This window comes from Oppia nitens, unplaced genomic scaffold (genome assembly GCF_028296485.1).
Source record: "Oppia nitens isolate AA-2021 unplaced genomic scaffold, nextdenovo-longstitch-racon4-pilon3 scaffold14_pilon_pilon_pilon, whole genome shotgun sequence".
Taxonomy (NCBI): domain Eukaryota; kingdom Metazoa; phylum Arthropoda; class Arachnida; order Sarcoptiformes; family Oppiidae; genus Oppia; species Oppia nitens.
Window position 1 is genome coordinate 946,087 of NW_026533193.1, and position 136,414 is coordinate 1,082,500.

The 136,414-nt window shown below is 26.0% G+C and overlaps 16 protein-coding genes across 23 annotated transcripts in view; 9 read left to right on the top strand and 7 right to left on the bottom strand.

Moving 5' to 3' along the window:
- Positions 1-1,419, bottom strand: part of LOC128961175 (uncharacterized) — a 1,714-nt gene extending 295 nt beyond the window's left edge. Inside the window, exon 1 of the mRNA XM_054307384.1 lies at positions 1-1,419. This exon is cut by the window's left edge and continues 295 nt beyond it. Within this exon, the coding sequence (XP_054163359.1) occupies positions 1-1,394 (1,394 nt within the window). The 5' untranslated portion in view covers positions 1,395-1,419.
- Positions 1,420-2,048: 629 nt separating this feature from the next.
- LOC128962232 (uncharacterized protein DDB_G0292642-like) lies at positions 2,049-5,271 on the bottom strand. Its single transcript, XM_054308596.1, has 2 exons — positions 4,146-5,271; positions 2,049-2,053 (listed from the first exon to the last, which is right to left on the bottom strand). Exons 1-2 carry the CDS (start codon positions 5,143-5,145, stop codon positions 2,049-2,051), a joined length of 1,005 nt encoding a protein of 334 aa, XP_054164571.1. The 5' UTR covers positions 5,146-5,271.
- A 3,618-nt stretch (positions 5,272-8,889) lies between these two features.
- On the bottom strand, positions 8,890-12,177 carry LOC128962242 (stromal interaction molecule homolog). The gene is made up of 6 exons (XM_054308608.1): positions 12,146-12,177; positions 11,905-12,068; positions 11,587-11,813; positions 10,717-11,353; positions 9,550-10,076; positions 8,890-9,484 (listed from the first exon to the last, which is right to left on the bottom strand). Exons 1-6 carry the CDS (start codon positions 12,153-12,155, stop codon positions 8,890-8,892), a joined length of 2,160 nt encoding a protein of 719 aa, XP_054164583.1. The 5' UTR covers positions 12,156-12,177.
- A 4,085-nt stretch (positions 12,178-16,262) lies between these two features.
- LOC128962968 (E3 ubiquitin-protein ligase ubr3-like) lies at positions 16,263-25,389 on the top strand. Of its 2 annotated transcripts, XM_054309428.1 has the most exons (18): positions 16,263-16,848; positions 16,938-17,288; positions 17,360-17,533; positions 17,631-17,777; positions 17,935-18,068; positions 18,153-18,821; positions 18,901-19,331; positions 19,815-20,152; positions 20,228-20,348; positions 20,502-20,655; positions 20,727-23,124; positions 23,225-23,431; positions 23,522-23,826; positions 23,900-24,134; positions 24,222-24,322; positions 24,417-24,632; positions 24,747-24,886; positions 24,981-25,389. In XM_054309428.1, exons 1-18 carry the CDS (start codon positions 16,461-16,463, stop codon positions 25,096-25,098), a joined length of 6,627 nt encoding a protein of 2,208 aa, XP_054165403.1. In that variant the 5' UTR covers positions 16,263-16,460; the 3' UTR covers positions 25,099-25,389. The 2 variants fall into 2 exon arrangements, with proteins under 2 accessions (XP_054165403.1, XP_054165394.1); XM_054309419.1 differs by having other exon boundaries at positions 23,900-24,322.
- A 7,563-nt stretch (positions 25,390-32,952) lies between these two features.
- On the bottom strand, positions 32,953-34,503 carry LOC128962253 (probable serine/threonine-protein kinase DDB_G0282963). Its single transcript, XM_054308620.1, has one exon. The coding sequence runs from the start codon at positions 34,501-34,503 to the stop codon at positions 32,953-32,955; it is 1,551 nt and encodes a 516-aa protein (XP_054164595.1).
- Positions 34,504-35,099: 596 nt separating this feature from the next.
- LOC128962262 (corticotropin-releasing factor receptor 1-like) lies at positions 35,100-43,634 on the top strand. Its single transcript, XM_054308631.1, has 11 exons — positions 35,100-35,113; positions 36,581-36,591; positions 37,203-37,294; positions 37,828-37,934; positions 39,542-39,665; positions 39,757-39,913; positions 40,702-40,832; positions 41,692-41,777; positions 42,156-42,196; positions 42,344-42,438; positions 43,479-43,634. The coding sequence occupies exons 1-11, from the start codon at positions 35,100-35,102 to the stop codon at positions 43,632-43,634; spliced, it is 1,014 nt and encodes a 337-aa protein (XP_054164606.1).
- Positions 43,635-47,766: 4,132 nt separating this feature from the next.
- On the top strand, positions 47,767-53,291 carry LOC128961688 (probable phosphorylase b kinase regulatory subunit alpha). Of its 2 annotated transcripts, none has more exons than XM_054307958.1 (13): positions 47,767-48,073; positions 48,190-48,760; positions 49,201-49,634; positions 49,716-49,998; positions 50,103-50,347; positions 50,437-50,584; positions 50,665-51,003; positions 51,252-51,627; positions 51,702-52,246; positions 52,303-52,535; positions 52,608-52,865; positions 52,947-53,036; positions 53,158-53,291. In XM_054307958.1, exons 1-13 carry the CDS (start codon positions 47,996-47,998, stop codon positions 53,266-53,268), a joined length of 3,711 nt encoding a protein of 1,236 aa, XP_054163933.1. In that variant the 5' UTR covers positions 47,767-47,995; the 3' UTR covers positions 53,269-53,291. The 2 variants fall into 2 exon arrangements, with proteins under 2 accessions (XP_054163933.1, XP_054163926.1); XM_054307951.1 differs by having other exon boundaries at positions 47,768-48,073; positions 51,222-51,627.
- A 3,666-nt stretch (positions 53,292-56,957) lies between these two features.
- Positions 56,958-66,923, top strand: LOC128962274 (uncharacterized). The gene is made up of 22 exons (XM_054308642.1): positions 56,958-58,547; positions 59,295-59,393; positions 59,649-59,765; positions 60,478-60,681; positions 60,739-60,942; positions 61,035-61,133; positions 61,217-61,315; positions 61,431-61,634; positions 61,699-61,926; positions 62,239-62,367; positions 62,474-62,590; positions 62,795-62,893; positions 62,985-63,185; positions 63,275-63,373; positions 63,456-63,662; positions 63,757-63,883; positions 64,016-64,095; positions 64,198-64,320; positions 64,422-64,529; positions 64,623-64,820; positions 64,880-65,086; positions 65,232-66,923. Exons 1-22 carry the CDS (start codon positions 56,958-56,960, stop codon positions 66,921-66,923), a joined length of 6,231 nt encoding a protein of 2,076 aa, XP_054164617.1.
- Positions 66,924-71,164: 4,241 nt separating this feature from the next.
- On the top strand, positions 71,165-74,173 carry LOC128961879 (high mobility group protein DSP1-like). The gene is made up of 3 exons (XM_054308190.1): positions 71,165-71,413; positions 72,728-73,229; positions 73,576-74,173. The coding sequence occupies exons 2-3, from the start codon at positions 72,753-72,755 to the stop codon at positions 73,705-73,707; spliced, it is 609 nt and encodes a 202-aa protein (XP_054164165.1). The 5' UTR covers positions 71,165-71,413; positions 72,728-72,752; the 3' UTR covers positions 73,708-74,173.
- A 1,224-nt stretch (positions 74,174-75,397) lies between these two features.
- Positions 75,398-76,312, top strand: LOC128961372 (uncharacterized). Its single transcript, XM_054307607.1, has 2 exons — positions 75,398-76,026; positions 76,124-76,312. The coding sequence occupies exons 1-2, from the start codon at positions 75,540-75,542 to the stop codon at positions 76,213-76,215; spliced, it is 579 nt and encodes a 192-aa protein (XP_054163582.1). The 5' UTR covers positions 75,398-75,539; the 3' UTR covers positions 76,216-76,312.
- Positions 76,313-79,201: 2,889 nt separating this feature from the next.
- Positions 79,202-83,409, top strand: LOC128961717 (serine/threonine-protein kinase OSR1-like). 2 transcript variants are annotated; one of them, XM_054307980.1, is made up of 8 exons: positions 79,202-79,306; positions 80,290-80,906; positions 81,074-81,295; positions 81,409-81,606; positions 81,670-82,064; positions 82,148-82,883; positions 82,973-83,106; positions 83,284-83,409. In XM_054307980.1, the coding sequence occupies exons 1-8, from the start codon at positions 79,278-79,280 to the stop codon at positions 83,359-83,361; spliced, it is 2,409 nt and encodes an 802-aa protein (XP_054163955.1). In that variant the 5' UTR covers positions 79,202-79,277; the 3' UTR covers positions 83,362-83,409. The 2 variants fall into 2 exon arrangements, with proteins under 2 accessions (XP_054163955.1, XP_054163962.1); XM_054307987.1 differs by having other exon boundaries at positions 80,311-80,906.
- A 1,701-nt stretch (positions 83,410-85,110) lies between these two features.
- Positions 85,111-99,560, top strand: LOC128962283 (growth/differentiation factor 8-like). Its single transcript, XM_054308652.1, has 5 exons — positions 85,111-85,133; positions 92,806-93,869; positions 98,275-98,495; positions 98,576-98,761; positions 99,177-99,560. The coding sequence occupies exons 1-5, from the start codon at positions 85,111-85,113 to the stop codon at positions 99,558-99,560; spliced, it is 1,878 nt and encodes a 625-aa protein (XP_054164627.1).
- Positions 99,561-101,375: 1,815 nt separating this feature from the next.
- On the bottom strand, positions 101,376-105,949 carry LOC128962292 (tryptophan 5-hydroxylase 1-like; the record flags this gene model as incomplete). Its single annotated transcript, XM_054308664.1, has 12 exons — positions 105,845-105,949; positions 105,080-105,322; positions 104,877-105,004; positions 104,485-104,600; positions 103,935-104,044; positions 103,670-103,737; positions 103,471-103,510; positions 103,078-103,234; positions 102,813-102,944; positions 102,523-102,749; positions 101,862-101,995; positions 101,376-101,532 (listed from the first exon to the last, which is right to left on the bottom strand). Coding segments are annotated over exons 1-12 (1,617 nt in total), but the record flags the coding sequence as incomplete, so codon positions are not given.
- Positions 105,950-108,511: 2,562 nt separating this feature from the next.
- Positions 108,512-110,033, bottom strand: LOC128961109 (D-3-phosphoglycerate dehydrogenase-like). The gene is made up of 5 exons (XM_054307318.1): positions 109,945-110,033; positions 109,636-109,845; positions 109,392-109,543; positions 108,941-109,293; positions 108,512-108,856 (listed from the first exon to the last, which is right to left on the bottom strand). Exons 2-5 carry the CDS (start codon positions 109,771-109,773, stop codon positions 108,546-108,548), a joined length of 954 nt encoding a protein of 317 aa, XP_054163293.1. The 5' UTR covers positions 109,774-109,845; positions 109,945-110,033; the 3' UTR covers positions 108,512-108,545.
- A 1,585-nt stretch (positions 110,034-111,618) lies between these two features.
- On the bottom strand, positions 111,619-113,309 carry LOC128961186 (probable phosphatase phospho2). 5 transcript variants are annotated; one of them, XM_054307426.1, is made up of 5 exons: positions 113,115-113,309; positions 112,974-113,021; positions 112,831-112,902; positions 112,180-112,765; positions 111,619-112,081 (listed from the first exon to the last, which is right to left on the bottom strand). In XM_054307426.1, exons 4-5 carry the CDS (start codon positions 112,677-112,679, stop codon positions 111,733-111,735), a joined length of 849 nt encoding a protein of 282 aa, XP_054163401.1. In that variant the 5' UTR covers positions 112,680-112,765; positions 112,831-112,902; positions 112,974-113,021; positions 113,115-113,309; the 3' UTR covers positions 111,619-111,732. The 5 variants fall into 5 exon arrangements, with proteins under 5 accessions (XP_054163401.1, XP_054163378.1, XP_054163386.1 ...); XM_054307403.1 differs by having other exon boundaries at positions 112,831-112,874; positions 112,974-113,049; XM_054307411.1 differs by having other exon boundaries at positions 112,180-112,733; positions 112,974-113,049.
- A 2,385-nt stretch (positions 113,310-115,694) lies between these two features.
- LOC128962301 (juvenile hormone acid O-methyltransferase-like) lies at positions 115,695-118,527 on the top strand. The gene is made up of 5 exons (XM_054308677.1): positions 115,695-115,792; positions 116,226-116,536; positions 117,365-117,475; positions 117,597-117,797; positions 118,325-118,527. Exons 1-5 carry the CDS (start codon positions 115,695-115,697, stop codon positions 118,525-118,527), a joined length of 924 nt encoding a protein of 307 aa, XP_054164652.1.
- Positions 118,528-136,414: the final 17,887 nt, after the last annotated feature.

The window sequence follows — 136,414 nt, forward strand, 5'->3', positions numbered from 1 at the left end:
TATTTGGTGGTCGGAGGTGCGTATGTGACAGTCGGAGGCGTGTATTTGGTGGTCGGAGGTGCGTATGTGACAGTCGGAGGCGTGTATTTGGTGGTCGGAGGTGCATATGTGACAGTCGGAGGCGTGTATTTGGTGGTCGGAGCCGCGTATGTGACAGCTGGAGGTGCATAGGTTACGGTCGGAGGCGTGTATTTGGTTGTCGGAGCCGCGTATGTGACAGCTGGAGGTGCATAGGTTACGGTCGGAGGCGTGTATTTGGTTGTCGGAGCCGCGTATGTGACAGCTGGAGGTGCATAGGTTACGGCCGGAGGCGTGTATTTGGTGGTCGGAGCCGCGTATGTGACAGCTGGTGGTGCATAGGTTACAGTCGGAGGCGTGTATTTGGTGGTCGGAGCCGCGTATGTGACAGCTGGTGGTGCATAGGTTACAGTCGGAGGCGTGTATTTGGTAGTCGGAGCCGCGTATGTGACGGCTGGTGGTGTGTATTTGGTGGTCGGAGGCGCATATGTGGTAACCGGAGGCGTATATTTCACGACTGGCGGTGTATATTTGGTGGTCGGCGGCGCGTATGTGACGGCTGGAGGTGAGTATGTGACAGTAGGAGCGGTGTATTTGGTGGCCACGGGTGCGTATTTAGAGACGGGAGTTGCGTAATCGGTGACAGGAGGTACGTATTTAGAGGCCACGGGTGCGTATTTGGTGGCAGGAGCGGCGTAATCGGTGACCGGGGCTACGATTTTGGAAGCCGGAAGTGCGTAATCAGTGGCCACGGGTGCGTATTTGGTGGCAGGAGCTGCGTAATCGGTGACCGGAGCTACGTATTTGGAAGCCGGAGGTGTGTATTTTGAGGCCACGGGTGCATATTTGGTGGCCGGAGCGGCATAATCGCTGACCGGCGGTACGTATTTAGAGACCGGAGATGCATAATCGGTGACAGGTGGTGTGTATTTTGAGGAGACGGGTGCGTATTTGGAGCCAGTAGCTGCGTAATCGCTGACCGGAGGTACGTATTTGGAGGCCGGAGCTGCGTAATCGGTGGCCACGGGTGCGTATTTGGTGCCGGGAGTTGCGTAATCGCTGACCGGTGGTACGTATTTGGAGACGACGGGTGCGTTGTAAGTGTTAGTAGACGGAGGTGCGTAATAATCGGTGGTCACGGGCGGCGGCGCGTATGTTGTTGTTGTGGTCGGCGGCGGATGTATTGGCGGGTGCGGTAACGGTAACGGCTTACGGATGCGATGTACTAAAACATGACGGTGTGTGGGCACAAATCGGACAATTTTCGTACGAAAAGCTATATGAGCCGAAGCTAACGGTGCTACTGTTAGCCATAGCGACACTACCATCAGCACCACTACCATCGATGACAATGATATTGTTGTTGTCGATGTCATTGTCGATACAAAATAATAATTAAAAAACTATTTTTAAATATCAATTATATATATATATATATTGTATGTATATATATATGTGGTATATATATATATATATATATATGGATCAAATCAATGGTCAACAAAAAAACTTATATATATAGAGATAGATTGAGAACTTGTATATAAAAGTTTTCATTTATATACCCATCAAAAATAATAATAATAATTAACTACCTGTCCAATGTCCAGTAGACTACCAGTGCTTTTTGATAGGAATTTTTGAGGAGGGGATTAACAGCAAAATTAAATTTTAAAAAAAGAGATTAAACTAATCATTTAATTATAATAAAAACAAGTCATTAAACTTTCTCTATCTATATATTATTATTATTATTATTAATTGCACTAATAAGCACTGGTAGGTAATAATAATAACAACAATCAGGTGCTGGTTAGAGGTTTAAGGTATTATTATTATTAAAATATTTGAATTTTATTTGCAGGGGTAGGGGATGGATATCATCATATGATATGAGATATATATATATATATTGATAAACCTATTGATCTAATCTCTTAATAATAATTTTTTTTTGTGAATATTTTATTTATAAAAATAATTTTTGTAGATAAAAGTTCAATGTTTTTCATTATTATTATATACTGTTTTTAATCTGTTTTTAATCCATCAAATATAAAACTAAACAAAAAAATGTTAGCACTGGTAGCTTTTCAATAACTGGCCTTCAAATAATCACATACCAGTGACAAACATACTGTACCTAAATAGCCAGTTATTTATTTTTATTAAAAACAAAAAAATTATTAATAATAATAATTATATTTACTGTATTTAAAATTATATTTTTAAAATTTAAATATATATATATATAATAATAATTGTATATATTTTATTCATACAATTATATTAATTAATAATATACAACAATAATTTTTAAAAAATTATATAATATTATATTTATAAAAAATAATTATCTATATTTTTTATTGTATTAATATTTATTTTTTATTGATTTATAATGATAGAAATAATTAATATTTTTTATAATAAAGCTAACATAATATAACAAATTAATATAATAAATATAAACATTTTAAATATCTAACAAAATATGCTAGTTTAAAATAATAATTTAATTATTTTTTAATAAAATTAAACTATTGTTGTCTTATTTTTTTTATTTCTCTATTTGTTTAACAATATATTAGAAGTTTTATATCAGAAATTAATTTTTAATTTATTAATATTATTATTATTTTTGAATTTTTTTATTATACTAAAAAAATATGTTAATATTGTATTACAATATTATTAATATTTTTTTGTTGGTTATATTAATAGCATTTTTTTTGTTTAATAGATATAATTTACAACAACAACAATTAATTAAACAAAAATTAAAACAACTAAAAATTTTATGCTAAACTAAAACTAATATATATTTTTAAATAATAGTAATAATGTTTAAATTATTAATTGATAAAAAAATTGTTAATAATATAAAAAAAAATTATTTTAACATTTTTCTAATTGTTAAAAAACTACTAGTTATTTAATATAAATACATTTTTTTAATTTAAAAGATATATAAATTTTATATAAAACATAAATTAATGTAATTTTAAATAATATTTATTGTTTATATATAGAGTATATTGTCTATAGATATATATTATCTTAATATTTTTATTTATTTATTTATTTTAAATATTAGATAAACAAAAAAAAAAATAGATTTTTAAAATAATTTTTACAAAAAATCTAATATTACAATTTATAAGCAATTATAATGTAAATAATATAATTTTTAAAATTATTAATTTTATGCATATATACTGTATATACAATATATTATAATTTAATAACATATAATAACAAATTGAATTGTAGTTTATTTGATTTAAAAAAAACATGTAAATTATAAAACATTATTATTAATAATAAATTATAATACATATTATGTACAGTATATATATATATATATAATTAGACACATTAGAAAATAAATAAAAAATAAAAGTAGTATTTAATTAATATATATATATATTTACATAATATACAACTTTATTATATAAAAATCATATTAGTTTATATATCTATATATATTTGTTATTTTTTTTGTTAAGATTAGTAGCAATCAAAAAATTATTTAAATAGTAATTTATATTAATATAAAAAATAGTGTATATATATAAACTAAATAATAATAATAATATACATTACAAACAAACAAACACATAGATTGATAATAATAATTATCAAATAAATAGTAGTTAAATATCTAACATTAAAAATGTATAATAATATACCTATAGTTATTATAATATATTTATAAATATAATGATTTAAGTTAATGTAACATATTATTAACACATTAGTATTATTATATCAATAATTTTTTTTAGTATTTAATTGATTAATTTAAAATAATTAATAAGAAACAAAAAAAAAACTTGTATTAAACATCATATATTGTTTATTTTATTTTATAAATACAATATTTTTATATACAGGTAAATAATTTTAATTTTATTATATATGTTATTCAATCTAATTAAATAATTTTTTTGTTATTATATTTTAATTATTGCATTTAAATTTATAAATATATATATACAGTATATAAATATATGATAATTTAATTAATTAATTAATAATAAATGAATTTAAAAAAATATTTACAACATATCTTTTTTTAAATATGAAAAATATCTATAAATATGAAAAATAAATGAAATAAAAGCCTAATTTCAGCCATCGATAGACCAGCTCAGGTATCCTAAGTGTAAACAATGTTAGGCCATCATTGGCATCGGTATCGGCGTCACCACTGATCCAACCAACATCATCACTGGCTGCTGATGGATGTATAGTCGACTTATAGCGATGACCACTGTTGACGACATCGATGACAGTAGTAGTAGTAGTGGTGGGGACCGGAACTCGTCGGCTATGGTGTGCCCTATCAATTGGTGGCCACTTTTTAGCCAAATCCGAACCGCCGTCCTCCTTATTAGTCTTATGTAGTCTCCTATTAGTTTGATGGTCGTCCACCACAACAACAACCGGCGGCAGTTCATTGTCGACTACCGGTTCGACAACCATACCTTCATCTTCATCATCGTTGTCCTCCTTCCTGTTGTCCACATAATCGTCGTCGTCGTCATCCACATCGACCACCTCTTCAGATATAATGGTAGGCTTTCTTTTTTTCAATGGACGATACTTATGACGGCGCCTATAGTTATTATTATTATTGTTATTGGCAGCCAACTCATTGGTAGGTCCTATGGTTGTTGTTGCTGCTGTAGGAGTAGTTGTAGTAGTGGGGGTAGTCATTGTTGGAACGGTAGTTGTGATGGTGGCTGTAGCGGTGGTGGTAGACTTGACCAACATCGGGTTAATCTTGTCCTTGTACATGGCCAGACATTCGGGTACGTTGTGTATGTCGTCGCACAGTTTGCTATCGTGATTCCAGACGGTCAGTCCCGGACAAAAGTTTCGCCTCCAGAACCCCCGATGGCAGTCGATGTAGAATTTGCAGTCGCGTTTGATGTACTGACCCGATCGGCAATGGATCAACAATGGCATCGGTGTTGTTGTAGTTGTCTTATTGGCCATCAATGATGATGATGATGTCGTACTGTTGTTTGACCATTGGATGACTGGTTTGCCGGACACCGACATTGCCGTCACTGCCAATATGAGGACAGTTGTCGTCATCGTCATTATCATTGATAACATGATTTCTCTGTTAATCTATCTGTTTGTTTGTTTTGTTAAAACTTTAAAAGTTATCAACGGGTAAGCACTGGTATGTCAACCTATATTAACAGTAGTAGTAGTGGTAGTAGTGGTAGTAGTAGTGGTCACTAATTTAATATCCAAACATTTTTTTTGTTGGGTAAACACCAATAATACAAAACAATATAGTTTTTCAATAAAGTTATCAATCAATTGGTTAGGTCTGGATAGATATACAGTACTGAACTGATGATCAGGTATGTCAAAGCAAATGATAGGTAAAACCAATAATAATAATAATAATAATAATAATTCATTGATGACTGTCTGTCTGTCTATGTGTATGAATGAGAGAGAGAGAGAGAGACGGTATGTATAAATTGTTTGGTAAATATAATATAATAATAAATATATATAGATATATATTTAAGCCATTCATGCAATTTATAATAACTTTTAAATATTTATACAAATATTAAAATACTGTATATATCTATATATATGTATATTTGAAAAAGTGGTGCCAAACTTGTGATAGAGAGAGAGAGAGAGAGAGAGAGAGAGAGAGAGAGAGACTAATAAGGATTTAGGATGGGATGGGATAGACAACAAATCCCTGTTGACCTTATGTATGATATATGTGCGCCAATAGTATATCATACACACACACGTACGGGTACTACATATATACCTGTCCGGACATGGACAGGTAGACATACACAGGTAGTAGTAGTAGTAGTAGACATACATTGTACACACTGTACTATAAAGTGTTACTATTGGGGTTTTTAAGGCTATTAATATAGGGATTAATATATTTATAAGATTTCTATACCCATTAGACTGGTATTGTAAGTAAAGTATGATTTTAAGGTATAATAGTTTTTAAAATAAAATATTTTTTTTGTTAAAAAAAAGTCATTTAACACACACACACACATACACACACACACACACACACACACACACATACATACATACATACATACATACATACATACATACATACATTGTTTATATAGCTAATTGACATACAATAGTATTGCCTATATTGGTAAGCAATGCATACCAAAAATATTTTCTCCTAATATATATATATATATATAGATGAAAATCCTATCAAAAATATGCTTATATATATATATACTATAGTTTAACCCCCCCCCCTGTATACCAGTCAATAGTTAAATGCCTATTATCATCATTGATTTGCCCCCATTTTTTGAAAATTAATTGTCAAAACTCTCTCTCTCTCTCTCTCTCTCTCTCTCTCTCTCTCTCTCTCTCTCTCTCTCTCTCTCTCTCTCTCTCTCTGTTTCCTTATATATTAATTGATCCGCTTTTGATAAGTAGGCGCCAGCTTTGGTGGGCATTATTTTTTCAAAAAGGCATTCAACAACAATAATAATAATAATAAAAGGGTTGACCGGTTTGGTTATATACAGAAGATGCCGGTGCTCTGTATTATTAAGATAGATAGATAGACATACCAATAGTAATACAAAAAAAAAATTCCTACCATTCCGTTTTAAAACTATGTGTACCCCTCCCCCTCCCAACCACTTACGCCTAATTAATTTGTTGTTATTGTTTTTGATGATATAAATCATCAAAATTTTCTGAAAAACAACTATTGACTGTTAAATACACTAATAATAATAATAATAATAATAATACAATTTTCAACTAAACATACAAAAAAATTTCAAATTTTTCTATCATATTATTGCACATCAATTCCCAACAATTTCAATAATATCAATAATATTAAAAGTATCTGTATATTGATATATATATATATAGTCTATAACTATATATAAATAAATAGATATCAATTATTTTCTGGTAAATCTATGATAATAAATAATTAGCATCCAGGTGCAAATTATTTTTAAATAAATACAATAAAATTTAATTTGAAAATTGCTAATAATTTATATACAGTTTATATATATATTAACAATTAGTTAGTTCAATGGCCCGAAAAACTTGTAAAAATTAAATATTCAATAATAGTAATTATTGGTATGTTAATTAATTAATTAATATTAACTATGTAGATGTTTTTATTTGTTTTTGAAAAGTAAGCTATATAAATTATATTGAAATATTATTTTTAAATTGGTAAATAGTTGGCAAACTATTTATTACCTAGTTGCTAAGATAAAATTTTTTTAATAGTTAATTAATAATTACCATTTTATTTATTATAGTCAAAAAAAATAATTTATCACAAATTATCAGCATTTTGTATGATATTATTAAATATTACTGTATTAGGAAATTATTATTATTATTATTATTATTATTTGTATAATTGATTTTCACAATTAAAAAATTATATTAATAATATGATATATATAACAAATATTTTATGTATTTATCAAATTTTAGTTGTAATAAATTTTGAAATACTTTATGGAAAATTATAAAATATTTACTAATAATAATAATAATAATTTATAGTATATTATAAATTAATAATTTATTATTATTATTATTGAATATTATAAATATAATTATTAATTAATTCTAACAGATGTTATAGTCAATGTTGTTATTTAATTTATTCAAATATATGTCAAATATATATATATATATATATTGTATTTATAAGTATAAAGGTTTCAATAGCTGTAATATTGATTATACTGTAAACTAATTTTGTAATTATAAAATTTTTATAATTAATAATAAATAATAATTTTAATTTAATTTTTTTTCAAACTAATAATTTACTGTTAAAATATGGATACATATATTATTATAAACACTGTATATTATACAGTATATATATACTTATACATTGCAAATGTGGTTAAATATATTTTTTTGATTAACTAATTGCAAAATATTATTGTTTGAAACTAATTATAATAATAATAATTATTATTATTTTAAATAGACCTAAAAATGTTATTTAATTTTTTTTTAAATTATAAAGTAACTAACACTTACCTGGCTAATCAAATAGGTTTAAAACAAATTTGTTTCATAATATATTTTTTTTATAAATGATAAATAACTTAAATTTAAATATTAAAAAATATATATATAGATAAAACAAAATAATTGATAATTTTATTTTGTTATTATATTTTATTTGTTTGCTAATAATTATTGCTATTTGAAAATCACATTATCAAATAAATTTATATTATAATTTAAATATATAAGTTTAATTAAATTTTTAACAATAAATTACAATATATTATTAGTACTGTATTAATGTGAAAAAAAAATAATTAAAACAAATTTATTTAATTATTTATTTTTATTGAAAATAAATAATAATAATAATAATAATAAGAATCAGGATAAATTATAACCATAATTATAAATGTATTTCTAACTATAGAAAAAAACATTTTTTTTTGTTTATAATATACATAATATTTAATATATTAATATTATTTTCAATGGAAAAAAATTTCAAAATTAAATAAAATTAAATCTATTATTTAATTTGATTATTACAATATATAATGAGAGAGAGAGAGAGAGAGAGAGGCACTTATTTATATAATTACGGTAAATATTAATATATATATATATACCGTATATACTGTATATATTTGAATATATTTACCGGTAAATAATGTAATAATTTTTATTACCATTAATTATATACTACTGTCTACTACTGTATATAAATTTATTGTAAAAAATAAATTTATATTTTTTTAATTAATCAATCAATTAAATCAATTAATTATTTGAATTTATATATAAATATATAGAAATTCATGAATGTTTTGTCGATTTTCGTTTGCGAAGACCAAAGAAGTGGTGTCTCTTTTTATGATCAGACGATGTCATCGTCGACGACGACAACGACGACGACATATTGACGACACCTTTAGCTAACAAATCGCTTACAGAACTGGAATCAGTTGTAGAAATGGTATCCAATTCTTCATCGTAACTGATATTATTATGTTTTGTTTTGCCATTAATTTTATTAATATAACTATTATTCGGATTATTGTCCACTTCTTCTCCATCTTCTTCCTCCTCCTCCTCGGGATTTATTGTCGACGATGTTATCGTCCTTCTCCTAGTTATCACTTCTTTGATATCAAAGTCGTCGTCATCTTCTTGTTGTTCATCGACGAGTTGTTTCAATTGATTACAAGACTCTGAGTGACAGATTGTCGGACGACTACTACTACTACTACCACTACTAGTGCTACTATTACTCGTCGTCGGTGTCTTCATTGACAACCCATTATTATTAGTATTATTATTATTATGAAAACAATTGGTATTATTTTCATATAATGTCGACGACAACGACGACGCGTCTTCACTATAGCTCTTAACCATTAGTCTCATAGATCTTATTGAACGAAAAAAATAAAATATAATAATAACCGATAATTAAGACAATATTGATGTCCAAACCTTTTATTATCACTGATTTTTAATGACTGGATCACGTCATCTGAATCATCTCCGCCTCTTCCGCTAATATCATCTGTTGTTGGCGTCGTCTTTGATCTCATCGATGTCGACACCGACCGGGAAATGGCATAACTGGTATCGGCGGCGGCTGCGGAGGCGGTGGCCGCTGGAATAGACAGCAACGAATCGGTATCGACAATAGTTGTCTCACTGGATGTCCGTCCCAACGGTGTCGTTGCTGTTGTTGTCGACGACGACAGTGTGGCCACCGATCCGGTCGGACTGCTAACCGGCGATCCGTACAGTGTATGCTCGAGAAATGCTTGGCCGGCGTTGTTGACAATGGAAAAGCCGCACAACCTTTCAATCTGATGCCATCGTTTCAGCCGTTCCTTCAGCTCTTTGGTTACCTCCTTGAGCGCAGTCTTGGCCTCCAGTATCCGATTGTCGATTTCATCGATAGAGTTACCATGGGCTACACGAAACGCACCCAACAGGGTTGACCGTTTTTTGCGCAATTTTTCGCACTAGAAATATAAACAAATATATCAATATATTATCAAAAAATTAAATATACCGGTAAATCTATAATAAAAATGATATTAATTTGGAGCTAATCTCTAGAGAGAGAGAGAGAGAGAGAGAGAGAGAGAGAGAGAGAGAGAGAGAGAGAGAGAGAGAGAGAGAGAGAGAAAGAGAGAGACTACAGTATAATATGATAATAAAATAAGATTTTTATTAGTGATATCAATAAAGAGTGAGAGAGAGAGAGAGAGAGAGAGAGAGAGAGAGAGAGAGACTAAATATAATATACCGGTAATAATAATAATAAAAAAATAAATATATAAAATTTATTATTAAGTTATTATTAATATATATTAATAATAAAATAATTGTATATAATATATATACCGGTAAATAGGTATATAAATTATATTTTATATCTATTCAAAAATAAATATAATAAATAAAAAAAATCTAATCAAATAAGTCATATATATGTTATATTATCACACAATTGAATAATAATAATAATAATAGGATTACCGGTAATCAACTAACTAACTATATTTGGATGACAACTACCGGTAACTAAACGTTTTAGCCTACTATACAGCCTGTCTGTATGTACTGTATATACCGGTACCGGTATGTATGATGACTTACCCCTTCTTTGGCGGCAAACAATTGCAATTCAGCGGACAATCGTTTGCTATTAAACGATCGGATCTCTAGTTCGTGTGTCAACTGTAGCCATAGCTGTAGGCCAGCCGGCGGTCCCGTCGATGATGAGGATGATGTCCACTTGCCGGCCGCCGACGATGACGACATACTAAGCAAACGGCGAAGTTCTTCGCGACATCGGCTAAGTTCGTCCTCCAGTTCGGCAATACGACAAACGTCGGACAGTTGGTTATACGATGCCGACCTTTCCATTTGGGATTCATTCTCCCGGAGCCGCTTTTCCAGACTAATCTTCTCATTGAATACCAGCTGCTGTTCCTGGCGGGTCCGGTCCAACTCTTTTTGCATACCCGACAACTGTTCTTCGGCTCGCTGAAGGGAATCCATGTCGGCCATCATTTTCTTCAGATTTTGCTGCGACCACTTATACTGGGCTAAGGCCATCCAGACACCGCCGACGGCTATCATCAACGACAGTACAACCAGTATGTCTTTGACTAGCGAATGATGTCTGGGTGAACCAAACAGTACGACATCCATGGCCTTGAGGGCCAACTTTTGCTTATGTATGGGATTAGTTATGCCCAATATGGTTATGTACTGTGTGTTGGCCGCTAGTCTAGTAGATATCGGTTAAATAAATTCAGTTAATTTGATTGATTTGATTGATCCCTATCCCCTACTACTACTACTACCACTACTACTACTACCACTACTACTACTACCACTACTACTATTACCACTACCACTACTATTACCACTACCACTACTACCACCACCACTACTACTACCACTACTACTACTACTACCACTACTACTACTACTACCACTACCACTACTACCACTACTAACCTGGGAAGTGCTAGTCCATCGACAGCGCTACTATAAAACTGTGTGGCATACTGGGGCAGTTCGACCACATCGCACAACCAGTCGACTGTCTGATCCACTGTCCAGTTCCTAACATCCGACAGTCGCCACGCTTTCCACAGTTCATCGACGGTAATATGTTTATCGTTGCCGTGAAATGCTTTTTGCCGTTCGTTAACATCCTGATAGTTGAGCTCATCTCTCAGAAACTATATGATCATATCGATGGTAAATGATATAAAAGACACAATTAATTTAATCGGTAATAAACAGGAGGTCAACCCCATCATCATAACCTACATCATCGCTTTCGGTAATATCTACATAACCGCTATGATCGTCATCTAGTTTATGATGAAGCCATTGGATGGCATCAAATCCTAGACGATCGGCACAATAGTCCAGATCATCGCAGTTCCACTGTCGAGGATCATCGGCTCCAGCGGTGGTTGCGGTGGTCATCACTGGAGGATATATATTACTGTATTATTATTATATTTATAACTAAAATATTTTTATTTATTTATTTTTTTTTAAATACCTGATGACATATCACCACCACTACTGGTGGTTGTGGTGGTGGTGGCTATGACTCTGGTAGTAGTAGTAGTAGTAGTCATTATCATTGATATTGTCATCAATATTGTTACCATAGATGATGATGTAGATGTGGTCATCATTATTATTAATGTATTAATTTTCATTATAATAATTTATTTTTATTTTTTTTTTAATTTTTGATAACATGTGAACACACATATAAACCAATAGTTTTTTTTCAAAAAACAAAAATTGATATTTAATTTTTTGAAATTTTTTTTTCGATAATAAACAAAAATTTATCTTGCTAAATAAATAATTTTTTATTAGAAAAAAATTATATATATTGTGATATATCAATGATATATTTAAATAAGCAAATTGGTAACAACACTAGTAACAACTAAAATTAGTTAATTTAAAAAAAATTGTTTTTTTTTAAAATAATTACCATGATAATTAATGTATTTTTAAATTTTAGTTTATCATATTTTTTTTAAAATAATTTTTTTTGGTCACAAACACACACACAGACAATAAAAATTATATTTTGACGTAAAATTGACGTAAAATTAATTTATTAATTATTATTTTATTTTTTTTCTGTCAATTCATATTTGTTTTTTAAAAAATTTACAAAAAATATTAATATAATTATGGTGTGAATTGATGTGAATTTAATTATTATTAATTATTATTATTATTATTTGTTTTAAATTTAAACTCACTAATAGATATCATATATATATATATATATTAGATAATTATAATTTTATTATTATTAATAATAATTAGTTTATTATCATATATTATTTGATACACAAAAAAAATTATAATTAGTAAATAAAATACTGTATATACATGTATATAAATTTAATAAAAATAATAATAATAATAATAATAATAATTAATTTAACAAACAAACAAACAAAAAATCACAATTATTATTTTTTATTAGTAAATTGTTGCTAGATGTAATTAATTAATTAATTAATTAATGATGATAATTTAATAATTGTTTAATATTATATATATATATATATATATATATATGTTTAAAAATGTGTGCATTTGATGGCCAACACATACACACATATATATAATTAAAAAAAAAATTTTGAAAAAAAATTATTATTAATAATAATTAATTGACAATTGTCATAATAATTATATACTGATATTATATTGTTAACACTATATATATATATATTTACATGTATATATATATATATAAATTATTTAAATTAGCACAACCATCATTATAATAATTATTAGTAAATTTTACCTTGTTTATTACAATTATATATACTATATATTAACAACAACAAATAATAAATAAATAACTATACAGTGTATAAATTGTTTAATGTATGCTATTGTGTATATATACACTATATTATGTGTATAAGCATCCTAAACAACACAATAACAACATTACGTAACTATACATTATGTATAATAATTTTATATACATGTATAGGTGTACATTGTGTGTGTATAATAAAATAGTTTAGTTGTCATACACTGTGTATATGTTTTTTTTATATTTTAGTTTTTTAATTTATAAAAAACATGTTTGGCGGTGTCCAATCATAATGTATGTGTGTGTGTATATATATGTGTGTGTGTGTGTATGTGTGTGTATGTGTGTGTGTGTATGTGTGTGTGTGTGTGTGTGTGTGTGTGTGTGTGTATATATATATATATATGTGTGTGTGTGTGTGTATGTGTATGTGTATGTGTATGTGTATGTGTATGTGTATGTGTATGTGTATGTGTATGTGTATGTGTATGTGTATGTGTATGTGTATGTGTGTATGTGTATGTGTGTATGTGTATGTGTGTGTGTGTGTGTGTGTGTGTGTGTGTTTTTACTACATTAAAATTTTTAACATTTTTAAAAAACAAAAAATCATCTAGATTATTTTTTATTATAAGCTTGTAAGATTTTTTTTCTGTTTTTTAACATTTTTTAAATTATCAATTATTTTATGTGTTTACTTTATGATTGATAAGTAGTGTATAAATATTTATTTATTTAATTTAATTTTTTTTTGATAATAAAAATTGATTATTAGTGTTGTAGACATTGGACGTACTTTATGTTTGTTATTATTATTTTTTGTACAAGTGTATAAAATTTATTGTATAATAATTTTAAGCGTACATATGCACATATTATTAATATTTATTATTTTAATTTTTTTAAAAATAAATAAATAAATTGCTATACATTAATTAAAATGCGCTAAAAAATTTAATTTTTAATAATTAAATTAAATTATTAGAATTTTGTAAACTTTTTTTTTATTGTCATCATTAATGCTATGTATTATTATAATTATAGTTTTTATAATATATTTTCCACAATAAAATATTTTTATTAATTTGTATTATTATTTTTTAAAAAACAGTAATATTTACTAATAAGTTATAATATTATTAAAAATTTTATTAAAATTATCTGAATATGTGTATAAATAATAATATAATATATTTTACAATAGTAAAATTAAAAACTACTTATATATAATAATATTCAAAATATAATTTTTTTTTTTAAAAAACCTTGGCTGTTTTAATTTATTTAAATTAATTATTAATTAAGTATGTTTAAATTAATGTTAAAATCATAAACATATTATTTATAATAGTTTAAAAAATACAATCTTATTTTTTTTTATTTATTTTAAAAAACCAAAATAATGCACATGTACGATATATAAACTATATATATATATATATATATATATATATATATATATATACAATATTGACAACTCTATGTTTTGTCATATTATTAAAGATAAAAATTTTAGTTTCAGTAACAAAAAACAATGATAAATATTATTGTAATTTTTTTATATTTTAAAAAATATCGATTAAATAAAATAATTTAAAAATAAGTATGAATTAATCAATTTGCAATCAATTAATTAAAATTTAAATACTGTGTGTGTATAAAAAAATAAATAATTAAATCTTTAAAAATATAAATAATAATGTTTATTATTAATTAATAAAAAAAAATTAATAATAAATTTAATAAATATATTGTTATAAATTATACTTTAAATTATCATATATTTAAATAAATAATACATCATAAAAATTTTATTTCAAATTGAATATTGAACATATTAGAGTGATTTTTATAAATTTATTTAGTTAGTTATTTCATCTATAATTTAAATGTCTAGTTATAATAATAATAATAGTAACCTAACCTATAATATAATAGCTATTATTAAAGCCCTAATTGATAGAACGATTATATACTGTATATACAGTACACATACAGTACATATTAGAGAGCGAAAAGTTTCGGACCCGTACCTGACCCGTACCTGATCTGATACCTAAAATCTCGGACTCGGACCTGACATAACATAGGGTACAAATTTACCTGACCTGACCTGACCTGACTATGTCTGTCCGAAAATAATTTTATCAAAAAACAATTTTATTTATTCTATACCCGCAACAAATTTGTCTAAATTAACTTTAATTACTCGGTATTAACGATAACTGATAGTAGATCTAACTTAGATTCTAATAAAGTTAATATGTTATTATTTATTAGATCAAAACCATCATCTTTTGTAATATTTTATGTTTAATTTATACAAATATTTTATAAATAATAATTTAATAAATTTTGTGTTTGATTGTCATATTTTGTAATAATTGTCGTTTAAATAATGAATAAAAAATTTTCGGACCTGACCTGACCTGACCAAAAAATTTTGGTGTTCGGACCCGTACCTGACCTGACCTGAGCCCTAACTTTTACCTGACCTGACCTGACCTGAAAAATCAGGTCAGTTTTCAGTCTCTAGTACATATACATTATATTTATGTAATACTCTCTATATATTTCTAATACATATATATATCTATTGCGAGTGAAAGTCATATATATATATATACTGTGTGTATATAACAACACAACACAACAGTGTTTTTATTTATCATACATTCAGTTAATAATCAAACAAACAAAACCAAACAATTAGTATATCATTTAATTAATTAATTAGTAATAATAATAATAATAATTAGTTTTATTTATTTATTTTTTAATAATAATTATTATTTAATTATAATTTTTTTTATAATAACATATTTGTACGACACATGTGCTCATAGTATGATTGACTCGTCATTATTATTATTATTGTTGTTATCGTTGTTATTGTCCTCTAATGAGTGACCAGTTTTTATTACCGACGATAACGTTGACGACGAAGAAGAAGAAAAAGGTGGACAACAAGTGGTGGACGTCGACGACGACCTGACCGTCAAGTGGTGGTGATATGAGCAACAGTGGCCGCACTACCGCCGGCAGCGGCGGCGGTAGTAATACTGATACCATCGATCACAAGATGATGACCACCGATGTTAATGCCGACGGCGACGGCAGCGGCAATGATATCGAGTATATGCTTAGAAAAGGCAAACGATCGACTGTCGAGGCCATCAAACGGGAGATAATGATGGCCAACAACAATGCTGGTAGCGGTGGCGGCGGTGGTGGCCATCAATCGATGATGGATTCATCGGCTACGGCGGCGGCAAAACTATTGCCACAATTGTGTCGTGTAGTGTTTGACGTACGTAAATCGGTAGCCGATTGGGACACTATCGACTGGATCCAGTGGATAGTGGCCGGCGGACTAACCCCTCACGAGTTTGCCGCAGAAGGTATCGTATGATTTGATTACCGATTTTTTGGATTAACTGAAACTAACTGTTTGTTTGTTTGTTTGTTTTTTTCGGCTAAAAAATTTTAGTGAAAAAGTACGACAACGCCACCAAATGCGGACTGGTTTGGACGGCCAACTTTGTCGCCTACCGGTGCCGTACGTGCGGTATATCGCCGTGTATGTCCCTATGCGCCGATTGTTTCAAAAAAGGCAATCACGACGGCCACGATTTCAATATGTTTCGGTCGCAAGCGGGCGGCGCATGCGATTGCGGTGACGACTCGGTTATGAAAGAACAAGGTTTCTGTCAGAGTCACGGCTCCAAAGATAACTATACGATACCCGAAGCGCCCGGCGATCTGCTATGTGTGGCCAAAGCTGTTATGCCGCAAGTGATCTATCGACTGATTTTACATTTAAGACGAAACGATATCAAAGGTAAACTCCTGGTTGTTGTCGACATTTATTAAATCCATTAATAATTAACTAATTGTATGCAAAAAATAAAGCTATGGAAGAATCGGATGTCTATATCAAAGAGCTATTGTTAAAGTTAACCGAAATGGGAGCCGCCATGCGATACGTATTGAGCGATGCCCTAACCGATGCCAACTATTATTCTAGTCTATCCTCTTCCGCCTCCTCCTCCTCCTCCACCATCAATACTACCACTACTGGCACCGGTATGTCTCTCAACAAAAAAATAATTAATTAATTATAATAAATACCCATTTATTTCCCCCCCCCCACCCGTAATATCTATACACTCTACCCCGATAGGTTTGTTACGGTTGTCATCATCATGTAATACGGATACCGAAACTGATGATCTAATGGCCCAATTGTTGAACAATTATCGTTCAGCTAAGAGATCGATGCCACACTTTCGTATACCAATTGACTCCGATGAATATAAAATTGTGTCCGGTAATAATTTTATAATAATTAAAAAAAAATATCAATAATTTTTTTATTTATTGATATTTTTTTTAAAAAAATAACTGATTTTTATTATCGGTATTATATATATACAAACTGATTGATGATAAATATCTGATTATTATTATTATTATTATTTGTATAGATATTGCGGCATTTGATTGCGATTTAGTTCATAAAACATTTTTAGAGGAACTCCTATTCTGGACGATTGTCTACGAATTTCCCCAAAAGTTGGTCTGTTTTTTGTTAAATATGTTGCCAAATGAAACTTATAAGGTTTGTTAACCTATAAAATAAAAAATAAAACAAAGATAAAATTTATTAAATAATTATTTAATACCCGATAATAATAACAATTAGGAAGCGTTTGCCCAGACATTTGTCAGCCACTATAGCCGCGTAAGTCTAATGCTGTGTCAGTCGCGTCTGGCCAACGATCGGACAGGAAATCAGCGAACAAAAGACAACATTCACGACATACTATCCAATTGTGTTGTTCACGTCAGCGTCCAGTTGTTCAGCAATGAAGAATTGGCTACAAAATTGTGCCAAAAGTCTCAACTATTGTACGTAATTGTTATTAGTTTGAAATATCCCATCGAAGGCTGCGGTAGCGGTGGTGGTGGTGGTGGTGGCGATGATGGTAGTGGTAGTGCCAATGATGGCAGTGGCGCCAGTGATATGGCCGGCATATTGATGTCGTCGCCGATGCACGATCCGAAACGCAATGCACACAACGTTGTCCGCTGCGATCATCAGATACTCAAAGAGCACTGGTATTGGCCAATAGTTAGCGATCTGAACAATCTGCTAACCCATAGGCCAGTTGCCCAGTTGTTTATGAACGACTGTGCACTGTTTGATCTGTGGTTGGAACTGATTATGGCCTTCCAGGGTATGAATCTGAATCAGCGTGAACTCAACGAACACGTCGAGTATGAAAACAATGCCTACTATTCGGCATTCAGTGCCGAACTTGAAATATGTTCGACACCGATGTGGACATTGATTTGTCATCTGAAAGATTCGGTTTGTTTTTCGGGTAGTTTTGTTTCGGTATAAACTAATTTGTGGTCTAATCTTTTTTATTTACCGATAAATTTTCTAGGAATCAGCCGACCAGTCCATACAGATAATCAAACATGTCCTGCATTGGTTGGAAACGTGGTTCGAGTTGATTGCCTTCGACAAAGACGACATTCCCAATCCGATGCAATCGACATTTCATTTGCCATTGCACCGGTATTTTTCGGTATTCACCCAACACGCTGTTACCTATCAGAATTGTTCGTTAGTGGATATACTACCCGATGAACAACAGCTGAAACAATTGCTGGCCCATCCGTTACAGACGTTTGTATCGTTTTATGAGATATTGTGCGGCCTATGGGTACGCAATGGACTACAGATCAAGGGCCAGGCTATGACATATATTCAGTGCCATTTCTGTAATTCGATGGTCGATTCGGATCTATTTCTTATACAACAAGTGGCCACTCATGTCGATAGCGATTGGTTTGTTCAGACATTGTTCGAGAGGTTAGTTACTCTCTCTCTGGAATGACAGGGAATCAATATCGGGTGCTAAATATACGACTGTCCATACATATACATATATACACACACACACATTAATAGTCAGTCAATAGGTCCTTAACAATGGCAAACAACTTCGCAGACTATTTATCACTTACTCTCTCTCTCTCTTTCCCCCTCTCTCTTTCCCCCTCTCTCTTTCCCCCTCTCTCTTTCCCCCTCTCTCTTTCCCCCTCTCTTTCCCCCTCTCTTTCCCCCTCTCTCTTTCCCCCTCTCTCTTTCCCCCTCTCTTTCCCCCCTCTCTTTCCCCCTCTCTCTTTCCCCCTCTCTCTTTCCCCTCTCTCTTTTCCCCTCTCTCTTTCCCCCTCTCTCTTTCCCCCTCTATATCTCTCTCTCTTTTCCCCCCTCTATCTCTCTCTCTCTCTCTCTTTCATCTATTGATTTATATTATTGAATAAACTTATCAATTATTATTATTATTATCAGATTCTACGTATGGGACAGCCTATCGTTGGCCATTACCGACACTGGCCATCATAAAGGTTTTCTGGATTCCGAGTATGAACTGCCTATGCTCGAATCGGCCCTAACCCATTTGGCTACACTGTTGTCCGTACATAACAATCTGGGTATGACCGAGGAACAGGTTACCCGCAAAGAAATGGTAGCCCTGTTGGCCATGGCCGACAAAACACATTCGCAACTGTTGGAACTGTTACCCGAAAAATGTGGCAATCAATCGACACAGAATTCATATTTTGAACCGATTTTGTCGAAAATTGCCGAATTTAAGTCACCGAATGTCGAAATGGGCGGCAGTCTCGGTCAGTAATGATTGAATAGTTTAATTAAATTGATTGATTTTTTTTAATTTAATTTTTTTTGTTGGTTAACCCCAGTTCAGGGACAGTTCTATCCGAAAGCCGATATCTGGCTCAATGAGTACGACCCGATTCATGTACTGTTGCGTGCCGTCCATAGACGAGACTATCAGTCATCGATGGACAGATTTGCACAATTGTATGTATAATATGTGTCTGTGTATGTGTGGGGGGTGTTGTGGGAGTGGGAGTGGGGGTCTAGTATTAGCTAAAAATATATATAAAATAGATATCTTTAGTTATTTACCGATTAATTGTATTTATTTGAATCCACAATATATACTCTATATAGCGCTCGCCAATCGGGTCGACTGAAAGCATCATCTCATCAGCCGTGGCCACCGTTTCGTATACCGCCGCCAGTCAACAACAATAAGTTTGTCGATCCCCGTAAACTATTGCACAGTAAAATATTACACGGAGTTATATTTTCAATACTATATAAGGTATATATATATATATATAAATATGAAATTTGTATTTTTTTTTAAAAATTATTTTTTTGTTTGTTTTGTAGGCAGTATTTTATCACGAAATGCCCGACCAAATACTGGCCCTAACTATCTATCTGTTAGATATGGCCATCAGATATCCATCGCCAGTATCTACGAGCAGCAGCAGCACCGGTAGCTGTGGCGGCAACAGCACTAGTAGTAGTAGTAATAGTAGTGATTCACATAACAATACCACCAGCAGCAGCAGTGGTAATTCGCCAAAAGAGGTAAACGATCTACAGTTTGGCCAATGGTTTCCGTCGTCGGGCATAATGACCAGTTTGACTACGCCAGTCAATTGTGTAAAACTACCGGAACGGCGGCCGTCGTTTGACGGCGCTGTCGAAGAGATGGACATCGACGGCGATTCCAGTGACAGTCAAGACGATGACGAAGATGAATATATGAGCGACGAAGATGAACAGCCGTACGAAGTTCATAGTCCGGCCACCAGCGAAACAGGCGAACCACGTAGTATAGAGTCGTCTATACAGAGACCACAGTTGCCTACCATTACGGTGCCTTTGGCTTTGCTGCCGGCGCCAAATCCGACCCAACAGGCACTGGTACCGGTGAATCCTGATGCCCGACAAGTGACGGCAGCTGTCAATCATCACAGTCATCATCATCATCACCACCACAGCCTGTTTGGCTATCATAGTGCCGCCAGACCACCACCACCACTGCCACCGGCACTAAGCAGTAGCCATCACTCGGCTGATAATACCGTTGCTGTGACGACGACGGCCGCCGATGACCTATCGATTGTTTCGTCATCTGGCGGTCCCGCGAGACTTCGTTCGCGTTCGCATCGATTACGACCAGTTCGGTCGCTCGATCAGCGAATTGTTCTAATGAATCGTCGCCGACAACGGCTATATGAGTCGGCGGTCGCTCCAAGCAAACAGTTTGAGTTGACAAACACAGGTAGTACTGCCGGCAGTAGTAGCGGTAGCAGTAGTTGTAGTGCCAATAATAGTCAACAGGACAACAATAATCCGAATCTAGTGGTCACCGAACTAATCAAAGCGCTTCCGTCGTCGTCTACCGGAAATCTATTGACAATTAACGAAACAATTGTATCGCTATTAGTTAGACTTCACTCGAAACTAAGCGGACGACCCGATTCCTATAAACCCAGTTCCAAAACCAATGAACAACACCAACGAGGAGGAGGAGTACTAGTGGACAGTTGTATCGGCGACGGTCCCTATTTTATCGAACGATTTCTCAACCATTTTATCCAATTGAATGTCAACGGCGACGATATTATCAATGAAATTCGCCAACGAATTTGGTCTAAAGATGGTGCCGCCGGTGGTGGTGGCCGTGGCGGCGGCGGTATTGATGACCGATTCGCTGATGGCCAGGGAAACACTGGCAGCGGCGGCGGCGAAGAAAACGATCGCGAAGAACGGCGACGTAAAGCCCGAGAGCGACAACAGAAATTGATGGCCGAATTTGCATCGAAACAGAAGGCATTCATGAAGAATATCGAAAAAGAGAATATCAACTGTGATATCGGCGGCGACAACAACAACAACAGTGACAACAAAGGTGTTCCGTCGGGTTCATCGTCGACGTCGTCGGCCACCAGTAGTTCATTGTTGCAGTCAAAAGAATACGAGTGTGTAATATGCGGCCAAAGCGGTGCCACAACCAATAGTAAACTGTTCGGACAGGTAGTCCTATTGCAGTCGACCAGTGTTTTGGGACACTCGACCACAACCATCGGCAGCGGCGATGTATGCTCAGCCAGTGGCGGTAACAGTTTTGCCGCCGCAGTCGCCGCCACCCGTTTGCCCAACACTGACGACGAAGTTGTGGCCCTACAGAATCGGCAAACATTGGCCAAATTTATGGAAAAACGTATCGACGAAATGGACCGGTTGTTCGATAAGAATTCGTGGCTAAATTCGTTCAATATTGGCTGGGAAGGCGGTGTTCACGTACAGTCGTGCGGCCATTATTTGCACATTGATTGCCACAAATCGTATATGCAATCACTACGCGGTCTCCAACAGTCGGTACACAATCGCTATGGTATCGAACAGGGCGAATATGCCTGTCCATTGTGTCGGCAACAGGCCAACAGTGTACTACCGATTAATCCGGCAATGGGCGAAATCGGTGCCGTTGTCAAATGTCGACCCAATGATCTCGGTGCCGTTGCCCAGGAAATCTGGTCGCTATTGGCCAACGGTTGTTCGCATCCCGAATCCGAGTTTCTCAAATTGCTCGGTTCGGCCGTCGAAGATCTGACCAAAGCTACCGGTCCCCAGTATCGTAACATTCGGGTATCGCCCAGCCATCAGAGTTTGTTTTTGTTTCTCTGTTCGATTAGCCGGACAAACCTCGAGTCCGATATACTGACCAAACAAAGCCATAGTATTGCCTGTGGCGCCAAAAAGTCGTGTTTCGGTAAATATATTGTTTTGAAAACAATTTCCAGTTTTTCTAATCCAATTGTTTTTGTTTTGTTTGTTTAAACCATACATCACAACGACATCGACATCGATAGTGCCATTGTTTCATGTGTTAGCTTTGAATGCCAAAGTAGTGATCACTACACCGTACGATAGTCTATGGTGTCAACTGACCGGACTGACCATCGATGACAATCAACTGAGTGTTACGACCATTGAAAAAGAGGTTCCGCTACTCGTACGCGATGTCTCTGCACTGTTGATCCAATTGTTCTATGCGTTGCCACTTAATGTCGACAAAGGTTTGTTTGTCTACCAGTCCTCTCAGTCATATTAATTGTTAACTAATTTGATCTCTTAAACAATCACAACAACAACAACAACAACAATAGCTTACTTTACAACTGTTGTCCAATCGTTGATGAATTTGCGTCTAATCCAAGCCGTTGCCCAGTTATCAACACTGATGAGCGATTGTCAACGGATCCAACTAAGCGACTATTTTGTTGCCAACAATACCAGTCAACAGACGACGACTAGTATGGATGAGTTCAGTACCGGTGGAACAGGAGAAGGATTGGCCAATCTATTGGGTTTTGTCATCCATATGCTCGACACTAACGGCTTTTATGCCAATCTTGTTGTCGGTAGTGGTGGCGGTGGTAGTGGTGTTGACCAACAAATGTCTACTAATTTTGTAAATTTTTTATTTTAATTATTTGATTAGTTATTGTATGTAATGTATGTTTTTATTATTATTATTATTTAAGACAAACAAAATATTATCCGAACAAGAGATCGAAGATAACCTGATTTGTCTGTGTCTGCCATTCTTGCGGTTGGCATCAATGCTGTCACACCATCTCTATTCGGAACCGTATCCCAAACCGTTGACAACGACGACAACGACAACAACAACTGATAACATTGCCGAAGAGTTCCAATTGTTGTCTCAATTCTTGCAATTGGCCGCCACATCGTCGACATCGTCGTCGTCATCATCAGGTATTTTCATCGACGAAGAGTCGACTACTACTACTTCTACTACTACTACAACAACAACAACTACAACTAGCATAACAACAACAATAGGCCAAACCATGCGTTGGGCGACATCACAGCCCAGACAATTGGTCCATACTTGGTGTCAACAGTTTACAACGTTTGCACAGCAATCGCTTATTGGAGCACAGGTAGGTGTCTAATGTTTGGGTGATTTTTTGATTGAATTGATTGAATGATTTAACTAATAAAATAAAACATTATTATTATTGTTAACCCCAATAGAAACTACTAAGAGATCCGCCAGTCCAATGGCGACGACCAGCCCTACTGAGACTACCGGCCCTTTACGACCAGTTGTTTATGTTCTATCATCAGCGCCAGTGTCGGGTCTGCAACAAAGTACCGAAAGATCCATCAATTTGTCTGATTTGCGGTACACTAATCTGTATGCACGAAGCCTGTTGTCGGCCATCCGAGTCGTGTCTGGAAGCAGTGTTTGTAAGTATTTTTTTTTTTTTTTGGGAACCACTTGGTGGACACCACCGCCATAATCGGCCAATTGTTTTGTAAAAAAATAAATATTTAATACCCGTTTTGTTTGTTTTTAAATAGCACTCGAATGTTTGCGGCGCCGGAACTGCCATTTATTTGGCCTGCAATTCGTCGACAATTATCGTCATCCGTGGCAAAAGAGCCTGTGTCTGGGGTTCAGTATATTTGGATCAGTTTGGCGAAGAAGATAAAGATCTCAAGTAAACCCATAATAATAATAATATATTAATTATTATTAATATCTTAATTATCGCTAATTATCTGTTTTTTTTGTTGGTTTTGGTTTATATACAGACGCGGAAAACCACTCTATTTAAGTGAACAAAGATATTGGATTCTTGAGCAACAATGGCTAACCCATAGCTTTGATCACACAAACAAACGATGGGTTTTCCATAAAGACATGCTTTGATTGATCTATTGATTGATTACCAGAAAAACCTAAACAAAAAATAAGACAAACGTATGGATGGATAGGACTTAACAAAACAACAACAAAAAACAAAAAAATATTTAAATACTATTTAAGTATTACCTAATAATAATCGTATTGAACGACACAACACACACACACACACACACAACCCAATAGCACATCCATCGACTACTACTACAACTACTACTACTTGTTGTTGTTTTGACACAAAAAAACACAATAAAAGAGATATTCAATATAAATATATTGATATAATAAGTTTATATAGATATATATATATATATATAAATTATTTAATTAATTATTAATTATAATTATTACTATTGACTTAAACTTGCGAATAGTTTTTTTATTAAAAAAAATAAGTTTTATCGATAATTATGAAATTTTTTTATTATTATTTAAAAAAAATAAATTTAATGAAATAATAAATAATGTGATATACTATACTATACTCTGTGTATATTGTATAATGTAATTAGGCATTTAAACAAGGTTATTTTTTAATAATTTTAATAATCAATAACAAACACAACAACAATAATAATAATAATAATAACAAAACAACAAGATCATTTTTTAATTATAGTATATATATATGATTAATTTATAATAAATTATTTAATAATAATAATAATAAAATTAGTTAATTAACACAAAATTTTAATTGATTTTTTTGATTGTTTCAATTTTAATATATATATATGTATTAACTGTTTGTTTGACACGTTTGACATTTATTATCTATGAATTTTTCTATGAATTTAATTTATATATATTTATTCATATATATTAAATATACTGTATATTTGAAAGTTAATTGAAGGTATTATTATTGTACTGTATATATACTACTGTGTACTGTGACTACAGAGTGTTTATCAAAAAAAAAAATAAAAAAATTAATTAAAAAAAATTACTAACAAATGTTTTAATTGCACACTATTTTTACGTCAATATAACAAATCAAATACAATATATATATATATATATATATAGCAAACTTATTTTTGTGTGTCTATGTATATTGACATTTAATTTGAATGTTTTATTTTATTTTTTTTTATTTATCAATAACACACATACACACTCACTCATACACATACACACTCATACTACACACACACTCATACATGCACACACTCATACATGCACACACTCATACATGCACACATACACATACACTCATACTACACACACACTCATATATGCACACATACACATACACATACACATACACATACACATACACATACACATACACATACACATACACATACACATACACATACACATACACATACACATACACATACACATACACATACACATACACATACACATACACATACACATACACATACACATACACATACACATACACATACACACAATGTTTTATAGATATATTCAAAAATAATTTAAGTGAATATACATATATATCCACCTAAAAAAATAAATAAATAATAATTCAATATATATTTTTAAAATCTTTTAGTAAACCATTGAAAACACTTTTTTTTAAATATAATATATATATATATATATATATATTTAGAAATCTATTAGAGTATATGTATATAATATTTATATAATATAGTTTATATAATATAATGATTATTATAAATATAATATAGGATTACATTTTTTTGTTGTTGTTGTTGTTGTTGAAGAAAAACTTTAAATAATAATAAACTTGAAATATTTTTTAAGTAAAATTCTTTGGATTTGTTTGGGTTATATATTCAATAATATATCTATTGAAACAAAACAAAAGTTATAATGCATTTACAAATATATATATATATATATGTTTTTTGTTATTTGGGATTTTTGTCACAAAAAAAAATTAAATACAACACAAAATGTTTATCAAAAAAAATGTTTTTTTTTCAGAGCTGTTAATCCAATTAAATCTACTGTACAGTAGTATAAACACCAAATAGTAGTGTTTAATTTACAGTATACTGTATATACTGTATATATATATATTTATTTATTGTATATATATATATATATATATATATATATATATCGGTAATACTTGTATAAGCATTTAATATAATAGTTGTATACCTTTTAAATATCAATAGATATATATATAAACTTTATTGTATTATCAATATATATATATATCGGTAATACACATATATAAGCATTTACTAGTTGTATACTTTTTAAATATCAATATATATATAATTTATTGTATATACAGTATATATCGGTAATACATATATATAAGTATTTACTAGTTGTATACCTTTTAAATATCAATATATATATATATATATATATATATATATACACTTGAGCTCATAGTAATACAAGTGCTAACACACACACACACACACCACAAGTGTGCAGTAGATATTACATAATATACTGATGCTATGCCTAACTGTGCAATTCCTATGCTCTAACTGCTAGTGTTATGTACTGTATGTATATATGTGTGTTGTTTTCATACAATTTTTCGCATCTCTCTCTCTCTCTCTCTCTCTCTCTCTCTCTCTATTGCTTAGTCGCACTTTTCCCAACACACACACACACACACATCCCTGTGCCAGAGTGTGGGCACAACACATACACATACAGACACAAACAGGATCTCTATTTTTGCAAATCACTTGTCTATTACTACTATATACAGTATATTATCTCTATATTGCACTCCATGTGTTCAACACTTCAATTATTGTATTATACATTTGGTTTTCAGCCGATGATTGCAAATAAAAATAGTTCACAAAACAACAAAAAGTTTTCATTACTCTATGTGTTGTTTGTGTGCCTAAACTACTGTATATACAGTATATTTGACTCAAAATTAATTTTTTTTAATTTTTTGTTTGGTGTTTGTTTGCTAGTTGTTGTTAACTATCAAACAGTTTTCAAATCAAATAGTAGTTTAATTTAGTGTATTATTATTATAAGTTATAATTTACTTTCTATATACAGTGTATATACAGTATATCTATATATATATATATATATATATATATAGATAGTAATAAACAGTTGTTTCATTGCATCAAAATTAGTTTTTTTGTATTATTATTATTATTTAATATAATAATAACAACAACTAAAAAAAAATAAACTAACTGTTGATTAACAATTTGTTTGGAAAAAAAACTATTTAATTTTTTTTGTGTGTTATATTTTTTGGTTAAAACTTTAATAATTAACTCATTTTAGTTGCCATCATATGTTTGATTCATTAAAATTATATACATATACAGTATATATATATGTATACTAATTATATATTTTATTTAAACATTTTCAGCAAATTTTATGCTAGTTTTTATGTTATTATTTGAAACAATGAATTTTCAAATTCAATAATAATAATAATATTATATTATTATATACTTATATATTGTATAAACTATTTTTCATATGTAATGTAATTTTTTTTTAAAAATTTTTTCTCCAACAAAAAAAATAAATTATATCCGTCTAAATAAATCAGCAAAAATAATTTATTTTATAGTTATTATTATTATTGTTATTATTAATCATAATAATAATGTTAAATAATAATGATAATTTTTTATATTGATAATGACATTTAATTTTTAATAAAATATTGATAATTAAAATAATTGTTTTTTTTAAAAATAAGTGATATTTTTGAAAATTATTTAAAAACATATATTAATATATTGTGACAATTAATTTCTATGGCAAACAGTGATCAATGTATTCATATGTATAACAATATTATTGGCCATGAATTTAATGGTAAGTAATGGTATATAATTAGTCCTCAAATATATACACTATATATATATATATATATATATAATATTTTAGGCTATAATTTATTTTTATCAACTAATAAGTTAATGATCTTAATATATATATATATATTATTTAGACATTTATTTATTTAATTTTTAATAATAATTTAATTTTGACAAATTAGTTAATAAATAATAATTAGTAATATTATTATTAGTAATGTACAAATATATAATTAATCATTAATATAAAAAAAATTATTATAATATTAATAAAAAAAAATGGTATAATTTATCTATTTTTAAATTGCTAGTATATTAATGCTAAAAATATTTTTTTTTTAAATTAAAGTTTATTATATATTTCAATATATTCATAAATTTAATATTTTTAAAAAATATTGTATCAAAGTTTTTATCATTTTTATTATTAAAACTATAATCCAAAAATATATAAAATAGTTTTCATTATTATTATTATTTTACAGTATAATAAATATTTATTATCTTTATAAAAAAAATATTATTAATATTGTAATGTTGTTAAAAATATTAAACAAATTTTTTTTATCATCACTTACCTGTTATCAGTTAAATATTTTTTTATATATATAATAATAATAATAATAATAGCAAACATAGTTTAAACAAATTTAATTTTAATAATATTATAGAAAATAAAAACTAAATGTCAATTTACCCATTTAATATAGATTGACAAACAGTTACATGTAATTTTAATTATGCTAATGTACATTATTATTATTGAATATTTTTATTATAAAGACAATGTATTTGGATATATATATATATATAAAGTACAGTATATACATGTATATAACATAGAATATATATATATATATATACATATATATAGTAAATAGATCTATGTATACATAATAGATATAAACAAATTGTATAAATATAATGTATATAAGCTGTATGTTCAATATAATTATCTGATTATATATATATATATATATAATTATTTTTATATATAAGTTTTGATTAATTGACATTATAGTAAATGATAAAAAACTATTACAGTATATACAATATATATATTATTTAAAATGATTTATCTACGATATATATATTATATAAATAGTAAACTATATTATAGTTTAGGTATCTATTTATTTATTTATGTTTAAAAATAATTTTAATATTGAAAATATAATAATTTATTTATTTAATGTTTACCAAATCTCTTATATAAATTGATAAATATTTTTTTTTGAATAATAACAATAGACTATAATATTTTGCTATCAAAATGCAAATATAAATATATATATATATAATTGATTTTATTTTCATAGTATATTTTTGTAAGGCTATAAAAATACAATAAACAAAATATAGATATTCAGTGTTTTATTATTATTATTATTACAAAAAAATATAGTTTAATTAAACATAGAAATTATGAAAATTAATTAATTAATTAATTAAAATAATAATACTATAATTATTCACAAATATAAACACAGAATATTTTACAATTAATTTCAGTAATAATAATAATAATAATGAATTCAAACTAAATTGTTTGAAACAATTGAATATTCTTGAGATTTTGAGTTGTTTTCATTAGCATTACAAAGTCAATTGAAAAGTTAAATATAATATATATATATATATATAAACCTATTATCATATACTAAATATATTTAACAGTATATAACATATATTATATACAGTATATTTACTATATATAATATATGTTATATACTATATATATATAGTATATGATAATAGGTTTTTATATTAAAATTTAAAGGTAAAACTTTTATTATTTATTTTGTTTTGTTTGATGTGTCGGTTTGCTTAACTATTTTTTTTTTGTTAAAGATTTCTAATATATATTATTAGGTTTGCAAAAATAAAACTAAATGTACAATTTATATATAAAAAATATATATAAAATAAATATTTTGCATCTATAGTAATAGACTGTATTTTTTTTGATGTTGTATTTTATTAGTTTGATATAAAATTTGATTATATCAATTTTGACAATATATATATATATTACAATACTATAGATAAAAAAATCTATTTTCATAAGTGTCAATAACATAAAAAAAATTTTTTTTAATAATATTATAACAATAACAAAATTAATATCAACAAAATATGGATGAGTTATAAGTTATATATATATTATATATATTTATATTTTTTAAAAAAAATTTATATCTGATTGACATTAATGGACAATAATTTTTTTTTTAAATTAATTATTAATTATCTAAAATAATGTCTTAAAAAAATCAATTATCAGTATAGCTGTTGTTAGTTATGAAATTAAATTATTTTATTTTCTAATTATTTAAAATTATTGCTAATTATATATACGGCCATTAATTATTATATTATTAATTATTAATTATATATTGAATAATTTATTTAATTTATTTTTATATTGTTATAGATAAATGGTGTCCCAATGTTTGGGATGATCTATACTGTTGGCCACCGACTCCTAACAATACAATCATTAAGAGGACGTGTTTACAGATATTTTCATCGCTAAATATAACGGCATTTAATGAAATCGATTCATCAAAACGTTAGTATAGTAAACAAAAAAAACAAAATTTTTATTTTTTTTTTATAAAAAATACTAGTATTTTCTAGTTATTTAGTTTTTAATAATAATAATAATATTTTTATAATTAAATAATAAAAAAAACATTTAGTTTAAGATTAAGTTGGTTATTAGTTTATAAAAAAATTTATAAATTTTATTTTTTGTTGTTTTTTCATAGTATTAATATTTAGTATTATTATTATTATTTTGTTGAATATTATTTCTATCGAAAACAATTATAATTTTATTATTTGTTTTATTTTTTTTTAAATAAATCTATTGCTACTTAAAAATATTGAACCCAATTATTTTATTACACTAATTAATACTACAATATCTATTATTATTATTATTGAAATTTTTATAAACATATAAATAATATTAATATATAAAATATAATTATCAATTAAAAAAAAAATTTTTCCATTTAATTATATTTTATAAGTAATTAAACCATATTTAATAATAATAATAATTTCATAGAATTTTTATATAAATTAATTAATTTTTATTACATAAATTTTATTTTTATTTTTCATCATCATCATCATTAAAAAAATATACTACAAATCTATAAAATTTAATTGATTTTTAACATTTATTTATTACATATTATTACTGTTTATACAGTACAGTATTTATACAGTACAGTATATATACAGTACAGTATATATATAATACAGTATATATATAATACAGTATATATATATATATATATATATACTACTACAGTATATATAGTATACATTTATATCACTTTATACTGTATATGATAAGTATTGTACTTATTTTGGTTTTACTTCAATAGACTATATATATATATAAAGTTATATATATATAAACTAAATATTATAATAAATGTTAATATAATTTAACAAAACAATGTTTGAATCTATTTGACATTATATATATATAGTATATATACATATATATAATTCATTCATGCAATCAATTTGCATAATTGAAAACACGTTTTTAGTCAGAAAATTAATTTTGACTTAAAAATTTTTATTTTATTTTATACTACAACTAAAACTACTACTACTGCTACTACTAATACTAAGCACTACTAGAAAAATAAATAAATTATACATCAATTTTATAAAAATTTATATATTTAATTTTATTTGAAGTTTTTTCGAAAAATAATTTTAGTTGAAGGACTAAAATTTTTAATTTTTACAACAAATACAATATACATATATAGACGGTATATATATATATATTTAATTAATTTAATTAAACAAAATTAATAGATTTTGATGTCATTCACAAACAAACAAACAAAAATTATTTTCCTAAATGACAATTATTTAATTATTTTTATATTACTATATTATTATTATTTAATATATACTATATTAGAAGCAAAAATACGGTATATTTATATATCTATATATTTATATTTATATATATATATATACTTTATATAAAAGCAAACAAACAAACAAACGGAAAAAAATATATTTAAGTAGTCTTTAAATAAAATCAATATTCAATTTGGTTTGAATTGATGTCACGATTATTATTGTCGATATTATTATTATTATTATTATCATTACTACTACTGTTTGATGGCATCATCGCCTGAAACCATAACCTATTCACCAATAATGATGTATCGGTTGTTAGTTTTCCTCCTATTGTTGTCGCTGTCGATGACGACGACTGATCCACAATATTGGCAATAGTTATACCATTCGGCTGATGGCTGGGCAGCTGTCGGCTATACTCTGACTGATCGGTCGGTAACATTGGCCAACTACGTGGTTTACCGTAGCGTTTGATAAACATGGATGTAGTGCTGATGTTGTTTCTGGGTTGACGACGACCCGTACCACCCGTACCATCAGTTTTAATCACTAATAGCTGTCTATTATTATTAGTATTATTAGTATTAAAAGTTGAAGTCTTTTTGAAAACTCTGACATTTTTCGTAAAGACCCGCAACTTATGGTTGTTGTCGGTGTTGTCATCGCCGTCGGGACTGTCGTTGTCGTTGTTGTTGCTGTCGATTACTTCAATGACCGGATTATAGACAACCCGATTGCCTGTACTATTGTTTTGTAGTTTTTTCGCTGGTTTGATGACACCATCGACACCACCGCCATCGCTGGTCATCGTTAGTTCACTTGAATCGCTTGTATTACCCGAATTATTGGCCGACGATGTCATACATGTACAGCACATGGGCTCATACTTGACTATCTGTCTGTTTCGGTGGTCATCGTTGTCACCATCGGTTACTTTGTGTCTATTTTTCTTGGATGTACGACAACAACAACAAAACACTACGACTATCATAAAAGTGGTCGACGCTGTCGATATGGCCGACGCAACGGTTATATCGGCCAATCGTTGATTGCTATTATCCTGGACAGCATCGACGGCGGCCGCGACGGTAACAAACTCTTTGCACAGACCGCCGCCACGACTGTACGAGTTGACCATCGATGAGATTTCATCAATCATATGATGGCTGGACTGTAGACACAGTTCGTAGGCAGTCTGGGGCTGTAATCCCCGTATAGTATAGCTATAGGTTTGGTTGTGTACGGCTAGCGAATCCATTGAATTGGCGTCATCTTTGATCGTATAGATATTGACATTGAATGTTGCAAACTGCCTGAGTTTAACCACCCATTCCAGGGGCCGGTGCTCTCGTTCAACATAGGCTGCCGATGCTGATGATGATGAGGACGAGGACAGTAGTTGTCTTTTCCATCTATGGGATTGTTTTGTATGGACAACAAAACGCCACTTGATTTTGATGGCTGTCGACGACTCCTGAAACGTTATGTTCAACAATACTGTCTCAACGGTATCGATATGTCTGGGTTTGGCTGAATTGATTTTAATGGATATACCGGCTGTCAGTGCCGGTACTCTATCTACTCGGGCGACCAACACTGGTGCCGATGATGAGGATCCCATACCTCCTATGGGTGATAGTGGTGGTGGTGGTGGTGTTGGTGGTGTACCCCCACTATCACTGATACTACTATTAATGTTATGTTCAGTAGCTGTTGTATAACTCATTGTTTGAATACATGATTTGCTTAATAATAATAATTGAATTACTATTATAATTAGTGATAATTTTTTCATTATTAATAATAATAATAAATTATTATAATTATTATTATCCATATGTAGTGATAACACTTTTGATGAACAAATCATTTTTAAAATTTATTTATTTTTTTTTGTTATTTTTAACAATAAGTTAATTAGATTTTTCATACAATTTTTTTTCGTTACAAAGTTTTTTTTTTGATATTATTATTATTATTATTAGTTTTATTATCAAAACATTTTATTACAATATCATTACTTTTAGGAAATTATATATAAATTTTATATAATATTATATTATTTTCATATTTATTTTGTTTGCATGTGTCTAATGCAATAATTTCTTGGTATATATTATTATATACAGTATATATATGATTCTAACAAATATCATAAATGACAAAAAAAATAATAAAAATAAAATAAAATAATAAAAAAAATAATTTACAAATAAATGCAAATATTTACTGTATTTATAATTCCCCCAAAGCGTAAAGAAAATATATTAGTATTATTATTAAATTATATTTTATTATATTATTATTAATAATAAATTATATATGAATCTTAGGCGGTATTTATTTGACATTAAATTTTTTTTTCAGCACATATTATATAATAAAATATTTAAAATAAACTTTTTTTTTATATATATATATACCGTATATACTAGTAATATATTTATCTTACATTTAGTATATATATATATATTACAGGTATAAGTTTAATATGATTTTTTTTGTGTAATGCCTACACAATAATTTACTTTTATATTATTATTATTATATTATTATTATATTTGTTTATATATATTATATATTTTTTGAAAAAAAAATTATTATATAGTATATCCGTTTTATATTAATTATTAACAATTATATCAATATTTGAATAATATAAGACACAAATATTATATATATATTATATATATATATATATATATATGTAAATATTTACTGAAAATTATTACATATTATTTACTAATGTTATTATTATTATTACTATTACTATGGTATTACTATTATTGTATTATTAGTAAAATAATACTGTATATCAAAATATTTATTTAACAGTTAGCATTTATTTTATTTATTTAATATATATATATATTGTTAAATATTTAATTTACATTTCATTATAACTACAAAAAAATAATAATTTTTGTTAATACAGTACATACACATAATATTGTTGTTTATTATATAAATATCATGATTATTATTATTATTATTATTATGACACTTATAACATAATCACTACTATCTATCTAAAAATTTTTATTAGACTTTTAATTAAACTAATTTAAAACTAATTATATTAATAGATAGTTTAAACCAAACAAAATAATAAACAAAAAACAATTTAGTAATTTTTAATATAATAGTTAATTATTTAATAATTTAATAATTTAATAATTTAATAATATTAATACTACTACTACTAGGAGTAGTCTCCATTAAAAATTAATTTTTATAAATAAAAAATAATAATAACAAGAAAAAGTATTGTTTAAAAATATTTTCAATAATAATAATAATAATTCAAGGCTACAACAATAAAGCAATGTTTAATAAAATGCATAGCTTATTAAAATTATAATTTTATTATTTTTAAATAATAATATATTATATATTATAAATATATATATATATATATACACCATATATATATATATGTGTATAAACAGGTTTATTATACTTTATTTAAGTATTTTATATTATAATTATTAGAAGGACATGAATTTTTCTTATAATAATAATAATAATAATAATAAAAATTATATACAAAACACGTATTTCTATATATATATATATTAAAAACAAATAGTTATATAAACAGCAAGGTTTTACTTATAATCACTAATTATCATATAATAATAAAAATAATAATTTTTTAATTAAAATTTTTGTACAATTTTTTTGTATTACAAAAAACAGATAAATTAATTAAATAACTATTAAATAGTTATCTTATAAAAATTAATTATTTAGTAGACTATAGTGTATCTACAAATAAAAAATAATCTAGTACATTTTTTTAGTTTATTGATAAGTTAGAGGTATTAATGTTATATTATTTGAAAAATAAAAATTATTACTACTTTAAATATTTTTATCTATAAAAATTTATGTTCAAAAAAAATATTTTATATATATATTTATATTTTTATTTAAATAAAATGTCTTAAAAAACCCAAGTTTTTTAAATTAATAAAAAGTTAAATTAAGTTTAATAATAAAAAAAATAAAAATTAAATTATAAATCATTAAATTAACTATTTAACAAAACAATAAAAACATAATTAAATAAAACAAAATTTTAGTTTTAAAAACTTTTTTTTTTAATTTTTTTTCTATTTCTCTTTAATTGATTGATAATTGAATTTATTTTATTTTCGTTAACTATTATTATCAGTATTATTATTATTGTTACAAAAATAAATGTATAATAAAATTTTATTTCAATAAAATTTACATTTAAATTAAATTATTACAATTTTTTTTTTAAAAAAATCTCTTAATAAATAGATAACAATAGTAATATAGACACTAAAATCTAATTTGTATTTTAAAAGTTTAAATTGATTATATATAATTTTGACAAATTTTCAAACTAAACACTCAATTAATAAAATTGACATTTTTTTTGTTGTTATAATACAGAACCGTATGCTTATAGAAAATGTGGAAACGATGGCCAATGGCTTTGGGATAATTGGACCAATTATACGGAATGCATACAATATTTAGCACCTGTATGTGTTTGTATGTACTGTGTGTGTGTATGTGTGTGTGTGTGTTTATATATGTGTGTCTATGTCCATGCTTATGTGTTTGTATATGTGTAGTATGTGTGATATTGTGTATGTGTATTATTTTTATGTGTATGTATATACATACAGTATTTATGTGTTTGTATGTGTATATATATATATGTGTATGTATTTTTGTGTGTGTGTGTATTTGTGTGTGTATATATGTGTGTATATCTGTGTATGCATGTGTATGTATTTGCGTGTATATGTGTGTATGTATGTGTGTGTGTTTGTATGTGAAAGTTACTATTAATATAAATATATATGTATATATATTTGCAATTTATATTTTATTTTTTATTATTAAAAAAAACTATAGTTATTGAATTTAATTTTGCTATCATTATTATTATTGTTAATTGTATTGTCGTTGTTATTATATGTATTATATATATTTTAATATTATTATTAATAATAATACTTGAAAATATATAATATATATATAAATAATTATATTTAATTTAAATCAATAGGTTGTAGTGCCAACTGTTCATCTATTAGTATGCTATATATTATTTATATTTTCAATAATATCATTGGCATTACTATTGGCAACATTATTTATATATCTCTATTTTACGTAAGTTTACCATGATACTTTATATATAATTATTTAAATAATATATAATATATTTATATATATTTTTAAAAAAATATATGATTAAACTATAATCTATGTAAAACATTGTCTAAAATAAATTATTATAATTAATTAAAATTGTTTTGCAATTTTTTAAATTAATAACTTTCTATTAAACAAAAATATTTTTTAAAAACAAATTGTTATTGAATTTTCTTTTTTTTTTAAATAATTATTTAAATTTACACACAATTATGCTGTATATATATATTTATTATATGTTAATAATTATAAATTATTTTACCTATATATTTTGTTTATAGTATATAATCTAATATTTTTTTTTAAAAATTTAAATAGAAAATAATAATAATAATAATTTTAATAGAAATCTAAATTGTATATATTATTAGTATTATGCAAATTTATTGGTTTAAAAGTTTAATCAAAAAAAAATAAATATAATAAAAAATAAAATTATAATAATAATAATATTGTACAAAATTTATTTAGTAAATTTTTGTACAAATATTTTTTAAGTTGCCATGTACATATTATACTGTATAAATTTTATACATAAAATAATAATAATAATAATAGTATTGAAAATATTTATATTAAATTTTTATGTTTTACACAAATCTTTTATAATATTATTGTTGAAAAATATTTCAAAAATTATTTCTAAATTTTTTCTAAACTACTGTATTATTATTATTGAAAAATATTTTTGTGAATTTGATACATTAATCTTTTAATATACATGTATATTACATATTATAAAAATATATATACTGTATATATTAATATAATATTTATATTATAGTAGATTTTTTGACAAATAAACACAAAATACTAACCCAATTATTTTTTTTTAGAAAATAAAAATTTTCATTAAACTAAATAAAAATTTCTGTTTTAAAGTAAATAAACAGTTTTTTTTACTTGAATTTTTCAAATTATTGCATAAAATATTTAGTAAAAGTATATATATATATATATATATATATATAATGTTAATAAAAGTTTATACATTTTTTTAGACATTTAATTTATCAAAATATTTGTTTATTTATTTATATTTTGAGCACACAAAACATTCAACATATATATATATATATACCAAAAATAAAACTACTTATAATTTTAAAAAATAGTTATTTAATATTGAAAATTATTTTATCATATATAAATTTCTATATATATACACTAAGTATGCATATAAATATTTTACTTTTAATATATACAATTATTTAGTATATGTAATTAAATATATATATATATATATATATATATATTATAACAATAATAATAATAATTATTATTATTATATAATTATTATGTTTAGAAATTGTATGTAATATATATATATATATATATATTACATACAAATATCTAAATATAATAATTAAAAATTTTCAATCAATTATCTATAGTCTATAGTCTAATATTTTATGTCAATATATATATATACTAATTATGATAATAATTAATCTTTTTTAAAAAAATTATATTGTTATTAATTTCTATAATTAAAATAAAAATATTATTTTATTTTAATTATTATTATTATTATTATTATTATTATTATTTATTTATTTTTAAAGATCATTGATGTGTTCAAGATTGCGAGTTCACCGTAATTTAGTGGTCGCACTGATAATGCATTCAATATTAATGATTGTCATCAGCTATCCATCAATATTCAGTATAAACTCCTATAGAGATATTGTATGAATTTTTTATGAAAAACAAAATTATTTTTTTGTTGTTGCTATTGTTGGAAATGAAAAATTTATTTTCTCTCTTTTTTAAATTATAGGAAACCTTATGTAAAATAGTTATATCATTGAAACTGTTTGCCGCACTTTCATCAATCAATTGGATGTTTATTGAAGGCCTACTACTTCATAGCCGTATAACTACATCCATATTCCGAAAGGACGCCCCCTTTAAGCTATACTATTGTATTGGTTGGGGTCAGTCAGTCAATCATTTTGTTAAAAAAAACTATACTTATAATAATAATAATAATTTTTTTTTTATAATTTTATATATGCTTTCACACACACAAAAAATCTGTCAAAAAATATTATATAATATATTATATTAAACACATTATATACATAATAATGTTTTCTATAATATAATAAAATTATATTTCACCCTTAATTTAATAGCGTATATCTACTGTAAAATATATCTATTAAATTGTTATTATTTATATTTAAGTTTTTTTTTAGTTTTTTTCAGTCAGGATATATAGAAAAATAAAATAACTAAATATTAATTTAATTTTTTTATATTAAAAATATGATGAAAAAAAATCTTTTTTTTTTATTTGATTTATTTATTATATGTTATTATTATAACAAAAAATTTTCACTTAATTTAATAGCATGTGTAAAAGTTATATATATATATATATATGATATATATCATCTACAGTTAATATATTTATTAATTTATTTTATTTTTTTTTCAGTCATTATAGATAAATAAATAGTAATATTTATTTTTTTATATAAAAAACTTTCTATAGAAAAATAAATCAAAAATCATTTATTTTTTATATACAATGATATTACAAAACACATATAATATAAAATATAAAATCATATAATAATAATAATAACAAGAGTCTGCTATTGAATTGATTGATAATTATTAAATATATTGTCATTTAATTTAATAATATTATATATATATATATTTATGATACATAAAATATATTTATTAAATAATTATATATCTTTTATATTATAAGGACTGCCATTATTGACGACAATAATTTGGTGCATAACTATGTCCTACTGTTGGACCAGTTATTGTTGGACAGGTTATGGCGATTCAATATATGTCTGGATTATTACTGGACCAATGATTGCAGCTATCGGTGTAAGTGTATGGATAATATACTGTATATATATATATATAGTATATATTTAGTGTAATGTTTTATTATACAGTAATAGTTAGACATCAAACTAATAATACTATATATATATATATATATATATATATATACAGTATATATATAACTATTAATTTTAGTTTCATTATCATTAGCCTTATATTTGATTTTTAGTTATATATATATATTTTTTAAAACAAAAATAATAATAATAATACTTAATGCTCTCTAAATAAATAATAGTAATGAATGTATAGCAAGTTTTTATTTTATTTATTAGTTTTTTAGTTATTTTTTTGTTAAGTTTTTTTAAAACAAAATAAATAAAAAATTATACTTTTACTAAAACTATGCTTTTATCTAAATTGTAAAAATTATTTTATTTTTTAAAATAACATTTAACTAAATAAATAGAAATTATATTTAGTATATAAATATTGTCAATTAAATTATTTATTTTTAATATTAAAGATTTTAATAGTCTATTTATTTTATAATAATAATAATAATAATAATATTTATTTGTATACAAGTGCTAGTATAATAAAATTCAAATATTTTTACAATACATAAACATTGGTTTTTAGTTTGAAAATAATTGATTTTATTTATAAAAAAAAACAAAAATTATTAAATTAAGTTAACAATATAAAAAAATAACAATAAATTACATTTTTTTCTATTGTAATTATTATTATTTATTTATTTTTTTCGGAACAATTAATCATTTAATTTTTTTTATTCAATACAATAATAAAATATCAATTTTTCTGTATATAATTTATGTATAAAAATATTTATTATTGTTTTTTTTCTTTATAAAAAATTATTATTTAATTTCAGATAAATTGTATATTTCTTATTAATATTATACGTATACTCGTAACCAAATTGAGACTCACTGTTAATGTCGAAACCACACAAATCAGGTATAAAAACAATTTAAATATAAATATATATATATATATATAAATATATAATTATTTAATTTATAAATTAAAAATATTTATGTAATATTATATTTTTTATAAATTTAAAATGTGATTTTTTCAATTCAAAATTACATTATATTATATAAAAGAGTAGATAAACAAATAAATATATAGAAACATTATATGTAAGTTATGTTTATTTAATCATTTCTATATATAATTATTTGTTATCAATTTTATTATTATATTTAATTTTATTTATTTAATATATATATACTGTATATTTACAGTATAGTTAAATAAATATTTTTTACGTTTTTATAAATATATATTAAATATATAATTATTATTATTGAATATATATCCCTATTCAAGGAAAGCCATAAAAGCAACTGCACTACTGTTTCCATTATTGGGTAATTATTTTTTATTAAATGTTGATATTATACATTGTATTTAAGATATATATATATATAATATACAAATATTTTCATACAATAACTGTTATCTAATAATTATTACAATTACTATTTATTTTTTTTTGTTTAATCTAAAATATATAGGAATATCGCATCTATTGTTTTGTTTTAATCCAGGTGATAATGGTAATCTAGAAAATGCTTATATGATTACTAATGCATTTCTACAATCATCACAGGTATAAAAATAATCAGATTATTAATAGTCTAATACACACACATATACACACACATATACACACACATATATACACACATACACACATACATACACACATACACACACACACACATACATATATACATACATACACACATACATACACACATACATACACACATACATACACACACATACATATATACATACATACATATATACAGTATATACAGTAAACTATTTGGGGATCATTTATTATTAAACTGTTGATGGTCAATTATAAAAATAGTGTACAAATAAATTGTATAATATATATATATATATATATTTCATTTTAAATGTTAATATTTATTTTGTGTCCACAAAATAAATAATAATAATAATAATAATAATAGATTATCTAAATATTTGTTTGTTGTAGCCAATACGGTCATATATACATTTATATATATTATATATATAGTATATACACACACATACATACAAGTATTGATATAAATTTAGTAAATATTTGTATCAATATAATTATTTTCAGGTTTTACATCAGCAATAATAATAATAATCAAAATCAGATATAATAATTATATTATTGATATATTAGGTATACTGTATTATACACCTACATAGATAAACAGACACCCACCCACATACATACATACTGTACATACACATACATACACATCAATATAATCTAATAGATATCTAATATAAATTAATGTTTAACACCCCTTAAATAAACAATTTACTATCTATTATATAATCTTATACTATAATATTTATATATATATACTATATATACTGTACAATTATATATATATATATTACTAAAATATTTAGTACAGTATATACTATATTAGTTATATAATATATCATACAATTAGATTTGAATTATTTTATATTATTTATAAATGTAAAATAATATTATAATTATTCATAAATATAAATAATTAAAAAAAAACACAGAATATTCTACAATAAAATTTCGATAAATTTTTATTTCTAATGTAATATATTTGAATAATAATAATTAATAATAAAATAATATTTTTTTAATTGTAGGGTATGTTTGTGTCGATACTCTACTGTTTTCTTAATACCGAAGTTCAGACAACATTACGAAACGTTTACTTAAGAGCATCGATCAGACGGAGCGCTAATCCCAACCTCAGGTTCAGTCTAATCGGTCGACACTCAAGTAATTCAAGTATTCATTGAATTTTATTGAATTTATTTATTTAATTATTTTTTTAATAATAAAAAAAATTATTATTTAATATCTCATTAGAGATATATTATTATTATTATTATAAGTAATATTCATACAAACAAACAATTGATTTATATATATATATATCTATTTTTTTTGTAACTTTTGCTACCAATAGGTATTCATCGCAATAATCATAATAGACTTTATAGATGTAATAATAATAATAATAATAATAATAATATTACTAATATTACTAATAATAACTTAAGCGATCGATATATAGATCAACAACTTTGATAATATTAATATAATAATAATAATAATAATAAAATTATAAAATAATATTATTAATAATTGTAATTTTAAAAAACAAAATTTTTCATTATTTATTACTGTATTATTATTATTATTAAATGTCACTTTTTATTTAAAAATTGTATATTATGTTATTTTATAATATAAAATTATTTATTATATACTGTATAAATTTTAATAAAATTATTAAAAAAAATTAGTATTATGCTAATTTTATTTTTCAAACAAATTGCTTATTATTTCTATTTGATAATAAACTATTTAACTTATCTATATACAGTATAATTAATATAATATAATTGTAACTAAATAATATTTTATGATTGCTTTTATTTAATATTAATAATAATAGATTTACTATTGAATTATTAATTTAAATACATAATTAATTTTATGACTTTATAATGAGTAATATTAAATCTTTAAAATTAAATTTATAGTATATATATATATCTGTATTTATGTGTGTGTGTTTATAATACAAAAAAATATATTGTATAAAATATTTACAAATAGTTAAATATTAATACAATATATCTTAATAATGTATATTGAATTTATATAAAATATTTTAATAAAAGCAGAAAAAATTGTATTATAATTTTATAATATGAAAATATTTAATAATTTAATATACAGGTACCATACAATTATATATGATATTAACTATATATATATAAGTTTATATATATACAGTAAAGTACTTCATATGAAAACTAAATTAAAAATTGTAAATATAAATATATTATTGAATTCAATTGATTATAAATTTTAATCTAATTAATTTTGTTTACTAATAATATTTTTTTACTAGAAATTCAAATTAGCAAAAACAAACAAACAATTAATTTAATAATTAATTAATATTTTTTAGCAATTTACAATTATTTATTTATTTAAAATATCATAAATCTTATTTTTAATCCGATTATATATTGAATTTATTATAGTAGTTATGTTTATTATTATTAAAAAAACAAACAAAAATTATTGATATATTGTAAAATAGATTATATTATTAATGTATTTGATTTTATATAAAATTAAAAACTAAAACATACAATACTTTATAATAATATATACTTATATTATATAATCATATAAGTATATCATATATTAAATACATAAAAATAATAACTAAATACATATATAATATAATATATAATAAAATAAAAATCAATCATCAGTGAAATAATATTATTAGTAATAAAATAAACAAAATCTTATATTATTATCATTAAAATATAACAAGAAAAAAATATATATATATATATATATATATATATATATATATATATATACAGTCTATATACACAGTATATATATATATAAGTATATAAAGTTATATACAATATATATATATTGAATAAATGTATTGCAATTATTTTATTTTCTCGTTGTTATTGATAATGTAGTTAATACAGTATATATATATCGTATATACAATATATAGTATAGTTAATGGTTAGCATAAAAACAAAAATATCAAATATACATAAGCATTAGTAATACATATATTTTTAAGTCATACTAACAATGGGAATCAACTACGATATTGTTATTGAGTATAGATAATACATATATATATATATATATATATATATATATCATATAAACATATCTAATTACATAACATACAGTATTGTTACTAATTTTTTTCATATGTATTAATAGCTAAAAAAATATCAATAGGATAGCTAACCTTTATACCCATTATTATTAATAATATATAATTATAATTAAATTTGTTTTCTAATGTCACGATTATATATATATATTTATAATATAATGATTTATTGATGATTTTAATTTTTTTCAAACTTTTCAAACAAATAATTTATAGAAAACAATTTTTATTAAAATTATTTTATTTATTTTTTTGATAAGTTTTGATTGGAAAAAATCGAGAAAAAAACACTTTAGTAATATTGAAATTCATATATAATATTAATAATATTAATAATTATTTTTTATTTTAATTAAATACCATAAAATCATTGAAAGCTGAAAAACATATTAATATTCAACTTAACACACATACACATACACATACACATACACATACACATACACATACACATACACATACACATACACATACACATACACATACACATACACATACACATACACATACACATACACATACACATACACATACACATACACATACACATACACATACACATACACATACACATACACATACACATACACATACACATACACATACACATACACATACACATACACATACACATACACATACACATACACATACACATACACATACACATACACATACACATACACATACACATACACATACACATACACATACACATACACATACACATACACATACACATACACATACACATACACATACACATACACATACACATACACATACACATACACATACACATACACATACACATACACATACACATACACATACACATACACATACACATACACATACACATACACATACACATACAATAGGTATCATTAATACTATAATATTGAATGAATCAATTGATATAAGTGGTCACAACTAAAACCCCGGTAATTAACTTATATATTAAACGAACCGAACCGTAATTATCTCAAATCAAACATTTATTTTTATTTTTTTTATTTTTTTATGTGTCACTATTGATGGTGTGATTCTTATATTCACTGAAATCTAATTAAAATCATTAATTGATAAATTAATTAATGGATTAATTAATATTTATATAAAAATAAAGTTTTAACCACCAATTGATAAACTATAGAAAGTAAAGTACATTTCTCTCTCTCTCTCTCTCTCTCTCTCTTTATATATATATATATCTTTCTCTCTTTATTTCTCTCTCTCTTTATTTCTTTCTCTCTATCTCTCTCTCTCTCTCTCTCTCTCTCTCTCTCTCTCTCTCTCTCTCTCTCTCTCTTAAAAAATTTTCGTATATTATTAGTAATAATTAGTGTCTTGATTTTCAACTAAAAAAAATTATTTTGTCGGTTTAACGCTTATAACTGGGACTTAGTATGTCCACCGAAGTTGACCAGTGGACGCTATTTCCGAAATTTTATTATAACTATAAATAACTATTTGTTAGGTTAGCAACTATAAAAACTTATAAATAATTATTTCAGTTATTTTGAAAAATATAAGCATTAGATTGTAAAATATTGCTCAAATATATGTAAAAACAAAAAGTAATAGTTATATAAATTATATATAATGTGTAAACTGTTATCAACTCATATTACTTTTTTAACAATAGAAATATTTAGTTTATTTATATAAATCATTTTTGTAAATATGCTGAAAACAAGTAAATTATATATCAGTTGAAATATTTATAAGAAAATAAATAACTATTTCAATAACTATTTGGCTTTTTTGGCAATTATATACAACTATTTAATACAGTTTAAATAACTATTTTAACATCTATTTGACGTTTTTTGGCAACTATTATAACAACTATTTAATAGAGTATAAAAAATTATTAATCAATACACTAGTAATAATTTATTACTAGTGTATTTAACTACTACTACTACAACTGTTAACCCACTCTATTGCACAAAATTAACAATTACTACAACAATACTAATAATAAAAATAATATAAATATATAATACAAATACATTAAACAACATTATTAATGGACAATATATATACTGTATGTGTATATAAAAAGTAATATTAAATTTAATACTATTTAATATATAACAGTATTTACTGTACTATTATTATTGACTGATCAGCTGATTATAGCACTACTGCAGTGTCAATGTCAACGAAATTATTATTAAAAATAATAAAATAAAATAAATAATAATTTTGTTTTAAAATACAAAACAAACAAAAAATCATTCAATCATTCAATACATTTACAAATATAAAGACATGTCGTCTGTATATCGTTTGACGTCAAACAACAACTGTTGGCCATTAGTATCGTCGGTCGCGTAGTAGTAGTGGACAGACATCTAACAACACACAATACCGTGCGGTAACCATCATCGGCTGCGGCGGACAACAACAACAACAATGAGAAGCCGAAGCAATTCGGGTGTCCGACTAGACTATTACCAACGTATTGTCTATCGGACAATACTTGACCATCAGGTAAGACCAACCAACCAATCAACTAAACCACACGGATTGACCAACAAAGTGGTCACCCGATTAATTAGCGGTACCTAATTGTCCGTTTTTTTTTGTTTGTTTGTTTGGTTGGTCAGAATCCTGTAACAGGTCTATTGCCGACCAATCACTATCATCATCAATCGGATGACCGGACGGCCAGTGGCCAGCATACTGATGATCATGCCTGGGTCCGAGATAATGTCTATTCAATACTATCGGTTTGGTCGCTATCGATGGCCTACAAGAAAAATACGGATCTGGACGAAGACAGGGCCAAGACCTACGAACTGGAACAGTCGTGTGTGAAACTGATGCGCGGTCTGCTGATGGCAATGATACGCCAGAAGGATAAACTGGAAGCGTTTAAAGAGTCCCAATCGGTTGGGGATTCATTGCACGCCAAATACTCGTCGGACACTATGTTGACCGTTGTCGGCGATCACGAATGGGGTCATTTGCAATTGGACGCCACCTCACTGTTCCTATTGATATTGGCCCAAATGACAGCGTCGGGTCTGCAGATTATCTTCAATCTCGATGAAGTAGCTTTCGTACAGAATCTGGTTTTCTATATAGAGTCGGCTTATTGTATACCCGATTACGGTATTTGGGAACGGGGCGATAAAACCAATCACGGTCTACCCGAGCTGAATGCCAGCTCTATTGGTCAGTTGATTTTTTTTAATGTGTATGTGTATGTGTATGTGTATGTGTATGTGTATGTGTATGTGTATGTGTATGTGTATGTGTATGTATGTGTATGTATGTGTATGTATGTGTATGTATGTATGTATATGTATGTATGTGGGAATATGTATATGTGTGTATGTGTATGTGTATGTGTATGTGTATGTGTATGTATGTATATGTATGTATGTGGGAATATGTATGTATGTGGGAATATGTATGTGTGTATGTATATGTATGTATGTGGGAATATGTATCTGTGTTTATGTATGTATCTGTGTGTGTGTGTGTGTGTGTGTGTGTGTGTGTGTGTGTTTGAAACACTTAGAATATAGCGCCGGACAACAATAACCAAAATCGGCATTTACCGCTTAGTAAATTAATTTTATTTTTACCCGCCCGCCCTCCTTAACAAAAAGGTATGGCCAAAGCAGCACTGGAAGCAATGAACGAATTGGATCTGTTTGGCGGCCGCGGCGGTCCATCATCAGTGATACACGTACTGGCCGACGAAGCCCAAAAATGTCACGCAGTCTTGCAGTCGATGCTACCGCGCGAATCCAACTCGAAGGAAGTGGACGGCGCCCTGTTGTCGGTAATCGGTTTCCCAGCATTTGCTTTGGAGGACAAGGAACTGATCAAAATGACCCGCAACAACATTGTCCAGAAATTGCAAGGACGATACGGTTGTCGACGATTTTTGAGGGACGGTTTTCGTACGGCCAAAGAGGATCCGACTCGGCTGTACTACGAGCCGTCCGAACTGAAAGTTTTCGAGAATATCGAGTGCGAGTGGCCGTTGTTTTTCTGCTATCTAATACTCGACGGTCTATTCAATGGCGACCGCGAAATGGTTGGTTGTTTTTTTTTAAAACATACCGTTTTTTTCAGTACATCCCTAACCAGGTGTCTGTCCCCCCCTCCTAATAAACAGGTCGACGAATATTCCGAAGCACTCGAACAACTGCTGGTCAAGACAGAGGACGGCCTCAAATTGGTACCCGAAATGTATGCCGTACCCGGCCATCTGGTTGAACAAGAGTATCAGCAGCCGCACAGTCAGGAACGTTACGCTATCGGTTCGTGTCCGTTCATGTGGGCCCAGTCGCTCTACATTGTCGGCCGACTATTGCAGGAAGGTTTTATAGCACCCGGCGAATTGGATCCACTGAATAGGCGATTGGGAGCCGAAAAAAAACCCGATGTTGTTGTCCAGGGTATGTATATATATATATATATAAATATATTTACCGACAAATTTACCGATAATTAAACTGTAAATATAATACTTATCCATCCATTGCCCCCATTCCATCATCAGTTGTTATATTAGCCGAAGATACCAAAGTACAGGAAAAACTGGTCCAACACGACATCCATATTAAGACCGTCGACGAAGTGGCACCAATTGAAGTACAAGCGGCCCGATTGCTTAGCCATCTGTACGCCTATTTAGGTTACAATCGGAAAATGAATCTATCGGGTCGTCAATCCCGGGAAGTCGGTCTATTGAGTACTAGTAAATTGTATTCATTGCAGGACAAAATATTTGCATTTACACCCCAGGTATGCTCACACACACACACACATACCTACCTGTGCTTAACTTACTGGTGTCTTTTATTTTGGATTTTACATTACTACCCGATCGTTAGTTTGTCGATGAGCACCGTTACTATATAGCATCGGATACAAACCTAATGCTGGATACATTCAAATCGGAGATTGCCTTTTTGAAGGTTAACTGGCGTATGTTAGGCCGTCCTACTGTTGTCATACCATTGTCATCACGTATTTTAGGAGGTGGTGTTTTAATTAAGGAGCAATACAAACAAAACAAACAAATAATTATTATTTATTTTTTTCAAAAAAAAAACTTAAAGAAAACGATAGAATACCCGTATCGATGATATCGACAATCAAAAAGTTGAAAAGCGGTTATCTGAACGGCACTCGGGTAGTGTTGGGCAGTTTGGACGACTTTTTGAGTACATCGTGTATAACTAGTCTGAGTTTTCTGTCGAATACGGAAGAAGGAGATCCCGAAGGACTGAACGATACGGTCAAAGAATTTCTGGAACGTGAACTGAAAAAACCGTTTGTCCGGAAAATTTCCCGTCAAATATCGGCCAAACGCAAGATCAGTATCCGATCGCGTAAATCGGGTGTATCCGGAATTATTAAGCGAACCCGATCTATACAAGTGGATCAATACGATCCGGGTATGTGTGTGCCTAACAATATATATATAATTATTTCAAACAATTTATTGATGATTATTGATATTTCGATACATTATTCTAATTGTTTTTTTTATTTCATTTATTTGTGGTTTGGTTTGGTTTTTGTGTTGTTGTTGTTTAAAACTTATTGTTTACTAACTATTGTTTTCAAACCCCACCCGCACCGACCCGTCCCGTTCCGACACCGGGGTTTACAGAATTAATTCAATTGAGATCTACTTTCTTAGACAGTAAAGCCAGTCAACAACAACAGCAACAACAACAACAAACAGGAGGTGTCATACAATCGGGTGCACAATCATCAAGTAGTACTTCGCCGTCGTCGCCACGCCATATGTCGGTTGCCGGGTCGGGCTTTGGATCGATATCCGAGACCAACAACAATAACAACAACACCGATGACGACATGTTTGACGCTCAACAAAATATAATGATGTCGTCGTCCATATCGATACCAATACGTCCGGCGGAAAAACGTTTGCGAGGAATGTCTGAACTGCATATTAACGAAGATATCAAAGACGACGAACTGTTGACAATGTATAGAGAATCGGAACAACTGGAAGAACAGGCAGATATCATACACTATCTGTTCTATAATAAGTAAACCTTTTTTTTTTTTTTTTTGTTAAACCTAACTGACCACTCATTTATATACTCACTTACCGTATATATAGGGGACTGGGCTGGGAGACTGGTTTAGGCGGCAGCGATAAACCGGCCAAAGTTCGCGACCTATTGAAAGAACTGTACGAGAAGGCCTGCAGCGAACGAAAGTGGGCACTGGTCAGGCATTCGGCCGGTATGCTTGGCAAACAAGTGGAAGATCTGGCCAAATCGGTAGCCGATTTACTAGTACGACAAAAACAGATTACCGTCGGCCAGCCGCCGCACTACGAACAGGCAATCATACGGCCGCTGCCGGCCAAAGAGTTGCGTCAGATTATCGATCAGACACACGGCGGCGACCAGAGTACGGCAATGTTGACCCAGGAGTTGCTCATTTATTTGGCAATGTTTATCCGTACCGAACCGCAACTGTTTCACGAAATGTTACGCCTGAGAGTTGGCCTAATTATTCAAGTAATGGCCTCCGAGTTGGCCCGTGCGCTGAAATGTGACGGCGAAGAAGCATCGGAACATCTGCTAAATCTGAGTCCCTATGAAATGAAAACACTGTTACATCATATACTCAGCGGCAAAGAGTTTACCATTAAAAGCGGTAATTATTGTTATCATTATTATACCAATCAATAATAACCAATTACCCGTAATTAGCCCGAAGTGGCCGCATATCGATAATGAATGACCGTATGCTTAGCCGAAAAAGTTTTGTCGACAGTATACAGCCGACCGGCGCCGGCGAAAACAGCTGTTCCAGTGTGACTGCCGACGAGTACGGCTTCGAAGGCGACCGACAGGGACAGTGGCTTCGACGGCGGCGATTGGACGGTTCGCTCAATAGGGTTCCCATTGGATTCTATACGAGAGTTTGGTCATTGCTTGAAAAGGTCAGTTGGATCAGTGGTGTTGAAGATCCGTTTGAATTGATTTTCAATTTGTTTTTTTTTTGTTGCATTTAGTGTCACGGGATTGCCATCGAAGGACGCATTTTGATGCAACAGTTGACACGTGAGATGACATCCGAAGAACTGAAATTTGCACTACAAGTGGAATCGGTATTGAATTGTGTGCCACAACCCGAATACCGGCAACTGATGGTCGAAGCCCTGATGGTATTGACACTACTGGTTGAACATCATTGTCTGAAATCGTTGACCGGTATTATCAATATCGAACAACTGGTCCACAGAGCCAATCAAGTGTTTCTCGAAGATCAGGTATCACCCCCTAAACTGATCCATTATTTTTGAATGTGTATTGTATTTATCATATAATTACCCCGTTATGTATATATATAGAGAGCAGTCAATGGTGACGCCACACTGTGCTGTGCCTGTAATGCCAATCAACGTATAGCCCATTGTTGCGGTGCCGCCAATATTTGTCAGGTTAGTTGACTGATTGGTTGTTTGGTTGTTAAAAATTACCCCGATGATCTTATTTAACTAAATTACCGTAATTACCGGTAATTAATTAATACAATTTTTTATTATGCTATCATCAATACAGCATTTTTACGACAGCGCACCGTCGGGTAATTACGGAACAATGACTTATCTGATACGTGCCGTTACCGCCACATTGGACTCGGAAACTGTTGAATCAATTAATTTTAGTTAATAATAATAACTAAATATTATTATTGATTATTTTTTTTAAAACATGTTATATATATGGAATATACATATACTGTATATTATTAAGTAGTTTAGTCATTGAATTAATACACATAAAAATTATATATATATTTATATATATTATGTGTGTGTTATTAGTTGATTGGTTTGATTAGTAGTAGTAATACTATTATTAAAAATGATTTTAGATTATAATTATTTACTTAATATTAAATAATTTTTTTTATTAATTTAGCAAATTATATTATATATTGAAAAATATATATTTATATAAATACTCAATTTATTTGTTGTTGTTATTGTTGTTTTTTTATTATAAAAAAACCAATATAATTATTAGCATAATAATGTACCAATCTCAATTATTAAATTTAAAAACGTAGACTTAATTTTTATTTTATAACTATAAACACAAAAAAACAAAATAATCAGTTATTTGTTTTTTTTAAATTTTGTTGTTTATGATTTGTTTTAATTTTTATATATATATATATATTATGTTTTTATTTACATGAAAAAAATATTATTATTAATAATAATTTGCAATTTTTTAACAAAAAAATATTCAAAAATAATATGGGATTTATTATTATTATTAATATATATATATATATATATTATTTTATGATTAAATAATAAAATATAATGTTTGTTTGTTTTTATTAAATAAATAACTAAAAAAAAGTGTTTAAATTTTTCTAAAAATAAATTTTCAATGTATATATATTATATTTTTATTGCTTACCAATAATAATAATAATAATAAATGGTTTAAATAAAAATTTTAACTTATAAAAAATGTATATATTTTTTTAAAAATTTTAATTTTATTTATTATTTTTTACTATTATATTATAAAAAATATTTATTTATTTTAATTAGTATAGAATATTTGATAATCATGTTAATAATAATAATAAACTAAAATTTATCGTATATTTTACTACAAACACACCTATATATACACATATTGAATATATATATATATATATATATATATTGGTATATACTTTAATTATCATACCAGTAAATACAAAAATGATAACAAATAGATAATAGATTGATATACAGTTTACGTATATACTGTATATATATTATACAATTTATTTAGTGTGTTATTAATACAGTATTATTTTATATTATATACAAATAATATACTGTATCTGTATATATATATATGAGATCATATGATTCATTTGAAACGCTATACGATTATGTGTTTTGCATAATAATAAGTGCTAACCATATGAATAATATATATATAAATATACTTACAGAATATTCTGTAATATATATATACTGTATATATCTATAGAATATATATTACAGAATATTCTGTAAGTTATTTTTTTAATTTCTCATTTAATGGTCACTGCTTTTAGTTAGTATTATTATTATTATTATTATACATAAAAATTGTTAGTTAATTGCATAGTTTTGCAATTATAATGTGTGACCTGGATTAATAAACATTGCTTATTAATACACACATATCAACATTATTATTTTTATTTTTTTTAATTATAACAAATTTAACGTACAATATTGTATTATATCATATTTATTAATAATTGTTAGTTTATATAATGTTTATTCAATAGTTGTTTTTTTGTTTGTTATTTACTAATAATAAATATTAAGTATTTGTTTTATTTTTATTTTTTTTAAACCAGAGAAAAGTGGTTTTATTTTTTTGATTAAATTTTTATGTTTGACATTGAATTCATGTGAAATCTTTATATATATATATATATACTATAAATTCAAAATCAATATATAATTTCTATGTATAAAAACAATTTTATTTTTAATGATAACCTAATTATTAAAAATTATTTTTTTGATTACATACACATTGTGGAAATTATTGTTAAAAAACAAATAAATTAATTTTTAATTTTGTTGATATCAATACTTTTATTTTATTTCACAGTATATATATATATATAACACATTGTCATCAAAATGTTAATAATAATAATAATAATTAATAGATAACTATATTGATCTGTACTGTAGTAATGAAAAAATAAAAAAATAATTTTCAACTTTGTTGTCGCGGATTCACATTAAAACCCATTTAGTTCAAGGCTTACCAACAAATTTTTATATACAGTATATATATATTTGTAAAACAATTTTTTGATGTCTATTATATGATAATATTGTTTATATATATATGGTTGACCTATAATGGGTTGCTTTATTTAGGGCCCCTATACATTGATACATAAAAATATAAATGTATTTCAATTTAATTTAATTTTTCAAAAAAAAACAAAATAAATAAACTTATAATTTTTGTTTATTTTTTTTTTTGATTAACAAATTTGTTATTGTTTTTATTTATTTTTTTTTTAAAAATTAGCAAAGTTAAAAAGTTATCAAATAAAATTAACACACACAAAAATTATAGATTAAATAAATATATATTAAGATAAATAAATAAAATTATACAACCAAATTAAATTATTATTATTATTATTATTAATATGAAATATTTGAAAATACATTTTTTTGTACAAATTTGTGTTTTATCGGTGACATAGATATCAATATTTAGTATACAATATACAGTAGTATAATATATGATATTTATTGATAATAATTATTATTATTACAATAATCATAGGCAACCCTCTCTCTATATATATATATATATATACCTCTCTCTCTCTCTCTCTCTCTCTCTCTCTCTCTCTCTCTCTCTCTCTCTCTCTCTWTCTCTCTCTCTCTCTCTCTCTCTTGAGGATTGCATTTATAATCTAGTCTTTTAAATATCATATATATAATATGTCGCACTTTTTTTATACTATAGCCAAGTAATAGATGGACAGGTAGATAGGTTTGGTTAGCTTTTTTGTTGAATAGGATATATCATATATATATATATATATATATATGGATAGGATATGTGTGGTCACGTAGTAATAAAATAAAGCCGAAAAAAGCACTTAACAAGTTTCCATAACAACATTTAGGTATCGGCTATTTTACTCTCTCTCTCTCTCTCTCTCTCTCTCTCTCTCTCTCTCTCTCTCTCTCTCTCTCTCTCTCTCTCTCTCTCTCTCTCTCTAACTGCTCCACCTTTAGCTACCTGTCCACTCAGTTACAGAATATTTCTAATTATTCATAGAGAAAGCTAATGAAAAACTACTCATAAATATAAAAACTTTTTTTTTGTTATTTTGTTGATAATCATTAAGTATACAAAAAAATGTCATCATTTTTAGTTCAAATTTATAGTATTAATAAATGTATAAATGTTAGTATATATACTAATTTGTTGTATATTATTGTTAAAAAAAGATATTTATACTTTTCGTAATAAAAAAAATAATTAAAATACATATATATATTAAAAAAATTAATTAAATTTTGATTATATATAAAAAATAACTGAAATTATATATATTTTTCTAATAATAATAATAATAATAATAAATTTAATTATTATTTTTTAATAAAAATATGTGTATAAAACAATTGTTTTAGTAAAGTGTACAAGATACAAATGTAACCAAAAAAATATAATTTTAATATTATTATTATATAATAATTATTATTATCATTTTAAGTGTATATATAAATAAATTAATATATAATTAATATATAAATAAATTGTGTTTTATTTTAAAATAATAATTTTATTGCAAACAAACCTATAAAAAAATGCCTGAAATTGACCAAAAAAGTGATAACAATGTGACCATCAATGGTAGTGATAGTAATGGATCCGAAAAAACTTCTTCAACTTCAACATCAGTGTTGTTATCATCGAAAAAGGATAAGACAGACGACGACACCAAACGTATTGTCGATGAAGGCTTTGTCAGTGACGGTAGCGAAAAACGGAAAGTTGTGGTGCCGTCGAAAAAACCGTCGGTCGCCGGACAGCATATCTACGATAATATCGGTAATACTGTTGCAAAAAAGCTAACACAACCACCGGGTGGTAGTGACACACCTATCCAAGTGCTACAACAGGTCGACCTTAAAGATATTACCAACAATAACAACCATACTGTCAATGGTGTTGTTAGTGGTGGTAATGGTAACGGTAACAATGGTGATAAGCGACTGGCACCGGTACCCAAAGAAATTTACGGTGATTTTCCAGTATCGCCCGTCCGGTTTACTGGTCCGGTAACGCCTGTACAGCGGCTGCAGACAGTGCCTCTGGAGGAGACACAACAGGAGATACTGAACCATCACCAGCAGCAGCACCACAATCATCAGCGATCATCGAAACAGGAAGTACTGGCCCGACATCCGCTGCCAAAGGATGCCAACAACAACAACAAACTACTGGAACAGATACACGTCTCGATACCGGTTCAACAGTTAGACATTATGGCACCGGTACCTGTATCGCCGGCATTGCCGGCACCGTTAAAACCGTTGCCACCGATTGTAGCCACACATCCGTCAGCTTCATCGTTAGCGACCAAACCGGTCGGTCTGAATAACCGAATATCGCCGTCACGTTTGCCAAAAGACTCGGTAGCTAATGGTGGCGGCGGTGGCGGCGGCGGTGCTGCTCATACACCAAAAACAACAACAAAACCAACTCCTAGTCCCGGCCGGACTACTACTACTACTACTAACGGTATCGCCAGCCGATCGGACAGAGTTCCAGTGCCGGCACAAAAACTTGAACCCATGGGGCCGTCGCCCAGACAATCGCGTAAGGATATGCCGACCAGAAAAGAGTCGAAAAAGTCGACCACAACAACACCAACCGCCGGCGGCGGCGGCGCTTCAAACGATTCATCAATAATGAAAAGTACGTCCAGAGGTAGCAAAGACAACAAGACTACACCATCGACAACAACGACGACTCGTAGGTCGACATCAAAAGATAGAAGTCTATCGAAAGACCGATCGCCCGGCGGCGGTGGTGGTGGTGGTGGTGGACAACGAGCCGGTGCCGGTAGACAACGAAAACAGTCATCGGCGGCATTGCTTGACTTTGCCTATATGGACGAACCGATTGCCACGCATCGGTCATCCGTCGGTGAACCACGTAATAAGGCACCGGCCGATTTCAATCATAAACTGATGGCCCTGTGCCGCAAAGGTGATTGGGTCGGTGTCGATACTGTCCTGAAGTATGCCGTCAAACATAACATCGAAGCCGATGTCCTGTGTGTGTCGGAAAACTCCGGTTGGTCGCCGATGATGTTTGCCGTCAAAGACAATCGCATACAGATTGTCGACCAACTAATCGAGTTGGGCTATCCGGTCAATGTTAAAGCAAAGGTGAGAGCATCGGGAGGGGTGGGATGGGGAGGAGGACGGGTGGGTGGGTGTGTGTCCGGTAGTGTTGTTTTATTTAAATATAAATTATTATATATTTTATTAGTTATTATATTTTTATTATTAGTTATTAGAAATTATTTTTTGTTTTTGGAAATTTTTTATTAAACTATTTATTTATTAATATTTTATTTAATTATTTTTTTAAAAAAAAATTCCATAAAATATTCAATAGTTTATAATACATATCATAGACATAGCTATGACATAGATATATGAAATTATAATATTTTAAAGTTGAGTATATTATTACTATTAAAATTATATATATATATATTGATAATATATAAATAGAAAATACAATTAAATAATTAGTAATTTTTTTAACAACAAAAATAAACACAAATATAGTCACATAAAACTATAAATAAACTAATAATAATAATAATAATAATCAACTAATAACTACTAATAAATTAATATTTAAAATTATAATATAATAATAATTATCAATAACTATTAATACTATATATTTTTTTTAAAAAAAACTTTCGGATAAAAGCAATTTTTTTGTTATTGAAGACAAAACAATAATAATTTAATAATAATTTTTCTCTCCTATTAACCAAATAAAAAAAATTTTAAAAATCTCAAAATTAAATATAATAATTACAACAAAACAAACAAATTTATTGAATTAAAAATTGTTAATTATTTTGTTTAAAAAAAATTATTTATTTTTTTTAATAGGACGGCATAACAGCTGTACATTTGGCCTGTGCTCACGCTAGAGAGGATACCATTAGATTATTATTGGTTAACCGAGCTGATCCAATGATACCGGGAGGGGTAGGTTTAATTTTTTTTAAGCATATTAATTATATTTAATTTATTTATAATTTATTTTTTGTTAAACTACTCAATGATCCTAATAATAATAATGCCTTTAAATTCTAGTTACTATTAATAATAATAATAATTTTTTATTAATAAAACAAACAAACAAAAAAATCAATCAATTTTTTTGTTTGGCATTGAATTATTGAATGATAACTTTCCTAAATACTAATTATTGATTGATTTTTTTGTTGTTGTAAAATAAAGGATAAAAAACAATTGCCTATACATGTGTTGGCCCAGAAACCTACCGGTGCTGTTGTAGTACCCCTACAGCTGATACTCAAGTCGTGTCCTAAAGAAGTTCGCGTTACACCTGATTCTGTAATTATTTTTTTTTTTTTTGAAAAAAATAATAATTAATTTTTTTTTCAATTAATTTATTAATATTAAAAAATAGTTATTGTATATATATTTTTTGTTTAATAATCAATATTAATTTAATTTGATATAATAATAATAATAATATTTTTTTAATTTATTGCTATTTATATTTAAAGTAATATTTAAGTGATATTTAGGTATTAAATTAAAAACACATTTTTTTGTAGTAAATTTTTTTTGTTAATTAATTTTTTTTAAATTTATAATCTGTTAAAATGTTTTTTTTAAATTACTAAATAGATTACAATACAATATTAAAGTATCAGGAACAATTTAATTTAGTCAACAACAATGAAAAAAAAATAATTATTAATAAACTTTTAAAAAAATTTATCTAAAATTACTAATACACTAAATATGTACACAAATATTTTACATTTAATATATATATATATATATATAATTATTTAGTTATATATATATGTAATTATATATACTGTATATATTACATACAATTTCTAAAAATATAATAATTAAATGTTTCAATCAATTATCTATAGTCTATAGTCTATAATATTTTATGTTATAATATACTAATACTGAAATAATTAATCTAAAAAAATATATATATATACAGTAGTTATTAATTTCTATAATTTAAACTAAAAAAAAAATATTTTAATTATTATTATTATTATTATCGTATGTCTAGGACGGAAATATACCGTTATTTTTGGCACTCGAGTGCGGCAATCATGGCGTATGCAAAGAACTATTACAATTGATGGCCAAAGACCAGACAAACTGGAAACGGGAGTCGACGGGCGAGACGGCCATACATTTGGCAATGAAACGCAAAGATCTGGATATGTTGAGGATATTGGTCAACGAGGGCGGCAATGTTGACGCCAAAAATGTATAGCAATATCTATTACCTAACCGTTTCCCTTAATCCCATTCCTCCACTTAATAGGCCGACGGCCAGACAGCTCTACATATGGCCGCCATTAACGGTGAAGAACCGTTTATTAAATTTCTGCATCAAGTAGGAGCCAATCCTAACATACAGGACCTACTCGAGCGGACACCGTTGCATTTGGCTACCGAAAATGGTCACATGAAAACGGTAGATTTTTTGACCGAAAAATTTAAGGCATCGGTACATCAAAGGACAAAGGTTTGTCATATATATATAATATTAGATATATTTGAATAAAACATATCCTTATTATTATTATTATCATCCCGGGGTGTGGTGTGGGGGTATAGGATGGCAGTACATTAATGCATTTGGCGTCGGCTGCCGGCCATCCGGGAACTGCACTGGTATTCATGAAAAAGGGTGTCGCTCTGCATATGCCTAATAAGGTATTGTTATTATTATTGAATAATACCGTACTATCGGTAATAAACAAAAAAAATTATAATTTAACTAACTGTGCCAACAATAGGCCGGTGCCAAACCAATACATATGGCGGCCAGTCGTGGACACGTAGAGGTTGTCAAGTCGATTGTCGGTAAAGGCGAAAGTGTCGACGCAAAAACAAATGTATGTTTTTTTGTGGATTATTGCGAAACCGTTTTTTATCTCATATCTGATCCCTAAAAAAAAACTAATTTGTTATTTATTGACAACTGATGCTAAACAACAACACCGATAATAGGAAGGCTTTACCGCTTTGCATATAGCGGTACAATCGGGCCACGAAAAAGTGGTCGAAGCACTGCTGGGAATGGGTGCCGCTGTCCAGTTGACGGCCGGTAAAAACGGTGAAACACCGTTGCATACGGCCTCGCGTATTGAAAACGGTATCAAATGTGTGGAAATGCTTATCAAAAGCGGCGCCCAGATTAACGCCGTCGAAGATGTAAGTATACATGAGCTAACATCCATAAGCTTAACTAACTGTCCAATTGTTTGTCTGTTAATAGACCGGTGAAACACCCTTACATTTTGCCGCCCGCAACGGTTTCATCGAAACGGCCAGACTATTGCTTGAAGACAAAGCCAACTCGGGTTTGCAAAACCTGTTGGGCGAAAATGCGCTGCACGTGGCCATCAAGGGTTGCCACTATCCGATCGTCCAGTCGATGGTCCAGTACACCATCGATACGTTTAGCAAGGATGAGGCCAAACGGCTGGTTAATCAATCAAATAAAGTTAGTAAAACTGTAGTGTAATCCTATTAATCTTAATCATCTGACAGATTAACATACCACTACTAATATGTAGTTAAACCCCGGGGGTGTTGTTAAACCCCGAGTGTTGTCAATCCCGGGGTGTTGTTAATCTTGGGGGTGTTATTAAACCCCGAGTATTGCTAAGCCCCGAGTGTTGTTAAACCCCCGAGTGTTGTTAAACCTCCGGGTGTTGTTAATCCACGGGGGTATTGTTAGGCCCTTCCCCTATGTTTTGATATATGTTTTTCCTAATAATATTATTTTTTAACTAAATTTTTTTTTAATTTGCAGCAAGGTGAAAGTTCGGTTCACTATACGGCCTCATTGTTGGCCAAAAATGCCCACTACGTCAACGAGGACAGGGATCTAATGAGATTGTTGCTGCAAACCGGCGGCAATCCAATGGCAGAAACATCTGAAGTAATTAACTAACTATTTCACTATATATTACATATAAAATAAAAAAAACAAAAATTTATTATAAATTTATTAATAAAATAAAAACAATTTTTGGTTTTTTTAATAGAAAGGAGAAAATCCTGTCCACTGGTGCTCTAAATCGGGAAATACTAATACATTGCAAGAAATTTTAAGTCTATTACAGCCAATGGACGCACAGATAGCCTGCAATAAACAAGCAAAAGTTGGTCCGCCATTTTTATTTATTGAGATTATAACCCCCACCCAACCCACACACCCACACTAAAAACACGTTTACATATCTTAAACACCTACCCCACTCACCACCACCCATACCCCCATCACACATATATGATGGATAACACAACTGTCCCCCGGAAAATTATACCGTTACCGATTATTATACATTACCCCCCCCCCTATATAGAATGGTTGGCCACCCCTGTTCTACGCGTGCTCTCAGGGACATGCCGATATTATCAGGATGCTGCTCAACCAAAACGCCCGGGTAGACGTATTTGATGAGGTATATACAGTATATACAGGTGCCCCATATAATTAATGTCAAACCATAACCACTAATTATCCAACCAACCAACTCCCGCGCCCCAACCCAGAGAGGTCAAGCCGCACTACACATTGCCGCCGAACTTGGCCACGAGGAAGTAGTGGACATACTGTTGGCCAGCAATGCATTTGTTAACGTACGCAACAAACACGGTATGACACCGTTGCATTTGGCCGCCCGAAAAGGTTTCAACTCCATAGTCAAACAGCTGGTCCTCGAGCACAGTGCCCTACTCGATGCCTTTACGCTGGTTTGTATCTACCTATACTCCCCACACACCCCTCCCTCCCATCTAATTGGTTGACATAAAACATTAATAATAATTAAAAAAAAATACAGACCAAACAAACGCCGTTACATTTGGCCGCCGAAAGCGGACAGTTGGAAGTGTGCAATACATTGCTGACAATGAAAGCCGATGTCAACGCCACTGATAATGTATTTTTTGAAAAATTAATTAATTATTTTTTAATTTATAATAATTATTATTGAATGGCCTCTAAACGGGTGATCCGGTTAGCACTCGCAAACACCGTTACATTTGGCCGCCGAACACGACCACTCGGATGTACTGAAATTGTTTCTCAAACATAATCCCGAACGGCTATCGGTGCCGAACAAAAACGGCTATACCTGTGCCCATATAGCCGCTGCTAAGGGTTCGGTAGCCGTTATCAAGGAACTGATGCGACTCAACCAGGATTCGGTTATCAATGCAAGAATTTCGGTCGGTATACCCCCTCCACCCCACCCACCCCACCTCACACCCCGAAAATTATTATTATTATTACCCGAATAACCGTTTTTTGTGTATATCCTAGAAAACAAAGTCGACAACATTGCATTTGGCTGCCGAGGGCGGACACGTAGAAGTGGTACGGGTGCTGCTACAGGCCGGTGCCAAAGCTACCGATGAGAATGCCGAAGGTTATACAGCCTTGCATTTAGGTATGTCCTCTATCTAAACGATTGAAATCTAAAAAAAAATCTGTTTAAAAATATATATATATATATATTACCGTAATCTACGGGTAATTATAATAATATATATGTATGTTTGTTGTTGTTGTTGTTGGCCAGCGGCCAAAAATGGTCACATCAAAGTGCTTAGTGCACTCAAGGAACAGTCGACAGCCCACTGGAAAGTGTGCAGCCGTAGGGTCAGTTGCTATATATATATTTATATAACCCTTCCTCCTCCATCCAACCCCACCACACATAAGCTAACTTTATTAATATACTGTACTTTATTATATATATAGATTGGTTTGACTGCACTTCACGTAGCGGCCGCTTTTGGACAGGCAGATTTTGTCGGCGAAATGCTGACCCAGGTGCCGGCAACCATCAAAAGTGAACGGCCACTAATTGATCCCAGCGGTGATGTATGAAATTGATTGATTGATTAATAGATTGATTTAAATGTATGCTGCCTATTGACACCCGATTGCCTATTATAACGTCTATTATCAATGTCCCAAAACAGTACGGCATTACACCATTACATTTGGCCTCGCAGTCGGGCCACGAAGGAGTGGTACGGCTATTGCTCAACAGTCAAGGTGTTACCGTTGATACGCCTACCGAAGTTGTGGTTAGTTTAGCTATCAATAAATAATTAGTATCATAATTACAAATACAATACCTAAAAATCAATCAACCAATATTTATTGGGAACAAAAATTAGGGAACAATACCTATGCATTTGGCTGCACAGGGTGGCCACTTGTTGGTGGCCGGACTACTGATTAGCCGTACAACCGAACAACTATATCGGGCCGATAAATACGGTCGAACACCATTGCATTTGGCTGCTTCATATGGACATCGCGATATGGTTAACCTGTTACTGGGACAGGGAGCCCAGATTAATACACAAGATAATGTTTGTTATTTTCAGCATACAGTTCCCCAATTGCTATATATGTTATATCAATTTAATAGAGAGGATGGTCACCATTACACTACGCCAGCCGACACGGCTTTCTGGAAGTCGTTCAGCTGCTTATGGACAGCGGTGCCGATCCGACACTGCGGGCCAAAGACGGCCGGGTGCCGCTGTGCTGTGCTGCCGGTGCCGGACATTTTCAAGTACTCAGCTATCTGTTCAAGAAAGAGCATAACGCCCTGAGTCTTATGGAAGACAAATCGGTAAATAAAACAAACAAAAAAGTTGTCTAACAATTATCACCCAATTATCATCCAATTATCATCCAATTATCACCCAATTATCACCCAATTATCACCCAAATTATCACCCAATTATCACACATCTAATCTCTGGTGTTTAACATAGTTTCTATTGGATCTGATGGTCTGTTCGAAACAACACGAAAACAAACCCATCCAAGAGTTTATACTGGTATCGCCGGCACCCATCGATACCGCTGTCAAACTGGCCAAATGCTACGAAAATCTATCGCAAAAAGAAAAAGATCGTACCCGCGATCTTGAGGCTGCCTGCGAATACTGTGACCAGATTGCCACGGATCTGCTATCGATAGCCGCAACCACCAACAATGCTGGCCGATTGTTGCGATCAGTTGACCATAAAGGTACCGAATTTCTGGACGTCCTTATTGAACTTGAACGCAAAGATGTCGTCTCCCAGCACGCTGTCCAACAATATCTGACCAACGTATGGATCGGTAATATGAAATGGGCAGGGTGGAAATTTTTGGTACTATTTTTTTCGTTTCTGGTCTGTCCCCTGATCTGGATAATCGTTTCGTGTCCTATCGGCAACCGATTGTCCAACAAACCGATCATCAAATTTATGCTATATCTAGTATCGCATATATTTTTCATTGTTATCCTAACGTTTACAACGGTCAACCCGTGGCTACCGCTGTACAAAAATACCAGTCAATGGCCACATTGGCACGAATGGTTGCTGGCCACTTTTGTTCTCGGCGTTTTTCTGGCCGAAATTACCAATCCGGCCGATCGGGATGGTCTCGGAGGTATCAAAGTAGTCGTAGTATTTGTCTGTTTTATTGCCGTTATTGTCCATTTTGCGGCCATCGTATCGACGCTGTTCCAGTTGTTTGATGAAGAACAACGACTGGTGATGTTATACTGTCGTAATCAGTTGCTGGCGGTGGCACTCCTTCTATCATTCCTCGAGTTTTTGAATTTCCTAACATTTCATCATCTGTTCGGGCCGTGGGCTGTCATCATCCGGGATCTGATCAAAGATCTGCTAAGATTTTTGGCCATTTTGGGCATATTTATGGTCGGTTTTTCCCTACATGTCTGTGCCATCTATCAGCCAGTATTCCAACCGCCCGACACTATCAACGGTACGCTGCCGTCGGTTGGCCAAGAATTTCAGTCACCGCTGGATACGTTTGAAATGCTATTCTATGCCCTGTTCGGACTGGTCGAACCCGACTATATGCCGCCCATGCACCTGTCGCCGCCGATTGCCAAAATTATTATGAAACTAGTATTCGGTATCTATATGATGGTCACGGTAGTCGTATTGATAAATTTGTTGATTGCTATGATGTCCAATACCTATCAGCGCATACAGGCCCAGTCGGATACTGAGTGGAAGTTCGGTAGGGCTAAGCTGATCCGTAATATGAACCTAACATCGCCGACACCGTCGCCGATCAACGTATTCATCGGTATACCGTATATGATCTACCAGAAGATGGAACGGTTGAGGAATGAACGTAAAGGACGGGTCGGTTTGGCTACGGCAGCGCTGGCTCATCGGCCCAGTGTTGTCGCTACCAAGCAATGGCTGGTCGGCCAGCGTCGGGCATCCCGGGCGACCAGTCATATGTCACGTACGTTGGGGCCGTCGATGACCGAAGAGGGTGAAGCACCGAAACCCATAACCGAAGTTATCAATTGGCCGTCGATTGTCAAAAAGTATTTGGAGTTTATCGGTGCTATCGGTGTCGGCGGCGAAGAAACTGAAGACAAAGACAACGAAAACAACGAGAATGAGGACAACAAAAGTGAAAGCAATGTTTGATTGAATTGAAAATTAATTAATTAATTAATTATAATTAAAAATGTAATTTATATTTCTCCACCCCCTCCCCTCCCCCTCCCCCCGCTAAGTCTTACCAATTGATTAATTTTAAATTATTATAAAATTGTTGATATAATTATTATTAATAATGTATTTATGTATTATTTTTTATATATAAATTTATTGTATTATATATTATTGTTTTAGTTTTTTTTCAAACAACAAAAAAATTATTATAAAAAAATATTTAAATACAATGTAATAAACTATTGTACAGTTAAATAGTCATATAGTCATAGATTTTAAATTAAGTTATTTTAAATATATTATTTATATATAAATTATTTAAATATATCATTATAATTTGTATCTATATTTCTATAATATTATAAAACTTTTATTGCGCTCATTATAATCATTTAATTAAATATATATATATTGTAAATTACAATTGATTTTCACTGATACTCTTATTGTATAGATATTTATTTTATTTGTTATTATAATTCATGTATATAAATATATGAAAATTAAAAAATAAATAATTATTTTTTCAAAAAAATAAATAATAATGTATATTGAATAGATTATATGATTAATATATGAAAATTTCAATGTGTGTGTGTGTGACATATAAAAATAACTATAATAATTAAAATAAATAAATAAAATAGTAGTTATATATAGTAGTATACATATATATATATATAAAAAATACAACAACAAAAATATTTAAACATATATTTTTTAAATAGTTTAGTTGAAATTTATAAACTCAAAATAATATATACTTATATTTAATTTAATTATCACTATTATTGTTATTAATTAATAATTTAATTAGTAATATATTATTTAAAAAAAAACTCTTTTGCTTAAAAATTTTAATTTATAATATTAATTAGTTTACTTGTATAAAAATAAACAAAAAAAAATACTAAAATTAATTAGTATATTAATTAAAATTATTTTACAATAAATAGCATCAACAACAACAAAATTATACAAAATATTATATATAATTAGCATTTGGCATAACTTTTATTGCGCTTATTATAATCACACCATTGATTATTATTATTATTATTATTATATACCGATACATATATATATATATATATATATATATATATATATATATATATATATATATATATATATATATACATATATATATATGAAAACAAACAATTAATTTGATTGCAAAATGCATTATTGTTTTTGAAGTTCACTTATAATTTTTTATATATATATATATATTTATGAAAAAATGTAATTATTTTTTTCAACAAATAATACATTGAAATATAACAATTATATTAAATTTATATACTGTATATATATATACGGTACTAATTTATAATAATAATAATTTATATATAAATATTTTTCTATTATAAAAATTATTAAATATTAGTAATTTAATTATTATTATTATTTTTCCCTCTAACTAACAACTATTACTAGTGTTGGTAATTTTTCGCAATTCAATTTTCGATTGCCGCAATTGCGGAAAATTGCGTGAAATTGCTTGAAATTGCGCGCATGAGGGAATGTATAAAAATTAACTTTGATAACGTTAAAAATTTTGTTTACAATAGATTAAGAGAATTTACTAATTTATTATTATTTTTACATGGTTTTTAGATAGCAACATTTTATGATAAAATAATTAAATTTTATATAATTAATTTATGTTTTTATTCATATTGCTTTGCCATTTAAATTTAGTTAATTTTTTAAAAATTATAAATTTTTCTATGTTACAATTGCGATTTTCGCAATCGAGCTTTTTGCAATTGCGGCAATTTCACGCAATTTCCGAGCAATGCAATTGCGCATTTTGCAATCGGTACATCACTAACTATTACTACTACTGTTTGTATTTAATAAATTTTTGTTTAATGATTATACAGTAATAAAAAATATTTTGTTGTTTTTAAATATTATAAAAATTTGTTAATACTGTATATAAAAATTTCAATGTGTATGTATGTATGTGTGTGTATGTATGTGTATGTGTATGTGTATGTGTATGTATGTGTGTGTGTATGTATGTATGTATGTATGTATGTATGTATGTATGTATGTATGTATGTATGTATGTATGTATGTGTGTATGTATGTATGTATGTGTATGTATGTGTGTGTGTGTGTGTATGTATGTATGTATGTATGTATGTATGTATGTATGTATGTATGTATGTATGTATGTATGTATGTATGTATGTATGTATGTATGTATGTATGTATGTATGTGTGTATGTATGTATGTATGTATGTGTATGTATGTGTGTGTGTGTGTGTGTGTGTGTGTGTATGTATGTATGTATGTATGTATGTATGTATGTATGTATGTATGTGTGTATGTATGTATGTATGTATGTGTATGTATGTGTGTGTGTGTGTGTGTGTGTGTATGTATGTATGTATGTATGTATGTATGTATGTATGTGTGTGTGTGTGTGTGTGTGTGTGTATGTATGTATGTATGTATGTATGTATGTATGTATGTATGTATGTATGTATGTATGTATGTATGTATGTATGTATGTATGTATGTATGTATGTATGTATGTATGTATGTATGTATGTATGTATGTATGTATGTATGTATGTATGTATGTATGTATGTATGTATGTATGTATGTGTTTGTGTGTGTTTGTGTGTTTGTATGTTTGTGTGTAGGTGGGAGCGTAGGAATGGTATTACTTAAAATACTGTACATTAAATTATACCATTAAAAATCACACATACAGTGTAGTGTATACATGTTTTCACACACACATATTATAAATACCATTAAATACTGTATATAAACAACAACAACAAAAATCTGTATATAAAAATTATCATTCATGTTATAATACATTAGATAACTAATTAATAATTAAATTAAATCAATGCACTTAAATAAAATAAATTTATATATGCATTTGAATATCTATTTATTTTAATAAAATTAATACTATTTATATACTGTAATATTAAATACTATTTATATGATTTAAAAATTGGCGCCACATTAGACACACACACATAATGTATATATGATTCAAAAAATAAAATAAAAATTTATATATAAATACAACCAACAAAAAAAAATATTAAAAAAAATTATCATCAATAGTATTATTAAAATAAATAAATAAATTTCAAATCATCCATGGTAATTTTATAAAAAAAAATTATCAGATAATTTATCTATTGATAGTATTTAATGTTTTAATATATTTTTTTTTAAAAAAATTTTATATTTAAATCTAAAAATTAAAATTAAATAAATATAATACACACAAAGTGTAGGGTGGCCATATTATTTTTACAACAACAACAAAAATTAAACTAAACTAAAATAAATAAAAAAAAATAACAGTTGAATGCCCCCTCCCTGCCCCCCCGGGATAACTAAGTTTGTGCCCCACCCTTACACACACACACCCCCCTAACGGGTGACTGCTGTCCATTAATAATGTTTAGATAGGGTTGGCTGAATAGGGGGGTGTTAATATGTTTTTAACATTGATAGAAAAGTTTTCGGGGCTTTTTTAGTCTAAAACATTATTGTGTATAGTTTAATCTATGGTTATGTTATCAGGTTTTTTTGTTGTTGGTTGGTATGTATGTCCCCCCCCTCTCAAAAAAACCCTCACCACCACTACCCCCCCCCCCCCCGTGTGATTGGGGTGATTAAATGCCGGCGCACTTGAATAGGCCAATCATATACTGTATATACAGTATAGTAAACCCCATTTGAAATGCTAGTCTCTATGTATTATGCTATTCACAAGTCAAGTCTCTATGCAATTCAATATTATATATAAAATAATATATGACTGTTTGTATGTATGTATGTATGTATTGAATGCTATGTATTGAATTTATATACTGGTTTTTCAAATACAACTACTAGTGCTGTATATATATATATATATACAGTACACCATTGAAATAGCATAGACTCTCTATAGCTTACATATATATATATATAGCCTTATACTGCAGTACCTCATACTATGCATACTCTACACACACACACACACAATGTTATAGTCTCTATGCGAGTCTCACTATTACTACGACTATGTGTAATGCTTATGCCTATTGGTATAAACGCTACTATGAGTGCTATTGCTTATGCTTTAATACTGCAGTGTATAGTGTAGTATAGCTACAAAAACCTACCATTGCTTTATATACATACTAAATACAGTATATATATATATATATTATAACATAGCCTCCCATTGGATTGCATTGGATTTGTATTGTGTGTATGTGTTTCTCTATGCTATACTACTTCACCATTACTACTACTGCATAGAGACTCTACCATTGCATTCAATAGTAATACTACTGTGTGTGTTGAAAACCATTGCTTATATACCATATATACATTGCCATTGCATTCAACGTTCAATACTGTATTAAAAAAATTACTAAGTTTTTCAAATTGTTTTTTCAATTGAAAAAACACATCGATTTTAATGTAAGTAACTATCAATTAATCCATTGATTATTAATTAACTAATTTCTATAAATTATTTGACTGATTGTCAAGTTTTTAACTATGTTTTTAACCGTTTTTTTTCATACCCGAGCCGCGTATATAGCCAGCCATACACTACTATGTGTTTTCTATCACTCAATATAATGCCATAGCATTAGGCGTTGCGCTTATAATATAAAAACTATAATACATTTAAAAAAATTTAGTTTTTTATATGTTTTTATTTTTAAATAGTATATATGTTTTTCAAATATATATTTCTAGAAATTGTCAATTTGTTTGTTAATTTAGTTTTGACTACAAAAAAAATGATATTTTTAAGCGCCAGTCGTCTGCTGCTTAATATACAACTATACCCACTGCTGCCTACCAGTGCTATCGAGTCAGTCATACATACTATAGTCAGAGCCATAGCTATAATAAAAAAAGAGGTCTCTCTCTCTCTCCATAGAAAAATACATTAGTTTTTTTGTTGTTTGTTTGTTGGGTTAGTTAGTTATAGTTGCAGTTAAAGTATACATATTTTTTAGTTAGTTATATATATATATATATATATATATATATATATATATATAGTAAGTATATGTATAGTTAGTATGTTATATACAGTATATGTATAGTTAGTTAGTTAGTAATGTATTATATCTATCTATCTCTCTCTATACTAACCAGTATTTTCAATGGGCACAAGTATAACGATATATAGCTATATATAAAAGCATACGATATTACTGTAGCTAATATAGCGCACACATACATACATACACTATAAGCACTGGGGCTATGAGTGCGCGCTTTTGTATATGTCATTCACTGCACTGTTATATATATATATATATACTGTATATTCAACTGCATAGCAAAAACACTGCACTATGTGTATGTGTGTGTGTGCTATAAGCTATAGCACTGGTATATAAAATAATACTGCATAGGCAGCCATAGAAAACTCATACAAACACATATAACTACAGTATATGTTTGAACTGTAGCACTGGTAGGCTCTCTCTCTCTCTCATCAATACATAAGACTCTTATACAGTATATCTTTACACATAACTATTACATACAAACAATGTTATATAAAGCTGTATATACTTTACACACAGTGTATAATCTCATATAACACTTACCCAACCACTACTACTACAGTGTACGGTATGTACACTACTATAGGGCTTACTATAGATAGCGCTCATGTAGTCAGTCAGTCCATCTCCCAGTGATATCAAAAAATAGCGGTTAATATGACTGTTCAACTAATCGGATCTCTGTTTTTTTTTTCGGTTATAGCGTACGTCCCGTTTGATTTGAAACTATGGGTAAAATTGAAGGCAAACCGCGCGGCCGTATGTCGGCCTACGCCTACTTTGTCCAGACCTGCCGAGAGGAACACAAGAAGAAACATCCGAATGAAAACGTTGTTTTCGCCGAATTCTCCAAGAAATGTGCCGAACGTTGGAAGACGATGAACGACAAAGAGAAGAATCGGTTCCATGTATTGGCCGAAAAAGATAAGAAGCGATACGACGGGGAAATGTTGAACTATAAGCCACCGAAGGGCGAGAAGGGAAGGAAAAGGAAGCGTACAAAGGATCCGAATGCACCCAAACGGGCTCTTTCGGCATTCTTCTGGTTCTGTAACGATGAACGTCCGAAAGTAAAGGAAACTATGAACGACGCAACTGTCGGCGAAGTGGCCAAAGAGTTGGGTCGTCGTTGGAACGAACATACCGAAGATATGAAGAGCAAGTTCGAGGCATTGGCCGCTAAGGATAAGGCTCGCTATGAAAAGGTATGTGTGTTTGATGGTGTGGTGTGGATCTGATACAACCAACCGATTGATTGGTGTGGTATGGATCTGATCCAACTAACCAACCGATTGATTGGTGTGGTATGGATCTGATCCAACTAACCAACCGATTGATTGGTGTGGTATGGATCTGATCCAACTAACCAACCGATTGATTGGTGTGGTATGGATCTGATCCAACTAACCAACCGATTGATTGGTGTGGTATGGATCTGATCCAACTAACCAACCGATTGATTTGTGTGGTATGGATCTGATCCAACTAACCAACCGATTGATTGATTAACATATATAACTGATCCCATTGTTGTTGTTGTCTACTAATTAGGAGATGAAGGTATACAAAGCCAAGAAGGCTAAACCAGTTCCGGTGAAAGTTGTACCGAAAAAAGAGGAATCGGAAGATGAAGACGAAGAAGAGGAGGAGGAAGAAGAAGATGAGGACGAAGACGACGATTAGTCGATCCATTGAACCGACCATTTTTGTTGGCGGCTCATACCCTAACAACTAGTTGGACGGATCCACTCTAGAAGAAAGTTGTCGTCATATATATATATATTTCAAATCATTATTTTCTGTCTTTTTTTTCTTTTTTCAAAACTTTATTGTCATTTATTATTATTATTATTATTATTCATTTGAATTCATTGATTGTTTTAATTGATTACACTATCTATCGATTAGATCTGATGATTGATTCAATCAATCAATTGATTGATAATATCATCTAAAAAATAACAATTGTTTTCATAAACACAAAAACTACACCAAAATTGTAGACAACTTTTATTTAAATTAATTAATTGTTTGTCTCATTGTTTTTTTTTGATTTTGTTGACACATTTAGCGACAATTCATTATTCAATATTTTTTTTTTAATTATTATTATTATTATATTTATCGCAACAATTCATTCAATTAATTAGAGTTAAAAACTAAATGATAACTATTTGATTCATTATTTCATTAATTAAATAATTCATTAAAAACAAAAAGTTTATTCATATTTAAGATTAAAAAAAAATTTTAAATCGGCTTTTTTGAGGAGACATTCATTTTGGTTACATTTATATATATATATTTAAATATATATTATTATTATTATTAGACTATTTTATCTCTGGACTATAAATAGTTTATTATTATTAATAATTAAAAACAATTATAATGATAATTGTTTTTTTTGTGTGCGTCTATATATATATAAACTATTTGTGTGTATTTAATAATTTCAAAAAAAAAACAATAAAATCCTAAATTAATTTTTTTTGTTAATACATTAATATAATAAAAACAAAATTTTTATTAATGTATTAATAGCTTAACCGGTTGTTTAAAATATTTATTAATAATTTAATTTATTTTTTTTTATTAATAATTTTTTTTGTGACAATTTTTCTCTATTTTTTTAAAAAAAATTATTGTAATTATAATTAAATGTAATTTAATTAAAAATCAACTTGATCTTTTTTTAAAAAATTAAAATTGTCCATATTCATATACACACATACACACACACACAAAACTATAAAATTTTTAATATTATAAATTAATTAATAAAATTTAATGAAAACTTTTAAAAAATATAATTATTTTTATTTTTTATATACATTTGTATATTTATAATTATATATTATTATATTGATTAGTAACTGTAATATTAGCTATTATATTGATACTATCATAATTACGGTAATAGTACATTAACCTAGGTTATATTTTATGATAACTATACTACTGTATATATATATATAAATTATATATATATATATATATATATATCTTAACTAGATTATTTTTATTTTTAGTAATTAACCATTAAAACCCATATAATAATAATAATAATAATAATAATAATAATAATATACAGGTAATTGATTAGACAATTATAACTTATTATTATAGTTATAGAAATAAAGTTATAGTAAACTAAGTTTTAATTTAATTAATTAAAAAAAAAACTTTTTCAGTTTAAATTATATACAATATTATAAGTTATATATCAATATATATTAAATTGATTTACCCAACACCCCACCTCCACCCACCCCTCCAATAAATACAGTATAGTTTACCAGTATTTTAGTCTATATGTATGTATGAATAGGTAGGTGCCAGCACAGGGATGTAAATTTTTTTACATGTAAATGGCATTTATAATACACAATAATAACAGTGTTATTGTTTAATATACAAACAAATTCAATATTACGGTTAAATGTGTTAACAATTTTTTTATTTGTTGATCGGACAGTCAGATACCGCCGCCAACGCCAACACCGCCGCCAACAATGTCTATGCCGACAGTCGACGACCGAATTGGTACCGAATCGGAAAGAGGTCGCGATTTCTATCCGCAAGACACTACTGGCCAATCGCTTGAATCGGTCGACTGGAAGTCCCGATACCAGGAACTACGTGACGGACGCAGCGAATGGGATACACCCGAAAAGTTTTGCGGTATGAAACGTCTGGGCGATAGCTATCATCCGGTGGAGGCTTTCTTCAAGATAACCGGTCTGCCCAGTGATCATCATAAATTTGATCGGGTCTGGTATCCGCTGGTGGCCAGTGTAATCGGTTTTGGCGGTGCCGTCTATACTAATGTCCAAAAGCAGCGACCGTTTTGGTCGGCTATTCCCCGAACGGTGGCCGCTGTCGGCCTGTTCTATGCGATCGGCGAATATCTGTGGCGTAGTTCCAGGAGACGGGCCCGCGAACGGGACGCCGTACTCGTACACTATCTACTGGTTCACGAGCAGGACTTTCCCCGAATCGGTAATTATCATTATTATCGGGTTTAATTGGGATCTATTGATTATAATGTAATTTTATTTCCCGTATAACTCCCGCCCCGATAATACCCCGAGAGTAGAGCGCAAAAAGTTTGGCCAAATAGTTAAGCCGTGGTATCCGTGGAGACAGGGAATCGATGGCAAGTTTGTCCACAAAGAGATGCCTCAGTAGTGGTGGTGATAATGACTGACTGACTGACTGTTGTTATTATCATTAGTTTATATATATATATATAAAACAATTATTATTATTATTACTATTAGTTATTAATAGATATTAATAGATTATCATTAAATTACTTTTAATTAATTTAGTTTATATGATTATAATTGATTGATTGATTTGCTATTTTGTTTAGTAGTGTATATACAGTATATATATTTGCCTCTAAATTATAATAATAATAAACTATAATAAATGATATTATTGTTGTTTAAATATTTATTTATGTTTTAATTTTTTATTAATGATTGAAATTTTATTATTAGCGTCGGTAATATTATTAAATACCAAAATTATTATTATTATTAGTTATTAAGATATTAATAGATTATCATTTAATTAGTTAATTAATTTAGTTTATATGATTATAATTGATTGATTGATTTGATTTGATATTTTGTTTAGTAGTGTATATACAGTATATATATTTGCCTCTAAAATATGATAATAATAATTAACTATAATAAATGATATTATTATTTAAATATTTATTTATGTTTTAATTTTTTATTAATGATTGAAATTTTATTATTACCGTCGGTAATATTATTATTATTATTATTAGTTATTAAGATATTAATAGATTATCATTAAATTACTTTTAATTAATTTAGTTTATATGATTATAATTGATTGATTGATTTGATATTTTGTTTAGTAGTGTATATACAGTATATATTATTTGCCTCTAAATTATAATAATAATAATAATTAACTATAATAAATGATATTATTGTTTAAATATTTATTTATGTTTTAATTTTATATTAATGATTGAAATTTTATTATTAAATACCAATATTATTATAAGTTTCAATTATCAGGCAAGTTTAAACTATCTAATTTTTTTTGTTAATATTATAATTTTAATTTTTAGATAATTCAAACAACAAACAAAAAAATCAAAGTAATATTTATTTACGTGTAGAGTATAATACCAACAAAAATAAATAAATATTTTTTGTTATTTATTAAAATAATAATAATAATAATCTAAAATTGTGAAAAAATAATTTACCTATTTAATAAACAAACAAACAAAATACATTATCCGGTAATTAATATTTGTTATACTACTACTACTATTTACGGTATAAATATATTATAATTATATAATTTAATTATATTATCAATAGAGTTAATTCAATTTAATTTTTTAATTACCACAATTGGCTACTATTATGTTATATCAATTTATATATATATATATATATATATATTTGATTGTCATAATAAATATACAATCATATATATATATATATATATATATATATATATATATATATATATATATATATATATATATATACAATATATGATATGATATTATAATTATAACATTTATCATAATCATGATAAAAAATTCCGTATATTAACTTTATATACAATATATACGATATATATATATATATTATTGTGAAACAAATATGTTATATATATTAAACATTAATATTTATAATAATAATAATTATTATTATTATTATATACGTTATTATAACAAATACAAAAATAAAATTTATATTATATTTACACTTTGATTTAATCACGAGTCATATCAATCGCATTCAATGAAGTGTATAGAAAAATATAATATTTTTAGAGAAAAACATTTATGTTTAACAAAAAAATACCAAATATTTATAATAAAAAAAATAAAAGTTTATAATTTTTTTTTTGTAGACAATTATATACATTCATATTTAATACTAATTTATATGCAATACATATCTCACTATAAATTAACAGTAAATAACATTTTTTTGTGTTTTATATATGAGTATCATATTTAAACTTTTTATCACATATACAATCAAATCAAATAATTTATTTTTTTTATTTGTTTAATATATAAAAAAGTTATTAATATATATATATATATATATATATATAGTTTAAAGTTTAATATAAATTGTTGTATGTGTGGAATAATAATAATAATAATAATAATTGTAATTAACAATAATTAACTAAATAAAAAACATATTAATATAATGAGATCTCAATTATATATATATATTGTATATTTATATTACTTATATGATAAAATGTTATTAAAAAAATATATATATTAATATATGTATCATAAAAAAATACAGTAAATGCTAACATATATAAAGTTATATATATATATATATATATATATATATAAAATATTAATTATTTATTCAATTTTATAGTAAATACTGTCATAAAGATACTCACCACACAAAAAAATATATATAATATGATTTGGCATTAATTTTTTAATTTTTTAATGTTTAAAAATAAATTTATTATTTTTTCATTTCAATCAATTAAAATTGTTTTGTGTTTGTGTGCATTTTGTTATTTATATTGTAATTAATAGTTAATTTTGTTAATTTGTAATAAAATAATAATAATAAACTAATTATTAAAAATAATTTTTAAATAATAATAATAATAATAATAATAATAATAAAAATATCTTTAGTCTAATTTATATATTAAAAAAAATAATTTTATTTCTTATGATGACTTAACTTAAAATTTTAATTTATTATTATTTTTTTTTAATATAAATGTGATATAAAAAATTATAATTATAATTATCATCTCATCGTAATTGTAATCATTAGAAATAATAATAATAATAATAATATGTAAACTCAATTCATATTATTTAATATTAATAATAATAATAATAATATTTAAGACAATTGCTGTCATCATAAATATTAGATAAAATTGTTAGAAAAAAAACAAAAAAAAATTGTGGATTCATTGAAATTATTAATAATAATAATAATAATCATAATAAGGATACTAGTGTTTAAAAATATAAAATTAAATAATTATATTTTTAATTAATTAATTAATTTTTTGTTTTGTTTGTAAATAACGTTATAAAAGTGTTGGAAAAAATAAATAAAAATAATTATATAATAATAATAATAATACTAATAAATAAAAAAATGAGTTATTTAGCTGAACATAAAGATCAACAACAAAATTGCAATCAAAAAGCTAAACACTGGCCATTACGGGCCACTATGTCATCGCCGGTAACTATGAGTCCAACGTAAGTATTTAAAAAAAAATAAATAAAAATTAATTAATTATTAAAAAAAAAGATTTTTTAAACCCAAAAAAAATTTAAAGTTATATATCTATAATATAATATAGATTCTATATATTAATAATTTATTATTGAATTTTGTTACTTAACTAAAAATATATTTAGTTAAATGATGGGCTAATAATAATAATAATAATAATAATAATAATAATAATAATAGTTATTATTGTAATATTGATTTATTTTGTAATATTTCATTATAAAATAAATAAATATACCCGTAATTATTATTATTATTACAATATAATACCGTAATAATAGCAATATAATAAACATATATATTGTTTGTGCAAATTTTTATTTTATTTTTATAATGTTATAAATAGATTGATTTTATTTTTGTGAAAAATAATTTTTAATAATACCTGAATATATTTATTATAAGCCTAGTTAGTTATTTAGTTTTAATAATAATAGCAATTATTATTATTTAGTTTAATCAGCTGGGTCCGGTAAACAACTATTATTAATAAAATGTATTATATTTATCATTTAATAATAATATATATATAAAAAAAAATCGTTATTATTAACACACAAAAAATATATAATTTAAAAAAAAATTTATTTATTAGTTTAGCTGTCTCAATTAACAATAGATATTTCGTAATGTAATTTTATTTTTTGTATTAATTTATTTTTACTATTATTATTCAATTCAATTCAATCAATCAATTTATTTTCAATACTATTTTATATCTATTATATCTATTGGATTGAAATGATTGATAAAATTTTTTTTTATTTTTTGGATATAACTGTTTTGAAACTATGATTTGATATAAAAAAAAAAAAAAATATTTCAAACCAAAAAAAACTTTTTTTATTTAATTAATTAAAAAAAACTTCAAAATGTTTGATGTAATGCCAGAATTGGCGCAATTAGTTCATCAGCTAAAGTATTCTTCGCTAATAATGATTAACAGATCCAATGCTTCTTCGTTTAGTATCGTCGGCAGCGACCAGAATATCGGTACCGGCGGTGTCGCTGACCATCAGCAGCAACAGCAGCAACAGTGGCCGTCAACGGGAATCTATCGGCGAATCAGTGCCACTCGGGATCTACTGAATGAAGACATGGACCAAATGGTTCGGTTGCGTAACCATCACAACATCGACTACAGCGGCAGCGGTAGTACCGGTAGTACCGGCGGTGGACACCACAAGAAGTCGGTATCTATGAAGTCTATATGGAGATCGACATCGACTAACAGCACCGGCAGAGAGAGCACCGGTAGCTTAGGAGGAGTAGGCGGTGGTAGTAGTAGTAGTAGTAGTCGTAGTCGTGGAGACCATAACCACAGCCAACACCAGCCGACAACAGGTGCCGCCACTCGTCATACAAGTCGAGCTCAACTGTTGGCCGCAAAGATGGCTGAAGTGGCAAATACTGTCGGTTTGGCCGCCGGTAATACCGGTAGCGGTGGTGCGGCCACCCCAGGATCAGCTGCTGCATCGGCAGCATCGGCAGCAGCAGCAGCCGCTGCCGCAGCCAATAACTGGCCAAACAATGTCAACGACTACGAGATCGGCGAAATTATCGGTAAAGTTCATGTTGTAATAGACGACACGTTGGTGTTGTTGTCGATGTCGATGACGATGACTACTGACTGACCACAACTCATGTCTCTCATGTGTCCTCTCTCTCTCTCTCTCTCTAACTGTCTGTCTGTCTCTGTCTCTCTCTCTGTCACCCAATGAAAACTATAGGTGTCGGCGCTACCGCTTCGGTACATTCAGCCTATTGTAAGCCACGGCGTGAGAGGTGTGCCATCAAACGGATCAATCTGGAGAAGTGGAACACATCGATGGATGAACTGTTGAAAGAGATTCAGGCTATGAGTGCCTGCAATCACGACAATGTTGTCACTTATTATACATCGTTTGTCGTCAAAGAAGAGCTATGGCTTGTCATACGATTGCTTGGAGGCGGTAATGATCTGATCTCTAACTAACTGTCCGATGTGTTGTCCGCCCCCGTAATCGGGTGGACATAATCAGCAACTGATTTACTACTTCTTATATATCTATATATCTTATTATAGGATCACTTCTCGATATTATTAAACACCGGATGAAAAGCGAAGACTGTCGTCACGGAGTCTTCGACGAAGCAATCATTGCTACCGTACTTAAGGAAGTACTGAAAGGATTGGAATATTTTCATCTGAACGGCCAAATTCATCGGGACATCAAAGCCGGTAATATATTGCTCGGCGACGACGGATCCGTTCAAATTGCCGGTAAAATAACAAACTAATCACCAAAAAAAACAGACCAATTGATTGATTGATTGTTATGACCAGACTTTGGCGTTAGCTCGTGGTTGGCCACTGGCGGCGATTTGTCCCGTCAAAAGTCTCGCCATACGTTTGTGGGTACACCCTGTTGGATGGCACCCGAAGTTATGGAACAGGTTACCGGCTACGATTTCAAGGCGGATATCTGGAGTTTCGGTATAACGGCTATCGAGTTGGCCACCGGAACCGCTCCCTATCATAAATATCCGCCGATGAAGGTACTGATGTTGACCTTGCAAAACGATCCGCCGTCGCTGGAATCGGTCAGCGACGAGAAAGACCAGTACAAGAACTATGGAAAATCGATACGCAAACTGATTGGCGATTGTCTGCAAAAAGATCCGACAAAGAGGCCGACATCGACTGAACTATTGAAACATCAATTCTTTAGGAAAGCAAAGGTTTGTTTGGTTTTTTGTGTGGATTTATATTCTTCACTATTGACATCCATCTCATCCCATTCATACCATCCATTCATTCAAAGGACAAGCATTACATGATAAAGACATTGTTGTCGACTGCGCCGTCAATTGAAGAACGGGCCAAAAAAGCAAAGACCAGTCGCCGTGGTCAGGGAGCCAGCGGTCGACTACATCGTACGGAAGCCGGCGACTGGGTTTGGTCTGATGACGATCAGGACGGTAGCGGTGGCGGCGGCGGAGACAAACATCAAGCGTCACCAGAGACTACAACTGCAGGGACTACTACTACTACTACAGACACGACTGCAGTGACCACTGCACCCGTTATTGATGCCGATAATCGGATCAATAGTAACACCAACAACATTAATATCGCTTGCAATAACAACAACAACAACAGTGTTGTCGTCTCCAAAGAGAACCACCACATAAGCCACGACCATCACCACGACCAACACCATCATCAACAACAACAACAACAACAAAAACAACAACAAAGTGATGACAGTAGCAGTGTATCGGCTGCTCCGGTAACCAATAATATGTCGTCGTCGTCGTCGTCGTCGACCAACGCCGAGTTGGCCGCCAATCAGACGACATCGACGACTAAGACGACGACCACATTAGCCACAAGTGTTGTCTCCATCAATAGTCAAGAGCCGGTTGGCAGCGGCAGTGCCGCTACTGGCAGTAGCGGTGATGTTGTTGTATCCAACAATCCCATCAATTTAGTCCTCAGAATACGAAACTCGAAGAAAGAGCTCAACGATATTCGCTTCGAGTTTACCATTGATAAAGGTATATGTTTTGACCGCCACCGTCGGCTGCGGCGATGATATTATGTATATTTATTTTTTGCTCACTCACTCACTATCTCGTTTTTTTAGACACACCCGAAGGTATAGCACAAGAGTTAATAACTGCCGGTCTGGTCGACGGTAAAGACTTTGTAGTGGTTGCCGGCAATCTTCAGAAACTCATTTTGGAGCCGATGGCCAACAAATCGATAGTTTTTGCATTGGTTTGTCTACCGATTTGTTTGTTTTTTTGTTTTGTTTAACATATATAATAATAATAATAATTAGTTTTATTGAATTTATTAATTAATTAATTATTAATTAATTATTAACTAATTATTAACTAATTATTAACTAATTATTAACTAATTATTAACTAATTATTAACTATTATTATACAGAATCCGATGACAGAATCTTCTGAATTAAGCGATGAGAAAACGTTGACTGGTTTTGCACAGCTATCGGTTGCCGATTAGTTAATTAATTAGTTAATTAATTTATTAATTAACTAATTAATAATTATAATTATTATAATAATATATATTTATATTTAAAAAAAATATATTTTTATTTAAAAAGAAAATCTGATAATTTAAAATGATAATAATAATAAATTAATTCAAATTATTTTAATAATTAATATAATATTAAAAATAATAATAATTAAATAAATAAAATTACCGTGTTTAAATAAAAATTACTACTACTACTACTACAATCATCACATAATAAATATACAATATTTATATTATATTTACCGGTAATTTAATAATTACATATTTACTGTATATATGATATGTCAACAATATTATTGTTATTAGTAAGTAATGTATATTATTATTATTATTATTATATTTATTATTAGAAAAATTTATCATAAAATTGTTTATATTGTATGTTTTGGTTTATAATTATCATTATAATTATTTGATTGATTGATTGATTTATTATATTTTAAAATAATGCATAGTTTATCGCTTTTATTAAATGATTTTTTTATTAATGTTTTATTAATATATTGTTTGTTTTTTTATTTAAAAAAAAAATTAATCAATTTCTATCCATTTTATATATGCAAAAATTCGAGGCAAATTTCCTGTAAGTTTCCCCCCTCAAATTTTAGTGTTATAATAAAAAATTATTTACTAAATAGATATATATAAATAATTTTGCAATTTTTAATATATATATATAATTAATACAGTAATACCCCCCCCCCAAAAAAAAATCGCTAAACTGTATAATACAGTGTATATACAGGTAAGACAGTATAATGTTATATATATATATATATAAATATATAATACCTGTAATATGATTATATAGGTATTTACACAATACTATCAATACTAACCAAATTGATTATTAAGTGTATTATGATATGTAAAACAAATAGTTATTTTTTATATAAATAAAACTTTGAATAAAAATTTGAGATAATTAGGTAAAACTATTTGTATAACAATTGTATAAAAATACTGTATTATTATTATATACCAGTATATACTGTATCTAAATACATGTAATTAAATATTTTAAAAAATCTAATACAAAAAAAATTAATTGACTAAAATTTTTTACATAAATATTGCAATTATTTATTATTATAATATTTTGTTAGTTAATATTTTATAGTTATATGAATTATGATTTAATTTTTTTTTTAAATAAGTTTTTATAATTTTAATTTAATTTTTAAAAACATGCTATTAATTTATATTATTATTATTATTATTAGCGATAATAGTTTAATTACAGTTTAATAATATGACAATAATAACAAATTAATATTTATTTATTTTTTTTTTTTGAATATCATTTTATTAATTATTTTTTTTTGAAAAAATTAAATCGTAACTAATTAATTATAAATTAATATATTAATTATATACTGGTATTAACAAAATTATTTTTTAGCTTTGATCACATAATAATTTTTTAATAAAAAAATTATTATCGATTTCAAACATAAACTAATAAAAAAAACATAACTTTTAATATTTTCAATTGATATTAATCAATACATATATAAATTATACATTAATATTGCAATAAATTTAGCTAAAAAAAAACAGGGATGTAATGATATATGATATATATATATAATAAAATTTATATACATTTTATATAATATTTGATATCAAGAAAATATGTATATAAATTACAATGATAAAAATCAACAACAAAAAAATAATAATATAAAGTTTACTACTAAACAAAAAACTATGGCTAAAAATAAGATCAGAGTGTAATTCAAATGAAAATAAATAAAAACAAAAAAAATGATATTTTTATTGCTTTTTTGTATTATTTAAACAAAAATTTATTTTGTTTTATTTTTTATAGACACACACACACACACACACACACACACACACACACACACACACTGTTAAAAATGTTTAAAGAGTTTACATATACTATATATATATATATATTTTACTACCTATTCATAATTTATTTGGATCGTAAAGTGTTGTTTCAAAAAAAAATAACTATTGATTTATATGCAAACAAAACATCAAAAAAAGTCATAATTTTATTTTTAGTTTCTACTGAAAAAAATGTATATAATTTTTTTCTTTTTAAATTTTTTGTTGTTGAACACCCATTGTTTTTAGGAAAACACCAATTATATAGATATACCGATAATAGTAATAATAATAATAATAATAATTCTTATTATTATTTTATTCATAGAATTTTGTGTGTGTATGTGTATGTGTATGTGTATGTGTATGTGTATGTGTATGTGTATGTGTATGTGTATGTGTATGTGTATGTGTATGTGTATGTGTATGTGTATGTGTATGTGTATGTGTATGTGTATGTGTATGTGTATGTGTATGTGTATGTGTATGTGTATGTGTATGTGTATGTGTATGTGTATGTGTATGTGTATGTGTATGTGTATGTGTATGTGTATGTGTATGTGTATGTGTATGTGTATGTGTATGTGTATGTGTATGTGTATGTGTATGTGTATGTGTATGTGTATGTGTATGTGTATGTGTATGTGTATGTGTATGTGTATGTGTATGTGTATGTGTATGTGTATGTGTATGTGTATGTGTATGTGTATGTGTATGTGTATGTGTATGTGTATGTGTTTGTGTTTGTGTTTGTGTTTGTGTTTGTGTATGTGTATGTGTATGTGTGTGTATGTATGTATGTGTGTGTGTGTGTGTGTGTGTGTGTGTGTGTGTATGTGTATGTGTGTGTGTATGTGTGTGTATATATATATATGTATGTGTGTGTGTATGTGTGTGTATGTGTGTGTATGTGTGTGTTAATGTGTGTGTATATGTGTATGTTTATGTGTTAATGTGTGTGTATGTATGTATATGCGTGTGTGTATGTATGTGTGTGTGTGTGTAAAACAATTTGCAGTATTTTATCTCAATTATTTCAATAATTGAGAAACTATTTTTTCTAAGAATTTTTATTGTAAAAAAATAGGATATGTTCTAACAAACAATAATTAATACAAAAGTATTTTTTTCAAATAATATATAAATATATTTTTTAGTATATATATATATAGTAATAATATTATATTTTATATCTTTTTTAAAATTTAATTAAAATAATGATCTTGGTAAAGGTCAATATCACCAGCAAATAGTTGGTCAAAAAAAAATTATAATTATAAAAACGTTTTATTTTCAATATATATATATATATGTATATATTTTTTTGGTCAGAATAAATTACATATAAGTAGAAAAAAAGTATTAAATTTTTTTTTAATTTCAAACATTTATTTTTTATTATCACTTATTTTCTTTTCTTTTATTTTTTTAGTGTCATTTAAAAGTATTAATTTATTATTTTTGTTAAAATAAAATATACATACATTATATAAATACTGAGGTATTAATAAATTTATATCATTTATTCAGTTCATTGCTATCGTATTTAATATATATATATAATAAAAATAAATTAACAAAAATAACAAAAAAAAAATAAATTAATATATACTTTACTTTTGGATACAATATACTCATATACTTTAGCAACAAAAAAAATAAAAACAACAAAAAAAATTAAAAATAGTTTAGTATCTCATAACTGGTTAATTCCCAAAATTTTTAAATACTTTAATAATATAAATTATAATATACTGTATAAATATTAATATAATTTATATATATATAAATATATAGGGATTGAAAAAAAGAGTCACTCATTAATTTAAATGTGTGTGTGTTTGGCATTAAATTACATATAAATATATTTTTTAAAAAAAAACTTTATTATATAAAATGTTAAATACATTACCAATCAGTTTCACGTATTTGACATATTTTATGATAATTTTTTTTATTTGTTGCTAAATCTTTTATTTTATTTTTGTTGTGTTTTTTTATGTGTAATTTTATAATATTAAATTTTTTTAAAACACGTAAATCATTTAGGAAAAAAAATTAATTAAATAAAACAACAACAACAAAAAATGCAATAAACTATTTGATATTTAAAAAATATTTCCATCAATTATTTTTCTAGATTTATACATGCTAATTTTTTAGCTATTATTATTTTTATTATTTTAAATTAGCAGCTAGCAAACTTATAACTAGTTTATAACAAATAATAATAATTTTTGTTGTTGCTATAATATTATTTATTATTATTGATTTTTTTAAATTGTACTATGCACCTTGGTAAATTAGCTTGGATATATAAATTTATTTAAAAATTTGGCACAGTTTAGAGTTTTTACTTCAAAATAATTCAAAAAAAATAAATAATTAATTTTTATTTAAAAAAAACTATTATACAATTAGTTAACACAATATAATTTAATACAGTACATAGTTTAACTGACACACACACACACACACACACACATATATATATATATATATATATACATACACACATATATACACACACACACATACATACATACACACACATACACACACATACACACACATACACACACATACACACACATACACACACATACACACACATACACACACATACACACACATACACACACATACACACACATACACACACATACACACACATACACACACATACACACACATACACACACATACACACACATACACACACATACACACACACACACACACACACATACATGTAATTGCATTTTTTGATTTTGAACATACAATAAATAATCATCAATATAATAATAAAAAAAAGTACCGTATATTAGATAAGTTCAATGAAAATGTCAAATATTGTACAGTATGTTCAATATGTTGTCTAATAAGTCATATTTTTTTCGACACATATTTCGACCCTCGGTTTTGGTTTAATACTCTCTCTCTCTCTCTCTCTCTCTCACTCACTCACTTACTCACTCACTCACTCACTCACTCTCTAACTCACTAATACTATTGAGTCCTTGAGATAACAAAAAAAAAACTCATTGCAGACTCAATTGAATAACCCATAAATATATATATATAATATGATATATACCCATATAGATAGATTAGTTAAAGTAAAAAAAATTATTAGAAAACCTTGATAATTTATAAAAAAAAATTTAATTTATCGATATATTTTATGCAACTTAATACCCATCATTTATTTAATTTTTAAATATATTATATTATTATTAGTATTATAATCTAGTGGTTATAATAATTTTTTTTTTAAAAATCTAATACATGTATAATATTATTGGCAAACGTTATTTTTATTGACCATTTAATTAGTTTAATTTGAATTATTTATTTATTTTTTGTTAATAAATTATTATGATTATCATAATATATCCATATATCATATATGCATAATTAAAAATTAAAATAATATATATTCACATATATTGTAATTTAATTTATTTTATAATTATAAATAATAATAATAATAATAATAATAATACAGTAATTTTTAGTTAGTTGCCAAAAATAATTTTTTCCCCACTATATGTATAAATTTTTTATTTAAAGATATTTAAAAATAAATAAATAAACATTTTACCTAATAATAAGTTGATAATATTAATATTAAAATTTATTTACATTTAAATATTATATTAATCATCATCATCATCATTTAATATACAATATAATATCATTAATAAATAATAATTTATTTATAATTTATATATAATTATTATTTTATAAAAATAAACTAAACTAGTAATTGGTTTTTACAAATTGAGAAATTAAAAAATATTTATTATCATTGAAAAAAATGTTTGAAAAAATTTCAAAACATTTTTTTTTTTAAAACAGACAAATTGATAAAAGTTTATATCAATAATTACACACAAAAAAAAGTTATATATATATTACTATATATATACTAAAAATTCAATTGCAGGGTATATATATATATTAATAAAAATCAGTGATTATATACAGTTTATAAATATATATAAATATTTAAATAAATAAATAAATTTTTAATACTAATATAATTTATATTCAAAAAATTATTATTAGACATATATCAATATATACTATATATATACAGTATATATATACTATTAATTTTTCATAAATATTATTTAGCTATTAGTTATCAGAGAGAGAGAGAGAGAGAGAGAGAGAGAGAGAGAGAGAGAGAGAGAGAGAGAGAGAGAGAGAGAGAGAGAGAGAGAGAGAGAGAGAGAGAGAGAGAGAGAGAGAGAGAGAGAGAGAGAGAGAGAGAGAGAGAGAGAGAGAGAGAGAGAGAGAGAGAGAGAGAGAGTATAAGTGTTTAATTAAAAATTAATTATAATTATGTCAAAGTTCGACAATAATTATCAATTATATACAATATATACTGTATATAAATATTGTATATAATTGATAATTATATATATATATATATTAGCTCTTATTTTAGTCTCTCTCTCTCTCTCTCTCTCTCTCTCTCTCTCTCTCTCTCTCTCTCTGTCTCTATAATTATTTCATATCAATTTTTATATCATTTACATAAACACATCAAGAAATTTAGTTATAGTATATGTAAATACTATATATATAAATAGATATATTAATATATATATATATACAGTATATTATTGATATAATTATAACTTATTTTTATATATACACAGACACAGTACAGTATCATATAATCAGTATTTACAGGCTATATAATTAATATTTAATAACAACAACAATAATAATAATAATAATAATAATAATAATAATAATAATAATAATAATAATAATAATAATATGAATACAAAGTTTTTATATTTATATATATTTATTTATTAATAGATATATAATAAATATATATATAATTTCAAAATCAAATAACAAATTTTTTCAAAATCTAATAGTGATTAATAAGTCTTCAAAGTAATTAATTAATTAATCAATTAGTTAATTGAATCGTAATTTTGTTTAATTACTTAAAAATAAATAAAAATAATTTTTTTTTAAATTACTTATTTGTGTTGTGAATTGACTGTATAATTATGACAAATATTTTAAATTGTGATTTTGTTTATCAATAAATAATAGGTATGTATTTTATTTATTTATTTATTTATTTATTATTTAGTTAATTAATAATATTTTATTAGTCTCTATAAGTAGTTATTAGAAATAAAATATTTATATTAACTTATAAATAAAATTATATTATTTGTAGTTTAATTTTTAAAAATAAATAAATAGTTAAAAATGATATTTAAAAATCAATTTTATTTTTTTTGTAATTTTAAATATATTATAAACAAAATTACTATATTTTCAAATTATTAAATATACTGTTTATTATAAGCTGTGTGTGTTTGTCTATGTTTTTGTTAATAAATTATTTAATAATTATCTAATTTTAATGAATTTACATATAATAATAATAATAATAATTTATATATAAAATATTATATATATACAGTATTTAGTTAATGTAAATGTCAATAAAAAGTTTAGTACAGTATATATATACTATCATATATATAATATATAAATATTTTTATTATTTACATAAAAAATTATGTCATAATATTTGTAGTATTGTGTGTCTCTATCTACTTATAAAGTCTACAGTATATACTCTATATATATATAATAAATAAAATAATATATATATAATAAAATATATAGTAATTTATATTGACATATATATTATATTTTTATGTATAAATTTTCAACAACAACAAAAAATATCAAACAAACAAAAATATAAATGCAATGAAAATAGCAATAATAAAAAATAAGTAAATATATATTATTAATACTACATTTATTTTATATGTGTCTATCTTTCTGGTCAATCATTAAGTTAATGATTATAATAATAATAATACAGTAATTATTATTATTATTATTATTATATAATTATAAAATTTAGTGTATAATTGGTATTTTAGAGAGCACTTGGAGTTAGTTAGTTAGTTGGGGCGGGAGTTATATATCTATATATATAATATATATATACTGTATATATATATACAGCTGAATATGTTATAATAAATAAAGCATTTTTCAAAAAACAAAAAAAACAAAATAAAATCTAATAAAATAAAAATAATAAAAACATATCTCTTTATGTAAGTTCTAGTATATGTATAATAATAATAATATTCTTGGCTCTCATATAATATATATATAATATATATATAATATATATATATATTAGTATATAAATACATACTTATATATATATATATATATATATATATATATATTATACATATATATACCAATCTCTCTGCAGTAAAGGCAAAGGCGGGGTCCGATTGGGACGATTGGGATTGGGATTGGGATTGAGTTCGCTTTTTATGAGAGTTTTTTTTTGGTGGTGTGGAGAGACACACAACTTATATGAGAGCTTACTGTGCGAGTGTGTGAGTGAGTGAATGAGTGAGTGAGTGAGTGTGTGTTTTTTTTCTGGGGAGACAAACCAATATATATATATATATACATATATATCATATATATATATATATCAATTATTTATTGATAAAATGCATAACATATATGTGAATGATATATAATATGTGTATTAAATAATAATAATAATAATAATAAAAAGCTTAAGAAGAATAAAAAGAAGAAGAAGATTGTCATCACATCCGAGACATCAGTCATCACTTGTATGCAAATACACACCATCTGTGCGACACAAACAAGAAGAAGAAGAAGAAGAAGAAGAAGAAACAAAGTATTGTCCGGAAATCTGTTTTTTTTTGATAAAAAAAATAATTATCCGTTTTATCCGATAAATTATCCGAAGACCCCATTGTTTTGTTTGTGTTGTTAGACTCGCACACACACACACAGTCTCTCTCTTTCTCTCTCTCTCTCTCTCTCTCTCTCTCTCTCTCTCTCTCTCTCTTTCTCTGGACTCAGAAGTGTCACTCAAAATAAATTAATAAAAAAATTGTGTGTTTTTTTATGACAAAATATTTTGTGTTTTATTTTCAAAGTCATACATTCAATCCCCAACTTTCCTCAAACACAACAACACTACCAAAAAAAATAAAAATTAAGTCATTTTATTCAAAAATTGTGTTTTTTGTGATCATATAATAATAATAATTATTAGTAATAGTAATAGTAGTCTAATAGTGTCCAACAAATCTAATGCCAGCTTTTAAATAATAATAATAAATCATTTTCAAGCTATATATATATATATTTATATATAGTTGTGTGTGTATATGATATATAAAAAATTTATTTAATTATTATTAATAATAATTCAATAACACATCAAATAAATAAATTGTTTATTATATATATATGTGTAAATTTAATAATAATAATAATAGTTTTATTTAAATATATATATATATTAATTTTCGCACACATTTCCCTCACCCCCTACCCACCCACACACCCCTCAACAAAAATGCTCAACAAAAATCATATTAATCATAAACCATTAGCATTATCATCATCATCATCATCAATTGCCATAATTTATATGTTAATAATAGTTAGTTTATTATTATTAACAATAATCATTGATAACAGTATTGCCAGTCATTTAGTCAATACAACAACTATTAGTGAAAACTATCGACAATTGGTTGACCACCAAAACACCAACAATACTAGCCGTCATCAGCATCATAACCAGCATCACCATCAACACCATCATCAACAACAACACTATCATCTAACACAACAACAACAGTTATCATCGATTAATGAGATTATTACCGATGAGGACAACTTGGAAGAGGCGCTCAAAAAGTTTATCCAAGTCTGGGACCGGACTCATGGCTTAACCCATGATAGTAGTGGTTCTGATGGTGATAGTAGCCATCATCATCATCTGCAAACATCATCATCGACCAGTGGATCAGCTGCTTCATTGTCAAACAGCAATCACAACAATAGCCTAAAAGATATTAATACTTTTAATAATAATAATAATACAACTTCTATGTCATACTTATTAAGTGGCTATCAATCAGACGCTGCTTCTCCATCAGCATCATCGTCATCGTCATCATCATCAGCGGCAGACAGTTTACTAACCGCTGATCATCAACAAGACTTTCAGACACTGATTGCCCAGACATTAGCCAAACAATTAACTAATAAGAAGAAGAAGAATAAGAAGAAACAACAGACAACCAAAAACAATGGCAACGACGACGATGTGGTCGTCGATGATGACGATGACGACGACCACGACGACGAAGATGACGATGATCTCGCTTACGATGAACAGTCATTATCGGGTGTCAACTGTACCCGTTGTGTACTACACGAAGAGGCCAAAACCCGACGACTGGAGACCATCAAAGTTAATATCTTAAACAAATTGGGCCTAAAATCGGCACCGAATATAACCGGCAAACCGTTGCCCCGAATACCGCCACTCCATCATCTGCTCGACCGATACAATATGCTTGGCGACGATCCGCGGCTGCTGACCGGTCAGCAGCTGTTTAACGGTTTTAATATCGACGACAACGACCAGACCATCGACAAGGATGGGGACAACGACGGTATCGGCGGCGGCGGTGATGACGACTACGAAGAGTTCTTTGTCAACGCCGAACGGTCCATCAGTTTTGCACAAAAACGTATGTTTTTTATATATAATAAATATTTTATTTTTTTATTGATTTAATTAAAATTTTAGTTTTTTTTATTAGATTTAATTAATTAACTTATTATTATTACTAAAATAATTTTTTTTGTGTATTTAAAATACTGTAATAATTGATTGTATATAAAAAAAATCAATAGAATTATTAATTAATTAATTATATATATATATATTTAAGAATAATTTAAAATTTTTGTTTTATTTAGAAATATTATTTAATTAATTTTTTAATATATATATATATATATATATAATCCAATTTAGTCATTTAATTTTATTATTTAATTATTATTATTTTTTGTTTGTTTTACAACAACAAAAATCATAAAAAAAAATATTTAAACTAATTAATCAAATTTATTGAGAAAAAAAGGATTTTTTTTTTATAAAATACGAGTTGAATATTAAAAAAAAAAATATTACATTGAAATACATTTGTGTATATATTTGTGTAATAAAAGTATAGCACATATTTATATATATAAAAAAAGAGTTGATTATCTAATGATTATAATGTTAATCATGTTTTAATATTATATATATATATATAATATTAATGTTTTTTAATCCTAGAATTTCTAACTTAATATAATATTTGTATATATTTATCATATTGTGATTTATTATTATTATTATTATTACATTATATACTACAATTTTTAAAAATTTTATAATATTTTACTAATTTATATATTTATAAAGATTAGTTTAATTTAAATTTAGTTTTCTATTTATTTGAAAAAAATAGTAATCAAATAATTTTAATTTTATTAAAACATATTTTTATTAAATAATAACTATTGAAATTAATTCAAAAATTAATTTTATTATTTGTTATATAACACACTCACTTACACACACACACACACACACACACACACACACACACACACACACACACATACATACATACACATACATACACACACATAGATACACACACACACATACATACACATACACACACATTTAATATATGTTTGATCAAGGAAATCAATTGCATTAAATTATTAGTATTACAAAAAAAATTACTATAGTAATATGTTAGCTTGTTAATTTATTGCTAATTTTATCATTATATCATCATAAATATACTGTATATATATACAGTATATAAATGACTCAATTCAAGTAGTGTTTCAAAATTATATTAATAATATATATATATATTTTATCTCTTTAAGATATCTCACAATTTATTAACTATTACTCTGATGAAAGAGAGAGAGAGAGAGAGAGAGATTAATATGAGTTAAGTTTTTTTTATGTAGCGGTTTTGTTATACTAATAATTATAAATTATTTAATATTATTTAATTTAGATTTTTGGTTCAGTACTTTTTTACAACAAAAAAAGTAAAATAAAATTATTATTATTTCAATTAGCAATTCATATGTAACGCTATATAATTTATTTTACAGTATATACTGTATATATATATATATATATATATATATATATATAACACAAATAAAATAGGTCTTTGAAATTGAAGCGAAAAAAAATTATTTGGCGAAAACTATTAGCGGATAATCAAAAAACATTAATAATAATAATAATAGCTATTTACCTATACATACACCCTATATATATATAGAGTAGTTTATATGTATACATCCATATAAAATAATAATAATAATAATCATATATATATATATAATAATGGGATTTATAGAAATGTTAGCTAAAATGCGGATACTTTTACTTTGAATGCCAAACAATCGGGGCTTTCCTCCGGCTAAATGTGTGGTGTGTGTGATGTGTGTGTGAAATAGAGAGAGAGAGAGAGAGAGAGAGAGAGAGAGAGAGAGAGAGAGAGAGAGAGAGAGAGAGAGAGAGGCAACTGAGGCACTGGTAGCTAAACTGGTAGCATTTGGTGGCAATAATGGGGATAATGGGATGTTTTTTTGTGTGTGTGTGTTGTTGTTGGAGGAGATGGTACATCGGATGCCATGTGTTATCAATATATATATATATATATATACTGTATATATATATATAACACATAATACAATAATATTACACTAATAATATATGTAATAATTATTTTGTGTGTGTGTGTGTGTGAGAAGTTAAAAAAAATAACATTATATTTTTACTGTATTTTTTTTGTTGTTAAATGAAAAATGAATTATTAGTATTATATATATATATATATATTATCGACAACTACTATACTAAACAAAGCACCCGATTATTATCATCAATACAATCAATAGTAATAGTAATAATAATGATAATAATGATAACTAATAACCTAATAATAATATGGACCCTTATTTCTAGCAAATTTATTATTTTTTTTATTATTATTATTATTTATTATAATTATAATAATTGTTATACATGTATTTTTTAATATATATATATATATATATATATCTACAATGGGTCGCACCGTTTTTTTACAATGGGGCCACTATATTACTACTACTACTATTACTACTACCACCACCACAATAATTGTATAGATATTGTTAGATAGGTATAGGTATAGGTGCCCATGAGAAAAAAACATATTTAAAAAGGCACAATGGTATGTCCATTTTTTTCGGGCAGCCTCCCTATCTCCCCCCTCTATCTCACAATTGTAATGTATATTATGTTATTGCATATTAATATACAGTTAGTTGCCAAGGGGTTTGCACAATAGGGGGTCTATTATATTATTATTATTGTCAACATTGCATATGCAGATTAATACAGTATAATGTATATAAATTTTATGCAAATTTGTTTTTTTTTGTGATATTTATGTTGTATATGTTTTTTTAAAGCAAAAAAAATGTGTGCTAACTAATTACTGGTGTATATTATTATTTAAATAGTCAATTAAAATTATGTAATACAACAAATACAACAAAATAATAATATAATAAATAAATAAAAAAAAGTCAATTGAATACTAATTACTGATATAAATAATAATTTAATTAAAAAAAAAAATATTTATATGTTAAGCTACAGTAATATCATAATATTGTATATAAGTTACTGAAACTACTAATATGTAACTATATATACTGTATATGTATTGGGCTTTAATGTTGAGCTTTATATGATATATATACCTGTTTTTTGTGTGTATACAATATATGTAATATCAATAGTATTTATCTATGAATTGTTAAGCAAGTGTTGGCGTTAGGGAAGTAAGTAGGAGAGAGAGAGAGAGAGAGAGAGAGAGAGAGAGAGAGAGAGAGAGAGAGAGAGAGAGAGAGAGAGAGAGCAAATCTGGGCTCACAATTAAAAATAGGTATATTTTGTACATTTTTTTTATAAATATAGTGCAAACTTCTCATATGTTTTATATGATATTTGAATCTTTTTTAAAAAAAAATATGTAAAACTATTTTGAATTTACATACACTCACACCACACACACACACACACACACACACACACACACACACACACACACACACACACACACACACACACACACACACACACACACACACACACACACACATCAATACATACATATAGATCTCACTGAAGCTCTTTTTTAAGGGTCAAACACTGAGGTGAAGGTCTTTTAAATCTCCCGTTTCTCTCTCTCTCTCTCTCTCTCTCTCTCTCTCTCTTGCAAACCAATTGCATAGCCATTGCACAGCTGGACGGCTATTATTGCCTACACTTAACAATAATAATACAAAAAAAATATATATACAAAAAATCAGTAAATATAATGACACCGACTTTGTGAGCTACCTGTGTGTGTGTGTGTGTGTGTGTGTGTGTGTGTGTGTGTGTGTGTGTGTGAGAGAGAGAGAGAGAGAGAGAGAGAGTTTGAAACTATTTGGTGTTTAACTATCATATGAATTGAAAATAAATTTTGAATAGATTATCGGCAAAAATCTATAACTATTTTTTTATATATATTTTTGTTGAACGCAAAAAATAAGTGATATTTTTCTAACAAAAAAAAACCATATATTATAAGATTATAAGAGTTTGCTATACATTTAAATAATAATAATAATAAAAAACTTACTTTTTTTACACAACAAAAAACATGCAAATAATTTCTCTAAAAGATTTATTGAAATGTGTTACAAAAAAAAATATTATATACTATAAGAATATACTGTATTATTGGTATTAATAAAAAAATAAGTAATTAATTAATTAAATGAATGAATTATATGAGTTATAAATTCAAAAATTATATTTTCATATATATATATATATAGTATATTTATATATACACTATTAATACAATAGAGTTTATACTGTATTAACTTATATAACTAACATACCTAACCTATACAGTCTATCTATAATTATATGCCAATTGATTGCTTAATATACCGTTTTTTTTGTTGTTTATTTTTATATATATATGTTTTATTATCATGTGGGGATCATCACACCAGCTCCGGGTCATCTGAATATACCGCCAGAAGTTAAGTGCCAGTACTTTAGGTTTTCGGCAAACGTACTCAACGCTCACGTATCCAAAGCACATCTATGGGTATTTGTTAGGCCAACCAATCATCAGCTACAGGTCGACCAACAGTTGTCGACCACTGCCTGGATAGTTGTCTATCAGATTGTTAGACAAGAAAACGGAAACGATTCGCCAACACTATTGCATGTATAATAAAAATTAATACATATTATTATTATTATTATTGATATATTGATGACCACAACAACAATATAATATACAAACAGGTTAGGGCCAAAAAAATTGATGTCAACTCGAAAAAAGGTGTATGGGTTCAGATTGAATTGAAAAAGCTGGTCAGCCAATGGTTCAGACATCCCGGCGATAATCTTGGACTGGCTATACATTCCTATGATAAGGACGGCAAAGAGCTGGCGGTTATTGAGGCCAACTCTAATGAGGACAACTCATTGGTATAATTAATAAATATATTTATTTATATACACATATAAAAAATAATAATAATTATTAATAATAAAATTATTATATATATATAAATTATATTACTATGAAATTTGTAGTCAAATTTATATTTTTTCTATTATACATATATATATGTATATATATATATAGTGTAGTGGTATATATAGAATCTATAGAATATATAATCTATTATAGATATATACAATATATATTTAGATATATAAAGTATATATTTAGATATATACAGTATATATATATATATATATATATAGCATTCAAAGTAGCCGATAGGTTTCCCCCCCCCTATAAATAATTATTTTATTGTTGTTTTTATTTTATTAATTAATTAAATTAAATTAAATTAAATTAAATTAAATTAAATTATTTATTTTTTAACAAAAAAAGATGCCATTCATTGAGGTACGGGTCGAGTCTAAGGCGGCTAACCGTCGCCGACGTATGGCTGGCCTGAACTGCGAAGAAAATTCACACGAAGTCCGCTGCTGTCGATACCCGCTGACCGTCGACTTTGAAGAGTTTGGGTGGGATTGGATAATAGCACCGAAACGTTACGAAGCCAACTACTGTAGCGGCGAGTGTCCCTATGTTTTCCTCCAGAAATACCCGCACACCCATCTGGTACAACAGGCCAACCCGTCCGGGTCGGCCGGTCCGTGTTGTTCCCCGAGGAAAATGTCGGCCATATCTATGCTATACTTTGACGATAACTATAATATTATATACGGTATGCTACCGGGTATGGTAGTCGACCGGTGCGGATGTTCGTAAATTATTATTTTAATTATTAATTATTATTAATTAATTTAGCAATTATTTTATTAATTTTTTTACTTATATATTTTTTTAATTAATTATTATTTTTTTTTAATTAATTATTGATAATTTTATTAATTATTATTATTTTTTTTAATCAATTTATTATCATTATTAGTATTTTTATTTTATTTTATTATTTGAATAGTTATAATCAATTTTCTCAATTCAATTATGATTTTTTTTTAAATTTAATTATTATTAGTTTTTTAATAATAATAATTGACACATACTTATTAATAATAGATACTCATTATAATTATTATTATTAGTGATTAGTAGTAATACTACTACTAATTAATTAATTTAAATTAATTAAAACAATTATTGTGTTTATTAAATAAATAAATAAATAAAAACATTTTAACGATATTTTAAATATCAATTTCTATACAACATTTAAATACAATACATTAATCTTATATATAATTATAAAACATATATATATTCAAAACATTTGTAATTTAAATAATATAAAATTTATTTAAAAAAAAAACATTATAATGATAATAATTATTGTAATAATAAAAATAATTATACAACAAATATATAATAATAGTTTTTTGTTGTTGTAAATGTGTTTAAAACAAACATTTTAATAATTAAATTACGTGTTTTTTAAAAAATATATATTAATTTCCAAACTTATCTAAACATATAATAAAATAAAATCTAAACAATTTTAATAGTAATTATAGATATATATATATATAATACTAATAAAAATTATAATTAAATATAGTATTTATATACAGTATATAATTAAATATTTCAGATTTAATGTATATCATTATTTATAAATACTATTAACAATATTATGATTATTATTGATGAATACTACTAGCATTTATAAACTATTTAAACACAATCATTAAGTAATAATAATAATAATAATAATAATTACAAATATTATATTATAAATAACAATATTATCATTATTATTGTCAATTTTTTGAAAAAAATTATACTGTAATCAACTAATTAACAAAAAAATTTCCAAATATTTTATTATAACAAAAAAAACTACTGTATATATTAAACATTGAATAAAATAGTAGATAAATTGTATTGTAGATTTGCTATTTGATTTAATTATTTTAATCATAATTATGTTTAAGTTTTTTTTTAAAAATTATTATTATTATTGAATTAAAATTAAATTTATATTGATTAATATGATTTAATATTAATTATAAATAATTATAAAATTTTTAAGATAAATTATTTTATTTATAAATATTATATAATTATTTACTTTTAACTCTAAATATTATAGAGTAATATATTAATAATATATTAATATATTGTTTTAAAACTGAAAAATTATAAATAGTTTAAAATATAATAATTATTAAAAAAGACATTTATCAATTAAATTACAATATTTTAAAAATTATTTTTGTTTTCAACAAGCACATTAATATACACACACATACACACAATCATAATTTAATATATTTAAACTTAACAAATTGTTTCCATATATATATAATAACAATGTATAGTATAAGTAATAGTAATAATAATTAAAATAATTAGTATTAAAAAAATATATTTTTAAAAATTACATTTAATAAGTAGCTTAATAATGATAATAATAATAATAATAATAATTGAGATTTAAATTATTATTAGTTTTTTAATAAATAAATAATATAATGACTATTTTTGAAATATTACGGTAATTATACATAATATATATATATATATACTGTATATATATATATTACTAATTAATTAATTAATTAATTTTTAGTATTTATTATTAATTTTAATCTTTTGCAATGCATTTGTGACAATACAGAGATCGCCTTTCAGTTCCGATACTAAATTCATAATTTTTTTCGTATTACTTAACAACTCGACTGACTGTGTATACGGATTATATCGGACACCAAACGGCCGTTTAATAGTCGACGCAAATTCACTAATATATCATATATAATAAAAAAATTAATAATACAATCACTTATTTAAATGGACAGTTAGTTAGGTTAGTTACTTATGGGTATTATATAAAAAAATTATTAATAATACAATCACTTATTTAAATGGACAGTTAGTTAGGTTAGTTACTTATGGGTATTATATAAAAAAATTATTAATAATACAATCACTTATTTAAATGGACAGTTAGTTAGGTTAGTTACTTATGGGTATTATATAAAAAAATTATTAATAATACAATCACTTATAATAACTGGACAGTTAGTTAGTTAGTTAGTTATGGGTTAGTATATAAACAAAAATTATTACCGCATTTGTTGTTTAGCCTCATCGAAACTATCCGTATAAAAGTAGACCGTCTGAAATGTGGTTATCATAGGTGTCTGCTGACAGGTAACTACCGGATCAAATGCCATGATATGTGCCGAATCCGATATAGAGTGCTATGGATGGGGAGGAACAGGAGGAGGAGGAACGGTAGGTTCAGTGAAAAAAATATATACAATATATATGAAAACAAAAATTATATAACATTAATAACTTAGGATGATTCGGTACCTAAGTTTCCTCTACCCCACCCCACCCCCTGTTTTAATTTAACCCAAATTTTTTTAGCTATTTTCACTGGTGGGGGGAGGGGGAGAGGAATTCATGGGATTATTAATTTTTAGAAACAAAAAATAATATTTCAATTTAAATAAATTTTATGCAAAATATTCATTTATCTATCTATTGATTGATTGAATTTATTTTATAATTATATTAAAAAAAATATTATTTTTCTAATGATTTAATAGAAATGATGATAAAATATTTTTTCCCCTAAAATATTTCCCTCTGGAATTTTTTGGACGGTTTTATTTTACGGGTAAAAATACCCGCTCACTACCCTTCCCCCCCCCCAATTGGAAAGTTGCCCCCGAACCCTACTCTAACCCTACTAACAATAATACTAATAATATTAAAGCACCTGTAGTTCGGCAGCACTGGACAATAGGCCGGCGCCGTATATTTTCAGTTTGTTATCCTGTTTGCATAGTCCAAACTCGACCGTAAAAAAATAGCAAGTGGCCAGCTTATCCACTTCCTCATCGCTGGCGCCCAGTGAGGCCAGGCCTATCTCCTGGGAAAATTGGGCAAAACTTTGGTCGGCCATCAGTGCACAATGGCCTAGTAGTTCGTGACAACAGTCGGGCTCTGGGATGTTATATAATTTAATTAATTTAATTACAGTGTAGGTGATGGTGTTGGTGACCTAACCGGGCGTATAGAACGGGTCCGACGAGTGTCGCAAATATTGTGTACAATGAAACACCCGAAAGGCTAGTCCGGCCAGAAAGTCGCGCGACGACAGATAGCCGGCCACTGGTCGCAGTTGAAAGCCTGTACGGTCTATGAAAAAATTTTTAGGTGGGGGTGATTGAAACAGGGTAGGTCAATGTAATTTGTTTTTATGTGTGTGTTCAAAAGGGATAGGGATGTGTCGGGTCGGGTCGGTGCTCAGCTGTTACTATATATATTATACTTTTCAAAAAATTTGATATCTCCTCCAGTTGTGGCAAATTATCCTTACGATAGCCGCAGTGTTGGACAAGTAGACCGAAATTGTCGTTAAACTCTTTGCAGGCATACTGGGCATACAATTTGGTCAGTTCGGCATAGATTATGCCCCACGTCTTGATCTAATATTATGAAATAATAATAATAATAATAATAATAATAATAATAATAATAATAATAATAATATCCGAAAACCCGGGACAAAAAAAAATCAAATTAAATTTTATAAAATAATTAATAATATATTTTAATAGTAATAATAAAAATTTTTGTTTTATATGTGATATATATATATATATATATATATATATATATATATATATATATCTATTGATATATTTATATATATATACTGTACCTCTTCGGCTGTATATTGAGCTCTGGGTATACGATCGCCGCTTATAATTAAAAAATTGATTTAAATAATTAATTAATTAATTAAAAATATTTTTTTTGAATACACACAAAATACAGTAAAACTTTGGATATATAGATATATTGTATAAATATTAATATATCAATCAATTAATATATCAAAAAAATAAATAAATACTAACTGTTTATAATTTTTAGCTAAGTTTGAAAAATATTCTCTTCGTTTCCTATAAACAGGATCTTTGAATCCCTAAGAGAGAGAAAAAAGCAATAAATAATTAATTGAAATAATATTTATTTTTTTCTTCAAAAATAAAATAATTATATAAAACTATAAGTAGTAGTAGTGGTAGTAATTGTAGTTCATATTTAGTATATATATATATATATATATATATATCTAAATTTATATGTGTGTCACTAATAATAATAATAATAACTACAAACAGGATGATCGGCGTCCAGCTCCGAGCCATACATAAGCACCCGGTTGGCTGAATAGTCCAAATCGGATATTCTAGTGGGAAACCATGGCATACCATTTTCGCCCATTAGATCTAAGTGAGAGAGAGAGAGAGAGAGAGAGAGAGAGAGAGAGAGAGAGAGAGAAAGAGAGACAGAGAGAGAAAGAGAGAGAGAGAAAGAGAGAGAGAAAGAGAGAGAGAAAGAGAGAGAGAGAAAGAGAGAGAGAGAGAGAGAGAGAAAGAGAGAGAGAAAGAGAGAGAGAAAGAGAGAGAGAAAGAGAGAGAGAAGAGAGAGAGARAAGAGAGAGAGAGAAAGAGAGAGAGAAAGAGAGAGAGAGAAAGAAAGAGAGAAAGAGAGAGAGAAAGAGAGAGAGAAAGAGAGAGAGAGAGAAAGAGAGAGAGAGAGAAAGAGAGAGAGCATAAATTGTATAATTAATTTATAATAACATTTTATTTATTTTGAATATTGTTTATCATTTGTTGGTATTAATAATATATTTATTTTTTAAAATGTTTTGTTGGTTACAACAAACCGATATCAATAGATGGTTGAGTCATAAGAACCGATAGTCCTCTCTGTGGTTTGTCTTTCAGACCTTTCGGTGACGACCTTTCAAACTCTTCAAAAGTACAACCGTCCACTTCATGTCTTAAAATATGTATTTTAAATATTATTATTATTATTAATTAATTAATTAATTAATTAATTAAAACAGTATACACATATAATTTATATATACAGTACTACTATAATAATAAATATCTTTAAATATATAATAATATAAATAATTTAAATATAATAATATAAATAATTTAAATATAGATATAATAAATAATTGTTTGTTTGTTTGGTTTTTTTTCTTAAATAATAATTTATAATTTTATTAATAATTTAATAATAATAATAATAATTACAGTTAAACACCTTAAATGATGTATTAAATCAGTCATCAATTGTTGATCATTGCAATCAATATCGACAAAAATCTCGTACTCGGAATCCCTTCGTTTCGATGGCCGAGACTCGATGTGCTTAACATTTATATCCATTTCCTTTTAAACAACAACACCAACAACAACAACAAAATAGTTGTACTAATAAGACTATTAATAATATATATAAATTACCTGAAAAACTCTCAGTGCTCGTACCAGACCTCCCACTTGATTTTTTAGCGAAAATATTACGGCATTGTTGGCCACTTGTGAGGTCGGCGGCGGTATATCGTTACTACCACTAGCACTGGTAGCACTGGTAGTATTTTTGTCGACAATACCCGCAGCCGCTGCCGACACTTGATTACTACTACTACTACTATTAGTAGTTGTTTCGGCACTTTCATCGATTTCAGTGATTTTACGAATTTTTTTCTTATTTAAAAAAACAATTTTAATAATAATTAGTTTTTAAATTATAATAAAATTATAGAAATTATTATCCATTGATATATACTTTATATACAGAATATATACTTATATATAATATAATACTTATATATACTTGTAGTTCATATAGTATATTACTTTTTAAAAAATTTAATTATTATAATCATTATTTAATTTTAGACCCTATGTATGTGTTAATTTAATATATATATATATATATATATATATATATATATATATATATAATTATAATAAATTATATAAATGATATATAAATTTAACTATATAATATGTCAATATATATATATTATAATTAAACAAATAAAAAAATATAATACGATTAAATTATTATTAATAATAATAATTATGGTAATTATTTTAAAACTTTCATTTATTTATTATATTTTTTGTTGAACAGATCTTACTATTATTTTTTTTAATGTTTGTATAGATATTATAATAAATCTAATATATATATATATATATATATATATACAGTATATATACCTTAATCTCTTCAAAATATTTATCACTGAAATCTGGTAGACTGGCCGCCGATATGGTTGAACAATACTGTCGATTCTGGAAGTGTAGTCGTCTTAAATGAGCCATTACTTGTACAGTACAGTAGTTTTTTTGTTGAAGTAATAATAATAATAATAATATTTTAATTAAATTTGTTTTAAATAGTTAAGAAACAAACAAATTAATTAACTATTTTTTGATAAACAATTGAATAAATAATTTGTTGGGAATATTTATTTTTTTTGTTGAGAAAAATTTAATTATTCAAATACAGTATATATATATATACTGTATATAAATTATTTAAATAGTTATTTTAAAAACTTAATATTATTAAATTTAGTAATAACAATTTATGTGTGTGTATAAAAAAAATTATTATTTATTATAAATTGAAAATTATATTTTTTTCAAGTTTATCCGTTTCTCTCTTATACTGTAAAAACTTAGATATATATTTTTTTAATAGTCTAACCTATACCTGACCTGCCATTGGATGCGACAAACAGACAGTGGTTTATATATACAGTATATACTGTTGTAGTGTTTGTCAATTGATCCACAAAAAAAAGTCGACACTTTTACTGATAATTATAATATATATTTTTTTCTTGTTGTTTGGTTAGTTGGTTAGCAATGCGCGCAACCTTTTTATTGTTCAGCCATTTAATAGAAAATATTCAATATATATATATATATATATATATATATAACTTATATTATTATTATTATAATTATAATATTCAGTATATTTAAATATATTCAACTATATATATATATATTATAGATTTACTTATTTTTTTATCCCATTTTTACAATTATAATAATAACATTATTATTATTCTGGTATTTATAGTTTCATAAATTAAAATTATTTAAAGACTATTAATAATTTAATTTAATCAATAAGATTTTTTTTCAAATAAATAAATAAATATATATTAATCTATATTTCAATTTCAATATATATATATATACAGGTATATTACTTTTAAAAAAATTAATTATTATAATCATTATTTAATTTTAAACACTATGTATGTGTTAATTTTTAAAAAATATATAATTATAATAAATTATATATAAATTTATCTATAGTATGTTAAATATATGTTATAATTAAACAACTAAAAATATAATAATATTAAATTAATAATAATAATAATTATGGTAATTATTTTTAAACTTTCATTTATTTTATTTTTTGGTGTATAGATATTATAATATAATAAATCTAATAATACAGATGATATTACTACTGCTGTAGTATTAATGTATCGTTAGATATATAAAAAAAATCCTCTCAATAAAAAAAAATGTATCATTAAATGACACATAAAACTGATGATTGGTTTTTTTGTGTGTGACTCCGTTTCGTTGTACGGCAACTGTTGGAAAGTTATGAGAGAGAGAGAGAGAGAGAGAGAGAAAGAGAGAGAGAGAGACTGATGTTATTACATAGAATATACAGTACTGTATATATATTGGATAACAATGTAGTAAATATATTCTGTATAATAATTTATATGATATATATATATATATCATAGAGTTATATAATATATATATATATATAAAGTAAAGAGTAGTTTATATACAGTATATATATATATATTAAGATTCTTGAAGTCACTTATCAGTCACTAAGGGCTTCGGTAGGTTAATGTCGATATCATTTTTGCCTAATATATATATATATACTGTAGTTATTGTTGTTTGGCGCGAACCTGTAGCTCATCCAGTCATCCGTCTCCTCAGTAATCGACACAAGTATTTCAATTTATTTCTTTCTCTCTCTCTCTCTCTCTCTCTCTCTCTCTCTCTSTCTCTCTCTCTCTCTCTCTCTAACTGTTGAAGTATTTCTGGATTTTTCTATATTTTTTTGGCCAAAAATAACTGTATAACTACACTGTATTGATATATATTCACTTTATATTCAATAATATACAGTACTTTAATATACATAACATTTATAACATTTAGAGAGAGAGAGAGAGAGAGAGAGAGAGAGAGAGAGAGAGAGAGAGAGAGAGATAATGATAATATACAGCATATTATTTATGACACCTTATTATAATATGAATGAATAACATATAGTTATATATAATATACAGTATATACTGTATAGTAGTATTCATGGCTATTATTAAATACAAAGTTTAATCTCTATATTCTAGTTTTATCTATATTTTTGTTTGTTTGATATTTTTTGTTTAGGTTTGAGTAAAAAAATACTATATATACTATATATATATACTTAAGTTTTAAGTTAAAACTACTCTCTCTCTCTCTCTCTTTCTCTCAAAGTTATTAAATAAATAGTTTAGTAATATATATCTAAAAATTTAATCGACAAAATAAAATAAAATTCAATCATTCAATCATTAAAGTAATCAATAATAATAATAATATTCACAGATTATGTAATGATTTTTTAAAAAAAATAGACAGCAATTAATTAAAAATAAAAATAAATATTAATAATTTTAAAAAATTACTAAATTATTTTATTTAGTTTTTTTCTCTGTTTAAAAAATATTAAGACCCAATTATTATTATTTAATATTAAAATAATTATTTTTGAAAAAAATATAAAAATATTTAATATTAGGTGATAACCAAAAACAATACCAACAAAACATATATATATATATATATATATATATATATAATGTATATATATTTAGCACACTTTGCCGGCAACTGGTTTGCCATCAATCATATCGATAAACTGGTAGGCAATCTCTTTGGCCACATTGATCTGGGCCTCCTTAGTACTGGCGCCCAAATGCGGTGTACATATGACTTTCGGATGGCCGATCAATTGGCTACGGCTGGGCGGTTCCTCTTCGTAGACGTCGAGGCCGGCGCCGCCTACCTGACCGGACTGTAGTCCACGTAACAGGGCTTCCTCGTCGACAATACCGCCGCGGGCAACGTTAACAATGCGGACACCTTTTTTGCACTGGGCTATGGTTGTGTCGTTCAGTAGGTCTGTGCACAAAAAAAAGTAACGGATAGGGGGGGTGTAAAAGCACCGGTAGTTTTAATAAATTTATACTTAATAAATAATAATACTTTTTGTTTGCGGTATAAGCGGCGTATGAACTGTTATATAGTCGGCCAGTGGCCACAGTTTGTCCAGCGCTACAGTTTCCACACCAAACGTTTGGCTAGTTTCGGCCGAAACTAGCGGATCAAAGCCAATGGTTTTCATGCCGAACGCCTGCATACGGGCGGCCACTTCGCGACCGATACGACCCAAGCCGATAATGGCCAGTGTTTTGCCGTAAACTTCGTTACCCGAAAAACTTTTACGATCCCAGACACCGTTTTTCAATGAGGCACAGGCCTGGGCCAAGTGTCTGGATACTGATAGCAACATCGTACAGGTTAGCTCAGCGGCACTGATACTGTTACCTCCCGGTGCGCTAAAATAATCGTAACATAAATTATTGATTAACTGTATAATCAATTTACCGTAAATTAAAGTATATATATATATATAGATATCAATTTCATATATTACTTGATTACACTGACGCCCAGTTGTTTGGCTGCCTGGACATCGATATTGTCGACACCGACACCGGCCCGACCGATAACCTTCAATTTTTTACCGGCAGCTATAACATCGGCAGTTACCTGGGTGTTTGATCGGACAATTAAGGCATCGTAATCCTATAGGTGGTGTTGGGAGGGGAGGGGAACGGTAGGTAAGGAACGGTATTAATTAAAATTCATTCATTTGATTTGATTTCAAAGACACAAACTTTAATAGTATCGATGAGCTGTTCTTTGGGTAGACCAGTCTTGATGTCGCACCTGATATCTCTTGACTTCAATATGTCGACCACTGATGGATCGCAGGCATCGCTGATCAATACTTTTTCCAACTTAAACGATGACATTATTATTATTATTATTTTATTTTTTAATAATAATTATTTAATGGATGAATCAATTGAATGAATATATAATTTCTAAAAATTTTGTATATAAAAAAAAATCTAATATTCAATATATATATATATAAAATTTTTTTAATTATATTTAAAAAACTTTATACAAAATAAAATTACATAAAAAAGTGTCGTCAGTTTAGTGGTCTCCAAGCAATTGATTAAAAAGAGATATATTTTTACTGTATATTCAAATAGCAAATGTATTAATAATTAAATAAAAATATGTTTAGAAATATATATATATATTAATGGTATTTATCACCAAAAAAAAACTAAAATATTAAAACAAGTAAAACGTTGAAAATGTTGAAAAATATTGACTACAAAATATTCTCTCTATTCAAGGACAGTTAGTTTCAGGCTCAGGGAGGCTTATTACTAGTTAATGGTACTGTACATACTATGTAGTGTACTATCGACGATGATATGGCATACCCAAGGACAGCCCAACTAACAAACAAACTAACAAACAGTGTGTCTAATAGTGTGTCTGACTATTAAAAAAATTTTTTTCTAACTAACTATGATATGATTTTTTTGATATGTGTTTTTCTCCCCCAATATATATATCTATATCTACTGTATATATGATATAGAAATTTATATAAAGAAATTTTTTTTGCTATTCATTCATCAATTAAAATTTGATATCAATTTATATGATGATATCAAACACATACTGTATATATATATATATATATATATATATATATATAATAAACGTTGAGATTATATTACAATCAACAACAAAAAAAATCTAATTTCTATTGCAATAAGTTTACTAAATTGCAAATTAAAATATTATTAGATTTAAATACACATATTTTTCACACACACACACAAATTATATAATATATTACTTTTTTGATATCAAATATCAATTTAATATTACAGTTTACTACTACATAATAACAGTTTAGTTAAATAATTAACAAAAAAATTTATTTATATATATATATATAATAAAAAAATTAATTATTTAAAATACTACTAGAATTATAATGTAATACTTGTTACAAAAAAATATAGTAGTTTTCATACAATGTTTTTGTTGTTTATCATTGAATTTTAACAAATATATTATGTTTTATCTATAGTTTTACTTACAATAATATTTTTTTTGTGTATAAGTAATCATGTTTTTTGTTAAATAAAAAAATAACTAATTTGTTAAAAATATTTAAATAAATAAACAAATCATATAATTTAAATTAGTTTTAAATACAGTATAGCTTTATATAAGTATATAATTTTTTTTTGGTTATATATATATATAATAAATTCAATAATACTGATGTTTTATAGTTTAGTTTTATTGCTATTTTATTATTATTATTATTATTATTATTAATTAACTATTTTTTAACAATATGAATTTTAAATAAATTATATGAATTTTTAAAAATACAAAAAATATTGCTAATTTTTTTTATATTATTAAATGGTGTTCAAAACAATTCACAATAATAATAATAATAATATATACACAAAAATAAACAAACATTTTATAAATAAATTTTTCAAAAAAAAAATAATTTAATTAAATAAATAAATACCTAGTTATCATATGAAAATTAATAATAAATAATTATAATTAATAATAATTTTAATTAATTACCCTACACTCTAACAACAACAACATTGATAATATATTATACACTAATATAACGGGTATTTATATCCGTACGGTAATTATGGGTAATAATAATAATAATACTAATAATAATAATAAATCTCAAATAATTTAGTTAGAAATAACAGTTTAGTTAATATTATGGGTTTAATATTTAATATATATATATATATTTTTTAAAAATTTAATTATTAATTTTTAGGTACCGGGGTAATTTCCCATAAAATAACTATAACTATAATAATAATAATAATTAGTTAAGTAGTTAAGTCTCAAAACATTTGAGCGCTAATATCGTTAGCATTGTTAAACTGATAGCGTTTGGCCTTCAGATCGGCATTATTGGCCAATCGTTTATCCAATGGATAGCCGTGTCGGGCAAATACCCGATCGTTTGGTCCGAGTCTCAGAGCTGGACAGACATCGTTACTGCCGTCGCCGACATAAGAGATTCGCGAATAGGACTGATTGTCTTCCATTGCCCGACGTTTGATGTGTTCTTCGAGTACATGACCTTTACATAGATTACGGGCACAGGTTGTACACCAGTTCTGGTACTGGTATTCGGTTAGTTTCAGGCAACCCGTATCGTCAAACGTGGCCGGATTTGTGTATATATTACTATATCGGTTATTGAAAAAACAAACAAACAAACATTAGATTAGAGATCAAAATTACGGGTAATTTACGGTAAATAATACTAATAATAATAATAATACCGAAACGCTTTATCCAATTGATTAAACTCTAGATAGTGGCCAATAAAGACACTGTTGGCGTCCGAAATGATAATCAACTCGTAGTTTCGTTGTTCATTGTTTTCGTTAACCACTGGTACCGCCACTGCCGGACCCGCTGCTGCTGAGGTCGCCGACAATTTGGTAATCAGATCTTTCATACCGACCAGAAACGGCATACGTTTCAAACACTGCCGAAGATCCAATTCGCGAACGCCTCGCGAATGCAAATAACCTAAAACTTTGGCCATATATTCGGTCCAACGATTGTTCAGCAAAAATTCCGCATACAATTCGTCGGGTATGTGGCCGCCATCGGGTGCCAACTCATTGATAAACGTATCCGAATTACAGTCGACTATTGTTTCGTCAAAATCAAAGACAACCAATTCGGTGATCACTGTCGGAGTGGTGGCGGCGGCGGCGGCGGCGACGACGGCTGTCCCGGTGGTAGTTGCTGTGATCTTGTCATCGATGGTCATATCTTAGTTGTTGTTGTTGTTGTGATTGTCTGTCTGTTTGTCTGTCAATTGGATCTAAAGAGGTTTGTTAAGTGTGTGTGTATTAACTACACGAAGAAGAAGCAAATGATGAAGAAGTCGAAGACTAAGAGACTAAACAATTATTACATACCTTTCCCTTCCCTTCCTCTCAGTCTGTCTGTCAGTCAATTGGATCTAAAGAGGTTTGTTTAGTGTGTATTAACTACAAGAAGAAGAAGCAAATGATAATGAAGACGAAGAGGAAGACTAAGAGACTAAACAATTATTACATACCTTTCCCTTCCCTTCCTCTCAGTCTGTCTGTCTGTCAGTCAATTGGATCTAAAGAGGTTTGTTTAGTGTGTATTAACTACAAGAAGAAGAAGCAAATGATAATGAAGACGAAGACTAAGAGACCAAACAATTATTACATACCTTTCCCTTCCCTTCCTCTCTGTCTATCTGTCTATCAGTTCAGCAGTTGTTGTGGTTTAACCACTGATTGATTGATCCAAACAATCGCTGACCGGACGGACGGATATTATTATTCTTCTTCTGTTTATTCTTCAGGAGTTATGAGAAGTGTTTTTTATTTACAACAATAGTATAGACTCTTATAGTATAGTATAGTATAGTATATGTATAGAGACTGTCATTGCATTGCATTGTATTATTACTTAAGTAAGGGTTCGGACAAAATTCAAAAACAATTCCTCGGGAATTCCCAGGGAATCTATTTTCTGGTTATTCTACTATCTATTGAACGATAGAAATTAGAATCATTTTGTTTTTAAAAAAAAAGTATATTAAAAATTTTATTTGTATATCATATGTTTAAATTAAACTGTAATTGATTTTTTTGAGTATAATAGTAGAATAATTTTTAACTAAAAATTATTGATTTAAAAAAAATTCAATAAAATTTTACTCAAAAAAAACAAAACAAATTAATTTTTTTTTTGTTGGTATTATTTATTTTAGAAATTAAAAAAAACAAATATATTTTTACTCTCTAACGGTCTAGGGATGGATAATAAAATATTTTCCCGTGAAAATTGGAGGGATTTTATTGGGGGGGGGGTGGAGGGGAACTTCCCTTATGGGATAATAGTTGCCCGAATTACAAGTTATACAACCAATAATATATATATATATGTATTAGAGTAGACAGAGACTAGACAGTCACAGTTATTAGTGATGATTAAACATACAAACGGTTCGGTTTATTATTAATTATTAATAAATTATTTAATATATATATTTGTTGTTTGACTATGTGTTACGGTTTGGGTATTTAGCAAAAATGTTTAACATTTTTAAAATAATATTGTTGTCTATAATACTAATCTAATAATACATACATATGTTATGTTTAGCGCGGTTCGGTTCGGTTATTATATATTTTTTAAATATACTGTACAACAACTCTAGTCTATATACAGTATATGTGCAGCCATTCAATGTCAATAGTATTGCGTCATTCACTCAATACAATCACTCTATTGGTTATTGGGTTGGAGTCATTCGTAAACAATGTTACACTGATTTTTAAACTTATAAAAAAATTATTTACTAAATTAATTATTAAATTAATTAATTATTTTTAGTAGTTTAGTAGTTAACAAATATTTAGTTTAATATTTAAATAATTTAAATCAATTTAAATCAATAGTTTTAGTAAATATGTTTTAATTAATTAATAATTTTTTTATTCATAGGATTTTAAAATATTAAAAATAATTTTTTTAAAATTAAATTAATTTTAATAACTTAGTCATTATTTATTTGTTAATTGTCTATTAAAAATTGATTATTAATATTAATAATATTATTATAAATTATAATGAAATTAATTAAAATAAAAAATAACTAAACAATTACTATATTTTATTGATTATAACAAATTATTATAAAAATTGTATACATTTTAAAATTATATGATTTTATATGATCTTAAAAAATAATATATATATATATATATATATATAATATATTTGTATTTTTATTTATAGATATTAACAAAAATAGATTTTTTTTTTTTAAAACTAATTAATTAAACTAATTATTACAGTATTATTATTATTATTAGGAGTAGTAGTAGTAATAGTATATACTTAGCAAATCCGTATTGAATAATAATTATTTATAAATATATATATATTTTTGTTTAAAAAAAATTATTATATCAAGTATTCAATTAGTGATACAAAAATAAACTTATATTTTGTTTAGTATAATATATAAATTATATTTTGCTATTTATATATATATATCAAACATCAACCAAAAAAAAGAGGAAATATAAATTAAAATTTTATTTGCTAAAACCTTGATAAAAAAATATATATATAACATAATAATGATTGTCACAAAAAAATGATTGAACTATAAATTGATAGATATATATATATATAGAGAATTATATATATATATATATATATATATATATGTAAACTTAGCTATCATAAAAATAATTAATTATAATTTTCTCATTATATTATATCTATATATATATATATATATATATACATAAATATAAATAGGATTTCAGGTACCGGTATTTTGATGGATATAAAAAAATAGAGGAAAAAAATAGTATAAATATTGATATATAATTATATATATATATATATATATATATATACAGTATATATATCAATAGTTATATATATATCAAACAATATCGTCATCATCATCTTTAAGCAAACAAATTGTTTAATTAGTAGAGAAAAAAAATTTAAATTTAAAATTTTTTGACAAAAAAAATCAAATCTAAAATATATATATAAATAAGTATTTTTTTTGTTGAGAAAAAAAATAAACACTGATTTCTTGTTTAAAAAAATAAATAAATGTTTTTCTTGTTTGTTTGATTTTTTAAAAATTTTATATTACTATACAAATTATATACAAATTTAAATAACAATAATAATTCTGGAATATATATATATATATTTATCTTTTAATTTACTTATTGTTTTAACTTTTTGTTTTTTTATTATTATTATTATAACAATGAATATAACACCTGATTTGTATAACAATTGCAATTATCTTCAACAAAGAGATGGCAAACGTCTTATACAGCGTATTGTCGATGATTTCCCCGATAAGTAAGTTAACAACAAAAATATATATATATATAAAAACAAAACCAAAAAAAAAATATTTACAAATAAATAAATAAATAATTTATATATATATATATATATATATATATAGTCTAAAAATATAATAGTTTAAATATATAATTTATATATTAATTTTTGTAGTAGCGATGATAAAAAATTAATTAATTAATTATAATTTTAATAAAATTTAGTAAATTTAGGGGAAAAAATAAGTTAATAAGTTTAATATTTAATAATAATCTAATAGTATAGTAGATAATAGTTTACTTGATATTAACTATTTGTAATTTATTTATTATTAATTTTTTTGTTATTATTAATTAGATTACAATTATTTTATTTATTATTAATTAAATTGCAATTATTTTTGTTATTATTAATTAAATTGCAATTATTTATATATATATATTGATAGACATTTCAATACAATTGTCGATCTCGGCTGCGGTACCGGCAATATAACCAACGAGTTGGCCACTAAACTATCGCATCAGTCGATAATCGGTGTCGACATCAGCGAACCGATGATCAAGTTTGCCGCCGAAAACTATCGCCGACCGACTGTCCAGTATTTGGCAGCCGATATTTGCGATGAATGGCCAAAATTTAAGGATAAGCTACAACTGGCCGAACATAGTGTCGATCTAATTGTTTCCATCTATTGTTTGCATTGGGTATCCGATTTGGACGAAACCATCAAAAATATAATCAAACTATTGAAACCAGGTTTTTTTTAAAAAAAATAAATATTTTTTTAGTATTATGAATATATTAAATATCTGGATAAACCATACATTTAATTTTAACAAATGACCAAGATCATAATTGTAGATAATTTTTTAAAACTCAACTTTACTGTAATAGGTGATTTTTTGATTATTTGTAAAATTAACATAGATAATAGCATGGACATAAAATAGTTGACTATATTATTTAGTTAATTTTTCAATTAATCAGAAAAAACTCACCTATTACAATAATGTTGAGTTTTAATATTATCTATATAAAATATGCCCTTGGTTATTTTTTTGATAATTTGTAAAATTAACATAGATAATAGCATGGACATAAAATAGTTGACTATATTAACTACTATTATCTAGTTAATTTTACAATTAATTAAAAAAACTCACCTATTACAATAATGTTTAGTTTTAATATTGTATCTATAAATATGCGCTTGATCATTTTTTGATTATTTGTAAAAAATTAACATAGATAATAGTATGGACATAAAATAGTTGACTATATTAACTACTATTATCTAGTTAATTTTACAATTAATCAACAACAAAAAACTCACCTATTACAATAATGTTGAGTTTAATATTGTATCTATAAATATTAAACTTGGTCATTTGTTAAATTGAATGTATAGTTTATTCAGATATTTATTAATATATAAACTAATTGATTGGGTTTTAATACCTATCTCTAACCTGAATACTGTATACACCATATATATATATATACCAACACTTGTAATATTAAAATTACTAATTAAATTATATGTTTAATCAATAAAATTAATTTTTGCTTATTTTTTATAAATAGGAGGCTATTGTTATATACTATTGTTTTCGTGGAGCGATTTATTACCGATTCAACAAAAAATGGCAATTATGGACAAATGGCAGCAATATTTTTTTGCTATACCTAAAAATTGTAATCAAAAAATTTTAATTAATTAAATTTTTTAATACATATATATATATATATATATATATATATATATATATATATATATATATATATATATATATGTTGATTATATATCTATCTATAGGGAACAGGATTGCAAAAAAATCGAGAGAAACCATCCGGAAATTAAGCGAACATTTGGCCCCATTTCCCGTGTTTGAAGCACCCGATGAACAACAATTGTTGGCCAAATGGCGCGATCTGTGCCGCGATAATGGCCTCCATGAGCCGGAAACTGTTTTGACGCACACCTACTATCAATTTGCTAATCACCAGCAGTTTAATAGTAATTATATTTAATAATAAAAAAATAAATAATATATTAACCATTGAAATAGAAATGATAATTACATAATTTTTTTAAACCTAAAATAATATTTAGTAAACTTTTTTGTTGTTGTTTTGTTTTAGTAATAATAATAACAAATAATAATTATTATTATCAAATATATATATTTATATACATATATATAATCAAATCAATTTCATATATATAATAGTATAGTACTAAATATTTTTTTAAAAAAATATATATAAATTTAGTTATTATTATTAATAATAATACTAATAATCTTATTATTAGTTAATTAATTATTTTTTAAATAGTAACTTATTATTATTATTATTATTGATAAGATTATTAATTAATTAATCAATTAATTATCTTTTAAATAATAACTTATTATTAATAATATTAATACTAACAAAAAAACTGATAATTGATTTTTTTTTCTCTAATGATTTCAAAAATTAATTAAAAAAAACAAAAATTATTTATTTCAAAAAAATAAATAATTTCAACAAAAACTATAGACGTATTGCAAGCCATGTGCCACTTCTTGCCGTACATTCCCGACGACCAAACGGCCGACTTTATGGCCGAATACTTACAATTGGTTAACGACGACTACATAAGCAAACAATTGTTGAACGGAAAGTTGGTTCAAACGACTAATGAGACACCTGTGCGACTCAATTACGATCATATGATTGTTGTCACTCATATACCTGTATAGGTGTGTGTGTGTGTTTGATATAGTATATAATATATATATACCGATATATATATATACCGATATATATATATACCGATATATATATATACCGATATATATATATACCGATATATATATATACCGATATATATATATACCGATATATATATATACCGATATATATATATACCGATATATATATATACCGATATATATATATACCGATATATATATATACCGATATATATATATACCGATATATATATATATATACCGATATATATATATATACTAAAATAAATGGTATATAATTAAGATATTACATCATTAGGATATATATATATATATATATAGTAGTCATAGATAGATATCAATGTGTTTTTTGTGTGTGTGTTTTGTTGATTAGTTGTTTTATTTGTTAGATAACATAACATATTAGGTTAGAAACTAAAATAAGTGTAATTATTATACTATTTTGTTGTTATTATTATTATTACTTTATTTTATTGGTATAAAATATTTATATATATATATATATATATATATATATATATATATACATAAATTTTGCTAATCTATAAATTAGTTTACTATTTATTTTGCTAATATTTTTTGTTTGTTTGTTAATTAATTAAATAATCATATAATCACTTATTAATTATTCAAATATAAATATATGAAACTTGAGTTAATTTATTTAAAAATATAAAACATTTACAACAAATAATTTTTAATGTTTAAAATTTGTTTTGTATTTTCAAAAAAAAAATTGTTCAACATTTATCATAAAAATGTATATTTATTTTTAGTTTTTAGTAATTACTTATTAAATGTAATATTTTTCTATTATTATTATAGTATATTTGAAAATAATATCAAATTTATTGAAATATAAAACCATTTTTTTGAAAATGTACTTAATTTCAGTAAATTTCCGTAATGTTAGTAAAAGGTTTTTTTGGAAAAAAAATTTTTAGTTTTAGTATTTTAATATTTTATAAACTTTTATTTCTATTATGTACTTAAGTTTATATATATATATATATAAAATCAAATAATAATAATAAAAAAATAATACATAAATTATTGAAATCTATTGTTATATAAGCCTTAAATCTAATGCATTAATATATGTATTGCATATTTAATATATATTTTTATGTTTAATTAACAGCTATTAAATAAATTAAATAAAAATAATTAAAAATTATTTATTTTTTGTTGTTGTAAAAGTGTCAATTGTACTAAGATTGTACATGAACATTTTATTAAGTATCACTTTTTTAAAAAAAAAGTAATCTAGATAAAATAAATTTATCAAAAATAAATTTAGACTAAAATTATTATATAATTTGTATGAAAATGTAATTCAAAATATATATATATATATTTCCTCTTTCAACAAAAAAAACTATTTGAAAAATACTTTATAAATAATTTATATATTATTTATATATTATGTCTATTTTACTTTATATATATATATATATATATATACAGTATATAAAGTATATATATATATATATATATATATATATATAGATAATATAAGTTGATAAATGATATATTTTTTAATATTCAATTTACAAATAATATTTTACAAATTCTCTCTCTCTCTCTATATATATATATATATATATATTCTCTCTCTCTCTCTCTCTCTCTCTCTCTCTATATATATATATATATATATATATATATACATATCTATCTAACTATATATATAACGATGATTGTATATATATATATGCAGTCTGTATATATACTGATATATATATATAAGTCTATAAAATATAGATATCTATCACTACAAATATTTAGATTATTAATATGTTATTTATTTAGTACACACAAACACATACATATATACATATACACACATACTTACACACACACACACACACACACACACACACACATACACTCAGGCAAAATACTTTAATATATTGACATATTTATAATATATGAAAAAAAAAACATTTTCAATATACTCAGTGATTGTCAATAAAACAATTGTTGAAAATTAATGTCCGAAATGACTTGATTTATGGCTTCACTAATAATAATAATAATAATAATATAAAAAACATTTCACTTTGTTTTTCAACGTTGTTTTGACGTTAAATATATATATATATTTTAATGATTTTGTTTTTTCTCTCTCTCTCTCTCTCTCTCTCTCTCTCTCTCTCTCTTTCTCTCTTTCTCTCCTAAAATTGATTTATCGATAGTATGTTTTGATGACACTGTAATATAAAGTGTTTGATAAATGAAAGCAAAGCCTGTCGACAGACAGAGAGAGAGAGAGAGAGAGAGAGAGAGAGAGAGAGAGAGAGAGAGAGAGAGAAAGAATAATAATAATAAAATAAAAACACGTAAAGCATAGGTATGTCTGTATAAAGTGGCGAACAAAACAACTATTCATTCAGTCAGTCATTCAATCGTTCAGTCATTCATTCATTTCATAGATTTCTTCTTTCAATAAAATATATATTTATTTATAATATATATATATATATATTTCGCTTAAATTTTTCTACAAAAATACAGTACAAAAAAAATTCAATTGACTTTTTTTTCTGTGAAATTTACTGTTAGTTTTCGTTTCACTTTATCTCTCTCTCTCTCTCTCTCTCTTTCTCTTAACAAATAAATATATTTATATAACATTTTAGTAGTAGTAGTAGTAGTAATATTAATATCAATAGTTCACCAGTTTATTTAAAGCTAAATGTTTTATACTTTATGTGTTATTTAGGATCTGAAAAAATATAATAAATGAGAAAATAAAATCAAAAGTGTATATAAAGTAAGTAGTATTTTATTAAATGCTTGTTTTCAATGATATTGAAAATTTTTTACCCCCTTTTTTTTACTCTCTTTCTCTCTCTCTCTCTCTTTATTTAGTCTATCAATGAATTGTTTGTTATTGTGAAATCACTTAACACTTTCAGTTTATATATACTAAAAAAACTATAACAAAAAAATCGTTTTTTGCTATCAATTTGGTTGAATACAAAAAAAATAAAATAAATAAATTTGAAACACATTTTGAATTAAGTTGTATTTGAATTATATTGGGATTCATTCATTCATTCATTTATTTATTGATAGAGATTTTTATACAATATATATATATATATATATACAGTATATACTGTATATAATATATTACTTTATTTTCAATTTTGTAAAAATATTTTTTTATTATTATTATTTCAAACGTTTTATATATATATATATATATATATATATATATATATAGTTTTTTGTTTGTTTGGTGTGTGAATACATTCACATATTTAATAATAATAAAAATAAATTTTTTAAAAACTTTTATTTCTCTTTTTTTATTTTATATCTAATATTAAATTGCAAAAAACAGTTAATAGATATATAGTGTATACAAAAAATTATTTTCTTTTTTTTAAATATAAATTTTAGTACATATACAGTATATATATATTTATAATAACTCAATTTATTATTCAATAGATACAATTTTATTATATATATATATATTTGTTATTTATTTTGTTTTTTTTTGTATAACAATGATTTTTATTTTCAATTTTTTTTACTGTTATAGTCATTCATTCAAATAATTTATTAATAAACTACTTATATTTACCTAAAAAATTTATGAAAGTTTATAACAATCATTTTATTTGACATTTTTTTTATTAGTTAACTTTTATTATTATTATTATTATTATTATTATTATTATTATTATAAAGCATAAGTTTTTTTTATTGTTGTTGAGACACTTTACTACTTAATATATATATTTTTTAATATGAAAAATATATACCACATATACAATTTATATTATAGATATTACTGTAAATATATACATATATATATATATATACTGTATTTTTATATATCAATCATAAAATATTTATGACAATAAAACTTATTTTATTGTGTTGTAAATATTAATAGTGACAATATATTTCAAAAGTAAGCATACATTATAACATATATACAAAAAAAATATGATATAATAACATAAAGGTATTGAATAATATTTTAAAGTTAACCAAAAAAAATATATAAATATATAATATATATACAAAATTTATTATACAAACACGTAATGCATATACAGTAAAAATATAATATTATTACTAAACTATTATACAATAAAAATAATTCAAATTCTAGTAAATACAGTAAATTTATATAATCTTTTTTAAAAAATATATATCAATGTATTCATTCAAATATTAACTATTAATTAAATAATAATTATCTAACAATTGATACAGTATTAGTAAATACTAAAAAATAAATAAATAAATTGTATAATACATAAAATATTTAAAAAAATATTAGCTAATAAATAAATATTAGTAAACAAAAAGTATTATTTTTTATTTGTATTAATTTATTTGTATATATATATAATATATGAATAAATATTTATATTTATAATTATTCAATTGATAGTAAATTTTATTAATATTATTATTTTTATTGACATTTATAATTATGATATTAAAAATTAAATATAAATAAATAAAAAACTAAATTAAATAAATATTTTATTATATTGTAAAATACATTTGAACTTTATATATATATATAATAAACTGTATTTATAAATATTTGTTTTATTTATTTATTATACTGTATTACTATAGTATAACTTTTTTATTATATGTTTTATTTAGTTATTATTTGCTAATATTATACACTAAATAAATATATAAAAATTATTTTATTGTATCTAATTGTATTTAGTGACCAACATTTATCAATAAATAAATAAAAATAACATAGCTAATAATAGTTTATTTAATTTTTAAAAATAATATATATATATATATAATATGATTAACTATTTGTATTTTATTTATTAAATAATACTATTTTTTGACGACAAAAAAAACTAAACATAAAATTTTTAACAAAAATTAAATTCAATAATTTATTATTTTGTCGTATAGTATATATGTAAAAAATTAATTAAATAAACTAAACTAAAAAAAATAAATGATTAAATTAAATTTATTAAGTTGTTTGCACACTTGAAATAAATTAATGAACAAATTATAAAAAAAAACTTTATAATTTTTAAAATTAAAAAAACAATTTTTTTATATTAAATATTCATATATATATTATCATAAAATTCAAACAAAATAAAACAATTAATCTTTTAATATATGATATATTAATAACAACATTAACAAGTATTTACTATACTATATGTATATATACTGTAAATTATATTAAATAATTTTTGTAAAAAAATAGTTGAAATGTTTTTTAAACTGTTATAACTGTTCAAACAAATAAAAAACACAATACACTTTAACAGTTAATATTGTTGTAAAACACTTAAAGTTTATCTATTAATTTAATTAAATATATTGTATATAATCTTATGGTACTGTATATATATATATATATACAGTATATATATGTTTAATGATAACAACATTACTGGTAATTGCATCTCAAGTTTTTTAAAAACAACTAATAACTACTTAATTATGCAATAAAAAATATTAAACAACTATTAATAGAGACATTTTATACTTATAAGTAAAACAACAAATTTTGTGTGTGTGTGTGTGTGTGTGTTTGTATGTGTGTATGTGTGTGTATGTATGTGTGTGTGTATGTATGTATGTATGTATGTATGTATGTATGTATGTATGTATGTATGTATGTATGTATGTATGTATGTATGTATGTATGTATGTATGTATGTGTGTATGTGTGTAGTGATAATGATTATGATAATAATAATGAGGAGGAGGATAAGTGTGCGGCGCTGTTATATCACACACATACACACACACATACATACATACCGGTATATATGCATACAGTAAATACATGAGAGATGCACATACACACACACACACACACACACATACATACATACCTAAGTACAGCACAGTATGCCAGCACTAGACTACATATATATAGCACCACTACTAGCAAACTATTGGTGTGTTCGTCCATAAACTCTCTCTCTCTCTCTCTCTCTCTCTCTCTCTCTCTCTCTCTCTCTCTCTCTCTCTCTCTCTCTCTCTCTCTCTCTCAGTTTGCATCACTCGCTTAGCATCACTCACACACACACACACACTCGCAGACAACCAGTCCTCTATCACTTGCTCTCTCTCTCTCTCTCTCTCTCTCTCTTTCCTCTCAATATATATACCGGTATATACAGTATGTATATCTACTGTATATATATATCTATCTAACAGTGAGTCTGTACTATACTGTATGTGTGTGTGTGTCTATGTATGAGTATCTCTCACACACTCACACACTCTCTCTCTCACACTTTGGTTGAGTGGTTCACTCTATTTGCTGTATAATATCTTTCAATGCAATCATCGCTTGTTTAATATCGCTAATGCTTTACAATTATATTGTTGTTGTGTTTTTATATCACAACTGAGGAAAGTTGTGTATCAAACAACAAAAAAAATTAAATAAATAAAATGTTTTTTTTATTTACCCCCTCCTATATAATAAACCTAAACTAATTACTACTGTGTCCAATAAAACTAACAATTGTTGCAATTATTACAGTATTATTATTATTATTATTATAGTGTGTGTGTGATTATAGTGTTTGCAACTAAATTATTATATATTTTTTTTATATATTTAAACAAAACAAAAAAGTTAAATTAAAACTTAAATTTAAGTTCAACTCACAAAATATATATATAGATATATATATATATAATTATTATACTGTAGTATAATATCCATTACATAATAATAATAAAAACATCAACAAATAATAATAATAATAATACTATTAACAACTAATAAACTTATGTGCAATAATCTATGGTCAATAATAGTATTAGTAATACTAATAATAATTATTAGCATTTCATTATATATATTATTTTTATTTATCTAACTACTTAAGTATAATAAACAAAATAATATATATATATTTATTTAATATTTTTAATGATAGCAATAACAATAAAATAATATATATATAAAACTATCGATAAATGTCAACTATTTATATATATATATATATATAATTTCAGTTTTTTGAATTTGAATTGAATTAATATTTTAGTTATTTGTTTGTTTGTTTGATTGTAAAACTATTTGCTAGTATATGTGTGTATATATAAAAATTTAATGATAATAATTAATTAATAATAATATATAAAATAATAACAACAACAACAACAATAATAATAATAAAAAGTTAATGAATTTGTCTTAATATAAAAATTATTATTAATAATCATAATTGTAATAATAATAATAATGATAAAACTTTTATTATCTGATACTACATTATAATAATTATTATAAATATTATAAATATTAAATATATATATTGTTATTGTTGTTAACTATACCCAACTAAACTCAAACAAACAATACATTTTTTACAATAATGTAAGTAAATTTATCAAATATGATAATATTATTTTTTAATTTATTTTTTTAAATCAAAAAAAAATTATAATTTATTGCTTTATAATAACTTAGTATAATATATATATATAATAAATTTATTTTTTTTAATAAGTCTAAAAACTTTTACATTATATTATATCGATATATATATATATTAAATGCTTTTGATATAAAAATGTTGTTTTTAATATTATTGCTATGAAAAAAACTAATATTTTTATGACTTTATATATATATATAAAGTTGACATGAAATTTGTAAAACCGTTTTTAAATTTTTTATATATATATATATTCTAATATTAGTGTATTATTATTATTATTATTATTTTAGTTTTTTTTATAAAAAAATATCTATTGCGAAATCTACTATATATATATATATATATATATATATATATATATATACAGTATATATGATATATATATATATATTTAATGGCAGCAATTTTTTTTAGTAGGACTGAACATCACTAACAACAAAAAAATAGACACAATTTTTATTTAAAAAAAAAATTGTATTTTAGTTTTGGGATATAAAATATATTAGTATACATAAAAATGTACTAGTACATTATTATCATGCTAATATTTTATTTTATTTATTTTTTAAGTAGTAATCATTTATTATAGTAAAAATTTTTTTTACTGATCTCTGATTATTGATTTCTAATATTATAATAATAATTTTAATATATTATATATATTTATTGTAATGTTCATTATAATAAATAACATAACATTATTTTTAGTATAAAACAATTTGTATATTTGTTTTATCTCAATAAGTGTTTGAATTAATTAAACAAATTGACTGATAATTAAAATGTTACTATTAATGTATTTAAGTGTAATAAATGTACAAATTATTGACATTTAAAACATATATATATATATATATATATATACAGATACACACACATACACACACACACACATACACACACATACACACACATACACACACATACACACACATACACACACATACACACACACATACACACACACATACACACACACATACACACACACATACACACACACATACACACACACATACACACACACACACACACACACACATACACACACACATACACACACACATACACACACACATACACACACACATACACACACACATACACACACACATACACACACACATACACACACACATACACACACACATACACACACACATACACACACACACACACACACACACACACACATACACACACACATACACACACACATACACACACACATACACACACACATACACACACACATACACACACACATACACACACACATACACACACACATACACACACACATACACACACACATACACACACACACACACACACACACATACACACACACATACACACACACATACACACACACATACACACACACATACACACACACATACACAAACACATACACACACACATACACACACACATACACACACACATACACACACACATACACACACACACACACACACACATACACACACACATACACACACACATACACACACACATACACACACACATACACACACACATACACACACACATACACACACACATACACACACACATACACACACACATACACACACACATACACACACACATACACACACACATACACACACACATACACACACACATACACACACACATACACACACACATACACACACACATACACACACACACACACACACACACACACATACACACACACACACACACACACATACACACACACATACACACACACATACACACACACATACACACACACACATACACACACACATACACACACACATACACACACACATACACACACACATACACACACACATACACACACACATACACACACACATACACACACACATACACACACACATACACACACACATACACACACACATACACACACACATACACACACACATACACACACACATACACACACACATACACACACACATACACACACACACACACACACACACACACACACACACACACACACATACACACACACATACACACACACATACACACACACATACACACACACATACACACACACATACACACACACATACACACACACATACACACACACATACACACACACATACACACACACATACACACACACATACACACACACATACACACACACATACACACACACATACACACACACATACACACACACATACACACACATACACACACATACACACACATACACACACATACACACACATACACACACATACACACACATACATTATTAAATGCTAATATAGACAAATTTAGTTGACTTATCTTTTATTATAATTTATGTTTATATATATATTTTTTAGTTGCCTACATTTTTTCCTATTATATATTAAAATTGAATCCTAAAATAATAATGATAATAATAATAATAATATCTAAAGTGATTTCAGATTATTATTATTATTATTATTAAGTCACAATTTATGTTTTTGTTTTGTTTGTCCATAACTTATATACAAAATATATATATTGTATATTAATGAGGTTTAAAAAAATGTACGTCATAACTTTATATTGAAAAAATAATTTGTTGTTGCTCAATTTTTATTTTATATACAGATACAAATTTTATACAGTACTTACTAGATTAAAGTTTTTAAAATAAAAAATAAAATATATTTTTTTGTTTATTATTATTTTTTTGTTACTATATTTTATTTCAATTTTATAATATTTATTTGACAAAAATAAGATATTTAGTGTAAAAATACAGGTTTTAAAAAAAAAATAAAATTTATAAAATAAATTTTTTGTTATTAGTATTTGAATGCATTTATCTATATTGAGAATAATACTGAATATATATATATATATAATTTGATAAAAATATATATAAAATTGAAATTGTTTTTATTATTAATTTTTATTATTTATGAAAATAATATTAAATTTAACATAATAAGCAAAATTGAGATTTTGTTGTTTGTTAATAATAATAATAATAATAATAATAGATTAAAACCTTTACATCAATGTTATAATAACTTTTTATTAAAAAAAAATTAAGTTAATAAATAAACTTATATATTGATTATAAATATTGTACTAAAAATAATAATAATTGTTAACTAATGTTGTTTTTTTAGCTGGACTTTGAATTTTAATACCTCTAAAATTAATTATTTTTATATCTAAATGCATAGTACTGTACTAATAATGATAAATACACTAACAATATAATAATAATAATACAGTAATATTATAATAATTGTTAAAAATAATATAGAAAATTAATTATCATTATGATTATTATTATTATTAAAAGTAATAAAAATAAGATACCAATATATACTGTAATATAAATTATTAAAATTTTTATATATGTTATATATATATATATATATATATATATAACAACACTTTACTAAAAATACAGTATTAATAATAATAATAATAATAATATTTAATTAAAGCACAACATAATGAAAGTTATGTTTACTGAATATTAATATAAACATTATATTATATTTTTGTTGAGAGAGAGAGAGAGAGAGAGAGAGAGARAGAGAGAGAGAGAGAGAGAGAGAGAGAGAGAGTAAAAGAAAGATTTTGAAATTTTTAATAACAAAAAAAAATTATAATTAAATATTATTCAGACATAATTATAAAAAAATTATAATCACATCATATTTTTTATAAAAAAACATTTTAGTTATAAAATCTGTTAAAAAATTAAATATTGTATAAAAATTTTATTTTAGTCTAAATAATTAAATTATTATTTTTGTTGTTAAATTTTATAATAATAATAATTATTATTATTTATGCTATCACTTATGTTAATAATTTTTTGAATAACAACATTTTATATTAAAAACAAAAAAAAAATAAAATAAAACTAACTTTTATAGTATAAAAACAATACATGTTTGAAATAATAATAATTATAATAACATTATATATATATATAATATTATATTGTTAGCTATATATATACATATATATTAATTATATACTATTAAATAAATACATTATTATAATAAAGTAATAATTTCAAATACTATTACTACAATTACCAAGTTTATAATTATTATATATATATATAAATACAATTTAATTAAATGATACAGTTTATATAAATAAATATATAATATATATATATGTAAGTTATAAAAATTAATTAAAATCTAGAAATTTATGAATAGTAAAAATATGTATAAATATTAATTAATTAATTAATTTTTTTCCGAAAAAAAAAGTTTTAATAATTGATAAGAAATAATATTAACAATTATTTTATTTTTTTTTTGATAATATTATTATTATTACCACTAATAATAAAGTACAGTACAGTAATGCTGATAATAATTACTATTAATCACAATTTTATATGTGATATATATATATAGTAAATATAAATATATAGATATATATATATAAATATATATATATATATATATATATATATATATATATATATATATTATTGATATATCTCATTGTGTGTGTGTCTATAATGTCATCTAATGGGTTACTTTTGTCTCATATTTTTTTTATATATATATATATTATTTATTTATTTATTTTGTTGAATACAAATGTTATCATCATTTGTAGGATTATTATTATTATTATTATTTTGTTTTATGCACTGCTAGTGATGTTAAATGTAAAACAAAAATAATATTATAAGTAATTATTATTATTGATTTTCACACAGATTTTTTTTTCATAGCAATTAATTTGTAGAATATTTTATTTTTGATAAAAAAAATTATTGTCATAAATACTTGGAGGCATTTTTAGTATATATATATATATACAGTATATATAATCTGTGTATATATGTATAGTATAATAAATATAAATAAATTATTTCATAGTTAATTATATAAAAAATTTTAATCAAAAAATAATAAATATATTTAACAAAAAACGAAAATAATATTTACTAATGAAAACATATAACTAAACGATTTATATACTATTAATAAAAACATATAACGTCATATTAGTTGAAAATATTGAATAATCAGTATTATTAATTGATATATAAATATAAACTATTTAATTAAAGGAAATTATAAATATATAAATAAATATATATATACAATAAAATCAAAAAATAAAATTAATGATAACTTATCATGCAAATTTAAAAATAAAAATCTAATAAATAAATATATAAATCATTATATATATATATATATAAATTTTACTTCAAAATTAATTAGTTAAATATATAGTATATTTTTATTAAATGTATATAAAAATTAAATTTTAGACAACATTAAACTGGACAGTTGACAACTCTATATATATATATATATATATATATATATTGATATATAGCTGTATAGCTATATATTGATAGATCAATCAAAAAACAAATATATATATATATATAATATAAATATATGATATAGATGATATGATATCATTAGAGATGGGCAAATAGAAAGTTTCTAATAAATTTCCCTGAGAAAGTTTCTAGAAAATTTCTCAGGAATAAATTTCTATAGAAATTTAACTTTATTTATATACTATGGGATCCCCATATCTATAGTTATTGTAATATTATAGATATAATATTATACTATACAGTATAGTACAGTACTATACAAATGTGATACCTATATATAAAATAATTATAATTATTTAATAATAATTAATTTTGTAAAATTGTATTCATCATTTTATTATGTATAATATATATTAATTAAACTACAGTATGATATATATTATATATCATACTGTAGTTTAATTAATTAATTTTTTACTTTAATTAATAGCTAAAATACTAATAATAATATTTACGGTAATGTATTGTTATATGATAGCAATATCGAGATAACAAAATTAAAATGGGAATCCCATAGATAGAAATTTCTTTTAGAAACTTTCTAGAAATTTCTCTATTATTTTATAAATTTCTCTTTTTTGCCAACACTAGATATCATATTATATGATAACATTGATCAATCATTTATCATAAAACCCAGTCATATCTATATATTTATCTATACTATACTAGATATATATATATATATATATATATATATATTGCCGGTGCTATTGTCAACCATAACAGCCTACTATAGTAGTCTAACTATTAGTACAATACTATTAATACTACTATTACTACTACTACTAGAAATATTTGATACATTCAAATACAGTATAAGTATTATATGATTTTTTTATATTATTATTATTATTATATGTGATACAAAATAACAACAACAAAAAATAACTACAGTATATATATTATTATTATTATTATTATTATTATCATACGGGCTATTATTTGTCTCAATAGGAACTATTATTATTATTATGAAAAAATAATATACATTTTTTTTATATACAATATTTATATATACATTATAAATACAGTACTACTAAATACAGTACAACTTTTATATATATAATATTTATGACATACAGATGACTTAATAAACACAATAGTATTCAATGTTATATATATATATAATATAAATACATATATTAATTATTATAATATAACAGTTCATTGTTTAAGTTTATGATTTTTTGTTGTTGTTGTTGTTGTTGTTATACAAACAACCAAACAAACAAAAATTTATGCATTATATATATAAATAATATATATTTATATAAGATTATGTTTATATAAGTCTATTAAAATACTATATATGATATTTTCTGGTAATATAAGTTAAAATAATGAAATATGAAAATATATATATATATATATATACAATAGAGATGTCAATGTATATATTTTAATATATATATAAAATAAACATATACATATATATATATATTATACATAAACAATGTAAATGCCATAACTATTGTACAATAGAGTACTTTATAAGTATATATATATATTGTTTGATATTTTGTAACTTAAATATAATATAAAATTTCTTGGAAAAAATGCACAAAAAACCAGTCGTAGTGTACTTTAAAATAAAATATATTTATTTTTTATTTATTTATTATTATTATTATTATATATATATATTTATATGTAGATGGTTATGGACTTTTATACTAATAATAATAATAATACTAATAAAATTTATATGCAGTATTATGTATAGTTTATTTAATATATATATATATATATATATATAGCTTTTATAAACAATTTTACTTATACTATACATTATAATATATCGCAATGAATTTATATATATAACACACACACACACACACACAAAGTTATCACTGATTTCCTATTTATATAAATAGATATATATATATATATATATATTTAAAATATATTATTATTATTATTATTATTATGATATTGACTATAAAATATTCCTTATATTTATTATAAAGAATATATTCTTTATTGTCTAGAATTTCTATTTACTATAAATAAGATATACTGTATATTAGGTATACAGTTTATACTGTCACCCAAACAAAAAAAATCATATTTACATATAATATATAGAAATTTATACACAATATTTTTTTGTTTGTTTGTTACACTACTATAAACCTAATCCCCTTTATATATATATATATATATAAATTTATTGTATATACACTTTATACTTAATATACTTACTGTATGTGTGTTTGAATATATATATATATTGTATTGAATCCTTTATGTAAACGATTTGATGTAAAATAATAAGTGACAACTATTTATATAAAGTATATAATATTGATATATATATATAATAAAATAAAATACTTTAACTAAAAGATAACCAGATAAAATGTTTTTAAAAAAAATGTATATATATATAAAGTATATCAAATAGATATCGATATACAGTATATATATATATATAATATGATATAATGTTTGCTGAATATATTGAATGCTTTCAAGCGATACCTTTTTATATATTTATATATAAAAGGGTTATTCATTAATCTCGCGCATGGGGTTTTTGCTATAACTCTTAAACGGAGTGAGATATATTAATTTTGTAAAAAGTGTATTAAAATATGATTTACGCGTAATATTATAAAATATAAAATTTTTAATTTTGATAACGTGATCATATTTATGCTGGGCTGTTTGTAAACCACTATGTCACAACCTAACCTATAAATGATAGAATAAAATTTCAATAGCAATTTTGTAGAGCCTGACTTGGAAAATTATTGGAAGAAAATTTTTTTTAAATTGGTCGAAAAATAAATTTTTTATGGCTTTTCAAACTTATGAAGAAACACATTATATAAAATAGTCAAAAATAAAATGACGTTATTTATGGATAGTATACACTTATAAGATAAAGATTTTAATACTATTACTTATTCTAAAAACTAAATTTTTTTATGTCAAATATTTTTTTAGATATTAATATTACAATAAAAACATAGCATTATAATTTGATAATGTAATTTAATTTTAAATTTAATTATCTAAAAAAATATTAGACATAAAAAAATTTAGTTTTTCAAATATGTAATAGTATTAAAATCTTTATCTTATAAGTGTATACTATTTATAAATAACGTCATTTTATTTTTGACTATTTTATATAATGTGTTTTTTCACAAGTTTGAAAAGCCATAAAAAATTTATTTTTCGACCAATTTAAAAAAAATTTTCTTCCCATAATTTCCAAGTCAGGCTTTAAAAAATTGCTATTGAAATTTTATTCTATCATTTATAGGTTAGGTTGTGACATAGTGGTTTACAAACAGCCCAGCATAAATATGATCACGTTATCAAAATTAAAAATTTTATATTTTATAATATTACGCGTAAATCATATTTTAATACACTTTTTACAAAATTAATATATCTCACTCCGCTTAAGAGTTATAGCAAAAACCCCATGCGCGAGATTAATGAATAACCCTTTTATATATTTATACATTATATTTGATGTTATTTTTTACAAATAATTCACATATGTGTTAATAAATTATATATTAATATATATATATAATATATACAGTATTATACTTTATATTATATATATATACAGTAAATATTTTTTTAATATAAATTATATCTGAAAATACTATTACTACTACTACTACTAATACTTGACTGAATTTAATAAACTTAAATAATATATTAATAATGTTGTTGTTGTTGTTGTTTGTTATTATTATTTTATTATTATTATATAGTATTTTTAGGTATTTTATATTATATATATATATTAAGTTTACATAAAAATTGTTTTAGCATTTAATTTTGTTATTGTTGTCGTTAATATAATATTATAATTTTTCTAATAGTAAACAATAGTACACAACATATTTATATGTTAATAAATTTTAAATAAAAAAATTATTTACTATATATATATATATATATATATACTATAAAAAAATGTTATTTCACTTTTTAAAATAAACATTGTTTTATTTTATATCAAACACACAAAATAAATCATTTTGTAAAGTCTATGGTTTAGAAATAAAAATTTTTATATTGAATTACAAATTTTTTATTTCAAAAAAATTAAAATTTATTGCCTAAATAAATTATATATAGTATATATATATATATATCTATACAGTAGATATGTATAAACAGGAATTTAATAAATATAAAAAAAGTAATTTTTATAAAAAAAATACAGTATATATATTAAACAATAATATTAAAGTCACAAATATATATTAATATATAAATAAGTTTAAAGTTTATATATGTTTAAAAGTTAACATATAAAATAATAATAATAATAAATACTTTAATATATAAATATAATAATAATAATATTTAAAAAAAATTTTATGGTATTTATGAGTTGTTGATTACAAAAAAATATGCATTTTATATATAGATATAGAAAAAATAAATATTGATATATATATATAAAAAATTAAGTGCTATTAGACATTAATTTTATTATTATTATTATTACGATCTTATTAAATAAATAACATAACATATCAATAATAATTATTTTATTTATATTTACACACTGTTTATACTTTATATACAGTATATACAGTATATATACTGTATATCAGTCATGGTTTTAGTTGTTTAATGAATTTAGTGGTTCGTGTATCGGGCGCTTATGTATGTGAAAATCGCAGCACTTGTATGCAGTGTATGTATAGTATGTGTGTGTGTGTGTGTGTGTGTGTGTGTGTGTGTGTGTGTGTGTGTGTTGTTTGGATGTCTTGAGATTGATGCCCACAAGTGATATATCGCAAGTCATATATATAATGTCATATATACGGTATAGATATATATATATATATAAACACTATAGAGAGAGAGAGAGAGAGAGAGAGAGAGAGAGAGAGATTTAAGTCATATATAAGTTATTATTGATTTTTATTTTCGTTTTTTTCTTTCTCTCTCTCTCTCTCTCTCTCTTTCTCTCTTTCACTCACACACTCTTAACTTTCTTAACCAAATAACTGAGTATTATATAAACAACACAATAATTGTCGTAAACTTCAAACACAGTCTATTTATATAATTTATATATTGA

Coding starts and splice junctions, on each gene's coding strand:
- LOC128962262 (XM_054308631.1), top strand. Junction 37,935..39,541: donor TTTATATATCTCTATTTTAC/GTAAGTTTACCA, acceptor TTATTTTTAAAG/ATCATTGATGTGTTCAAGAT. Junction 39,914..40,701: donor ATACTATTGTATTGGTTGGG/GTCAGTCAGTCA, acceptor TTATATTATAAG/GACTGCCATTATTGACGACA.
- LOC128961688 (XM_054307951.1), top strand. CDS start 47,996: ATGAGAAGCCGAAGCAATTCGGGTGTCCGACTAGACTATTACCAACGT. Junction 50,348..50,436: donor TATTTGCATTTACACCCCAG/GTATGCTCACAC, acceptor CCCGATCGTTAG/TTTGTCGATGAGCACCGTTA. Junction 50,585..50,664: donor GTCATCACGTATTTTAGGAG/GTGGTGTTTTAA, acceptor AAAAACTTAAAG/AAAACGATAGAATACCCGTA.
- LOC128961879 (XM_054308190.1), top strand. CDS start 72,753: ATGGGTAAAATTGAAGGCAAACCGCGCGGCCGTATGTCGGCCTACGCC. Junction 73,230..73,575: donor ATAAGGCTCGCTATGAAAAG/GTATGTGTGTTT, acceptor TCTACTAATTAG/GAGATGAAGGTATACAAAGC.
- LOC128962274 (XM_054308642.1), top strand. CDS start 56,958: ATGCCTGAAATTGACCAAAAAAGTGATAACAATGTGACCATCAATGGT. Junction 61,134..61,216: donor CTCTGCATATGCCTAATAAG/GTATTGTTATTA, acceptor TGCCAACAATAG/GCCGGTGCCAAACCAATACA. Junction 63,186..63,274: donor TACTCGATGCCTTTACGCTG/GTTTGTATCTAC, acceptor AAAAAAATACAG/ACCAAACAAACGCCGTTACA.
- LOC128962283 (XM_054308652.1), top strand. CDS start 85,111: ATGGCTAAAAATAAGATCAGAGT. Junction 85,134..92,805: donor GCTAAAAATAAGATCAGAGT/GTAATTCAAATG, acceptor CATTGATAACAG/TATTGCCAGTCATTTAGTCA. Junction 98,762..99,176: donor CTAATGAGGACAACTCATTG/GTATAATTAATA, acceptor TAACAAAAAAAG/ATGCCATTCATTGAGGTACG.
- LOC128961186 (XM_054307426.1), bottom strand. CDS start 112,679: ATGACCATCGATGACAAGATCACAGCAACTACCACCGGGACAGCCGTC. Junction 112,082..112,179: donor CAATTGGATAAAGCGTTTCG/GTATTATTATTA, acceptor TAACCGATATAG/TAATATATACACAAATCCGG.
- LOC128961372 (XM_054307607.1), top strand. CDS start 75,540: ATGTCTATGCCGACAGTCGACGACCGAATTGGTACCGAATCGGAAAGA. Junction 76,027..76,123: donor GCAGGACTTTCCCCGAATCG/GTAATTATCATT, acceptor CCCCGAGAGTAG/AGCGCAAAAAGTTTGGCCAA.
- LOC128962301 (XM_054308677.1), top strand. CDS start 115,695: ATGAATATAACACCTGATTTGTATAACAATTGCAATTATCTTCAACAA. Junction 116,537..117,364: donor AATCAAACTATTGAAACCAG/GTTTTTTTTAAA, acceptor TTTTATAAATAG/GAGGCTATTGTTATATACTA. Junction 117,798..118,324: donor TAATCACCAGCAGTTTAATA/GTAATTATATTT, acceptor CAAAAACTATAG/ACGTATTGCAAGCCATGTGC.
- LOC128962253 (XM_054308620.1), bottom strand. CDS start 34,503: ATGAGTTATACAACAGCTACTGAACATAACATTAATAGTAGTATCAGT.
- LOC128961109 (XM_054307318.1), bottom strand. CDS start 109,773: ATGTCATCGTTTAAGTTGGAAAAAGTATTGATCAGCGATGCCTGCGAT. Junction 109,294..109,391: donor CTGGGCGTCAGTGTAATCAA/GTAATATATGAA, acceptor CGATTATTTTAG/CGCACCGGGAGGTAACAGTA. Junction 108,857..108,940: donor GCTTATACCGCAAACAAAAA/GTATTATTATTT, acceptor TTTTGTGCACAG/ACCTACTGAACGACACAACC.
- LOC128962968 (XM_054309419.1), top strand. CDS start 16,461: ATGAGCAACAGTGGCCGCACTACCGCCGGCAGCGGCGGCGGTAGTAAT. Junction 17,534..17,630: donor TACTACCACTACTGGCACCG/GTATGTCTCTCA, acceptor CTACCCCGATAG/GTTTGTTACGGTTGTCATCA. Junction 23,125..23,224: donor CGCCAAAAAGTCGTGTTTCG/GTAAATATATTG, acceptor CGACATCGATAG/TGCCATTGTTTCATGTGTTA.
- LOC128961717 (XM_054307980.1), top strand. CDS start 79,278: ATGTCATCGCCGGTAACTATGAGTCCAAC. Junction 81,296..81,408: donor CATACGATTGCTTGGAGGCG/GTAATGATCTGA, acceptor ATCTTATTATAG/GATCACTTCTCGATATTATT. Junction 81,607..81,669: donor CGGATCCGTTCAAATTGCCG/GTAAAATAACAA, acceptor TGTTATGACCAG/ACTTTGGCGTTAGCTCGTGG.
- LOC128962232 (XM_054308596.1), bottom strand. CDS start 5,145: ATGTTATCAATGATAATGACGATGACGACAACTGTCCTCATATTGGCA.
- LOC128962242 (XM_054308608.1), bottom strand. Junction 11,354..11,586: donor GATGGACTAGCACTTCCCAG/GTTAGTAGTGGT, acceptor GATATCTACTAG/ACTAGCGGCCAACACACAGT. Junction 9,485..9,549: donor AAAATCAGTGATAATAAAAG/GTTTGGACATCA, acceptor TCGTTCAATAAG/ATCTATGAGACTAATGGTTA.